Source organism: Ornithodoros turicata, chromosome 6, assembly GCF_037126465.1.
Source record: "Ornithodoros turicata isolate Travis chromosome 6, ASM3712646v1, whole genome shotgun sequence".
Classification (NCBI taxonomy): Eukaryota; Metazoa; Arthropoda; class Arachnida; order Ixodida; family Argasidae; genus Ornithodoros; species Ornithodoros turicata.
Genome location: NC_088206.1, coordinates 73820336 through 73944607, shown reverse-complemented (window position 1 = coordinate 73944607; position 124272 = coordinate 73820336). Strand labels below are relative to the sequence as shown.

The window sequence follows — 124272 nt, the reverse complement described above, 5'->3', positions numbered from 1 at the left end:
GCTGGGAAGCTGCCCAACTTGGAGTCTCAGCGACCATTCTGGGAACAAAATGGTACCTGTGAGGCTCCAGCTGGAACTTCTGGAACCATCTGAGACCAGAGTGGTACCACTGATGTCACCAAAGTGGAACCAGCCACCCCACTTGGGAATCCAGCTGGGACCATCCACATTCAACTGGAACCAGTCCAGATTCAACTGGAACCATTCTGGGACCAGCCCAGATTTTCGCCTGGGGTCACATGTATGCACATGGCTGGCTGGCTTTCTAAAAGTAATCTACAGTCCTAACAACAAATACACCAATGACACCAGTGGCGCAGCTCCGCCAGTAGTTCGCTTTGGTGTAGGTATTCCGTTGTGCTGTGGGTGAAGCTCCCGGCTGTCTCTGTGGTGGAGGTGAGACCCTTATTTCCACCTTGTCTTGTCCATTGGTCCGGGGCAGCAACTATTCCTTGAAAGAAACTTACAAGCAATCAGTGGGAAACCAAGCAACGCAGAAAATCATGCAACAAAATAACAGTCACATGTATGCACATGACTGGTGGCTGGCTGGCTTTCTAAAAGTAATCTACAGTCCTAACAACAAATACACCAATGACACCAGTGGCGCAGCTCCGCCAGTAGTTCGCTTTGGTGTAGGTATTCCGTTGTGCTGTGGGTGAAGCTCCCGGCTGTCTCTGTGGTGGAGGTGAGACCCTTATTTCCACCTTGTCTTGTCCATTGGTCCGGGGCAGCAACTATTCCTTGAAAGAAACTTACAAGCAATCAGTGGGAAACCAAGCAACGCAGAAAATCATGCAACAAAATAACAGTCACATGTATGCACATGACTGGTGGCTGGCTGGCTTTCTAAAAGTAATCTACAGTCCTAACAACAAATACACCAATGACACCAGTGGCGCAGCTCCGCCAGTAGTTCGCTTTGGTGTAGGTATTCCGTTGTGCTGTGGGTGAAGCTCCCGGCTGTCTCTGTGGTGGAGGTGAGACCCTTATTTCCACCTTGTCTTGTCCATTGGTCCGGGGCAGCAACTATTCCTTGAAAGAAACTTACAAGCAATCAGTGGGAAACCAAGCAACGCAGAAAATCATGCAACAAAATAACAGTCACATGTATGCACATGACTGGCTGGCTTTCTAAAAGTAATCTACAGTCCTAACAACAAATACACCAATGACACCAGTGGCGCAGCTCCGCCAGTAGTTCGCTTTGGTGTAGGTATTCCGTTGTGCTGTGGGTGAAGCTCCCGGCTGTCTCTGTGGTGGAGGTGAGACCCTTATTTCCACCTTGTCTTGTCCATTGGTCCGGGGCAGCAACTATTCCTTGAAAGAAACTTACAAGCAATCAGTGGGAAACCAAGCAACGCAGAAAATCATGCAACAAAGTAACAGTCACATGTATGCACATGGCTGGCTGGCTTTCTAAAAGTAATCTACAGTCCTAACAACAAATACACCAATGACACCAGTGGCGCAGCTCCGCCAGTAGTTCGCTTTGGTGTAGGTATTCCGTTGTGCTGTGGGTGAAGCTCCCGGCTGTCTCTGTGGTGGAGGTGAGACCCTTATTTCCACCTTGTCTTGTCCATTGGTCCGGGGCAGCAACTATTCCTTGAAAGAAACTTACAAGCAATCAGTGGGAAACCAAGCAACGCAGAAAATCATGCAACAAAATAACAGTCACATGTATGCACATGGCTGGCTGGCTTTCTAAAAGTAATCTACAGTCCTAACAACAAATACACCAATGACACCAGTGGCGCAGCTCCGCCAGTAGTTCGCTTTGGTGTAGGTATTCCGTTGTGCTGTGGGTGAAGCTCCCGGCTGTCTCTGTGGTGGAGGTGAGACCCTTATTTCCACCTTGTCTTGTCCATTGGTCCGGGGCAGCAACTATTCCTTGAAAGAAACTTACAAGCAATCAGTGGGAAACCAAGCAACGCAGAAAATCATGCAACAAAATAACAGTCACATGTATGCACATGGCTGGCTGGCTTTCTAAAAGTAATCTACAGTCCTAACAACAAATACACCAATGACACCAGTGGCGCAGCTCCGCCAGTAGTTCGCTTTGGTGTAGGTATTCCGTTGTGCTGTGGGTGAAGCTCCCGGCTGTCTCTGTGGTGGAGGTGAGACCCTTATTTCCACCTTGTCTTGTCCATTGGTCCGGGGCAGCAACTATTCCTTGAAAGAAACTTACAAGCAATCAGTGGGAAACCAAGCAACGCAGAAAATCATGCAACAAAATAACAGTCACATGTATGCACATGGCTGGCTGGCTTTCTAAAAGTAATCTACAGTCCTAACAACAAATACACCAATGACACCAGTGGCGCAGCTCCGCCAGTAGTTCGCTTTGGTGTAGGTATTCCGTTGTGCTGTGGGTGAAGCTCCCGGCTGTCTCTGTGGTGGAGGTGAGACCCTTATTTCCACCTTGTCTTGTCCATTGGTCCGGGGCAGCAACTATTCCTTGAAAGAAACTTACAAGCAATCAGTGGGAAACCAAGCAACGCAGAAAATCATGCAACAAAATAACAGTCACATGTATGCACATGGCTGGCTGGCTTTCTAAAAGTAATCTACAGTCCTAACAACAAATACACCAATGACACCAGTGGCGCAGCTCCGCCAGTAGTTCGCTTTGGTGTAGGTATTCCGTTGTGCTGTGGGTGAAGCTCCCGGCTGTCTCTGTGGTGGAGGTGAGACCCTTATTTCCACCTTGTCTTGTCCATTGGTCCGGGGCAGCAACTATTCCTTGAAAGAAACTTACAAGCAATCAGTGGGAAACCAAGCAACGCAGAAAATCATGCAACAAAATAACAGTCACATGTATGCACATGACTGGTGGCTGGCTGGCTTTCTAAAAGTAATCTACAGTCCTAACAACAAATACACCAATGACACCAGTGGCGCAGCTCCGCCAGTAGTTCGCTTTGGTGTAGGTATTCCGTTGTGCTGTGGGTGAAGCTCCCGGCTGTCTCTGTGGTGGAGGTGAGACCCTTATTTCCACCTTGTCTTGTCCATTGGTCCGGGGCAGCAACTATTCCTTGAAAGAAACTTACAAGCAATCAGTGGGAAACCAAGCAACGCAGAAAATCATGCAACAAAGTAACAGTCACATGTATGCACATGGCTGGCTGGCTTTCTAAAAGTAATCTACAGTCCTAACAACAAATACACCAATGACACCAGTGGCGCAGCTCCGCCAGTAGTTCGCTTTGGTGTAGGTATTCCGTTGTGCTGTGGGTGAAGCTCCCGGCTGTCTCTGTGGTGGAGGTGAGACCCTTATTTCCACCTTGTCTTGTCCATTGGTCCGGGGCAGCAACTATTCCTTGAAAGAAACTTACAAGCAATCAGTGGGAAACCAAGCAACGCAGAAAATCATGCAACAAAGTAACAGTCACATGTATGCACATGGCTGGCTGGCTTTCTAAAAGTAATCTACAGTCCTAACAACAAATACACCAATGACACCAGTGGCGCAGCTCCGCCAGTAGTTCGCTTTGGTGTAGGTATTCCGTTGTGCTGTGGGTGAAGCTCCCGGCTGTCTCTGTGGTGGAGGTGAGACCCTTATTTCCACCTTGTCTTGTCCATTGGTCCGGGGCAGCAACTATTCCTTGAAAGAAACTTACAAGCAATCAGTGGGAAACCAAGCAACGCAGAAAATCATGCAACAAAGTAACAGTCACATGTATGCACATGGCTGGCTGGCTTTCTAAAAGTAATCTACAGTCCTAACAACAAATACACCAATGACACCAGTGGCGCAGCTCCGCCAGTAGTTCGCTTTGGTGTAGGTATTCCGTTGTGCTGTGGGTGAAGCTCCCGGCTGTCTCTGTGGTGGAGGTGAGACCCTTATTTCCACCTTGTCTTGTCCATTGGTCCGGGGCAGCAACTATTCCTTGAAAGAAACTTACAAGCAATCAGTGGGAAACCAAGCAACGCAGAAAATCATGCAACAAAGTAACAGTCACATGTATGCACATGGCTGGCTGGCTGGCTTTCTAAAAGTAATCTACAGTCCTAACAACAAATACACCAATGACACCAGTGGCGCAGCTCCGCCAGTAGTTCGCTTTGGTGTAGGTATTCCGTTGTGCTGTGGGTGAAGCTCCCGGCTGTCTCTGTGGTGGAGGTGAGACCCTTATTTCCACCTTGTCTTGTCCATTGGTCCGGGGCAGCAACTATTCCTTGAAAGAAACTTACAAGCAATCAGTGGGAAACCAAGCAACGCAGAAAATCATGCAACAAAGTAACAGTCACATGTATGCACATGGCTGGCTGGCTGGCTTTCTAAAAGTAATCTACAGTCCTAACAACAAATACACCAATGACACCAGTGGCGCAGCTCCGCCAGTAGTTCGCTTTGGTGTAGGTATTCCGTTGTGCTGTGGGTGAAGCTCCCGGCTGTCTCTGTGGTGGAGGTGAGACCCTTATTTCCACCTTGTCTTGTCCATTGGTCCGGGGCAGCAACTATTCCTTGAAAGAAACTTACAAGCAATCAGTGGGAAACCAAGCAACGCAGAAAATCATGCAACAAAGTAACAGTCACATGTATGCACATGGCTGGCTGGCTGGCTTTCTAAAAGTAATCTACAGTCCTAACAACAAATACACCAATGACACCAGTGGCGCAGCTCCGCCAGTAGTTCGCTTTGGTGTAGGTATTCCGTTGTGCTGTGGGTGAAGCTCCCGGCTGTCTCTGTGGTGGAGGTGAGACCCTTATTTCCACCTTGTCTTGTCCATTGGTCCGGGGCAGCAACTATTCCTTGAAAGAAACTTACAAGCAATCAGTGGGAAACCAAGCAACGCAGAAAATCATGCAACAAAGTAACAGTCACATGTATGCACATGGCTGGCTGGCTTTCTAAAAGTAATCTACAGTCCTAACAACAAATACACCAATGACACCAGTGGCGCAGCTCCGCCAGTAGTTCGCTTTGGTGTAGGTATTCCGTTGTGCTGTGGGTGAAGCTCCCGGCTGTCTCTGTGGTGGAGGTGAGACCCTTATTTCCACCTTGTCTTGTCCATTGGTCCGGGGCAGCAACTATTCCTTGAAAGAAACTTACAAGCAATCAGTGGGAAACCAAGCAACGCAGAAAATCATGCAACAAAGTAACAGTCACATGTATGCACATGGCTGGCTGGCTGGCTTTCTAAAAGTAATCTACAGTCCTAACAACAAATACACCAATGACACCAGTGGCGCAGCTCCGCCAGTAGTTCGCTTTGGTGTAGGTATTCCGTTGTGCTGTGGGTGAAGCTCCCGGCTGTCTCTGTGGTGGAGGTGAGACCCTTATTTCCACCTTGTCTTGTCCATTGGTCCGGGGCAGCAACTATTCCTTGAAAGAAACTTACAAGCAATCAGTGGGAAACCAAGCAACGCAGAAAATCATGCAACAAAGTAACAGTCACATGTATGCACATGGCTGGCTGGCTGGCTGGCTTTCTAAAAGTAATCTACAGTCCTAACAACAAATACACCAATGACACCAGTGGCGCAGCTCCGCCAGTAGTTCGCTTTGGTGTAGGTATTCCGTTGTGCTGTGGGTGAAGCTCCCGGCTGTCTCTGTGGTGGAGGTGAGACCCTTATTTCCACCTTGTCTTGTCCATTGGTCCGGGGCAGCAACTATTCCTTGAAAGAAACTTACAAGCAATCAGTGGGAAACCAAGCAACGCAGAAAATCATGCAACAAAGTAACAGTCACATGTATGCACATGGCTGGCTGGCTGGCTGGCTTTCTAAAAGTAATCTACAGTCCTAACAACAAATACACCAATGACACCAGTGGCGCAGCTCCGCCAGTAGTTCGCTTTGGTGTAGGTATTCCGTTGTGCTGTGGGTGAAGCTCCCGGCTGTCTCTGTGGTGGAGGTGAGACCCTTATTTCCACCTTGTCTTGTCCATTGGTCCGGGGCAGCAACTATTCCTTGAAAGAAACTTACAAGCAATCAGTGGGAAACCAAGCAACGCAGAAAATCATGCAACAAAGTAACAGTCACATGTATGCACATGGCTGGCTGGCTGGCTGGCTTTCTAAAAGTAATCTACAGTCCTAACAACAAATACACCAATGACACCAGTGGCGCAGCTCCGCCAGTAGTTCGCTTTGGTGTAGGTATTCCGTTGTGCTGTGGGTGAAGCTCCCGGCTGTCTCTGTGGTGGAGGTGAGACCCTTATTTCCACCTTGTCTTGTCCATTGGTCCGGGGCAGCAACTATTCCTTGAAAGAAACTTACAAGCAATCAGTGGGAAACCAAGCAACGCAGAAAATCATGCAACAAAGTAACAGTCACATGTATGCACATGGCTGGCTGGCTGGCTGGCTTTCTAAAAGTAATCTACAGTCCTAACAACAAATACACCAATGACACCAGTGGCGCAGCTCCGCCAGTAGTTCGCTTTGGTGTAGGTATTCCGTTGTGCTGTGGGTGAAGCTCCCGGCTGTCTCTGTGGTGGAGGTGAGACCCTTATTTCCACCTTGTCTTGTCCATTGGTCCGGGGCAGCAACTATTCCTTGAAAGAAACTTACAAGCAATCAGTGGGAAACCAAGCAACGCAGAAAATCATGCAACAAAGTAACAGTCACATGTATGCACATGGCTGGCTGGCTGGCTGGCTTTCTAAAAGTAATCTACAGTCCTAACAACAAATACACCAATGACACCAGTGGCGCAGCTCCGCCAGTAGTTCGCTTTGGTGTAGGTATTCCGTTGTGCTGTGGGTGAAGCTCCCGGCTGTCTCTGTGGTGGAGGTGAGACCCTTATTTCCACCTTGTCTTGTCCATTGGTCCGGGGCAGCAACTATTCCTTGAAAGAAACTTACAAGCAATCAGTGGGAAACCAAGCAACGCAGAAAATCATGCAACAAAGTAACAGTCACATGTATGCACATGGCTGGCTGGCTGGCTGGCTTTCTAAAAGTAATCTACAGTCCTAACAACAAATACACCAATGACACCAGTGGCGCAGCTCCGCCAGTAGTTCGCTTTGGTGTAGGTATTCCGTTGTGCTGTGGGTGAAGCTCCCGGCTGTCTCTGTGGTGGAGGTGAGACCCTTATTTCCACCTTGTCTTGTCCATTGGTCCGGGGCAGCAACTATTCCTTGAAAGAAACTTACAAGCAATCAGTGGGAAACCAAGCAACGCAGAAAATCATGCAACAAAGTAACAGTCACATGTATGCACATGGCTGGCTGGCTGGCTGGCTTTCTAAAAGTAATCTACAGTCCTAACAACAAATACACCAATGACACCAGTGGCGCAGCTCCGCCAGTAGTTCGCTTTGGTGTAGGTATTCCGTTGTGCTGTGGGTGAAGCTCCCGGCTGTCTCTGTGGTGGAGGTGAGACCCTTATTTCCACCTTGTCTTGTCCATTGGTCCGGGGCAGCAACTATTCCTTGAAAGAAACTTACAAGCAATCAGTGGGAAACCAAGCAACGCAGAAAATCATGCAACAAAGTAACAGTCACATGTATGCACATGGCTGGCTGGCTGGCTGGCTTTCTAAAAGTAATCTACAGTCCTAACAACAAATACACCAATGACACCAGTGGCGCAGCTCCGCCAGTAGTTCGCTTTGGTGTAGGTATTCCGTTGTGCTGTGGGTGAAGCTCCCGGCTGTCTCTGTGGTGGAGGTGAGACCCTTATTTCCACCTTGTCTTGTCCATTGGTCCGGGGCAGCAACTATTCCTTGAAAGAAACTTACAAGCAATCAGTGGGAAACCAAGCAACGCAGAAAATCATGCAACAAAGTAACAGTCACATGTATGCACATGGCTGGCTGGCTGGCTGGCTTTCTAAAAGTAATCTACAGTCCTAACAACAAATACACCAATGACACCAGTGGCGCAGCTCCGCCAGTAGTTCGCTTTGGTGTAGGTATTCCGTTGTGCTGTGGGTGAAGCTCCCGGCTGTCTCTGTGGTGGAGGTGAGACCCTTATTTCCACCTTGTCTTGTCCATTGGTCCGGGGCAGCAACTATTCCTTGAAAGAAACTTACAAGCAATCAGTGGGAAACCAAGCAACGCAGAAAATCATGCAACAAAGTAACAGTCACATGTATGCACATGGCTGGCTGGCTGGCTGGCTTTCTAAAAGTAATCTACAGTCCTAACAACAAATACACCAATGACACCAGTGGCGCAGCTCCGCCAGTAGTTCGCTTTGGTGTAGGTATTCCGTTGTGCTGTGGGTGAAGCTCCCGGCTGTCTCTGTGGTGGAGGTGAGACCCTTATTTCCACCTTGTCTTGTCCATTGGTCCGGGGCAGCAACTATTCCTTGAAAGAAACTTACAAGCAATCAGTGGGAAACCAAGCAACGCAGAAAATCATGCAACAAAGTAACAGTCACATGTATGCACATGGCTGGCTGGCTGGCTGGCTTTCTAAAAGTAATCTACAGTCCTAACAACAAATACACCAATGACACCAGTGGCGCAGCTCCGCCAGTAGTTCGCTTTGGTGTAGGTATTCCGTTGTGCTGTGGGTGAAGCTCCCGGCTGTCTCTGTGGTGGAGGTGAGACCCTTATTTCCACCTTGTCTTGTCCATTGGTCCGGGGCAGCAACTATTCCTTGAAAGAAACTTACAAGCAATCAGTGGGAAACCAAGCAACGCAGAAAATCATGCAACAAAGTAACAGTCACATGTATGCACATGGCTGGCTGGCTGGCTGGCTTTCTAAAAGTAATCTACAGTCCTAACAACAAATACACCAATGACACCAGTGGCGCAGCTCCGCCAGTAGTTCGCTTTGGTGTAGGTATTCCGTTGTGCTGTGGGTGAAGCTCCCGGCTGTCTCTGTGGTGGAGGTGAGACCCTTATTTCCACCTTGTCTTGTCCATTGGTCCGGGGCAGCAACTATTCCTTGAAAGAAACTTACAAGCAATCAGTGGGAAACCAAGCAACGCAGAAAATCATGCAACAAAGTAACAGTCACATGTATGCACATGGCTGGCTGGCTGGCTGGCTTTCTAAAAGTAATCTACAGTCCTAACAACAAATACACCAATGACACCAGTGGCGCAGCTCCGCCAGTAGTTCGCTTTGGTGTAGGTATTCCGTTGTGCTGTGGGTGAAGCTCCCGGCTGTCTCTGTGGTGGAGGTGAGACCCTTATTTCCACCTTGTCTTGTCCATTGGTCCGGGGCAGCAACTATTCCTTGAAAGAAACTTACAAGCAATCAGTGGGAAACCGAGCAACGCAGAAAATCATGCAACAAAGTAACAGTCACATGTATGCACATGGCTGGCTGGCTGGCTGGCTTTCTAAAAGTAATCTACAGTCCTAACAACAAATACACCAATGACACCAGTGGCGCAGCTCCGCCAGTAGTTCGCTTTGGTGTAGGTATTCCGTTGTGCTGTGGGTGAAGCTCCCGGCTGTCTCTGTGGTGGAGGTGAGACCCTTATTTCCACCTTGTCTTGTCCATTGGTCCGGGGCAGCAACTATTCCTTGAAAGAAACTTACAAGCAATCAGTGGGAAACCGAGCAACGCAGAAAATCATGCAACAAAGTAACAGTCACATGTATGCACATGGCTGGCTGGCTGGCTGGCTTTCTAAAAGTAATCTACAGTCCTAACAACAAATACACCAATGACACCAGTGGCGCAGCTCCGCCAGTAGTTCGCTTTGGTGTAGGTATTCCGTTGTGCTGTGGGTGAAGCTCCCGGCTGTCTCTGTGGTGGAGGTGAGACCCTTATTTCCACCTTGTCTTGTCCATTGGTCCGGGGCAGCAACTATTCCTTGAAAGAAACTTACAAGCAATCAGTGGGAAACCGAGCAACGCAGAAAATCATGCAACAAAGTAACAGTCACATGTATGCACATGCTGGTGGCTGGCTGGCTTTCTAAAAGTAATCTACAGTCCTAACAACAAATACACCAATGACACCAGTGGCGCAGCTCCGCCAGTAGTTCGCTTTGGTGTAGGTATTCCGTTGTGCTGTGGGTGAAGCTCCCGGCTGTCTCTGTGGTGGAGGTGAGACCCTTATTTCCACCTTGTCTTGTCCATTGGTCCGGGGCAGCAACTATTCCTTGAAAGAAACTTACAAGCAATCAGTGGGAAACCGAGCAACGCAGAAAATCATGCAACAAAGTAACAGTCACATGTATGCACATGCTGGCTGGCTGGCTTTCTAAAAGTAATCTACAGTCCTAACAACAAATACACCAATGACACCAGTGGCGCAGCTCCGCCAGTAGTTCGCTTTGGTGTAGGTATTCCGTTGTGCTGTGGGTGAAGCTCCCGGCTGTCTCTGTGGTGGAGGTGAGACCCTTATTTCCACCTTGTCTTGTCCATTGGTCCGGGGCAGCAACTATTCCTTGAAAGAAACTTACAAGCAATCAGTGGGAAACCGAGCAACGCAGAAAATCATGCAACAAAGTAACAGTCACATGTATGCACATGGCTGGCTGGCTGGCTTTCTAAAAGTAATCTACAGTCCTAACAACAAATACACCAATGACACCAGTGGCGCAGCTCCGCCAGTAGTTCGCTTTGGTGTAGGTATTCCGTTGTGCTGTGGGTGAAGCTCCCGGCTGTCTCTGTGGTGGAGGTGAGACCCTTATTTCCACCTTGTCTTGTCCATTGGTCCGGGGCAGCAACTATTCCTTGAAAGAAACTTACAAGCAATCAGTGGGAAACCGAGCAACGCAGAAAATCATGCAACAAAGTAACAGTCACATGTATGCACATGGCTGGTGGCTGGCTGGCTTTCTAAAAGTAATCTACAGTCCTAACAACAAATACACCAATGACACCAGTGGCGCAGCTCCGCCAGTAGTTCGCTTTGGTGTAGGTATTCCGTTGTGCTGTGGGTGAAGCTCCCGGCTGTCTCTGTGGTGGAGGTGAGACCCTTATTTCCACCTTGTCTTGTCCATTGGTCCGGGGCAGCAACTATTCCTTGAAAGAAACTTACAAGCAATCAGTGGGAAACCGAGCAACGCAGAAAATCATGCAACAAAGTAACAGTCACATGTATGCACATGGCTGGCTGGCTGGCTGGCTTTCTAAAAGTAATCTACAGTCCTAACAACAAATACACCAATGACACCAGTGGCGCAGCTCCGCCAGTAGTTCGCTTTGGTGTAGGTATTCCGTTGTGCTGTGGGTGAAGCTCCCGGCTGTCTCTGTGGTGGAGGTGAGACCCTTATTTCCACCTTGTCTTGTCCATTGGTCCGGGGCAGCAACTATTCCTTGAAAGAAACTTACAAGCAATCAGTGGGAAACCGAGCAACGCAGAAAATCATGCAACAAAGTAACAGTCACATGTATGCACATGGCTGGCTGGCTGGCTGGCTTTCTAAAAGTAATCTACAGTCCTAACAACAAATACACCAATGACACCAGTGGCGCAGCTCCGCCAGTAGTTCGCTTTGGTGTAGGTATTCCGTTGTGCTGTGGGTGAAGCTCCCGGCTGTCTCTGTGGTGGAGGTGAGACCCTTATTTCCACCTTGTCTTGTCCATTGGTCCGGGGCAGCAACTATTCCTTGAAAGAAACTTACAAGCAATCAGTGGGAAACCAAGCAACGCAGAAAATCATGCAACAAAGTAACAGTCACATGTATGCACATGGCTGGCTGGCTGGCTGGCTGGCTTTCTAAAAGTAATCTACAGTCCTAACAACAAATACACCAATGACACCAGTGGCGCAGCTCCGCCAGTAGTTCGCTTTGGTGTAGGTATTCCGTTGTGCTGTGGGTGAAGCTCCCGGCTGTCTCTGTGGTGGAGGTGAGACCCTTATTTCCACCTTGTCTTGTCCATTGGTCCGGGGCAGCAACTATTCCTTGAAAGAAACTTACAAGCAATCAGTGGGAAACCGAGCAACGCAGAAAATCATGCAACAAAGTAACAGTCACATGTATGCACATGGCTGGCTGGCTGGCTGGCTTTCTAAAAGTAATCTACAGTCCTAACAACAAATACACCAATGACACCAGTGGCGCAGCTCCGCCAGTAGTTCGCTTTGGTGTAGGTATTCCGTTGTGCTGTGGGTGAAGCTCCCGGCTGTCTCTGTGGTGGAGGTGAGACCCTTATTTCCACCTTGTCTTGTCCATTGGTCCGGGGCAGCAACTATTCCTTGAAAGAAACTTACAAGCAATCAGTGGGAAACCGAGCAACGCAGAAAATCATGCAACAAAGTAACAGTCACATGTATGCACATGGCTGGCTGGCTGGCTGGCTTTCTAAAAGTAATCTACAGTCCTAACAACAAATACACCAATGACACCAGTGGCGCAGCTCCGCCAGTAGTTCGCTTTGGTGTAGGTATTCCGTTGTGCTGTGGGTGAAGCTCCCGGCTGTCTCTGTGGTGGAGGTGAGACCCTTATTTCCACCTTGTCTTGTCCATTGGTCCGGGGCAGCAACTATTCCTTGAAAGAAACTTACAAGCAATCAGTGGGAAACCGAGCAACGCAGAAAATCATGCAACAAAGTAACAGTCACATGTATGCACATGACTGGCTGGCTGGCTGGCTTTCTAAAAGTAATCTACAGTCCTAACAACAAATACACCAATGACACCAGTGGCGCAGCTCCGCCAGTAGTTCGCTTTGGTGTAGGTATTCCGTTGTGCTGTGGGTGAAGCTCCCGGCTGTCTCTGTGGTGGAGGTGAGACCCTTATTTCCACCTTGTCTTGTCCATTGGTCCGGGGCAGCAACTATTCCTTGAAAGAAACTTACAAGCAATCAGTGGGAAACCGAGCAACGCAGAAAATCATGCAACAAAGTAACAGTCACATGTATGCACATGGCTGGCTGGCTGGCTGGCTTTCTAAAAGTAATCTACAGTCCTAACAACAAATACACCAATGACACCAGTGGCGCAGCTCCGCCAGTAGTTCGCTTTGGTGTAGGTATTCCGTTGTGCTGTGGGTGAAGCTCCCGGCTGTCTCTGTGGTGGAGGTGAGACCCTTATTTCCACCTTGTCTTGTCCATTGGTCCGGGGCAGCAACTATTCCTTGAAAGAAATCGTAGTATGAGAAGAAGAACAACAACAACAATAAATGAGGAAGAAGTTATGATGACATGCATGGGATGTTACCCCAAGGTAGCAACAGGACCCTACCCCACTTCACAGCGGTTAACATGAGAGGATGAATTATGATGAACGCGAAGCGACGACAGGTCGGAGTTCTGTTTAGAGCACATCCAGACGTCCAGTGGCTTGCATGAAAGCAAAAATGGAGCGAACAGCCCGACACTGATGCAGAGGGGAACTCCATGGGTCAAGTACTTTGGGGGAAATATTCTTATAAAGAAATGGAAAGGAGCTCAAGTTGGCATCGTAACACCCAGCGTTCACACGTGTACCGCTCACAGTCTTCGATGATATGAAGGATTGTAGCTAGGATGTGGCAAGCTCTGCACAGCGCCGTGTTACTGTAACCCAGCTTAACATGGAATAGAGAACTGCACGGGCCTAATTTTCAGGCCCGTGCAGGGCCCAGGCCGGGCTGTTACGGCCCGGTCCGGGCCCGACATCGTCTAGATTTCCAGTCCTTTCCCGGCCCATACCCAACTGTTTCCATGCTGAGGCCCCGTCCCTGCCCGCCTCTGCTCTATGTGTTCTCGAGGCCCGGAGACGCGTGTTTCTATTTACATTTACTAAAGAGCAAAGCCCAGGGAGGAAAAGGACGCAGCTAACTGGTAGGGAGAGTGATGAGGTACACTCGAACGGAACGGCTGTGTTTCTCTGCCGGCAAGTCGCTCTGTGCTTGCTTGCTTGCTTTTGCTTGGGAAGGCAGCGCGGAACGGCGCGTGGGCGATATGTTTGTACCTTGCGGTTCAAGAGAGACTCATCTCCGCTCTATTGCGCACGCACCGGTGCTAGTTCCCCTTTCTCGTACTCTCCCGCGAACGAAATATGTCAGAACACCTAACCTAACTGACCCTCGTGCCGGACACTCAGCACGCCCGCCACACCAATTGTCCCCAAATGTGTGTGAGTGCACGTGCGAAATCTAGCAGACTCATTACACGTAATAATCATGATCACATACAGGGTTGGTCACGCAACGTGTGATTTGACCCTTGTAAGAAAACGGCTCAACAGAAAAATATGGGGCAAGCGGCTACCTTCCGGCCATTGAATTTTCCACCTACTAAAATTACTTTCAACGACCTCTAATATAAATGAATTGACTTTTTTGAACTGAACTCGGAAATTTGTCTAGCCAATGTAACGTTTTTCCTGCTAAATGAGATAGACCGTGGTTGAATTAACCAATCCCACTGCAAAATACGTTACGTATTGTACGGCTGTTATATGCGGGAAAGTCGTCCGAAAACTGAGGTTTTTATTTGCGCCTTTGCCAGCTGAAAGATGCGCAACTAAACCTCAATTTTCGGACAACTTTTCTGGACATAACCACCGTACTACGAATCGTATTTTGCGGTGAGTTTGGCTAATTCAACCACGGTCTATCGGACTGAGCAAGAAAAACGTTACATTGACTAGGGAAATTTCCGAGTTCAATTAAAAAATTCGATTCATTTCAATTATTAGTCGTCGAAATTATTTTTAGTAGGTGTCAAATTGAGTGGTGGTGGAAGGCAACCGCTTACCCCATATTTTTCTGTTGAGCCTTTCTTTTTTTCTTTTTTTACAAGGACAAATGGCTCGTTACGTGACGCACCCTGTATAAAAAGGTGATAGTTCTAGATGAGAATACCATGATATCCCATAACCAATGGAAAAAGAAAGTGACATCAAAATTCAGCTGTCCAGTCCCGTTGAATTTGCTCGCATACAAGCCCGACCGGCCAGCGTGTTCAATCCCGTACCCGGCTCGGTGACTAAAACTCTAGCCCGGCCCGGCCCGTGGGCCGGATCGGGCTCGGGCTTTCGGGTAAGCCCGGGCCCGTGCGGTGCTCTAACACGGAACACAGGGGTGAAGGCGCCGTAGGTCGGGTAGTATGCTGGGGGCGTAGGCGGCCCGGGACCCAGAAACCTCACGTGCGGCATAGATACTACACCGCTCTACTTCAAAAAATTGTATGTTCCTAACAAGGAAAAACACCCTCGATATATTTTATTTCTGCAAACTAGAGGCACTACACTCTTAAAAATGAACTTCGCCGCATAGCACGCTCCTAGCCAACCATAATCTCGAATGATATCGTTATCTGCCCTGATTTGTTGAAAACGGGAGGCGTACGCCTTTTTTGTGACACTTATGCTGTTCATAATTGTCACAAAAAAAGGCGTACGCCTACAGTTTTCAACAAATCAGGGCAGATAACGATATCATTTATGGTTGGCTAGGAGCGTGCTATGCGGTGATGTTCATTTTAAAGAGTGTAGACCGTCCTGCAGTTTGCTTTTTTTTGTCGTCTCTACTTATGCATTTTTGCGAAAAAAACTGAAACTTCGGACTTCGGATTTTCCATTTAAAAAATGGCTATACCTAGGGGCTTGACATTTTTTTTAGGTAATGTACACATTGTGGGGATTAAATGAAAAAAAAAATTCGATACGTAATACCTAACGTGTCATTAAAAAATAATCAATATTGCAGGTTTTGTGCAACATTGGCAGTCGTTCTTCTCTGCTGTTTTATGTTCAAAATCGCTAGAAACCCGCTCGCAAATAGACACACACTTCTCCAAGCACATCCCTCTAAAATGTTCCCGATCCGTTGAAGGATTGGCACGCAAGAGCCGCGCACATAGAGTGAGGTTTCGCGCACTGCGCGGAAGTTTTTTGAGACACCTAGCGGAGAAGCGGTTATCTTTCGGACCGAAATATTTTGCAATTGCGTTGTGCGCGTGAAGTGGAACGCCACAAAACAATTTCGTCGAAATGCCTGATGGCCCAGCCACCGACCTCGGACGTTTGAGCTGTACTGTTAGAAATGAACTTCACCGCGTAGCACGCTTCTAGCCAACCATAATCTCGAATGATACCGTTATCTGCCCTGGTTTGTTAAAAACGGGATGCGTACGCATTTCTTGTGACACTTATGCTGTTCATAATTGTCACAAAAAAGGCGTACGCCTCCCGTTCTCAACAAATCAGGGCAGATAACGATATTATTCGAGGTGATGATTGGCTAGGAGTGTGGTATGCGGTGAAGGTCATTTTTGAGAGTGATGTAACGAGCCGATACTTAAATGAGTAGTCATCTGAACCATCGATTGTACTATCGAGTGTTTGGATGACAATCACCATCACTTTCATCTCTAAATTCTACTGTGCATATTTTGATGCTGGACGTCTTGAGTTACACCGGGACATGGCGATCGATATATTGCTACGCAGCGTTGCGTCGTGCCCTTGAAAACATTGCTGTGATATGTTATAGGACACTTCTCGGGGGGATGTCGACAGCCATATAAGAGAGACCTTATATCGGAATTGACAGAACTCTTAAAAATCAAACTAACCATTCCACTGACGTCGTGCCGTCATAAAGATCGTTCTCCTGCCTCCGTCGCATCAAAACATATTTGAGATCAACAATGTCCAAAGCCCGACTGAAGCATGTAGCGCTCGCCACAAAGAGGTCGCCCGCAAATTAAACCTTTATGCCATTGCGGACCACTTCATAGGATGGTCCGCAGTGCGAACGCATATATTTTTCACCACGGCGCAGAAATTGTTTTCTATCCCATTTTGTTTCATTCGAGATTTCAGTGTAGAAATCGAATAAAAATTTGCGAGACACACATACAACAGTCTCTATAGTCATTCTAGGGCAGTTATTTCAACCTGCCTATAGCAACTACATCTATTTTGTCTTGCCCTTGTCAGACAGACGCTGATCACTGCGTGTTTTGGAATGAGCGTACCCAAAACGTGTACCAAAAATACTAGTAAATGTATCCAAGAAAATTAGCAGTTAGAAATTCCGCGCACAGCAAAAGTAAAAGTAAGAAGTCGCTCTGCAAGAAGGAAATCCGGAAGCAAATAATGAATTACCGCCATTCAGCTTACATGCATGTATCATCTCCGCACGCAGTGATGAAATAGTCTTCGGAAACACAAAATCACGAAGTGTGCACTGATTTTAGCGAAACATAGCGCAAATGCGACGAAGACATTCGTATTTTGCTTTCCTTTCATGTCGTCTGCGATGAGAAACAAATGCTAGCAGACGACAGTCACGTGACGTAACTATGCTGCGTCACGAGCAAAAATATCTTCCTGAAAACGTCAGTAAAGTTTCAGTAAAACGTTACGCATGTTAATAAAAATGAAACCACTAGCATTTTCTTCCAAGTCAACTACAATTTCGAAGGAGATGTGCTTAGCGTGTGCTATAGCAGCTTGGAGCAGCCAAGCCTTGTCGTCTGCTACGGAACGGGCATTTGCAGTTCTGTTTATGCTTTTCGTTGGATAAATTATTTATATCTGTCGATATATTTCCGTGTATTTTTTTCAGTCCCATATTGTTTCGCTCGAGATTTCAGTGTAGAAATCGAATGAAAATTGCGAGACACACATACAACAGTCTCTATAGTCACTCTAGGGCAGTTATTTCAACCTGCCTACAACAACTACATCTATTCTGTCTTGCCCTTGTCGATCAGACACAGACCACTGCGGATTTTGGAATGAGTGTACCCAAAGCGCGTAAAAAAAAAATACTAGCAAACGTATCCAAGAAAATTAGCAGTTAGAAATTCCGCGCACGGCAAAAGTAAAGGCGTAAAAGTCGCTCTGCAAGAAGGAAGTCCGGAAGCAAATAATGAATTACCGCCATTCAGCTTACATTGTATCATCTCCGCACGCAGTGATGAAATCGTCTTCGGAAACACAAAATCACGAAGTGTGCACTGATTTTAGCGAAACATAGCGCAAATGCGACGAAGACATTCGTATTTTGCTCTTCCTTTCATGTCGTCTGCGATGAGAAACAAATGCTAGCAGACGACAGTCACGTGACGTAACTATGCTGCGTCACGAGCAAAAATATCTTCTGAAAACTTCAGTAAAGTTTCAGTAAAATGTTACACGTGTTAATAAAAATGAAACCACTAGCATTTTCTCCCAAGTCAACTACAGCTTTCGAAAGAGATGTGCTTAGCGTCTGCACGCTAAGCTCATCCCTTTCGAAAGCGAAAGCCGTGGCAGACGACAAGGCTTGGCCAAGCCTTGTCGTCTGCTACGGCTTGCGCTGGTCAGAACACACATTTGCAGTTCTGTTTATGCTTTTCGTTTGATAAAGAATTTATATATATCAATATATTTCCGCGTCCTTTTCTTTTCTTTTTTTTTTTTTGTGCATATATACGTTGCATAGTAAAAAAGCAAAAGCTGACTGCAAGAAAATTACACTGGGGTGGGCAAAAGTACAGAACAAGAAAATAACTCTTCTGTGATGTGGAAATGACCAATACAAACAGAAAAAAATACGCTTAACAACTTGAGATGTATTTTAGTAGAATAAGCTGTATGTAAAGAAGGATTAACTTGGTTTCCCCACGCAGACGGCATTCGGTTTCCCAATCGTGTTGCACGGTGCGGAATTGACCAAATAGCGCAACACAAAAGCCGTATAATGTGGCTGAAGAACACAAATACGATGTAATAGAATCTGTGGACTGGCACGACTCATGGCTCACTCTATCACGTAGAAGAATATATAGATAGAGCCAGCGTATCCTCGCGCGTGATATTCACAACTTCACAACTGAACATATCGCTATACGATCAGGTGTATCGTGCCCCATTTGTAGTTCCAAACATATTTTTCCAAGCACAACTATAATCTGACATAAGCTACACAGCTTACCACAATACACGGAAGGATTTGCGCTTCGTTATAGGAACGGCAAACCAAATGAAGGAATAACAGCTTACGTCAACGTCTTGCAGATGTGGTGACGAAAAACTCTTCAGAGATGTAAAGCAAGAAGGTATGCACTGATTTGAGCAAGAATATAACTAAAAACACTGAGGGAATTCGTACATGACAATCAGAGAAACGACTTTCGGTGTCGTCTGCAAAGAGAGTGAAAACCGGCAGACGACAATCACGTGATACGATTGTACAGCTGGAACAAAGCGAAACATGTGTTTGTATGTCAACACATGTCCATAACAGTGAAAAAAACGAATACTAGCACGTACTAAACATAGTATGTAAGTGAACGTTTAAATTCAGATCGTACCAGGAATGCGATTGCAGAGCCGTATATTAAAAGGGAGTCTGGCCATTGGGAGGAGTCACAAAAAGAGGCTCGACCTGTCAATCACAGTCTCGCTCCTCTGATTGGTTTGCTTTTTACCAAGGGGGTCGCCATGACACCATACTGCCACCCAAAATGGCGTCGAAAGCAAACATAGTGAAGCGGGGATTTCGTGACAAATTATTTTCACAGACTACTCTGACTTTACACTGCAAATGCACATTGTCATATACTTTCTCGGAAATCAGTTTCAACTTACGCTCATCCGTCGATATCTAATCGAAAATAATACGTTTTGTCGCCGATGTTAGGCCTAGTGAACACGGCGATCGCAGCGATCACAATGAAATCATAACAAAAACGGCACTGTGCTGTACAATCTTATATTTAATTGCTGGATTTCATGGATATAAACATTCTTGCCTTTTATATTCCAACTGTTCATGTAGATTTGTTTAAAAATCATTCCGACGACAGAATGTGTCCCAGCAGGTGGTTCTGCCGGCAGCGGTGCAACGACGGAAGCAGACGACAACTCCCGACGTGCCTTACGCTCCCTAGGTGGCGCTTATCAAATTTGCACCAAAAATCCACTAGTTCTGCGGGTTGCGAGAAGTATCCATTTCAATCCCATCCGATTCACTTGCCACCCAAAATGGCGCTGCCCATGTTGGATAGGGAGACAAATAGTGAGGATAGGTTGATTGATAGCGCCCCATATTTCAAGACTTCATTGGTCAGAAAGCTGAAAAAGTGGGTGGAGCTTCAGGTATAGGCATGACCCATTAATGGCCAGACTCCCTTTTAATATACGGCTCTGTGCGATTGCGACTAGGAGCGCCACCCCCTGTCGTCTGCTCCGTCTGCTGCAGCGAGCGGTAGTTTCGATTTCGATACCGGACCCTAGATGACGCGCGCGATTACCGCAGCTTTCAACGAAATCGCCCTCCACATGCCAAAATCTTTTGCAACGGGCCTTCCTCCAAAATATAGTGGAGAACAAGACCGTTCAGAATCAGATGAATGGATGAAGTTTTCTGCATGAAGCCAGGCTTTGTTGTTGATTATCAGCCAAAATAGTCCCAGCAAACCATCAATATCCCACAGACCTCCCAAATTGGTCTCACACGTCACAGATGTCACGCGTATCTTCACAACGTCCGCTGTATATCCACCATGAGACGTCACAAATATCCCCCAGTGAATATTCTGTGGATATACTACGAATATCACAACAATGACATTTCTTTACCTTACAAGGATTTATTGTGTCGATAACAGTCATTTCCAGCATTCTCAGACGTGGCAATTTCATTTTTTGCATAAAAAGGTTATAAACTATCCTTAAATAAATCACGTCTCACTTCAGACATGTACAACTGAACAAATAAAAAGCTCTCACAGAATAAGCTGCTGTTCAACACCGACTATTGGTGTAACGTAGAATGCACGTTGTCTAATGTTGACTAATGTTGAGCAATGTTGCATGTATAGATAGATAGTGCTGAATCAACGCTATTTCAACTGTACCTGGTCAATGGTGGATTGTGAACATAAAGAACAACGTTGATTTTCCAAGAGCCACTCAACGAAAGATTTGCGCAGCAAATATTTGCGTGGGTTCTATATTGTACCTTCGACATATTGTCAACTTTTATCACGAACGGAAAAGTCGTTGCGTCTTTACTCAACATACTGCGCACCCAATTTGTTCACGTGCCGTTCGCATGTAGAGGAAGGCCTGTTTGATGTGGTACTTATCTCACTCTTTCCTCATAATAATAATAATATTGATTTTATGCCATCATATCCATACGTTTTCTAATCATATTTGTAACGACTCATCACGTATCGCACCATAGTCAATAAACAAAAGAGAAAGAGAAAAAAAACATATTTTACCTTTTCCACGGGAATTATAATGATCGGTCAGGTATGTTGAGTGATATAACAAGAATGAAGTTCCCAACAAGCGCGAGCCGAAGCGTAACGACGTCTGCCTCATCGCCATCGACATTCTCCAACCGCCGTTTCAAACAGGCGAGGCGCGTCTTCGTAGCGGTTCGGTAGGATATGACATGTCACACGGAAGGGTCTTTGGAACCTCAGCATCGTGCGTATTTTGTACTGGAATATATTGGCTGGGAAACGTGCTGTAGTACAATCCCCAGCGCTGCACTGCAGTGACGGTCTAGTTTCGGAATGCAAAACATAACGTAATTAAGAATCGAACGGCAGGACACCTGTGAAACACTGTTAGGATACATCAGTATACTGGCACCTTACAAAATTGTGTGATGACAAACAACGATCAATGCTAGCAGCGCAATAAATACTCACAATCTCTGTTGCCTCCCATTGTTTTCTATGGGCACACACAGCACTTTAGGGCCCACCAACATGGCGGCCCGAAGGCACGCCTCTCCCCCACGAGCCCCTCTCCCATGCGCGATCCAGTCTTTATACATAGAGATCAGTGGTACGACCACCGTAGCAGACTGTCACGTCGAGACTGGGAGGTACCCGGGTTCGAATCCCGGTGCCGGCTGTGCTGTCTGGGGTTTTTCCTGGGTTTTCCTCAGACGCTTTCAGACATATGTCGGCACAGTTCCCTTAGAAGTCGGCCCAGGACGCACATTCCCCCAGGGCATCAGTCGTGACGTTGCCCACATACGTGAGGCCGACAACGGCAAGCCCTATCGCCATCACCACCACCACCACCGTCCTTCTAGCTCACCATAACCGTAGCAGACGACAGCGATAGCTCCTACTCCTATGAAAACGCGTAGAATGATGATAATAATCAACCTCAGAATTAAACATCTGTGGAAGTCCACAGCTTGTACAGAAATACTAAGGTAAGCTGAAGTACAAAGTATTGTAGAAGTTGAGGAAGCAATAACAAGGACGATCAGAAGCGCCACCGCTGCCTTCCAAAAATGCGGCGCATGGGAGGGGTGCGCCTGACGTGGTCGTTATAATCTAGTAGGTCGTGGTTCCGTGGAGCCCGCTCGCTCGAGTCTCAACAATACAGCCACAACAAGAACAGCGTTAATTGCGCATTTACATTCAAGAAATCTTGGACGTGGAAATGGAGAATTCGGCTTGTATTTGTGATTTTACCATAAAAATCATGGATTTATTCCCCTTCTTATTTGACGCTATACGTTCGCCAGGCGCACATCCAGCGGAAGGGTTCACATTCACAACAAGTGCGTTCTCCGTGTGTTCCGTGGAGCCCGCTCGCTCGAGTCTCAACAATACAGCCACAACAAGAACAGCGTTAATTGCGCATTTACATTCAAGAAATCTTGGACGTGGAAATGGAGAATTCGGCTTGTATTTGTGATTTTACCATAAAAATCATGGATTTATTCCCCTTCTTATTTGACGCTATACGTTCGCCAGGCGCACATCCAGCGGAAGGGTTCACATTCACAACAAGTGCGTTCTCCGTGTGTTCCGTGGAGCCCGCTCGCTCGAGTCTCAACAATACAGCCACAACAAGAACAGCGTTAATTGCGCATTTACATTCAAGAAATCTTGGACGTGGAAATGGAGAATTCGGCTTGTATTTGTGATTTTACCATAAAAATCATGGATTTATTCCCCTTCTTATTTGACGCTATACGTTCGCCAGGCGCACATCCAGCGGAAGGGTTCACATTCACAACAAGTGCGTTCTCCGTGTGTTCCGTGGAGCCCGCTCGCTCGAGTCTCAACAATACAGCCACAACAAGAACAGCGTTAATTGCGCATTTACATTCAAGAAACCTTGGACGTGGAAATGGAGAATTCAGCTGAATTTATTACAGTAAATAATTAATTTATCATCATTCTCATTTAATTGATAGCATACGTCCGCCAGGTGCACATCGAAACAGGGGGTGTGTTCGTTTATTAAACTCGCACGACCCGCGAGTCGGAGTCGTGACGTATGAGAGCCATCGTACGCCATCGACTCTAGCGACCCACCTCGAAAGGAGAGTCGCTGCGAGTCGACTCTTGAGCACCTCTAGCGTTGAATCCTCGAATTTTAGAACGGGAGTTAGTGTCACGTGGGCGACGTCATGAGAGCCGCGCCGCGGCATTTTCGCCCACCAAGAGTCTACTCTCTCGGCTCTCGAGCTGTTCGAGTCGAACAAACGAACGCAACCAGGGAACGGAAAAGGAGAGGAGTCATATAGCGAATTCGGGTGGTCATTTCGTAGCAACACGACCAAGCTGGATCACGTGACCGGTGCCACCCGAACATGATTGCTAGGAATCTAGCGGTTTTAGCACTGGGTTTTAGGTTCAGGTTCAGGTCGTGCTTAATCCCCTTTGAGACGGGGCAGCTTCCTGTCGGAATCACAAGCACTGAAGACTTGACAAGGAAAGAGAAAAAAAAAGAATTTGAAAAAAAAGGAAAGAAACGAAGCAAAACGATGGTGGAACTTCGGTTTCCGATGCACGTGATTTCAACATGCGGCCAATGAGGGCACTCGCCACCGTTGCAGTGCGGATGTGACGACACCGGATACAGTTCTGCTGCTCGATCGTTTTGAGACCGGGCAAAAAAAGTGCTAGCTGGCAAGTTCCGAGCGCTCGGAAAGCGCCATGCGAACATGCGAGATTGCTCATTCATTTTGACCAAGCGAACATGACTGCTCGAGATGGAAGCAGAACAGTGGAAACAAAACATGGAAAGTAAACCTACATTGCAGATATTCAGGGAGGGAAAAACAAACATAGAGAGCGGCCTGCTCGGAAACAAATACGAACAGCTCAATGAATGTTGTCGGCCATGCGACAGAGGACAAATTGAATCTAGATATCATGTAATGCACTGCCCTGGGAACTTGATGAGGGGTGGGCAACATCATCCCGACTACTTCTAGCAGCAGACATTCCCTGGGCAACAGATGTCCACAGCAGCAGATGGAATTGTGTTCCCCACCCCTGGAGCTTAAACGCCACTTGTGAAAATCATGCACTCTTTATTCTTACGTTGTCATGGTTTTTCTCTGATGTAATGTGAACCTCCAAACACCTCCACCATCAGTCTCCAGGAAAGAGTCATGTTCCCTTGGAAAACAAATCCTGGGAATGCACACGGAAGAATCTACTCTTCCCAAACCCTTAGGTTGAATGTCCCAAATTATTCAGCTACAGCAGAGAGACAGCTTTGCTAAGCCCTCGCCATCAGATATGTGTTTCCTTAACAAACATAGTGGATGGTCTGGACGAAACCAGCGACAAAAATTAATTTTTATACGCTTCACACGACATTCATTCTTGTTTTTGTCTCTGTTATTTCTTTGAGCAAAAGCCTTTTTGTGCATCTTCATGTTAACAACCTGTCGACGAAGCATAGTAACTTTGGAGCACGGAACGAGACACGTTCACAAAGCACTCAACGCTAAAACCTTTTTTGCTGTATGAACATTTTTGTGTCATTTCTTTAATGGTCCCCATTCTCTTTCTTGGTGACTCATGATCTCTGAAGGATGACGAGGTATCTGTAGAAAAAGCGAGTCTTCCCCCACAATAGAACTTCATTTTCCCATTAGATTTGTGCCACTCGCAGCTCCTTGTAACTGCCGCATCATGTTTTGAAGCCCGGAAAAGCCACCTTAAAAGAAAAGAAGTATACATAAATGCAACAAGAATCACTATGCGTAGCTAGCAAATGCTAAAAGGCACGCTAAGGTGTATCCAGTCATGGGTAAAGAGTAAGTGACTTACTCTTTTTAATACGTACATGACTAGTTGAATTAAGAGAAAAATTCATTTAAGTGGAGCGTTAAAAACAGGTAATTTCCCGTTGGCTCCCAGTGGAAGTTAGGTGGGAGGCCATCCTGGCTGTGGATGACATGTGGTTGGGAAAAAGACACTAGAGAACTGGAAAATATTGCAATACCTGAGTAAGTTAGTTACTTTAACCAGTTCCAAGTTACTTTTGTACAAGAGTAACTGCCTACGTTTGTATTGCTTAGAGGGTGGTTTCAGTTGGGATCCCCATCTTACCCATCTGTTGCAAGATCCTCGGGTCCATCATTTTAGCCATGTGCTGGTTCAACTTGTTCATCTGGACTTGATTTACATTCTTAGCCATGTCTCCTCCTAGCAATGAGAGTAATCAAGTTTGAATAACGACACATCGTGGGTCTTTCTGCCCTACCCTTGAAGAGTCCTTTGATGCCCCCCATTTTCTTCACCATGGCTGCAAACTTGGTGTACTGAGAAAGCAACTCCTGCACCTCTTTAGTGGTGACCCCAGCACCTCGTGCAACCCTTGTGACACGGGTCGGCTGCCGGGAGAATAGCTTGGCACCTTCTCGGCTGTCTAATTCTGAAAGAGACGTTTCCTATGGTTTCCTATGGTATCCCATGGTGGACCACTCACCATTGTCATTCATACTGTCCATGATTGTCATGAGTTTCTTTAGCCTCGCCATAGACTCCTGTTCATTTCCCTTTGTCATGAAATCGCTGCTGAATCCTGGAATCATACCCTAAGCCATCAATGGTTAGCATGTAATGAGGAGAATCAATCTACCATTATCTGGCTGAAGGGTCCCATCTTCATGATGTTTTGAAACTGTTCGTACATGTCTCTGAGCGTAAATTCCCCGTGCTTCAGCTTCTCAATGAGTTCCTCGTTGTCGTCCAGCTTGAGCTCATTCACCTTGTCGATGAGGCCCTCGATGTCTCCCATGCCTAAGCATTATCCCATCAATTAACTTGTCAGAACTTGACAGAATGTCCAAGAAAGCAACGTACCAAGCAGCTTGCTTATGAAAGGTTTCACTTTGAAGGGCTCAAAATCATCTATGTGTTCTCCAGTACCAATGAAGATGATTGGACTTTGAGTAGCTGCGACACTGAAAGTAGCGAACATTAATTTACGCGGCAATTTACAATTACGAGGGTGCTTTAATAAGTAACCTAAAATAGTTTACTGACGAACAATGAAAATGAATACACTGGGAAACATTCTACGTAGTCCCCGTGCTTTTCAATGCCGTCGGAAGTGATCGTGTTCCATGAGAGATAGAAGTCATTCATGCACCGCTTGCTCCGTGTATTTGTTGGAAAAAATTTTCTGACTGCCAAAATCCTCCTCGAGAATATGTGGTAGTCTGCGAGGTAAGGCGAACACAGGGGACGCGGAAGATGATGGAAGAAACCAAGATCGCAGGCGGTTCAAGTAGTCACGCGTGGTATCACGTTGGAACAGTACATTCCTCGCAAGCGGTCCATGACGGTTTGTTCCGATGGCAGGCTTCAAATATGCCGCCAGGAGACCACAGTATCTTTCATTGTTCACTGTTCGTCAAATTTGGAAAATTTATACTTTTCCGCGGGATTCCACCGTCGAGAGAAAAAAAAAAAGAAAGAAAAAAAAAAAAAGAGAGCAAACAAAAAAGATGGGCTCATCCTGCGAGCTTTTCCAGCCTTTCCTAACTTTTCACTGTGCAGAGAAAACTAGACTCAACTCTCGCAATTTCTCTCTTTTCTTTCGTTGTTGAGCCATTTAAGTGCCATCGTTACGCGACTGTTTGGGTTTAAATGCCCATTCAAATCCCAGCATAGTTCTATAATATATCCCGCAAAAAACGGACAATTCCGAGTGGAAACAACAGGTTCTGCGAAATTGTGCCTTCATGCGACAGTGAATGTCAATGGGTTCAACACCTTCGCTTACGAGGAAACAAATGTCCGACAGTTGCTCTCTCCTGGTGCAAACCTTTTAAATCAGTTGTCAGTGAGGTTGCAACATACATCATACAGGGTAGTAGAAGATAACCCAGAGCAAGCATGAGATAGAGCTTTAAGGCTATTTATTCATCATTGTTGATGTTGATCGTATCATTTCCTTGAGCTTGAGGTGCCAGGGACAGGGCTAGATTAGACCTGTCGCTACCAGCAGAGGCTCAAGCTCGAGGAAATTATACCAGCTTGCTCGCATTTTAATGCAAAATAGTGATACTTACGCACTGAGGGCTCCACCCCCTTTGGCGTGACCGTCCAACTTTGTAACAATTACGGCTCCTACGTCGACTTTTTCTTTGAACGCTCGTGCCTTTAATTTAGGACAACCGTGTTACGATATAAAAAGACATTTTTCTCGCGCGTTGACACGTACCTGCGACTCACAAGCTTGGCCGATGGAAGCGTCCATGACGAAGATGATGTTGTCGGGACTCTGAAAACAAAACGCTCTCGCTCGGAAGGTCGTAAATACGATGGCACCAAATGCTTACCGTGACATTAGCAACTTGCAACATTTCTTCAAAGAGGGAATCTTCCTGCTTGTGTCGACCGCTCGTATCCACGATGATAATTTCGAAGCCTTCCTTCTTGAATTTTTCCACCCCGTCCTGAGCTATGACCACGGGGTCCACCTCTGTGTAACTGCCAATAGTACGAGTCAATCCACCAATCTGCACAGACTATTCCCGAGCAGTAAAACTCAGTCGTGTCAAGGTTCATCTGAAACGTTCCCTCGTACCAATTTTGCGAGCAACTTTTTATATTTTTTATTTCGCGTTAACGCGGCGAAGCAACCGTGGCCATGATGGTGGCATACAGATGCGGACAGATGGAGAGAGGACAGTGGCAGGAAGGAGTGGGGTCCCACTTCAAGGGGAACATTTGTCTGTAAAGACTGCGGGAAAACCCAGGCAAAAAATCCCAGACAGCACAGCCGGTGTGAAACCCGTGTCTCAGCATGGAAAGCAATGACCCCAACCATGGGAGCTGGTTTTGTGGGTAACATTTCTCGTAAGAAGTGAGGGCAATGTGCAAAAAAATGTTTGTCATCACAATCCACAAAATGTATTTCGAGCGTCACGTGGACAAATTAACCGAATAAGCGAAACATTATTTTTTCTCACCTTCCATAGAAGGGTATTCTAGCCTTTGTGGCATTCTGTTTGAGCTGGTCAAAGGCTCCAGCTCTAAAGGTATCGGCACACACCAGACAGGTTTTCCAGCCTTTCTTCATATAGTGGTATGCCAACTATACAAAGAAAACTGGTACATGAGGGTCATCGTGCTTGTATCACTAAATACCTTTGTACATGTTGTGGTCTTTCCGCTTCCCTGAAGGCCCACAAACATGATTATGTTGTTCTTGCCTTTCGTTGGCTGCCAAGCTTTTACGCCTGGATCTACGAGCTAAGAAAAAAAGACGTTTCTTATTAATGTCATTAATGTTGCGTCATCTTAATAAGCTTCACCTTAATAAGCTCTTTGAAGACAGCAGACTGTATCATCCGCCGCTTGTTCAAACCAGCGGCCATTTCATCTATATCAATGACCGTCCTGCAAAAATTACCACTTCAAGCTAAGCGTAGTAATATCGCCAATAAAACTTTACACACCACAAAAAGTACTGGTGGCAGATGTCAATGATGGACAAAGTGCTCAAAAAACACGTAAAAACCATTTAAGTCCACACTACTTTTCATCAAAACTAAACACTGCGCTACTGTTCCGGTATTTCCCTTGGCTTCAAAATGAACTGTAGAGGGACTAAGACGTCTGAAGCGTCTAAACCAATGTAAGGCTCAATTGCTAAACAGCATTTTCAATTAAATTTCATATAACTACGAGTGTGGGCATATCACAAAGCACTTGATAGAAATAAAGGCACATGCTTAGCCATAATTTTGTCGAGAAATGCTCAAATTTATTTACCGGACATTTTCTCTGAGCTGTTTGACGAGTCGGATGTTGACGTCTGCTTCTAATAACGCTGTGCAGATTTCTTTTAACATAGAATCCAGAACCTGCAAATGTACATCTTGAGTCGACAACATAATCTCAGGCAGCATTACATAGTTGAACGCAAAGCTACTTCGAAAGAGTCTGTGAATATAACATGAAAATGCAAGCTATGCAAGCGCTCCATTGTGTTCATACAAGCAAGCCTTTTTGCGAGTTTTCACACAGTGCAAATGCAGCGCAGTCTAATGTGTTGCTGGCTGAAGACAGAACATGAAAAGCAATGCTGATTGTGTCCCTCTGAAAGGGTTCATCTTGTTTACCTCCTTGTTGATGATGGTTGCATTGCTCAGCGAACGCAATGCGTTCGTTATTTTCCGACCTAAGTCCGCCAACACCATTTTGGTAGCTGTTATTCCGGCTGTGATGCGGTCCTTTCGAAACTCTTCCTTATAAAACGCTGCAACAGCTGTCCCCGCTAAACCAATACACAGTACACCGTAGGATTGCGTGGACCGCTCGGTACGCCGCCATACGTGTCGTTTTATGCTCTACTCAGAGTTTCCAAACATATTAAATATCGCTTTATGATTGATTTGTTAAAGTGTATTGAAAGCTAACAATAATTGTAACAATAATCTCCATAAAAACTAGCGAGAGCTTGTTTAGGTGAAAAATGTGTAACCTGCAAGGAAGCAGACTGGCAGACCACTGGCAGACTCTCGCGGATATCAAAATCTTGGTCTGGCCACGCTGATATGATATTATTATGGCGCCAGCTTAACGAAATTCATTTGCGGTTTCAGAACTGGGATTTTCCTCGGTGTTCTTGGATCTTGACGTCCTTGGCGAAAAATATGGAAGACGACCCTTTTTCTGCTTCACTCACTCTTCTTACGAATGCCAAGATATTTTCTTTGAGAGAGTTCCACTCAGTGGCGAGACAGAACCTGATCGCATCCACTCAGGAATCGATAGCCAGACAACTGTCAGCATGGGCACAAGACGACGCTTCCTTTGGTGAGGCCATGTCGAAGCTATATCCTATTTGCACATTTGTCGCCTCCAAGAGTGATTCGAGAAAGAGGTGGGAACCGGGTTTTAAACTCGCTCCAGAGGCCGACATTTCGATGTTCCCAGAGAGCTACGTTTTTCTCGACGGAAAAGCTCCGAGTCGTGACGCTAGCCCGAGAGACAATCGTCGAGCCCACCCGCAAACGACGATTTCTCGACTGTTCCTCGCATGCGTATAATTGGCAACATAAAAAAGAAGGATGCGAGAACAGCCCTCCCAGTTTCTGGGACTTGAAGGATAGAGGGAAACAACCGTCGCCAGAACGTAGGTGTTTTGTAACTGGGATGAGAGGAATGTTCCTCTGTCCCCAATTTGTCTGTACGCCAACTTGGTCGTCTGTCCACCCGGCATGGACACTGCTGTGCTGGGGACCGCATGGTCATGGCCAACAGTTCACTTCTGCCTCAAGGATCTGCTTACTCCAGACATTGGCGAAACAGGTCTGCAACAGGTCGGTTTTCAGAGCTGAGTGGAAAACTGTCAAGCCATCGATGCTTTTCCTTCGAGAAAATGTCGTATGCGGTTTGGGAACTTAAATTTGCGATCTTTAGAGGGCACTAGACAAAAAAAAAAGAAAAGCAAAGAAAACACTTTGAGAATCTCTGTGGAGTTTCAAACTGTTTGAATTTTTTTTTCCTAGGTAAAGAGACCTCCATGCAGCAGCAGGGCGACAAAGTTCCGGCACTGCCTCTCTGGAACAACGATGACCTCCTTTGTCTCGAAGGTGCAATATTCGTAGGATTTCTGCATTTGTCACAACACCAACAAGAACTTTATTCTGAGATGATGACCCCATTGCTGGTGGTGATGTGGGGAATGAAATAATGAGCCCCTTCACAAGAAGGATCGAAATCCTCTATGGTATCCAAAGGGATGAAAAGAGCTTTGAGGGCAGGATGTTGCTGGGCTGGATTTAGCAAATGAGAGAGTGTGGTTTGGGAAGGTTGGTAGTGTGGGCAATGAAGAAGAATGTGCTCTAGACTAGAACTTGCAACTTTCTGCTTGTGTGCTCCAGTTGGTCCGCAGGTCCAACAGATATAGGTACCCAATGAAAATGCCCCATTCCATTCATGCACTGGTCTTCCCACATATTGGAGCCCTGGTCACAACCTGTGTTTTACATAAATACCCTAAAAGTTTTCTTCCTAGAATGCGGTGGGAACCATATGACATTGGGAAGTTATTCTCATACTTCAGCGTAAGGATAATATATTGTAACGTTCTCCTTCAGCACCCAAGATGCTGTTCTTAGCTTGAGCACAACTATATTGATGTCACAAACTGGGAGTGTGATGCCAAAGTTCACAGGTACTTCACGTTGTAATACAAAGCACATTCGCCACTGCAGCGTAACATTGACGACTGATGCAAACGATTGTTACGTAGACTGCACATCCGAGCGGCAGGTGATCTTCAGTCACTCGATGTCTATGAACACATCCACTGAAAGTGTGTGGCTGCAAGAATTTTGCCTCTTTGTGTTTCAAGAATATCGCGTTGCGCAGGAAACTATAAATGTTTTTTCTGCTTCATTGCCCGTGATATAGGTTTTCCCATGTGGTCAGCACATATAAAACACGCAGCGACACTCTCAGGATCCAATCTCGACACATGATGTGCTCGCACTTCGGAGAAGGCAACACATTTAATAAACCTCAGTAAAATTTTCAAATTTTCCGATTGAAAGTTGGAATTTTGTGCACTCACACGCTCTAGCAACACAAAAACTTGTGCTGTCAAATAATAGCGCAAGTCAAATCAACTCAAATCAAATAATAGCAGTATTTTATATATAATATAATATGATGCGTTGCTACCAGGTAAACATATGTTTGTGCACTTAAAACGAATATTTGTAGGAAAAAACTGTGCAGATGGAAAACAGTGCTGACTGGAATGTACGTTAATAACTCTCTAGGGTTGCTTCCGGAAGCTCCAACTTGTGTGGAATCCAGCAGGTGTGATATTTCGGATGTCCCATCCACTGACTGTAAGTAAACAGTTGGAATAATGAGAAGTGACATTCTGCCAAAAAACAGTAAGACCCCAGTTGAAAGCTGCACTCTTTGATCGCCTTCAGTGGACCACAGCACTCCTCAAACCACAACCGATGTCGCAGCAAGCATTGAGGAATCACCCACAGCAAAACAGAACAAGGAGCTTGTGTGCAACGAGCCAGGCTGTGGCAGAAAGTTCATATGGAGGGCCCATCTTCGTTACCACAAACAGACTCATATGTACGTCTATTAAGCGGCAAAAATCCATAGTGGTTGTGCTCAGGGAAAGGTAACGGAATCTTTTTCGTTTCCGTTACTGGCCCATATTTGTTTCTGTTTCAGTTTCCGTTACCACCATTGGTGTTTTCGTTTCCGTTATGTTTCGGTAACTGCCATATTTGTTGTTTCCCACTTTATTTTTCTTCTTTTTTTAAGCCTCGAGACACGCTTGCAACTTGCACGTTCTTCTGTATACTATTTACTTCAGATTGATAGTTTGCATTAGCTTTACTTCCTCAGTTATTTTTAGTTTGGTTCATTCAGCTTTATTTCATGAATTTACCAAATGATACGGTACGGGATTATAATAATTCTGCTCCTGCAGTACCCAAATTATACATGTTCATGTTCTGAGTGTGCAATATCTGTTTCTCTTACTGGTGCCTACTATATTTCGAGTATAGTACCATTTCTGTTACCTTTCCCTGATTGTACTGTAGGCGGTCAAATGGGAGGGTGAATGCCCTTTTTTATTTTTTGGCCGTGACGTACCATGAAACAAATAACGTGATCTCTCAAATAGCAACGATGAGCATACTGCACGAGCCAAGATAAGTAGTTTGGAAAGTGGTTGACAGGTGGCAGTATAAAGGAGAAATGTAGCCTAAAAAGGTTCTCCCAAAAATTTCTCGTAAAAAAACAAAAGCTTAAACGGATGCTTTGGCACATGCGCTTCTTCGTATAATGTACTGTACACCGAAGTATTGAGGATAATCTTTTTCCTACTTCTCGTAAATTGTGAGTACCTCGAACAGCTTTGACTTGAGAGGAGCCATTCGGTATTGGTTCTCGTAAGCGCATCACCTCTCCCATTGTGGTGATATCAAAGCTGTATTCCGTATTTTCTAATATGTCTATTAGCGCACTTTGCATTACCACTCAGAATGGAGGTTGTTCAAATGGATGTCACCTTTTTTAACTCTCACGTTAATTTCTTGTAGGGGCAGCAGACCCCATATGTGCCAAGTTGCCAGTTGTGGCCGTAAGTTTGTCACTGCACAGCAGCTGCAAGTACATGCGAGGGTCCACACGGGTGAACGACCGTTCACTTGCCAACAATGTGGTGATGGCTTCACCACAGCGAACAATCTGCGCAATCACTGCCGCAGTAAGCACACGGGTTAGTATCAACAGGACTGGTAGGCATCTCCCCCACATCATGCATGAGATGTTTGTGCTCCCACTGGTCCTTGAAACCCTCGAATACCCTAGAATTTGAAAATTGCTTTTCCGAGGTATGGAAAACCCTGGTACTCTTCACAGTCCTTAAAAACCTTCGGGTTTTGCATCTTTTTCTTGCCATCATGATGAGGCCAGTGCGAGTTCTCCTTATCCAAACTGTAGTTTAGAAACTGTAGTTAGTACCCTTTGCAATAAAATCGGCAGTAAGAAATTAACACCCACCTTCCATTACATTAACACATTTTTCTTTGTGCCCTATGATCTTCAACATTCAGGAGTCATCAGGCACATTTGTCAACGGATCAGTATTGGGTACACTCTCGTGTCATACCCGTAGCTTACATATATTTTTGTGAAATACTGAAGCCCCAGTCATAAACTGTGTCTTACATCCCAGACAAAGTGGCGGCTGAGCCTTAAAAGGCCCCTGAAAGACTGTCGAATTTTTGTTCCAAAATTCAGTGGCAACCATGGTTCCATAATATCGATAATTTGTGGCTTCACGTCACAATACGACAAGTTTGTTTGTATCGAGAGTGCAGATGGACTTCTGGTTGCAGTATGTGCCCACCAGCGACCAGGAAACTGTTGTTGCTTGGGAAAAAAGTGTTTTGTGTTTTACTTTCACGGGGAGAGCTGTGGATAACTCTTGGCATGCTATATCGCAGCGTCTGCCATGTTCAATGGATATGGGAATGTCTTGTGACTTTAAGTTGTCATTATCATTTAGCAGACAGTACGTATAAACTGACCGTTCTGTCACACATACCAGACCGCATGAGAGCAGTGAGAGATGATCCCTTTTTCGTTTTGCTGGCTTTCCGGTTGGTTGTTTGCTAAGAGATGAGGTAGCAATGACCACCAGCGTACCATGCATGTCCAATGAAATATGTACATTGTTCCGTATGGTCAGAGGTGTGAGGCCATTTTTCGTGTTGTGCCTGAAAATGTGACACCCAAAAAACACAGTGTGTTTCGATTAAAGGAATGGAAGGCTACGTAATGTTTTGACCAGAAAAGTAGTGCACAGCTGCTGTCTGTAGAAGGCTTGACCTTTTGTCACATTGCGTAGGAATAACACACTAAAAGGTATTCGTGAAAGGGTGAGAGCAGCATCACTTCCGTGCTGTTTGGGGGCGGATCCAGACCCTTGGTTTGGGGGTGGTTTCTTTGTCCAAGTGTGTGTGTGGTGGGGGAGGGGAGAGAGGGAAATCTAATCCCCCGACCCCCACCTGGCCCCTTCCTGGACCCACCACTGGGGTTGTTCTATTTTGCACTGAATGTCTCATCAGAGACTGAGTCACTATGAGCATAAAACGACAGTTCAGAGTCAAAGCACGGCTAAGAAAATGCTCTCTTATGCTCAGGGTCACCGCGGAATATTATTATTATTATAAAATTGTTCGTAATTGAGCTTTATAATATAGCCTCTCCGTCGTGATGTCAATAGCTTGCAGTGTTCAGTCCCAAGCCCTGTAGGCACAAATTCTCATTCTATAGCTCATGTTTGTCTCATTTTATTTTGTAAATATAATGACCCTCGAAATATCCTCAATACTAGGATTACGTTACAGTGATGAAAGTTGTTCTTTACTCGTTCACGTAGCCATTTTTGTTTTTCAGGAGAGCGTCCCTTCTCTTGTACGCAAGCAGGCTGCGAAAAACGGTTTGCGGAACGTTCCAGCCTGAAAAAGCACATTGTAGTCCACACAGGTAGGACAGCCTCCTCTCTAAAAATGGTTGGCCTCTGATTGGGAATTTTCTTTAGGTGAAAAGCCCTTTGTGTGCCAGTTCTGTGACAAGAGATTCTCCCAAAGCAGTTGTCGCAGCACGCATGTCAACAAGTTTCATCTGCCTGGATAAGCTAAAACAACATTCATCCAAGAAAACGAGCTAATGCCACTCATGGGTGAGGTAATTTAAAAATAATGCAGCTATCTTGCGAAACTAGTGTTCACTGACAGTTACCTTCCTAAATATAGCCACCACATTAGTCATTCTTAGTTACCATTTAAGAATGATAGACTAGTACGCTCTCATTACCTGATTACAGTTACATTTTATAGCTACTTTCACCGCAAGCAGTTTGGAATTACTCTCCCAAACGAGACACTGCTGAAAAAAGTAACTCCAGTCAAATCTTGATACAACGAAACTCGCACTGTAGACGAGTTTCTTCCGTTGTTCCGAATGTTTCGTTGTATCGAGTCTGCCGAAACATGGCAGCCAGTTGCGACGGGGAATACAAATTATTTCGCTGTACAGTAAATTTTGTTGTACAACGTTTTGTTCTACCGAGGTTTGACTGTAGTTACGAGTTACTTTTAAATTAGCTACTACACAAGGCTGGACGTTTCTCCTGCCTAGATTGTAATTTGGTCTGAATCGTTGAGGTGCTCAATGTATTGCATTAATGGCTTCAACGAAAATTCCGAGTAACAAGCTTTCCTATTTAGCTGCTGATTTGATGTAACATTGAGTAATGGTGATGGAAGACACAGCAGATAGCTCGATTAATTTGTTGACACTGAGCAGGGAGAAACATGGTACACCCAAATATTGTCAACAGTTTTTATTTTCTTTTTGAAACATCCGCTACATCCTGATGACAAAACTTAACACTGTGCATCAACATTCCTTTACTAAAATATGTGGGGCCACTAAAAGTATGTGGTTTCCAACGTGAGAAACCTCATATATCACTTTGTCAACTCGTTAATGTTAAAAGAAGAGCGCATATTCCTCGGGTATACACACGTAGGAAAAGTAGGACTCGTCAAAATATGAACCGGTCACGGTCGTCAGTGCATTGTCGGGTCTTCCAGCTTTGCCTTGTTTGTCACAAATGAAGAGAATGTGACCGGGAACGACTTCTGCCATAAGCACCGTAAAAATGGTAAAAAAATACCCAGCGCAGGGGAACGAACAGGGATGGACACGACAACACACCGACAGACAAACAATACTCGGGATAATTCTGACAATTGTTCCGACAGTCTCGCCTAAAATACCGTACATACGAGCCTTCCCTCTCCAATGACTGACTGTCAATACTGGTGTCCCTCTATTTTTGTAAAGTTATCTTCTCCAATATCGCTGCTACGAGGGTTCGGTAATTATCCGCCCGGTTTTTCACTCTGCTTTACGTAAGGATTTCGATCGATCTACGACACGGCTGAATGTGCCACGAAGCGAGAAAATTTAATGACAGGAATTGTAAGAGTTGAGTCTAGTTGACAACTCATTAACGATGCTTGGGAGAATGCTGCTACATTTTTTTTTGCTCACTTTCTCTCGTCCACGGAATCCCGTGGGTTCGTAAATCCCGCTTTGCGGAAGCGTTAATTTTCCACCGCAGAAAGCTTTACTTACAGTGACGCGTACAAAGTGCAGCAGCCACCATCTACCACGGCTTCTCTTTTTTTTGGTTGCATAATTCACTTGTGCTGTAAACAGTCGCAAACTTTAATTTGATTTTGGTGTCCCTCCTTGGATGAGCCCTACATGAAAATATTCATCCTGCGTCATCCAAAATGCTTCACCGATTGCCCTTCCTAGATCATTGCAGCAAAATACATAGTCTCCATTGCATTCTTTCATTGTAGTCTTTAGAGAAGAAAAAAAAAAAGCACAATATGGGGTTATTGTGTACCATATTGAACCGTCAGCAGACAGATTTTCTGCCACGATGAAGGTACTGGCCCGTTTGATGTCCTTTTAAGTAGCATATAAACGAATGAAGAGCAGCGAAAATGCTGCCAAACCTGCATCATGGCAACTGTGATGCCTTTTCGAAGGATGATCTCAGTGTATAGGTGACACTGTTTGTAATAATGCATAAAAGTACACACCAATGTCTCTGTGTGGGGGGTTAAGATGCCAGTGCCCAGGGTGGCAACCCTTATTTCTGTCTCATGCTAGAACGTTATTTACAATGTATCCTGGCAATCATGCTTTGTCAAGTGCCAGAGGGGGCTATCCACACTTTCAGCTGTGTATTGAATAGAGTAGAGCTGCGCGAGTAGCAAAATTTCTTCAGAAGGAGAATCGAATTTGAATAATCAGAAAAGGCCCAATTGGAATCATTTCCAATACCCCATTGTGAAATATTTTGTGGTCAAACTTGTGAGCACAACATATTGTGAGAGAGGATCCCTCTGTGTTGTGTATGGTAGACTGCATTAGTGGGATGAACTCACGCAACCTGCTTTGTGTGCATCCCCTGATTTCTATGTTTACATCGTGAATTTTCTGTTCCCTTTTTAGAAACTGCACGTATTCCCATCTGTTTCTGAACATAACTCTGAAAGATGGGGGTACATCTGCTGGAACATGCACTTGACCATGAGGTCACGGAAATTGTAGACTTTAGTGACAGAATACTGTAAGGAGTGTAAAGTCGACTTGCAGAACAGAGGGGGAGAAACAATGGTGCTAACATGAAGTGGGCTTCTCCTAACTCTTCGATGCAACGAGGCGAAGCCCACTTGCAGAATGGCGATAGCAATACTTCAGTAACTGTTCCGGAAAAAAAAAGATTCAAATACTGCAAATAGGCTGCGAATAGCATTCCAGTAGCATCCGATGTTCGATTCGTATTCTAAATTTGGAATATTCGCGCAGCTCTAGATAGTCCAGTATTGCTTAATGGAATCTATTGCCCATGATTTCTATGTAGAAGTGCCTCGATGACTGGTAGATAATTATTGATACTCGTCCATTGACACATTGCGTTTCCTGGCATTACAGGGAAAACAACGGTGTAGGATAAACTTGCGTTAAAAGTGGTTTCTTCTCACGTCACAAGGAAGACTTCTCTTTCTCTGTCAGAAGTAGTCAACGTTTCATTGAGTCCAGTAACGAGACAGACGTAGTTACAATGAGGTCTTTTTTCTAGCAAGGTGTCTCACCTGCCATACCGTGTGTTTGTGTAGGAGATATGTGTTATTCTTTTTATCGTCAAAAATATTGTTGACAAAATCACCTGAAAGGAGCACCATAGAAAATGTGCACACACTTGTCGACATGCAATGCCACCTGTTGTTAGAGTGGGTACCGTCGTCATCACCACAGAGGTGTCTTGGTACGTCTTGGCTTGGTCGTATAACATATAGTCTACACCTGAACATTTCCTCGCTTGCTAACTGGAAAGGAAGAAGGGAACATATGATCAATAAATGTCACATCTTGCCTTCACTTGACAAATGATAAACCACTTAGATGTTTGTGAATCTTGGCGAAGAATTTAATCGACGATGGCCCTGATTGTGTCGCGTTAATGACAATCTCCTGAGTGGCCCACGTAAGTTGCAAGCAAAAGCATCGTTAGGGCTGATAATGAAACACTATCACCAGTCAGGTCATCCTATTTAGTGAATCGTTATCAGTGTCCTCTTCCTTATCGGTAGGTAACACACTAAGAGAATGGCTAAGAAGCAAACAAGATAGTAATTAAAACCCTCGAGACTAGGGAAACAGCCCAACAACATCCTTATCAGTTGGCATCACTATGCAGTCGACAAGGGCTCCTCTAAAGTCACTTTATCAGGTAGTAATAGGGTGTTCAGACTTCGTATAATTGTCAGTCAACCAGGTGTCAGCTAAGTAATCAGGCTATTATGTTTTCGGCAACACCATCGTGGATCTCCTAACAACAACAAGAATTTTATTTTGAAATGATGAATGGGATGAATCTTGTACGTTCTCCTAAAACTCGCTAATCTTTGGTTGCGAGCCGAACCGTTTATCGGTCAGTGCGTCCCCATTGTCTTATCTACGAAACCAACCATCTTGTCAGTCGAAGCCGGAATCGTGGAATCCCTGTATCGCGAATTTTCAACCCTTGTCAGTTCATATCTCCTTATCAACTGGTCATTCCTATGAACCCAAATCACAGGGATTCTTGCATATCAGTCGGTATCGCTATCAACAACTTAGTGCAACCTGAAACAAGTGGTGAGTACCTATCAGCGGGACTCAGTTGGGAAAAGCAACTTTTGCAACTGAGCGTGAAAGGAACCGAAGGCTTTGCAGGCCGTGTCTGTGTTTCTAACCGCCGTATTCTTGAACGAGCCTCGACTCGAAACTCGACTCGAGCTGCTCCTCGAGGCCGGTTTTGCGATTCATAAATCGACCTTCCGAAACGCTCCTCGAGTGGAGGAATTCCTCCGTGCATTCCTCGAAAATCTCGAGGTAGCATCGGTGCTACCTCGAGAACGCTCCTCAACTCGAGTTTGGCTGGTGTCATGGCGGAAGACAGGTCGTTCGCTGCATCCATCGACTGTGTTTTCATCCACTGAGCGACAACGTTCAATAAGGGGCCATCAAACTCCTTTTGACCATTTTGATGATCACGAGTTCCTCATATGGTATACGGTACCGCTTCATGAAGAAAACCGTACGAAGCCTTTTGGATACATTGCCAGTGGAGGAAAATGTGTGCAATCGTGGGCTGCCTCTACCTCCTGTGCTACAGCTGCCCGTCGACAAGTGATTTTATGGCGTTAGGACTTCGAACTGCCACGGGAGACATTGTGAATGTGTCAGAAACGACGGTGTGCCGCGTTGTGGAAAAAATCTCACACCTTCTCGCAAGCACACTTTTCAAGACAAGGTGTAATAAATGTTCCTTCTGTCGCGCTATTTAACACAAAGAAGGTGTGTTTGAAGGATGTTTTCACGCAAAAAGTGGTGCAAAAAAAAGAAACAGTGCATTGACTGGACATCTAAAAAAATAAACATCTGATCTGCCTCCTCAATGTTTTTCCCGTAATCTTTATTACCCCAACCCCTGCTCCAGCTATCACCGAAACGGCTCAACAAATCTTCCATTCATGGTTTTTTTCTCTCTCGTTTTTTTTTTTTTTTTTTTTTTTTTTTTTTTTTTTTTCAGTTGTTGTTCCAATAGTACGAATTCTGTTTGTTGGGTGGGATAACAGGCTCCACTGTTTAGGCAGAGCGCGATTGAGTGCCATAAAAGTTCGTACGACATGCTCGCGGTGACTCCCCAAGAATGGTCTCCCCGATTCTTTGCTCGGGATGTTGTTGTAAAATCTGTTTTGTTTGTTTGATTGTTTATAGCTACCCTCAAGGCGTTGGGTAAACGTACCCATCCGCTAACAAACAGTCATTCGCGCCACATATTGTAACATAATAGAAGAGTGACAAGCATTGACATCATCTTTCATATTATTTGATACGAGGTGACCATGCCATTAAGCTAGCTGCTGCCGTTGTGGTTGTAATTGCCAGACCAGAAAACTAGGAGACCGATCAGTCTATTTCCCTGTTCGAAACACCTGCACCCTTCTTCAAACACTCGCAGACCTTTGTGTTTGTATTTGTAATGCACGTTGGTTGAAATAAAGTAAAGAATTACATTTATTTTTCATGCCATAAGTGTGCTTTAAGCACGATAATTAACATTTTCAAGTGGTCCCGAAAGACGGCTGGGGACGAGACTACAGCTTTATTCGAGGATTCGAGGACGGTTTCTCGAGGAGCGGGTTCATGAAACGCTCTTCGAATGGAGCAGCGTCACTTTCCTCCACTCGTTGGAGTCGAGGCTTGTTCAAGAATACGGCGGTAATAGTGCAAAAGGCAGAAATATTGCCCCCTCTTTCCAAAGCATGTATTTTTTAAGTTGATGTCTTTGTATTGGGCATTTACTTACCGAGCGAATAAACATAAACTCGCTTCGTATCCCACTGCTTGCACAGGTGGACGGGCCCGTGCTTGGGATGGGAGAGAAAGTGTGAGATACGTACGTGAGACATTGACGAAGGTGATTCCCCACATGATGCTCCAGACCCAGCCGACGACGAAAGGCGCCGTCACTGTCTGTAGCAGCGACGCCAACAGGTTGTAACCGGCGGCTACACACCGGGATTCATGTTCAGTCCTGCAGCCGCACACCACTGCTATCACTGTTACCAGAGTACCTGCATCAGAACATGACAGTTTATCATCTTCAAAGACGAAGGCGATTGAAGCGGGCTTCGATATTACATTCCGAGATTGGGTGTCCGATCTGGCCTAGCATAGCCTAGCAAGGCAAGTGCTTTGCCAACAAGCTTGGTACTTGGCACGGACCTGTATCCTGGCCAGTGACTTGCCAAGCGTTGTGCCGAGCTTGTGCCAAGTTACACTAATGTGTAACGTAATTTGTCAAATTTGAGTCTTTTTGCTAAGGAATAATAGCGGAAAAGACTGGTGCGCATTTGGACACGTTTCATTGAGAACATTGTTATACTTTTACGTACGCCTTTTTGTGCATTCTACATGCTTAAGTGTACTACGCAGTAGACTCAGTAATAAAACTGCAACAGAGCTATTGCTACCTGCGTGGGTCCCCCAGTAAAAAAAAATTCACTCTGAGTTCCTCAGATAAAACATACTATATATTTCCTGTCACACGAGTTAGTGAAGGCCATTGACTAAGATTCCCTCTAGATGGAGATTAGATGTGGTTGAATATGTTGGAAAGGGACCCCGAGACAAGGGTAAAGATTCCTTGCTTCGGAGCTCTTTGGTGCAGTGCGTACGAGATACAATAGCTTTGGCAGCTGATACATAATTTGCAATGGTAAACCCGACCATAGGGACTTTGTCCAGACGAAGTGCGGTTTGAATCCCTCTACTGTCTAAGGTTTTTCCTGGGTTGTGTGGCAGACTTGCTAGAGCAATGCCGACACAGCAAAGGGCGAACCACTGCTGTCCACGTCTGTAAGGTTGTCTCGAGGCGCTAACACGTACGGAATTAAAAGAAATAACATATTTGGGAGTTTTAGCACATGGACACGGAGCAAAAGTGGTCGTTCGTAATACCTGTTTGTAAACGAATGACGTCATAGTGTTCGACAGCGCCACCAATTTGGTAGAGTTGAACTACGTTCAAAGCTATAGAAGAGAACAAGGTGGCTCCCGAAGGCCACGGTTTGGAGGGGATTACGATGGTCTCCTACTTTCCTTTCAATAGGAGGCAGCGAACAAATGCTCAGCTCTCTGTTTCGGTTTGCCTACCGACGTCACGATAACGTTTGTCGGGTAGAGGTTTATTTTTGAAAGGAATATGGTGGTCGTTAGCGGCCTCGACGCGAGTGGCGCCAATGCGTCGAAGCGGTTGAAATTGCAAATAAGCGGCAGCGCAACAGACCTCACCCTGTTTGTAAACAAATGACGTCATATTTTTCGACAGCGCCCCCAATTTGGTAGAGTTGAACTACGCTCGAAGTAAGGGTCGCCTCCAAAAGCCACGGCGTTGAGGGGATTACGATGGTCCTACTTTTCTTTCAATAAGAGACAGCGAACAAGTGTTCATTGGTGGAAGCCGATCTGTCTACCAACGTCACGATGACGTTTCTCGGATAGAGGTCTATTGTTCCGGTACGCGTTTTGCTCTTACCGGCAGTTTGAAGGTCGCGCCATGTGAGCATTCGTCTTTTCGTGATTGACGGCCAAACGAAGCTTTCGAGCTGAAAGGCCCAATTAAACTTTACAATCCATTAACAACGTCTCGATTAGGTTCTATTTTTAGGTTGTCCCACATACGCCGTTCTTATCTTTATTGCGACCGACCAACAGACTGTTCTTTGGTCGCGCAAATGTCCCGAGGCAATAGGCCTGGTCTTTATTTTATTTTTTTTCTCCGAGCGATTCAAGAGCATTCGTCGATAATGACGCAAAATAAAAGCTCGAAAAGGCGCGTGCGTGAAAGGGCGGTATCTTTCCAGGCATTTTTGTATCGGCAAATATAACACATAAAAAAGCGACGGTAAAATCTTGTTCGGAAGAAATGCGTTCGTACGAACGATTCAAACATTATAGGCCAATAATGGGTATAGGCCTAAATTTGTCCTCCGTTGCGGTGATCGCAGCCTTCGTAAGTCGTCCCACCCTACAGTTGGTAATACCAAGTCGCGACTGGAGACGTGAAAACAGGAAGGCCCGGAAAGGTGAGCCTGGTGCCATAGCTCTAACAGGAACCCTAATCGAGTCTGGAGTCATTTTCTATATAGTCATCAACTTTGGAAAGGTTGGTATTATTATGAGGCACAGCCCCTCCTTGCCCCCTCTCGCTTCAGCTGTTGTCGCGTTTCCTACCCAAGACTCGTTGCCTGTCTGTCCCAACAGGACGGGGATCTATTCCTGGTAGGTCATCCCTCCTCACATTCCTTGAGAGCTGGGAAACAGTTTCTGCTTGAGGATAAAATTAGGAACTACTTGGCTGGCAATAAATGAAAACATCTCTTTGAAATGATCGTTTGAGAGTACAATTTCTTCTCCCGCATAGCATATAGCACAAAATTTCTCTCGTTCCTATAAGAACTGGTAATTATGGCTCCAATGTGTGGCAAGTTTACTGCTTCTGAAAGTGCCCCTAAGACAGCGAAAATCTTGTGAGGAAGGAAGACTCGGCCCTTTCTGTCTGCCTTAGCTGTTTGCTCACTTCGCATAAATGGTACGCACAGTGAAAAGACACATTTGCTAACGATGTACGGAATTAGATAACAGACAGGTTAAATACATAACGAACGATACGGGAAGAACAACATGACCGTGAACGTTGTGGTTGGGATCTACGCCATACTGGTCATAATTGCGGGTTTGACGCAGAGAAGCTTCTTCAGCTTCTGTTGTAAATGCCTCTTATTCTGGCCCCTCGGGAAAGTTACTCTTCAACTGGCGAGCCCATTTATTAGAATAAAAGTGTTTCTTATATACAATCCTAAAACGAAATGATCAATTTTATGATGCAACACAACGATCAGAAAACATCCTCATACTGTCCTAATTTACGTCGATGGGGACCAATCATTCTGGTGGTTACCGTGGTACAGGGAACACCCCAATAGGGACATCCTCTTTCTCCGCCTCTTTCCAATACGATAAGGCAACGACGTAGTTGACATCCCGTCCATCTCCGTCCAAGCCCCGGAAGCCATCGATGTACCTGCTTTCTAAAATTAGATCCCAATATAGTCCGCATCGATTGATTCAATGTTGTGCTTTCATAGATGGCAAATGGCGAAATTGTAGCAGACGAACGTGACCTCCGCGTGGTGGCGTCATGTCCACGTGACAGACCTCATTCTCTTGGTCAAGGTTGTGGCAGTTTTTATCGCACGAGCGACAGATTTGCAAAAATGGAAAGTTGATTGCAGCTTTACCTCTCGTTACGAGGAGGATTCCAGCTCCTTACCCCATTCTCATAGCCTCCGTTCTCGATAACTCAATTTTCAAACTTTGCTTTTAGTACGTTTTATCCGTGTAAGGCCGCAAAATGACCTCCTTCCTCGGCCTATAGTCGATACGATGAGTCAAGGATTTCCTGAAATCGTACAAGTACCAGAGGCGGATGAAAACCCGCGTTTCATTGTCGAAGCGCCTAATTAGGGAGGGGAGAAGAGATAAACAAATGTGTAACCTAGCTTGAATCCGCCACTGACAAATACCTTGGTTATTATTAAATAAAATCCATCCTGTTGTCTAATTTCCCCTTGTCGGACTCTTTCCTTCTTTCATGAGCTCACGTACGTTCGATGCTAAAAACGCAAACTCGGCGCTCATTAACCAATTTCTCTCTCGTGTAATGCGAGATTATGGTGTCAAGGTTCTAGCTTGAATGCGAGCTATACCTCCGTGACAATCATTATTCCTGTCACGCGCAACGGCAACAGCCTCTCGCAACACTGTACACATTACTATCATCGCGCCCGATCACGTGGTCATCGTACGTTGAGGCCAATCAATAATTGTCGTCCGCCTCACGTTCGCGACAGCGGTGCCGCGTACGAAAACGTGTCACTTACGCGATTTATCGCTCGACTAAATCAAGATCGAGTCGATTTGGAAGGAAAGCAGACGGTCGTCTGCTATTTCATTCAGTATCGTCCGTTTTGATGCGCGGTGTCTTCTGCTAGTTTTGGCCCGTACTTTTTAGAATTTGCCGTTTCAAATATATCTTGAAGCAAGTAGAAAAGAAACAAGCTGAAGTAGTGAGCAGGATATCTTTGAGGACGAAGCTCGTCCTTCCTCTCAGCTGCGCAAGCTCACTGGAAACTTGATTGGAGATGTTTCAAATACGAAAAATCCCTGCTTTCAAAGACTGTCTGCTTCCGGCTAAATATATTAGGAACTTATTTCGACGGCACCTCCAAGTAAGTTGTTCCAAAACCTCTCCAACGAAACGGCGCTGATTTTATGAAATCAGTTTTCTAAAAGAAACCAAGTGAAGACGTGAGTACATCGCTCCCCTTCTTAATCTAATCGCCCAGAAGTTGCCTAGGGACGCTACTGGTAGACCGTATCCTATAGCTTTTCAGATTCCGCCACATCTTAAATCGGTAGCGGAAAAAGTATTTCCGATATATAAAAGATAGCGGCGTACTTTTTCTCCACTACCGCTACTTTTTAAAACATGGAAAACGTGGAGCAGGGAGGCGTAAAAAAAGCGAGCCACCGACAAAAAATGCGGGCTTTTTCGCAGCTCACGTGGGAAGAGATCAGGCTCTCGGTTGTATGCACGTCAACTCCCCCGACCGACATTTGGTGGTGTTGCGCAGGCGCCACGTCGATGCGAAACCACAGCGGTGTCCGCCCATTTCATTAGGTCAGGAGCGCGTATTTCACACGTTGCCGCAAGAAAGAGCGGCGGCCACCGATTCCATGAAATGTCCATTATTCGACAAAATGGCGTTCGATACGTCCCTTGACCTCAGGTTCCCTGGATCCCTTCGTTCCCGCACTACTAGCTTATGTTGTCGTGCGGGCGCTTCTCCCTTCAGTGCATAGAAATCATAAGTATGCCTTGGTGTGCGTCAGAGCCGTATATAGAGAGACTTTGGCCATCTTTTGATCTCTTGCTCCCTCACTGGCGGAGCCTGTTTTCACTTCAGGGTAGGCGTTGCACCACCCAAAAAGTCTGAATCGAAGCGAATTCCGCTTATCAGCCAGCAGGTAGGCGCCATCTTGATGCAGTTCATCGGCTGGTCGACATGTACTTTTGTCGCGCTCAATGTAATCTACCAGGCTGGCCGGCTTATCGCCCACAGGCACCTGTGGCCAAACTTTGGTACCAAACTGAAAGGATTCAAGGACGAAGAGTTCTAGAAGGACGCACTTATCTTCCCCCTTGCATCGTGACCAACGCTTCGCATCAACATGGCGTCGGCAACAATAGAGCGCGAAGAAGGAGGTCGTTCAGCCGTGACGTCGCGGTTCGAGTTAGGCTCCTCCTAATGGCCAAACTCTCTCTATAAACGGCTCTGGTGTGCGTCAGTGCCGTATATTAATGGGTCATGCCCAGAGCCGTATATTAAAAGGGAGTCTGGCCATTAATGAGTCATGCCTATACCTGAAGCTCCGCCCACTTTTTCAGCTTTCCGACCAATGAAGTCTCGAAATATGGGGCGCTATCAATCAGCCTATTCTCACTATTGTCCCCCTTATCCAACATGGGCAGCGCCATTTTGGGTGGCAAGTGGATTGGATGGGATTGAAATGGATAGCTCTCGCAATCTGCAAAATTGGTGGATTTTTGGTGCCAATTTGATGAGCGCCACCTAGGGAGCGTAAGGCACGTCGGGAATTGTCGTCTGCTTCCGTCGTTGTACCGCTGCCGGCAGAACCACCTGCTGGGACACACTCTGTTGTCGGTATGATTTTTAATCAAATCTACATGAATAGTTGGAATATAAGAGGCAAGAATGTTTTATATCCATGAAATCCATCAATTAAATATAAGATTGTACAGCACAGCGCCGTTTTTGTTATGGTTTCGTTGTGATCGCCGTGTTCACTAGGCCTAACACTGACGAAAAAACTTATTATTTTCGGTTAGATATCGATGGATGAGCATCAGTTGAAACTGATTTCCAAGAAACGTATATGCGGATGTACATTTGCAGCGTAAAATCAGAGTAGTCTGTGAAAATTTTTTGTCACGAAATCCCCGCTTCACTGGGTTTGTTTTCGTCGCCATTTTGGGTGGCAGTGAGGTGTCATGGCGACCCCCTCGATAAAGAGCAAACCAATCAGTGGAGCGAAACTGTGATTGACAAGTCGAGCCTCTTTTTGTGACTCCTCCCAATGGCCAGACTCCCTTTTAATATACGGCTCTGGTCATGCCTATACCTGAAGCTCCACCCACTTTTTCAGCTTTCCGACCAATGAAGTCTCGAAATATGGGGCGCTATCAATCAGCCTATCCTCACTATTTGCCCCCCCCCCCCTATCCAACATGGGCAGCGCCATTTTGGGTGGCAAGTGGATTGGATGGGATCGAAATGGATACCTCTCGCAATCTGCAAAAGTAGTGGATTGTTGGTGCAAATTTGATAAGCGCCACCTAGGGAGCGTAAGGCACGTCGGGAATTGTCGTCTGCTTCCACCGTTGTGCCGTCAGAACCACCTGCTGGGACACATTCTGTTGTCGGTATGATTTTTAAACAAATCTACATGAATAGTTGGAATATAAGAGGCAAGAATGTTTATATCCATGAAATCCAGCTGTTAAAAATAAGATTGTACAGCACAGCGCCGTTTTTGTTATGATTTCGTTGTGATCGCCGTGTTCACTTGGGCTAACACCGGCGACAAAACGTATTATTTTCAGTTAGATATTGATGGATGAGCATAAGTTGAAACTGATTTCCGAGAACTTTATATTAGGATGTACATTTGCAGTGTAAAATCAGGTTAGTCTGTGAAAATTTTTTGTCACGAAATCCCCGCTTCACTGTGTTTGTTTTCGTCGCCATTTTGGGTGGCAGTATGGTGTCATGGCGACCCCCTTGGTAAAAAGCAAACCAATCAGAGGAGCGAAACTGTGATTGACAGGTCGAGCCTCTTTTTGTGACTCCTCCCAATGGCCAGACTCCCTATAATATACGGCTCTGTTGTACCGCTGCCGGCAGGACCACCTGCTGGGGGCACATTCTGTCGTCGGTAAGATTTTGAAACAAATCTACATGAATTGTTGGAATATAAAAGGCAAGAATGACTATATCCATGAAATCCAACAATTAAATATAAGATTGTGCAGCACAGTGCCGCTTTTTGTTATGATTTCGTTGTGATCGCCGTGTTCACTAGGCCTAACACTGACGAAAAAACGTATTATGTTCGGTTAGATATCGATGGGTGAGCATCAGTTGAAACTGATTTCCAAGAAACATATACGAGGGTGTACATTTCCAGCGTAAGATAAGAGTAGTCTGTGAAAATTTTTTGTCACGAAGTCCCCGCTTCACTGTGTTTGTTTTCGTCGCCATTTTGGGTGGCATTGAGGTGTCATGGCGGCCCCCTCGATAAAAAGCAAACCAGTCAGAGGGGCGAGACTGTGATTGACAGGTCGAGCCTCTTTTTGTGACTCCTCCCAATGGCCAGACTCCCTTTTAATATACGGCTCTGGTGTGCGTTCTACAGCGGCGCCCCCTACCTGCAATGACGCAGCGTGGCTCTCGACGTATTTTCATGCGCTCTCTGATTTGCTGCTGCGCCAACCAATGGCGCGCCGAGTAAGAAGTCAGGATCTATACGCCGTTCCTGACATACAAGTTCCCTCATACAGCTATCGCAGTAAGAACAGTTTTTCTCGATCCTTATTGGTTTCATTTTCTTGCCATCCAGGCATCATCCTTGGTCTCAACTGCTCTCGCAAGTACAGGCTGTGTGCAGAAAAACATGACCCGCATTTAGGCACATAGCTTGTTGCCTACCTAACTAGCGAACTTCCGGTGGCGCACGATGGCGCATTTATGCGTGCGAAATCTGCAGAAAAATTGTGGAAGCCATACTCAGCTTTAAAAATAAACGGAACAACGAAAACGTCGGCTTCCGTGCATCAGAATAGGGCAACATGGTGGACAACAGGGTGTATGTGAAAGGGCAACACGGTAGACGTAGGAGAGTTGTGTTCAAGTACCGCTAGGGGAGCTATCGGTGCATAAATCGAAACGATGTCCCACATGGATGCTCATCGGCAGTACCCCTAGCGGTGCCTGCACGTAACTCTCCTGAGACCGAGATGCACTACCATGCACTGTCATGACCGCCCTATTCTAATGCATGGAAGCCCATGTTTTCGCGCTCTGTTTATTTTTTTACACTGAGTATGGCTTCCAGCATTTTTTTGTAGCTTTCGCACGCATAAATACGCCGTCGTGCGCCACCGGAAGTTCCTCGGCTAAGTAGACAACGAGTTACATGTCAAAATGCGGGTCATGTTTTTCTGCACACACCCTGTACAACAAAAAATGATGCAACACTACGTAATATTATAAGAGAATATTTGAACAACAACTTTATTGCGAGATGATGAGTTTCATCGCCAGGGGGCGATACTCTACTCTATCGCTGGCGGTGATGTGGGGAATGAGATAAATAACCCCTTCACAATAAGGATCCAAGTCCTACAGAAAGGTGCTTTGAGCGCTGGTGGGCTGGACGTGGACCAAGGGGGACGAGAGTGTGCTCATGATGTCTACGTAGCCGACTTGTTTTGTTTTAGACCCAGTGTTATGCGAATGCAATGGAGTTTTGCCGCCGTACTTGACGGGCAACTGCGTGAGTGTTGGTGGCGACTTGGACACACTGTGGCTCGTAATTTTCAATTTTAATTTTCCAGAAAGCGCAATTGTGACGAAAGAGTACTGAGGGGCTATTCGAGAGATAAATTTTGTGCGATCGTTCTGCATACGGCGCGGGACGTCCTGCTCATCACAGTTCGGTTTCAGTTATCTCATATTACGTCGCGCAAATGTGAAACAAAGTTTATGTCGCCATCACTTGTGGATCTCCAAACAATGTGGAAGGCTATTCCACCGCACGCCTCCCAGCGGGCATGGCTGAAAAGGCTGCCTTGGGTTAGGTGTCACAAATCGAGGCAGTGTTGCTCGACAAACACTTGCTCTTTTCGAATACGTGCTGGCCTTTTACGGGAACAGGTGGGCGGATCTACACACACATCTACAGGAGGCGACAAAAATAGATTAGCAAGTTGGAAAAGTTGAGAATGTACGACGAGCGAGTTAACTGTTCTGGGTGCGAGAAATGATTCCTCATTGGCGAGCTTTTGTGCTCTTTTATGAGCCAGGGGGAAGCAGTGACGATCGCGGGCATTGTGATTCATCTGACGACGTGTCTTGACTGCAGCTGCGATAACAGTATGCAATGAACGTGTGCTGTACCCGGCAAAATGAAATTACCATAAGCTCTGGATGTCCTATGCTCTGTGCAGACGACCCTATAATTAAATTACTGCCGAGCTCGTCCATATCCGACAGTTTCTTGAATGTACCCACACGTTATATAGGTGGCTGTCTAGTTCCAGAAGATATGGGAAGACGAGAAATGAGGAAGTCGGAGATTGTTGAGCAGAAGAACACTCGCGGAATCCCTTCCGTTTTTAATCGGCTCAAGCTTGCAGAGGACAATACATCTAGAAAGAGCAAGCACTTCCCGGAGTTTGAGGAACGCACAAGACCAAGTGTTGCGCGTTATCGTGTGTGTTCCTCAAACTCAAAGAAATGTTACTCCTTTCTACAGTACACCATGCTCGCTTGCACCATTCTAACATGTTCCTCGACAATACAACAAAGTTTTTTCGCCGCCACGGAGGTAACTCAGACGCTTAACGTCGAACATCCCTTTTGCTCACTTCTGTATCGCAATTTTTCCTCCTACATTCCAGCACTGTGAAACATCTTCGATTTCTCTCGTGTAGCAGCGAATGACGGGAGAAAAAAGTGTCGTCTGCGAAATTTTGCAGCTGTCCTGTCTACGTTTCGAAGTTATAATCAGGCTCCACAAACACGTTTTGTCGTTGCTCCGCTTGCGATGCGATTTGACGTTCGGATTCAATATTGATGACCACACCTCGACCGAAGGAAACTTTGGGGATGTACCATAACAGAATGGGGGAGATAACGAATGACGTTTCTATACGATGGAGCTAGTTGACCACTTTGGAGTCGTATTGGTCGTAATTTGGGATTGGTTCAGAAATAATAAATGTCCCGCCGAGACTTTTATTTTGCTCACAGAATAGCCACACATTTTTGGTCAAGCATGTGGAATGTCGTCAGATGCGGCAATCTCGGGCTTATCACGACATAAACCCATCAGGCCACGAATTTTATTATCCAGAATGCGAAATTCTATCTTCGTAGTTGGCTTTACGGCACAAGCATACTTGGAATGTCGCTTTCTTAGGATGCGGCAATCTCGGGCTTATTAGGACATAAGCCCATCAGGCCACGAATTTTATTATCCAGAATGCGAAATTCTATCTTCGTAGTTGGCTTTACGGCACAAGCATACTTGGAATGTCGCTTTCTTAGGATGCGGCAATCTCGGGCTTATTACGACATAAGCCTATCAAGCCACGAGTTTTAGTATTCAGAATGGCGAAATTCTATCTTCGTACTTGGCTTTACGGCACAAGCATACTTGGAATGTCGCTCTCATCAGATGCGGCAATCTCGGGCTTATTACGACATAAGCCCATCAAGCCACGAGTTTTAGTATTCAGAATGGCGAAATTCTATATTCGTACTTGGCTTTACGGCACAAGCATACTTGGAATGTCGCTCTCATCAGATGCGGCAATCTCGGGCATATTACGACATAAGCCCATCAAGCCAGAACGAATTTTTGTATCCAGAAGGGCGAAATTCTATCTTCGTAGTTGGCTTTACGGCACAAGCATACTTGGAATGTCGCTTTCTTAGGATGCGGCAATCTCGGGCTTATTACGACATAAGCCTATCAAGCCACGAGTTTTAGTATTCAGAATGGCGAAATTCTATATTCGTACTTGGCTTTACGGCACAAGCATACTTGGAATGTCGCTCTCATCAGATGCGGCAATCTCGGGCTTATTACGACATAAGCCTATCAAGCCACGAGTTTTAGTATTCAGAATGGCGAAATTCTATCTTCGTACTTGGCTTTACGGCACAAGCATACTTGGAATGTCGCTCTCATCAGATGCGGCAATCTCGGGCTTATTACGACATAAGCCCATCAAGCCACGAGTTTTAGTATTCAGAATGGCGAAATTCTATATTCGTACTTGGCTTTACGGCACAAGCATACTTGGAATGTCGCTCTCATCAGATGCGGCAATCTCGGGCATATTACGACATAAGCCCATCAAGCCAGAACGAATTTTTGTATCCAGAAGGGCGAAATTCTATCTTCGTAGTTGGCTTTACGGCACAAGCATACTTGGAATGTCGCTCTCATCAGATGCGGCAATCTCGGACTTATTAAGACATAAGCCCATCAAGCAACGAATTTTAGTATCCAGAATGGCGAAATTCCATCTTCGTAGTTGGCTTCACAAGCATACTTGGAATGTCGCTCTCATCAGACGCGGCAATCTCGGGCTTATTACGGCATAAGCCCATCAAACCACGAATTTTAGTATCCAGAATGGCGAAATTCTATCTTCGTAGTTGGTTTTACGGCACAAGCATACTTGGAATGTCGCTGTCATCAGATGCGGCAATCTCGGGCTTATTACGTAATAAGCCCATCAAGCCACAACGAATTTTTGTATCCAGGATGGCGAAATTCTATCTTCGTAGTTGGCTTTAGGCACAAGCATACTTGGAATGTCGCTGTCATCAGATACGGCAATTTCGTGCTTATTACGACCTACGTAAGCTCATCAAGCCACTACGAATTTTTGTATCCAGGATGGCGAAATTCTATCTGCGTAGTTGGCTTTACGGCACAAGCATACTTGGAATGTCGCTTGTATCAGATGCGGCAATCTCGGGCTTATTACGACATAAGCCCATCAAGCCACGAGTTTTAGTATTCAGAATGGCGAAATTCTATCTTCGTACTTGGCTTTACGGCACAAGCATACTGGGAATGTCGCTTGCGTCAGATGCGGCAATCTTGGGCTTATTACGACATAAGCCCATTAAGCCACGAATTTTAGTATCCAGAATGGCGAAATTCCATCTTCGTAGTTGGCTTCACAAGCATACTTGGAATGTCGCTCTCATCAGACGCGGCAATCTCGGGCTTATTACGGCATAAGCCCATCAAACCACGAATTTTAGTATTCAGAATGGCGAAATTCTATCTTCGTAGGTGGTTTTACGGCACAAGCGTACTTGGAATGTCGCTGTCATCAGATGCGGCAATCTCGGGCTTATTACGTAATAAGCCCATCAAGCCACAACGAGTTTTTGTATCCAGGATGGCGAAATTCTATCTTCGTAGTTGGCTTTATGGCACAAGCATACTTGGAATGTCGCTTGTATCAGATACGGCAATTTCGTGCTTATTACGACCTACGTAAGCTCATCAAGCCACTACGAATTTTTGTATCCAGGATGGCGAAATTCTATCTTCGTAGTTGGCTTTACGGCACAAGCATACTTGGAATGTCGCTTGTATCAGATGCGGCAATCTCGGGCTTATTACGACATAAGCCCATCAAGCCACGAGTTTTAGTATTCAGAATGGCGAAATTCTATCTTCGTACTTGGCTTTACGGCACAAGCATACTTGGAATGTCGCTGTGATCAGATGAGGCAATTTCGGGCTTATTACGACATAAGCTCATCAAGCCACTACGAATTTTTGTACCCAGGATGACGAAATTCTATCTTTGTAGTTGGCTTTACGGCACAAGCATACTGGGAATGTCGCTTGCGTCAGATGCGGCAATCTTGGGCTTATTACGACATAAGCCCATTAAGCCACGAATTTTAGTATCCAGAATGGCGAAATTCCATCTTCGTAGTTGGCTTCACAAGCATACTTGGAATGTCGCTCTCATCAGACGCGGCAATCTCGGGCTTATTACGGCATAAGCCCATCAAACCACGAATTTTAGTATTCAGAATGGCGAAATTCTATCTTCGTAGTTGGTTTTACGGCACAAGCGTACTTGGAATGTCGCTGTCATCAGATGCGGCAATCTCGGGCTTATTACGTAATAAGCCCATCAAGCCACAACGAGTTTTTGTATCCAGGATGGCGAAATTCTATCTTCGTAGTTGGCTTTATGGCACAAGCATACTTGGAATGTCGCTTGTATCAGATACGGCAATTTCGTGCTTATTACGACCTACGTAAGCTCATCAAGCCACTACGAATTTTTGTATCCAGGATGGCGAAATTCTATCTTCGTAGTTGGCTTTACGGCACAAGCATACTTGGAATGTCGCTTGTATCAGATGCGGCAATCTTGGGCTTATTACGACATAAGCCCATCAAGCCACGAGTTTTAGTATTCAGAATGGCGAAATTCTATCTTCGTACTTGGCTTTACGGCACAAGCATACTTGGAATGTCGCTCTCATCAGCTGCGGCAATCTCGGGCTTATTACGACATAAGCCCATCAAGCCAGAACGAATTTTAGTATCCAGAATGGCGAAATTCCATCTTCGTAGTTGGCTTTACGGCACAAGCATACTTGGAATGTCGCTGTCATCAGATGCGGCAATCTCGGGCTTATTACGACATAAGCCCATCAAGCCACAACGAATTTTAGTATCCAGAATGGCGAAATTCTATCTTCGTACTTGGCTTTACGGCACAAGCATACTTGGAATGTCGCTGTCATCAGATGAGGCAATTTCGGGCTTATTACGACATAAGCCCATCAAGCCACGAATTTTAGTATCCAGAATGGCGAAATTCTATCTTCGTACTTGGCTTTACGGCACAAGCATACTTGGAGTGTCGCTTGCATCAGATGCGGCAATCTCGGGCTTATTACGACATAAGCCCATCAAGCCACGAATTTTAGTATCCAGAATGGCCAAATTCCATCTTCATAGTTGGCTTTACGGCACAAGCATACTTGGAGTGTCGCTTGCATCAGATGCGGCAATCTCGGGCTTATTACGACATAAGCCCATCAAGCCACGAATTTTAGTATCCAGAATGGTGAAATTCTATCATCGTAGTTGGCTTTACGGCACAAGCATAATTGGAATGTCGCTCGCATCAGATGCGGCAATCTCGGGCTTATTACGACATAAGCCCATCAAGCCACAACAATTTTAGTATCCGGAATGGCGAAATTCTATCTTCGTACTTGGCTTTACGGCACAAGCATACTTGGAGTGTCGCTTGCATCAGATGCGGCAATCTCGGACTTATTAAGACATAAGCCCATCAAGCCACGAATTTTAGTTTTCAGAATGGCGAAATTCCATCTTCGTAGTTGGCTTTACGGCACAAGCATACTTGGAGTGTCACTTGCATCAGATGCGGCAATCTCGGGCTTATTACGACATAAGCCCATCAAGCCACGAATTTTAGTTTTCAGAATGGCGAAATTCCATCTTCGTAGTTGGCTTTACGGCACAAGCATACTTGGAGTGTCTCTTGCATCAGATGCGGCAATCTCGGGCTTATTACGACATAAGCCCATCAAGCCACGAATTTTAGTATCCAGAATGGTGAAATTCTATCTGCGTAGTTGGCTTTACGGCACAAGCATAATTGGAATGTCGCTCGCTTCAGATGCGGCAATCTCGGGCTTATTACGACATAAGCCCATCAAGCCACAACGAATTTTAGTATCCAGAATGGCGAAATTCTATCTTCGTACTTGGCTTTACGGCACAAGCATACTTGGAATGTCGCTGTCATCAGATGAGGCAATCTCGGGCTTATTAAGACATAAGCCCATCAAGCCACGAATTTTAGTATCCAGAATGGCGAAATTCCATCTTTGTAGTTGGCTTTACGGCACAAGCATACTTGGAGTGTCGCTTGCATCAGATGCGGCAATCTCGGACTTATTAAGACATAAGCCCATCAAGCCACGAATTTTAGTATCCAGAATGGCGAAATTCCATCTTTGTAGTTGGCTTTACGGCACAAGCATACTTGGAATGTCGCTTGTATCAGATGCGGCAATCTTGGACTTATTACGACATAAGCCCATCAAGCCACGAGTTTTAGTATTCAAAATGGCGAAATTCTATCTTCGTACTTGGCTTTACGGCACAAGCATACTTGGAATGTCGCTCTCATCAGATGCGGCAATCTCGGGCTTATTACGACATAAGCCCATCAAGCCAGAACGAATTTTAGTATCCAGAATGGCGAAATTCCATCTTCGTAGTTGGCTTTACGGCACAAGCATACTTGGAATGTCTCTGTCATCAGATGCGGCAATCTCGGGCTTATTACGACATAAGCCCATCAAGCCACAACGAATTTTAGTATCCAGAATGGCGAAATTCTATCTTCGTACTTGGCTTTACGGCACAAGCATACTTGGAATGTCGCTGTCATCAGATGAGGCAATTTCGGGCTTATTACGACATAAGCCCATCAAGCCACGAATTTTAGTATCCAGAATGGTGAAATTCTATCATCGTAGTTGGCTTTACGGCACAAGCATACTTGGAATGTCGCTTGCATCAGATGCGGCAATCTCGGACTTATTAAGACATAAGCCCATCAAGCCACGAATTTTAGTATCCAGAATGGCGAAATTCCATCTTCGTAGTTGGCTTTACGGCACAAGCATACTTGGAGTGTCTCTTGCATCAGATGCGGCAATCTCGGGCTTATTACGACATAAGCCCATCAAGCCACGAATTTTAGTATCCAGAATGGTGAAATTCTATCTGCGTAGTTGGCTTTACGGCACAAGCATAATTGGAATGTCGCTCGCTTCAGATGCGGCAATCTCGGGCTTATTACGACATAAGCCCATCAAGCCACAACGAATTTTAGTATCCAGAATGGCGAAATTCTATCTTCGTACTTGGCTTTACGGCACAAGCATACTTGGAGTGTCGCTTGCATCAGATGCGGCAATCTCGGGCTTATTACGACATAAGCCCATCAAGCCACGAATTTTAGTTTTCAGAATGGCGAAATTCCATCTTTGTAGTTGGCTTTACGGCACAAGCATACTTGGAGTGTCGCTTGCATCAGATGCGGCAATCTCGGACTTATTAAGACATAAGCCCATCAAGCCACGAATTTTAGTATCCAGAATGGCGAAATTCCATCTTTGTAGTTGGCTTTACGGCACAAGCATACTTGGAGTGTCGCTTGCATCAGATGCGGCAATCTCGGACTTATTAAGACATAAGCCCATCAAGCCACGAATTTTAGTATCCAGAATGGCCAAATTCCATCTTCATAGTTGGCTTTACGGCACAAGCATACTTGGAGTGTCGCTTGCATCAGATGCGGCAATCTCGGGCTTATTACGACATAAGCCCATCAAGCCACGAATTTTAGTATCCAGAATGGTGAAATTCTATCATCGTAGTTGGCTTTACGGCACAAGCATAATTGGAATGTCGCTCGCATCAGATGCGGCAATCTCGGGCTTATTACGACATAAGCCCATCAAGCCACAACAATTTTAGTATCCGGAATGGCGAAATTCTATCTTCGTACTTGGCTTTACGGCACAAGCATACTTGGAGTGTCGCTTGCATCAGATGCGGCAATCTCGGACTTATTAAGACATAAGCCCATCAAGCCACGAATTTTAGTTTTCAGAATGGCGAAATTCCATCTTCGTAGTTGGCTTTACGGCACAAGCATACTTGGAGTGTCACTTGCATCAGATGCGGCAATCTCGGGCTTATTACGACATAAGCCCATCAAGCCACGAATTTTAGTTTTCAGAATGGCGAAATTCCATCTTCGTAGTTGGCTTTACGGCACAAGCATACTTGGAGTGTCTCTTGCATCAGATGCGGCAATCTCGGGCTTATTACGACATAAGCCCATCAAGCCACGAATTTTAGTATCCAGAATGGTGAAATTCTATCTGCGTAGTTGGCTTTACGGCACAAGCATAATTGGAATGTCGCTCGCTTCAGATGCGGCAATCTCGGGCTTATTACGACATAAGCCCATCAAGCCACAACGAATTTTAGTATCCAGAATGGCGAAATTCTATCTTCGTACTTGGCTTTACGGCACAAGCATACTTGGAATGTCGCTGTCATCAGATGAGGCAATCTCGGGCTTATTAAGACATAAGCCCATCAAGCCACGAATTTTAGTATCCAGAATGGCGAAATTCCATCTTTGTAGTTGGCTTTACGGCACAAGCATACTTGGAGTGTCGCTTGCATCAGATGCGGCAATCTCGGACTTATTAAGACATAAGCCCATCAAGCCACGAATTTTAGTATCCAGAATGGCGAAATTCCATCTTTGTAGTTGGCTTTACGGCACAAGCATACTTGGAATGTCGCTTGTATCAGATGCGGCAATCTTGGACTTATTACGACATAAGCCCATCAAGCCACGAGTTTTAGTATTCAAAATGGCGAAATTCTATCTTCGTACTTGGCTTTACGGCACAAGCATACTTGGAATGTCGCTCTCATCAGATGCGGCAATCTCGGGCTTATTACGACATAAGCCCATCAAGCCAGAACGAATTTTAGTATCCAGAATGGCGAAATTCCATCTTCGTAGTTGGCTTTACGGCACAAGCATACTTGGAATGTCTCTGTCATCAGATGCGGCAATCTCGGGCTTATTACGACATAAGCCCATCAAGCCACAACGAATTTTAGTATCCAGAATGGCGAAATTCTATCTTCGTACTTGGCTTTACGGCACAAGCATACTTGGAATGTCGCTGTCATCAGATGAGGCAATTTCGGGCTTATTACGACATAAGCCCATCAAGCCACGAATTTTAGTATCCAGAATGGTGAAATTCTATCATCGTAGTTGGCTTTACGGCACAAGCATACTTGGAATGTCGCTTGCATCAGATGCGGCAATCTCGGACTTATTAAGACATAAGCCCATCAAGCCACGAATTTTAGTATCCAGAATGGCGAAATTCCATCTTCGTAGTTGGCTTTACGGCACAAGCATACTTGGAGTGTCTCTTGCATCAGATGCGGCAATCTCGGGCTTATTACGACATAAGCCCATCAAGCCACGAATTTTAGTATCCAGAATGGTGAAATTCTATCTGCGTAGTTGGCTTTACGGCACAAGCATAATTGGAATGTCGCTCGCTTCAGATGCGGCAATCTCGGGCTTATTACGACATAAGCCCATCAAGCCACAACGAATTTTAGTATCCAGAATGGCGAAATTCTATCTTCGTACTTGGCTTTACGGCACAAGCATACTTGGAGTGTCGCTTGCATCAGATGCGGCAATCTCGGGCTTATTACGACATAAGCCCATCAAGCCACGAATTTTAGTTTTCAGAATGGCGAAATTCCATCTTTGTAGTTGGCTTTACGGCACAAGCATACTTGGAGTGTCGCTTGCATCAGATGCGGCAATCTCGGACTTATTAAGACATAAGCCCATCAAGCCACGAATTTTAGTATCCAGAATGGCGAAATTCCATCTTTGTAGTTGGCTTTACGGCACAAGCATACTTGGAGTGTCGCTTGCATCAGATGCGGCAATCTCGGACTTATTAAGACATAAGCCCATCAAGCCACGAATTTTAGTATCCAGAATGGCGAAATTCCATCTTCGTAGTTGGCTTTACGGCACAAGCATACTTGGAGTGTCGCTTGCATCAGATGCGGCAATCTCGGGCTTATTACAACATAAGCCCATCAAGCCACGAATTTTAGTTTTCAGAATGGCGAAATTCTATCTTCGTAGTTGGCTTTACGGCACAAGCATACTTATAATGTCGCTTGCATCAGATGCGGCAATCTCGGACTTATTAAGACATAAGCCCATCAAGCCACGAATTTTAGTATCCAGAATGGCGAAATTCCATCTTCGTAGTTGGCTTTACGGCACAAGCATACTTGGAGTGTCGCTTGCATCAGATGCGGCAATCTCCGGCTTATTACGACATAAGCCCATCAAGCCACGAATTTTAGTATCCAGAATGGTGAAATTCTATCTGCGTAGTTGGCTTTACGGCACAAGCATAATTGGAATGTCGCTCGCTTCAGATGCGGCAATCTCGGGCTTATTACGACATAAGCCCATCAAGCCACAACGAATTTTAGTATCCAGAATGGCGAAATTCTATCTTCGTACTTGGCTTTACGGCACAAGCATACTTGGAGTGTCGCTTGCATCAGATGCGGCAATCTCGGGCTTATTACGACATAAGCCCATCAAGCCACGAATTTTAGTTTTCAGAATGGCCAAATTCCATCTTTGTAGTTGGCTTTACGGCACAAGCATACTTGGAGTGTCGCTTGCATCAGATGCGGCAATCTCGGACTTATTAAGACATAAGCCCATCAAGCCACGAATTTTAGTATCCAGAATGGCGAAATTCCATCTTTGTAGTTGGCTTTACGGCACAAGCATACTTGGAATGTCGCTTGTATCAGATGCGGCAATCTTGGACTTATTACGACATAAGCCCATCAAGCCACGAGTTTTAGTATTCAAAATGGCGAAATTCTATCTTCGTACTTGGCTTTACGGCACAAGCATACTTGGAATGTCGCTCTCATCAGATGCGGCAATCTCGGGCTTATTACGACATAAGCCCATCAAGCCAGAACGAATTTTAGTATCCAGAATGGCGAAATTCCATCTTCGTAGTTGGCTTTACGGCACAAGCATACTTGGAATGTCGCTGTCATCAGATGCGGCAATCTCGGGCTTATTACGACATAAGCCCATCAAGCCACAACGAATTTTAGTATCCAGAATGGCGAAATTCTATCTTCGTACTTGGCTTTACGGCACAAGCATACTTGGAATGTCGCTGTCATCAGATGAGGCAATTTCGGGCTTATTACGACATAAGCCCATCAAGCCACGAATTTTAGTATCCAGAATGGCGAAATTCCATCTTCGTAGTTGGCTTTACGGCACAAGCATACTTGGAGTGTCTCTTGCATCAGATGCGGCAATCTCGGGCTTATTACGACATAAGCCCATCAAGCCACGAATTTTAGTATCCAGAATGGTGAAATTCTATCTGCGTAGTTGGCTTTACGGCACAAGCATAATTGGAATGTCGCTCGCTTCAGATGCGGCAATCTCGGGCTTATTACGACATAAGCCCATCAAGCCACAACGAATTTTAGTATCCAGAATGGCGAAATTCTATCTTCGTACTTGGCTTTACGGCACAAGCATACTTGGAGTGTCGCTTGCATCAGATGCGGCAATCTCGGGCTTGTTACGACATAAGCCCATCAAGCCACGAATTTTAGTTTTCAGAATGGCGAAATTCCATCTTTGTAGTTGGCTTTACGGCACAAGCATACTTGGAGTGTCGCTTGCATCAGATGCGGCAATCTCGGACTTATTAAGACATAAGCCCATCAAGCCACGAATTTTAGTATCCAGAATGGCGAAATTCCATCTTTGTAGTTGGCTTTACGGCACAAGCATACTTGGAGTGTCGCTTGCATCAGATGCGGCAATCACGGACTTATTAAGACATAAGCCCATCAAGCCACGAATTTTAGTATCCAGAATGGCGAAATTCCATCTTCGTAGTTGGCTTTACGGCACAAGCATACTTGGAGTGTCGCTTGCATCAGATGCGGCAATCTCGGGCTTATTACAACATAAGCCCATCAAGCCACGAATTTTAGTTTTCAGAATGGCGAAATTCTATCTTCGTAGTTGGCTTTACGGCACAAGCATACTTATAATGTCGCTTGCATCAGATGCGGCAATCTCGGACTTATTAAGACATAAGCCCATCAAGCCACGAATTTTAGTATCCAGAATGGCGAAATTCCATCTTCGTAGTTGGCTTTACGGCACAAGCATACTTGGAGTGTCGCTTGCATCAGATGCGGCAATCTCGGGCTTATTACGACATAAGCCCATCAAGCCACGAATTTTAGTATCCAGAATGGTGAAATTCTATCTGCGTAGTTGGCTTTACGGCACAAGCATAATTGGAATGTCGCTCGCTTCAGATGCGGCAATCTCGGGCTTATTACGACATAAGCATATCACGCCACAACGAATTTTAGTATCCAGAATGGCGAAATTCTATCTTCGTACTTGGCTTTACGGCACAAGCATACTTTGAGTGTCGCCTGCATCTGATGCGGCTATCTCGGGCTTATTACGACATAAGCCCATCAAGCCACAAATTTTAGTTTTCAGAATGGCGAAATTCTATCTTTGTAGTTGGCTTTACGGCACAAGCATACTTGGAATGTCGCTTGCATCAGATGCGGCAATCTCGGACTTATTAAGACATAAGCCCATCAAGCCACGAATTTTAGTATCCAGAATGGCCAAATTCCATCTTCATAGTTGGCTTTACGGCACAAGCATACTTGGAGTGTCGCTTGCATCAGATGCGGCAATCTCGGGCTTATTACGACATAAGCCCATCAAGCCACGAATTTTAGTATCCAGAATGGTGAAATTCTATCTGCGTAGTTGGCTTTACGGCACAAGCATAATTGGAATGTCGCTTGCATCAGATGCGGCAATCTCGGGCTTATTCCGACATAAGCCCATCAAGCCACGAATTTTAGTTTTCAGAATGGCGAAATTCTATCTGCGTAGTTGGCTTTACGGCACAAGCATACTTGGAATGTCGATTGCATCGGATGCGGCAATCTCGGACTTATTAAGACATAAGCCCATCAAGCCACGAATTTTAGTATCCAGAATGGCGAAATTCCATCTTTGTAGTTGGCTTTACGGCACAAGCATACTTGGAGTGTCGCTTGCATCAGATGCGGCAATCTCGGACTTAAGACATAAGCCCATCAAGCCACGAATTTTAGTATCCAGAATGGCGAAATTCCATCTTCGTAGTTGGCTTTACGGCACAAGCATACTTGGAGTGTCGCTTGCATCAGATGCGGCAATCTCGGGCTTATTACGACATAAGCCCATCAAGCCACGAATTTTAGTATCCAGAATGGTGAAATTCTATCTGCGTAGTTGGCTTTACGGCACAAGCATCATTGGAATGTCGCTCGCTTCAGATGCGGCAATCTCGGGCTTATTACGACATAAGCATATCAAGCCACAACGAATTTTAGTATCCAGAATGGCGAAATTCTATCTTCGTACTTGGCTTTACGGCACAAGCATACTTGGAGTATCGCTTGCATCAGATGCGGCAATCTCGGGCTTATTACGACATAAGCCCATCAAGCCACGAATTTTATTTTTCAGAATGGCGAAATTCTATCTTTGTAGTTGGCTTTACGGCACAAGCATACTTGGAGTGTCGCTTGCATCAGATGCGGCAATCTCGGACTTATTAAGACATAAGCCCATCAAGCCACGAATTTTAGTATCCAGAATGGCCAAATTCCATCTTCATAGTTGGCTTTACGGCACAAGCATACTTGGAGTGTCGCTTGCATCAGATGCGGCAATATCGGGCTTATTACGACATAAGCTCATCAAGCCACGAATTTTAGTTTTCAGAATGGCGAAATTCTATCTGCGTAGTTGGCTTTACGGCACAAGCATAATTGGAATGTCGCTCGCTTCAGATGCGGCAATGTCGGCCTTATTACGACATAAGCCCATCAAGCCACAACGAATTTTAGTATCCAGAATGGCGAAATTCTATCTTCGTACTTGGCTTTACGGCACAAGCATACTTGGAGTGTCGCTTGCATCAGATGCGGCAATCTCGGGCTTATTACGACATAAGCCCATCAAGCCACGAATTTTAGTATCCAGAATGGTGAAATTCTATCTGCGTAGTTGGCTTTACGGCACAAGCATAATTGGAATGTCGCTCGCTTCAGATGCGGCAATCTCGGGCTTATTACGACATAAGCATATCACGCCACAACGAATTTTAGTATCCTTAATGGCGAAATTCTATCTTCGTACTTGGCTTTACGGCACAAGCATACTTTGAGTGTCGCCTGCATCTGATGCGGCTATCTCGGGCTTATTACGACATAAGCCCATCAAGCCACAAATTTTAGTTTTCAGAATGGCGAAATTCTATCTTTGTAGTTGGCTTTACGGCACAAGCATACTTGGAATGTCGCTTGCATCAGATGCGGCAATCTCGGACTTATTAAGACATAAGCCCATCAAGCCACGAATTTTAGTATCCAGAATGGCCAAATTCCATCTTCATAGTTGGCTTTACGGCACAAGCATACTTGGAGTGTCGCTTGCATCAGATGCGGCAATCTCGGGCTTATTACGACATAAGCCCATCAAGCCACGAATTTTAGTATCCAGAATGGTGAAATTCTATCTGCGTAGTTGGCTTTACGGCACAAGCATAATTGGAATGTCGCTTGCATCAGATGCGGCAATCTCGGGCTTATTCCGACATAAGCCCATCAAGCCACGAATTTTAGTTTTCAGAATGGCGAAATTCTATCTGCGTAGTTGGCTTTACGGCACAAGCATACTTGGAATGTCGATTGCATCGGATGCGGCAATCTCGGACTTATTAAGACATAAGCCCATCAAGCCACGAATTTTAGTATCCAGAATGGCGAAATTCCATCTTTGTAGTTGGCTTTACGGCACAAGCATACTTGGAGTGTCGCTTGCATCAGATGCGGCAATCTCGGACTTAAGACATAAGCCCATCAAGCCACGAATTTTAGTATCCAGAATGGCGAAATTCCATCTTCGTAGTTGGCTTTACGGCACAAGCATACTTGGAGTGTCGCTTGCATCAGATGCGGCAATCTCGGGCTTATTACGACATAAGCCCATCAAGCCACGAATTTTAGTTTTCAGAATGGCGAAATTCTATCTTTGTAGTTGGCTTTAGGGCACAAGCATACTTGGAGTGTCGCTTGCATCAGATGCGCCAATATCGGGCTTATTACGACATAAGCTCATCAAGCCACGAATTTTAGTTTTCAGAATGGCGAAATTCTATCTGCGTAGTTGGCTTTTCGGCACAAGCATAATTGGAATATCGCTCGCTTCAGATGCGGCAATCTCGGCCTTATTACGACATAAGCCCATCAAGCCACAACGAATTTTAGTATCCAGAATGGCGAAATTCTATCTTCGTACTTGGCTTTACGGCACAAGCATACTTGGAGTGTCGCTTGCATCAGATGCGGCAATCTCGGGCTTGTTACGACATAAGCCCATCAAGCCACGAATTTTAGTTTTCAGAATGGCCAAATTCCATCTTTGTAGTTGGCTTTACGGCACAAGCATACTTGGAGTGTCGCTTGCATCAGATGCGGCAATCTCGGACTTATTAAGACATAAGCCCATCAAGCCACGAATTTTAGTATCCAGAATGGCGAAATTCCATCTTTGTAGTTGGCTTTACGGCACAAGCATACTTGGAATGTCGCTTGTATCAGATGCGGCAATCTTGGGCTTATTACGACATAAGCCCATCAAGCCACGAGTTTTAGTATTCAAAATGGCGAAATTCTATCTTCGTACTTGGCTTTACGGCACAAGCATACTTGGAATGTCGCTCTCATCAGATGCGGCAATCTCGGGCTTATTACGACATAAGCATATCAAGCCACAACGAATTTTAGTATCCAGAATGGCGAAATTCTATCTTCGTACTTGGCTTTACGGCACAAGCATACTTGGAGTGTCGCTTGCATCAGATGCGGCAATCTCGGGCTTATTACGACATAAGCCCATCAAGCCACAACGAATTTTAGTATCCAGAATGGCGAAATTCTATCTTCGTAGTTGGCTTTACGGCACAAGCATACTTGGAGTGTCGCTTGCATCAGATGCGGCAATCTTGGGCTTATTACGACATAAGCCCATCAAGCCACGAATTTTAGTTTTCAGAATGGCGAAATTCTATCTGCGTAGTTGGCTCTACGGCACAAGCATACTTGGAATGTCGCTTGCATCAGATGCGGCAATCTCGGACTTATTAAGACATAAGCCCATCAAGCCACGAGTTTTAGTATCCAGAATGGCGAAATTCTATCTTCGTACTTGGCTTTACGGCACAAGCATACTTGGAGTGTCGCTTGCATCAGATGCGGCAACATCGGGCTTATTACGACATAAGCCCATCAAGCCACGAATTTTAGTTTTCAGAATGGCGAAATTCTATCTGCGTAGTTGGCTTTACGGCACAAGCATACTTGGAATGTCGCTTGCATCGGATGCGGCAATCTCGGACTTATTAAGACATAAGCCCATCAAGCCACGAATTTTAGTATCCAGAATGGCGAAATTCAGTGGCCGCGAAGACGTGCTCGATTCGCGAAAAAGTTGAGACCGCGGAATTAAATGCCTTTACAGTGCAGTGACGTCAACCACAATTCCAAAAACCTAGCCCAAGTCCGAAGCCAGGATCTCGAAGAAATTTCGGCCTCAATTTAGCTTTATTTATTCTTGGCGGTTCGTAGGAAGCGTCAAGCCGTCGAGCCTTTCCAAGAACACATTGCTCGTGTGGGTGAAATAAAAAGACGCAACTGCATGTCTTTATGCCGGGGTTGGCTCAAGCCACTCGTGGGGAAGTTGCGAATGGTGTCTAGAGAAGGTTCAAAACAATGAACGGAAAATGATGTTTGATTTGCCTTCCGAGAATAGTTACTTGCGACTTAGTCTACACATGCGCTTCCCTAGTTGTCCTAGTCCTGTCCTAGTCCTTTAGTCCTAGTCTCCGTTTTGTTTGTTGAAATAATTTGCCGTCCCTCGCGGGTTCTGAATGGAAGTAAATGGTCAGATTACATCGTCCTCACGATCCGGATTTAAAATTTGTTTTCCACAACCCGATAGGAACTCGGGCTGCGGCGGGATCGCCCCCTTTTCATTAATAGAGATCGAACAGGGTACCAGATATTCAGTTCAACTCAATTCAGTTTTTTTTTTTTCGTCTAAAATGATGTGTGGAGCCGGGCTAAAAAGCTTTAAAAAAATCTCGAATATATTCTTAGGAGCCATATTTTCGCAGGATTTGCGTGCATTTTGATTTCTTTGGTAACGTTATAAATTTCAAGTCAGGAGAATTTGTAGCTTGGCATCACTACTTTTACTCGTGGCATCTCAGACACAGAACCATTCCAAACTTGATTCACATCATGTGAATCAGAAACTGAAAGAAGGACTGGCCTTTACCTTGAGAAGTAAGAGAATGGTGAAGCTGTTGCTTTTAATTTTCGTAGAAGCATTAGTGTCAGTTTACTACGTTTTATTTATTTTTATTTTTATTTGTTTACCGAATGTTCTCGATCCTTTGTGTCGAAGGACGCTCATAACAGAAACCGATTCAAACGAAATTGGCTCCGACACGAGTGGTTGTTATAATAAATCGTGCGTTCCTCAACACCATTCGTTCTTCAAGTTTTGAAAATAGGTATTGGACACACCAAATTGTCACTTAACTGTAATGCGTACTCCAGAGTTCCATGCAGGAAAGAAGAACCAACTAACGACATAATCTCTGTACTTGTGAAAGTGTTACAGGAGTGTTAGTTAGGAATGGGGAGACTTACCTACTCCCGGCAGTAAGACGTTGAGAATACAGAGACAGACAGCAATGGGCATCGGCATGATAGGCACAGCCTTCCGAAAACGACCGTGCCGTTCCCGAATGCTGATGATCTCATAGCTGGCCATAGGGTGACCGTTCTGGTGGTCGGTGCAACACTCCGTCGGCACCGACACCACAATCTGACGCACTTGGCCACTCATTTTCCACTCGCGATTTATTACCCGCCTAGAATCATTGTTTTTGCAGCTCACAAAATTGGTGCCAAACTCATCTCTCAATGTGTTTTGTGCATTTCCAATCACAAGTAGCCTGCGTCAACCGCATCACGAAAGAGTTGCTGCGACGTGGTCCACCTTGACATCCACATGTATATCATCCCATCGCCACAACGTTTCACGAGTTGGGCTAAGTTTGTAAAAGTAACGACCCGACTCGAAGCGAGCGAAATCGCGTGGCGAATAGCTGGCACGTGACCCGTTACCATAGTTACTCACGGACGACGCCAAGAGGTATTTGGAGCGGTCCCGCCATCTGTGGAGCTTATGGAGAACTGACAACAACGCAACCTAGCAACGCGCAAACCTCCTCTGCGGCTGCCAGGGTAGGTAGAGAGGGCCGGTCTCGTGCGTGAGTCATGCTGAATCCAAAGTGACGTGACTCCCTAGACGGGAAAAAAAATGTCTTCTTGCGTAATGTTAGATGGCACTAAATGGACTTTTGAGCTTTCTATGGGATAGGGAGCCTACTTTGGGATGATGCATGACCTTAGAGCAGGGGTCGTGAACCCGCCTGCGGCCTGGCGCAAAGCAACAGTGCTCCGCTTAAAATTAACCAAAAGGCGTTTGTCGTATTCTCTAAACCATAACTTTGTGAGCGCAACGAGCAAGTTTATAGTATTAGTTGAACTTGTGGAATGGTCAGCTTGTCATTCAACAGCGATGAATAATTTCGGCAAGCTAATTTAAACTCATTTTAGAATGAGTTGGAATCTCATCTGCGGAAAAAGGTCGACGAGGGGGTGAAATATGGCCCTTGGAATTGTAGAGGTTCCAGACCACTGCCTTAGAGTCTTGAAAGAGGAGAGCTGGCTAAGGCAAATGCCGCGGGCTCTGTCCACGTGTGTCATTGTTTTAGTTCTCTCTCCATTTATGCGGGTGACCACCGCGCTAGGGTATCGCCCAGTCCAGCTCATCTATGAAGAAAGGAAAATTTTGCCAGCGATATCACATTATTTGCTCCATTTTATCTCGGGTTTCTGGGTCTACCTTCTTATTTCGGGCAATCTCAACCTGCAACTGAGACCTGTACGGCTTACGCGCCGCCATAAACTTGCCTTCGTGGGTTGCATGTGGACTTGAATGTTTATAGTCACAAACTTTTATTCTGCTCGCCCATAGAAGCTCTAATCCCATGTGAACTATATCTATTGAGCTCCGGGAAGAAAATGAAGGGTGTCCAACTATAGGAAGAGAAGGCGGACACAATAAAAACAATGAGCCCGCTCTCCTCTTTGAGCATGACACACGAAAGGAGGAAATGTTCCTTTCATTCTGCCCAGCCAGCCAATTTTAACATGTCCGGGGGTCTGACAAGAAAGGAGTGTGCAGTTTCGAGTATTACTGCGTTTAAAAATAGTTATCGTTTACCGAGCTGCTTTTATATATGATTTGCTAAGTAGACGAAGATAATGCTGGTAATACGGGAAACCGTTTACAAACAGAAGACGCCATTATTGTGTTGGCAACCACAGGAACGCGAATCCCGTATGTAATTGCAGATTGCTTCAGGTGTTGTCGGCAAACTGCGTCACATTATTCTCATTATCCCGATAATTTGTTTTGCCCACAATGGCCTTGTGACGTCACCCGCGGTGTCTTGTGGGACCTCAAACTGTGACTGCATATGTTACGCGTGACATTATAATAAAGTTACATATATGAGTATCTATGCTGATGTTGGAAGTAAATTACACTTTTTTTTTTCAAGGTCCCCAATTCTATTGCGACTTATTTTGTGCCTATGGCGCGATCATTCCATGTTAGGGATTAGACAGATTAGTCGCGTTATTATTCATATCGGGCATGAACAGCATAACGAATTTTCTGTTAGTTTTGTCGAACCATTTATTACGAATTAATGATCGTACCATTCTTCATAGAGCAGGATTGATTTGCTAGGATGTTTATCTTTCACACGTGCGTTCAATCTCATGGAGCATGAAGCAGAACGAAGGACACGAGATTTGAAATAGAAACCCATATCTCTCAAAATGCACAATGCGCGTTCTTGTTCTGTACTGCTGCTATTTCTTCGAGCTACCTTCTCACATGGCGCCTTTTCCAAATGATCTTCCCATTTTCTGAGCAACAGGAACGGAAAGCGACTGCCACTGCAATACACTGATAGAAGAAATGGGGGCGCTCCTGTCTAATGAACAGGAAGGATACGACAAGAAACTGGTTCAGAGACGACCTTGTGTACACCAATCGCACGTGTCGCACCAACGCTCCCATGGGAATTATCCTTCTGTCCATAATCTTCTATTCCGGTGTCTATTTTTGGTAAGTCCCATCCACATTCCTAGTAAGCTGCTCTCAGCCGTCGATCCCCATGACTCCCAAGCAAGAAAGGGACATCACTCCGTTCCGTTTCTGAGCAGGCGGACGCCGCGTGCACGGTGAAAGTGTGTCTTTTTGCATGACGAGTTATGGGAGCGACATATGGCATCATAAAGATCCAACTTTCACATAGCGATCGTTATCGTTATATTTAAAGTTCGCGCGCTCCAAAGACGCTCGCGCAAGTGCTCGTGGCGGGCCGAGTTGAAGATCGGCCCTCTTGAGTACGAGTCTCATGGCAACACGGCCTGGCGCTGGATCACGTGACCATAGGGGCATTGGGGTCGCTCTTCCGGATGTGACCACACCGGGTATTGTTGGGCAACCCGCTGCCCGGTTATGTCGAAGCCTGCGAAAAAAGTGCAAATAGACCTCTCCCTTTTCTTAACTCCTTTTTTTTTCTTGTTTCTTTTTTTTTTCGGGATAGCAAGACTTCCCTAGGATGGCTAACCTTCCCCACCCCCTAAACAAACAAAAAAATGACGTCATAGTGTCCTGGTGGAACTTGGCCCGAAGCGAGAGGCGATCAAGGTCACGCCCAAAAGTCAGAGTCTTGAGGGGATTACGATGGTCTCTGGAAGGGACGCGCAACCTTCGGTCCTACTTTTCTTGCAATAGAGGAAGCAGCGAACAAGTGGCCACTCGTGGAACCCAGCCCTCCTCTTCAGATTTGTTTCAGTTGCTGTCTGTCTGCCAACGTCATGATGATGTTTCTCAAGTTAGAGGTCTATTTCCTGGTGCTCAGAAAGCGTACACCAGAGATTTCTGCGCTTTGACCAAGCAAACATGATTGACTGCTCGGGATCTGACAGAAAAATATGCCACGAAATGACCACCTGAATACGCCATGAGACTCGTACTCAACTTTCCCGCAAACGGACCCAGGAAAAAAACAAAATGTCGTCGCATAACAGTAATGGCCCCTATCTATATCAGCCCACCCTTCCGTTTCTGTTTCCGGTAATGGAGGAACTTTGTAAGCATTTTTGTACCCGTTCCCAACTACAATTTCGGTAATATTTCAGTTTTAGCTACCAGTACCATTCACGGGTTCAACGAGCACATAGAGCTGCTACGTAAAAACAAAACAAAAAAATTTTTTTCACCGTCATCACGGCGCAGCCATTATTAGATCAGAAAAACGAACCCAGATGAGCGCGGTTATCTTGGCGAGGCTTTATTGTCTTAGCAGATTAATGGACGGTGGCCTTAGCATACAAGTGTGGAAGATTTGACTTTTCTGTGCATAGCATTTTGACACTTTTTAGACACCTTCGTGAATACTTATCGTTCTATATATAAAAACCCTTCCCTCGTATAGCCAAGCCTCTTCCTCAAGCCGCCATAAGAGGTTTGCTCGTAAGTAGTATTTGCTTTCTCTTTGGCCGTCGCATGGGAACATTAATTCTCTTATTGGCAGCATGCGTACCGACCAAGGCCCCGAATGACTTAGATCAGGTATCCACCTGGTTGGTGGCCAATCCGGGCTTCGTCTTTAGCATCTACATCAGCCCTGACTAGTACGTATTTTGGTACTCTACTCGATACTCTTTCTTTCGTGTATTTCTACTCTATTTAAAATACGTTTTATGGTATTTTCTACTCAATACTCTAATTACATATTTTGGATCTCCCTCTCAAACTTTCTGTGTCTCGACTTTCCATTATCTTGCTTGTACAGTGGAAATTTCCCCCGAGTCCCTCCGACTTGACCCGGACATTGATCCTTCTTGGAGGTCCCCATTTAGAGATCCTACCCCGTGTGTACTAATCCCTATTATGTGTGCCCTGACGCGGTGACACCGAATTCTGACCTTGCTGAGCAGGGACCTGCTACAAGTTTGCCTCGTTAATGGTCACATATACTTAGTGGAGTTTGTCATCTTTCTGGGACTTGTGTTTAGATTACTCTTATCACACAGTGACGGTTCGCATAATGCACAGGGGTTTTGGCGATGCATGTCACATAACGGCGACTTTTTGCGTTCAAGGATAAATAGTATACTATTTGTATTTCCAATACTTTTATACTCCATCTTAATTACATTCGAATGTTAGTAATTATTATCTTATCTTAAATAAATTTTTGTGTATCTTGTACATGTCTGCCTCAGCGAAGGGAGGAAAAGGAAATTTCGAAAGGCAGACGGTGACTTCATAGGAGTTGAAGAAAAGCTCGCAAATGGTTAAGTCCTTTCTGTATATTCATTGTCATTGGAATTACTCAAAAAGTGACCATCTTGAAACCACGAGTACCAAGTTGAGGACAAGTTCAGGACATTATCTTTAGTTCCCAGCTAAAACTTGTGTGTCTTTCCGCTAAACAAGAAATGTTTCACGACTACACTCTTAAGAAAAAATACAGTAACTCCTTTTTCTTGCACACATATATCACTCCCTTTGGAGTGTACAATTACTCCCGAGTAGGGAGGGAGTGACTTCTTTTTTTAGTCCATTTTTTACCTACCATGTTCGTGAAAGGCAGCAGATTTTAAATGCGGATATTTGGAGCAGGTACGGTTCGAACCTTAGTGAATGTGACCTCCATGGACACGGGGCAAGTGTTGGTGCAGTCGTCCACTAACATGGTCCGTGTCCAGTTCAAGTACATCCTCGGATGGTCATTCAAGGCTGCATACGTCGTCTGTTTCGGACAAGCGCCACATGACAGGAAGGTTGGACGTAAGTTTCATCGGCGGTTCATGATCATGAATGAGATAATCTCTCGTGCAGCCTGTCGCTTCGACGACAACGGACTGTCAGGTGTCATCGAGAGCCCCTTATACCCAGACCATTACGTGCGCGAATCCTACTGCCAGATGCTCGTTGGTGTACCCTTCGATAATGTCATTCGCTTCACCATTCACCACCTCAACATGTGCAACTCAACTGTTGAGAAGCTCACAATCTGGGACGGTCACAGAACAGGTATACTTGCAAGTAGAAAGCGAGGTCTTTGATTGGAGCCTTCTTCCGTTACAGATTCCGAGCCATTGGCATCTTTTACATCAGGCATGCACGACACACCGTACGTGGTGACGACATCTACAGCCGAAGCAACCGTCATGTTCACCAGTCTGTGTCGAGAAAACTCAAAGTGGGACCAGGGCGGAGGCTTCCGTATCACCTACGAGGCAGTACATTCCAATCACTCTGAGTCCATCAGATCCAACAGCGAGCTTCAACTGGAAGAGATCGGCCAAGGGTCATGTGGGAAACCCGTCCTGGCTGCACCTGGAGAAGCTGTCACCAGTCAGGGTTCCAAGATTGTCAGAGGACACGATGCCAAGACTGGTGCTCACCCATGGCAAGTAAGGGCCATTTGGCTGTCGTTATTATCTGCGCCTCCATTGATCATTGTCCTAAGGCTATGTTTCGGCATATTTTCGTGTCCCGAAATCCCAGGATTCGACGTGACCATATCCTGGGAACAAACGATATCGGTGTGAAAAGGAAATAACAGTACCCGTACTCTCGGACGGGGGCAGCATTCAATGATGATTGAAACTAATTGCCACTCTGTTCCCGCTACAGTTGGACCAAATAGGTCCTTCTAATGTCGTAGTGGTCACAGACACGAAAAACATCATTATCATCACTTTCGCCAAATCGAGTTCCGCTCATTTCGCCTTCGATAATCGTCTTATAATTTCCACTGGTCAGTGATAAATTGATCGTCCCGCATGCTGCTGCTGCACGCTTGCACGACGGAGCAGTCTGATTGACAGGTTGCAGCTAGAGTTGCAGGAGAAATCCATCTGGTTCATGCCCTGGAGCGAAGGAATACTACCAACAGCTTTTAAACTTAACGAACGTTGTACGAAAACCAGATCCGTAAAAACGGCTCGGGATTCTGAACCCTAGCTCCAACAGCTTCAAAGTTTCGACAAAGCTTGGTGTTCCGCTGCGTTATGTCACCCTGGTGAACCAGTCCCCTCGTTGCAGGTGCTGTTGAAGGACATCGAAGAGCAGCGCGCATTTTGCGGAGGTACTCTCATCAGCCATCGATGGGTTATCACTGCCGCTCACTGCTTCAAGCATTACAGCAAGCAACAGGTGTTGGTTGTGCTGGGCAAGCAAAGTCTCACAGAAGAGGAAGACCACGCCATAACACTTTCTCTGAGGTGAGACGTGGACAGCGCAAAACATGCTGCTCAGATAGCTATTCCTCCAGGAATCTCATCATCCACCCGGATTACAACGAGGAAACTCTCGACAATGACGTTGCTCTCCTGGAACTTAGCGCTGCCATCAGCTACACGAGGCACATCAGCCCCGCCTGCTTGGGCAGGACGCATTTTATGGAAAGATCCGTATTCCACTCTCTCGTGCTAGGTGTTGCCAGTGGTTGGGGCCGCGTCGGTACCAAGGGACCTCAGCCGGATAATCTGCAAGAAGTAGTCCTACCAATCCTCAGTCGAGAGACCTGCATCGAGGCGGCGAGTGCACGGATTAAGGATCGGGTAGGTGAACCGCCTTAAATTCCGAAGGGTTTGACTCGAGCAGGGGCCTCAGACTAAGTCATGCAGAAAAGAAATAAAGGCCATTTTACATTCAGGAGCGCCACGAGTCACTGTAAGGTATGCACCGTATCGTTGCCTTTGCCCATAGTTTCAACTTAGGAAAAACGAATAGAAAAACCAGAGACAAACAGTTAGCTGACAATGGATGTCTTCGGGATTGAGTGGTGATCTAGAAATGTATTGCAGCAGCCTTGGTGTCTTCCCAATGCAGATAACAAAGAACATGTTCTGCGCCGGGTACGATGACCAAGCTACCGTCATGGACACGTGCGAGGGAGACAGCGGAGGACCTTTCGTGGTCAAAGTGCGGGACACCTGGCTATTGGCTGGCATCGTCAGTTGGTCCGATAAAGGAAAATGTGGGATCCCAGGGAGTTACGGCTACTACGTCAAGGTGAACCGGTACAACGACTGGATAAGGAGGATAACAAAGTACCAAGCCGCCTAGATCCGCAGTTTCCATTGTCGCCATTCCATTATCCAATGCCTATTGGATGCACGCTTTGGGAAAAATACTCCAATAATCTCCAACTCACGGTGACATTCCTGTAGGAGTTGTGCAATCTGCCAAATGTACTGGCAGGCTCAATCCAGATTAAAAGATAACACCAGTTATTACTGTAGAATCCGACAAAGGTATTTATTTCTGCAGGCTCACATAAAAGGTTGACTCTTCCCTCTTTCACACCTCCCAACATAAAGGCACATTTTATAAGAAATATGCAAACACAAGGATCCTTAAATAACATTCCACAAAGCAACTAAACACGCATTTGTTTATGTGTCACGTGTTCCAGGATTTTGCAAAGAAATCCTTACAAAGATGACACTGACTGAAACGGATTCTATGGTCCACTTCCAAACAGGGATGTGACGGAAAGTACCTTTATTGTTGTACTACTTTCATTACAGCAGCAATTATGCATCTGCATAATAGACATTCCACGCGAGACACGTTCATTAAATCTAAAGATGTGCATCGCGTGCCTATGTTATTTGAGCACGTGCAGGTAGATCAATAAATATAAATAAGCGTCCAATTTCCACCGAAAGAGGAACTGCACAGTAACGAACCAGTGTCTCCTTTCGTTATCTCACCCAGAAAGCAGTGTCTCGTGTTTCAGTAGACCTTTTCCGTGTGAGAGCCTCTTCTGTCTTATCATCCAGTCGAGAGAGACAGAGATAAAAAAGGCACTTTCATTTCATTAGGTATCACGTAGGTAACGGGAAATGAAACTATGACCGACCAAAGGATTGTGCATTCCTGTTTTTCTGCAGCTGCAGCTAGTACTTGCATGTCTAAGCTGACTAAGATGTAGTACTGGGACAAAATGTTTCTTATCTTGTACAACATAGAAGTAACGTCCAAGAAGTAAAAAAATCCAAAAGTAACAGAGGGAAACAATATCCAGTCTTCATCAAGGGCATTTAAGGTGGAGCTCCAAGATCCCCTGCGGGAAATTGCGTGCCCTTGTCTCGCGTCTAGTCAAGATTTATAGTTGGATGTCGACATAACTACTCGCATTTTATTGGCTCTTTGCCGCCCCCCCCCCAGAAAAAATCCTGGGAACGGTCATTGTCTCCGTAGAATAATTATTGTAGAGTGCGAACACTCTGCCGTTACACTAGATAAGATATCACTGATGGTACGTGAGGTCAACCAGTGTTGCCGTGAGATGGTTTTTCTCTCAGCTAATTCGCATTCAACAAGGTGCACCTTCCCTCGGCACTAATGCTGCATACCTCAGTAAAGGATCTGCATCAGACCATGTGCATCAGAACGCACTTGGACTGCGCAACTCAAATGTAATTAATTCTGTAGTAAGTAATTTGGCTCATTAAAATAACTTAGGAGAGAGTAATTCTTACAAATGTGGAATACTTTGAAAAGTAAGCGTGGAACATTTGAGATAGGAACCATCTTGGAAAGCACAGTTAAACCTCAAAGTGAACCTCTCTATATATCATTTGCCACAAGATCTCATCTACCCCAGTGATTCGTGGTGAACTAGTCTATGTACATCTGCAATGCAACTTGTCTTTCCACGATGGGCCTATTTTTTTTCTCCAACACACGAGCGCGACATAGTTCTTAAAAAAGGAGGATATTCTCGAGTTAATGAGCTACGTGTGAACATGACCAATGTGCATCTGAAGCAGAGCCCCCAACAGAAGTTCTCACAGGCTTCACCACCCACCACTTTCTTTTAATTGTCTTCACCCGGATATGTCGCCTCTGACCTCAAAATAGACACTCAAAGGAAGGAGAGGGTGAAAGGTCTAGAGGGCTTGCCCATGAAGCACCGTGGTTGCGCTTGCTGACGGACGAATCAACGGAGGAGGCTGCTGAAGTATGGACCATGTACCAGCTCTGCACGTACAGCACTATTTAGACCAATGTCGGTCACAAAGGCATTCACGAGACAGAGAGTACAAACCGACCTTGTCTGCTGAAGGGGTGGTGGCGTGGGCTTGCGATGAAGAGATCCCGTCGGTCTGAGCAATGGCGGTGGGTTGCCTGCCGAACCGTTGGCAGATCCCGCAGCGGGTGAGGTGGGTCGACTCCCACAGCTGCTCCCCCCTGCACTGTTGTTTCCGTCTTTTGGGGCTTCAGGCTGCTCGAAAGAACGCAAATTGTCACAACGAACCATGAGTGCAGAGTTGCAGCTCTCTTCTCGCACAAACAGCAATCGTCTCATTGTTTCTCTCGTAGCAGCTCTGCGGTCATGCATCTTTACAAACTACCCCAACACTGTCATGATTCTGCCGCAATAAAAACTACGACTCATGCCTAGTTTCATGTGAGCCCATTACAAAACAAAAGAATACTGCGTAAGTAGTAATTTTCGCGAATTTTGAAAGCACTATTTTTCCGCAAAATAACGTCCCGTGAAGGAAGTGACATCGCTAAATAAAACCTCTAAAATTAAGGTCCCACGAAATATCTGCCTCCCTCCAAACTCACACTTGTCTCTATTCTGATGCCTATATATTTATTAGAGTCACCTTCTCTTCCTTCTCGTCAGACGAAGTGATGCCATGCTCGGCTTCAAATTCTTGCAGAACGGCGTCCAAGTTGTAACGTCTACGGTAGTTTACGAAAAAACTCCGTATGTGCGCCTCCGTCTTGTTGCCGATCACTTCGGCGATTGCCTTGAAATCTCGACCATATTTGCGGATACCTGGGTTGGCAAAACAAATCTTCATTTTGTTGTTTGTTTCTTTTTTTAGCAGATAAACCTACCTTGAACTGCAATGAGGAGCTCGTCATTGCTCCACTTTGAGTTGACTCTCGTGTTCCCCTGCAACCGCAAAAGGAGAGAACAAAAAAGAGGTTGCAGACGACGCCAAAACCACACAGGAATTGCACTTGGACACGACTGACCTCTGGTGGTCGCAGATTCTCAATGCCTAGTGACGTCTTGTGCTTTAGCTGGCTGATTATCTGCTTGTTATTTTGCACCTGATAATGCATAATAGATAACGAAAAACAATCAATAAACCAAGGAGAAACTTTTGGGCGCACAACTGTACAAATTTCGTACCGCCCGACTGAATTTTTCCTAGAACACTCGATCAACTAAAATGAAGACTCAAAATATTTAAAATTTTGCAAAGAAAAGCAACGCACCGAAAAATGTCTACCAGTCATTGCTAGTCCGAACTATAGGGCAACTACTATATAGGCAGGTAACAATGCTTCTAATCACTTTCCTACCTGTCGCTTGAGTGAGATCACCTCGGAGTCCATGGCACGTAAAATGGCATCCCCCTGACCCGGTGGCCCCGTCGCCATGGCAACCAGGTCGTCGTACTGAAGAAACATCCCCCGGGGTGGTTTACGCTTCGCCCTTCCCCCTCCGCCAGGATGATGGCGTGACTCGTGCTTCCGCAGGGATCCGCTGCTTGCACACCCTTTCAGAAGGCCTGTGCGTCTGCCAAAACACACATTCAATTCACTGTCAGATATTGACATTAACCTCATCAAGCGATCCAATAGTGATTGACCAGAGCACAGTTCCTTCTGGGTGTCAGTGACGGCAAAAAGGCAATTACAAACGTTTGTGACGTCATCGTAGATGCTTCGCAATCACTACTGATGACGTCAAAGCCGTATCAGTTTCCATTTTCTACGCTACATCTATTTCCACCCTTTGCTATAAAACTTTCAATGCAGGTTTGCGTGAATGCAAATAATTTTTACATTTTACATTTATCGTACGTAACTTGAAATGAAGTGTCGCAACCCAATCAGGTGGGAGTACTAAACACTCAGCAATGTGATTTGGATGATGGAATAACTTACTTCCAATATTGGTAGCAGGCATTGCAGAGATTTCCTTTGCTCGATGCATACAGGTGAACGGAGGAAGCGCTGCAGTTGCCACAGCTGCCCTTTCCGACACTCTCTTCCTTCTGCCAGGGGATTTCAATATGTTAGAGACACGTACAAAGAGAGTTGGGAAAAGCAGATGGTGCTGCCAGTAGTAGTCTGGATAAGATCATACAGGTTGAATACAAAAATTAATCGACGGAACATCATTTTTTAATGCTTAACCTACGGTGAAAGACATACGCGTGTACCTGTGTTGGAAATAATGTGTTTCCCTCGTTTTTTTTGTGGCAAGGTCGAAGGTCACGAGGGTATTTGCAAAAAAAAATTGATGTAACGCGCTGAAGATGGGGCGGTAAATCGTGCGGGTAAACGTAAAACTCGTTCACCGACCACTGAAGAACGTATACAATGTAAAACTTTCCGGGATCTCGTGGTGGGCACAGATGAAATAGAAAAATAGTTATCTGGCCAAACATCGGAGCGTAAACTCACAATCTCGCCGTTGTCGGCGTCCATGTCACTCTCGTTTTCCGACGCCTGTTCCGAGCCGCCATCGCTGCAAAGAGATGGTCACTCCAATCATTATTATACGGCCAATTATTGCCACTGTACGTTGCCTTTCAGAAGGCGAGACTTATCCCAAGTAGCACACCACCTTGGCCCGATATTGGACCAGTATTCCCAGATATCTAGGGTCAAGATGTCGTGCTGGTCGGGGTACATTTTCGGAAGACAGGAATAGAAACTGTCATTGGCCAACAGCTTTTAGACCAATTGTACCTCTCTTCATCACGCGCCACAGCCAGCTTGCGCGCCTGCCGATCCATGAGACTTGTCCGTGTACGTGTTTTCTTCCACGAGTAGTAGTACTTGACCAGGCTCGGAATGGTCTTGTCCGGAAGCTACGAAAAAACTGTGTCAACTGCGGACAATTTATCGTCGAGACGTTTGAAAATGACCCCTTACCATCTGCCTGATCTTGTGGAAGTTCTTGCCGTGGAACTGGAACGCCTGTTCAAAGAGAACTTTATCCTCGACCGTCCATTCATCCGGAAACGGAGTGAAGTTTGCCAGATCTGCAACCGCCTTCTCCAGGTCATACTTGTGCCAGAATAGCATACCCAGTGCCTGCAGGATGAGATTGTTCAGTCAACTATCATGTAGTCAACTACCGTGTATAATCCACGCTCATGTAGTCCATGTTAATGTTCTAGTTGCGAATGTCCCCCTCAATCGCCCATGTCTGCATCATCGAGCCGCGTTCTTTGGACTTGTTTGAGCAAACGACAGACAGGACCGTTTCTACCAGGTTATTCGGACAGAGCCCCCTAGCTTTCCATCAAATTTCGCTGAATTGGCCGTGTCTCGTGGAACCTGCCGTTTCCCTCAGAATCTTCCGTTGTTTGCGGAATATTCGATATCTTACAGAATTATGCGAGGATCTCAACTGACATTTTCGCGGGTTAAACCCGATCACTCGTTACCACTCATAGTTAGCACTCACTTAAACGGAGAGACAGAGTTGAGTCTAGTTTGCTTTGTGCACTGAAAAGAGGCTGGAAAAGCGGGATCTTGGGAGAATGCTGCACTTTATTTTCTTCTCTTTTTTTGCTCGTTTTCTCTTACCCGCAGATCTGTAAATCCAGCTTCGCGGAAATTTTCCACCGCAGAGAGCTAGGGGCTTTACGTATGGATTGCTGCGAAGGAATTAAGCCCTTTTTTTTTTTTTTTTGCATTTCTATTTTTCTCGTGAGGAAGGAAATTCTCTAAAGAGGCGAGTGTAAGTTAATAATAAGTTGCGTCAAAATCGAGTCACTAAGTGAAGTAGAATTTGCAAATTGTTGGCGAGTACCTGAGCATCGAAAGAAAAATGAGTCTGTGTAACGTGCAGCTTTTCGTGGCGTACAATACAGTGGCGACCATCCGTCATCAATGAATCGATCACGAGAGGGCTGGTTGTCAATGCTCTCTTATACATGTTGAAATAAACGTGCTCAAGAGTTGTTCAGTATTGGGGAGGGTCACTTAATGCCCCAGGTGCTTCCAAACCCTCTTGAATGATCCGCATTACCTGCTCTGCATTGTAGCCGTACTTCTCCTTTGCCAACGTTATGTACTCGTTCACTGCAAAGAACGTGTCATCTAGAGAAACAGTTGCGAAACAATTCTTCCGCACGGAGCCAAGACTTACGCCTTCCATCCGGAATCTCGGAGCACGGCGACCACACTAGGAGCGCTCGTTCTGGAGCAAAGTCTGGGCAGGCTTCTGGAAGATTAATTAATGGAACATTGCGGAGCGTCCCAGCACATATAGTGTTAATGTTGGTGTAGTCATGCAGAACGCCCTGCACTGCCCTAGCTTTCCTGTGTGCCCTCACTTAGGGGCCTTTAGTTTCTTAGCTCCAAACACATATCGGCAACGTTACATAAAACTGCCCCCCCCCCCCCCCCACCACCACCACCACCACCTCTTCCCATGCTTTCCATTCTGGCTAAATCACTGCTGGTCGGTAGAGCCCTGCAGCATCTGCGGACATTCGCAAGATACTTGCGGATTCGAATGAAAATTTAGCACTTTCTGCAGTGTGCGGATCGGTAGTGGATCGGATGCGGATATACCGCGTGCTGTAATTTTTCCACCAGCAATTTATTTGTATTGCGCGCCAACAGCGAGCGCATGCTCATGTTCACCTTTGACCACGCACGGCCAAGACAGGAGAGAAGGCATTCTGGCGTCTCGAACCGCGCGAGCACCGACGAGGTAGCGTTCCACGCGTTCCAGAAGTCTCTGCATATCGCATTTGTTGAAGTGTTTACCTTTGCTTGCCGTTGCGAGTCCTTCCGTGACAGCATGGAGGAATCCGAAATTATACCAACATATGCTTCCGGCGGTCTTTACGCGTCCTTCGAAATGTGCGGATTTTGCGGATCGGATGCGGATGATGCGTTCTGCTCAGCGGATCGGATGCGGATGTAAAAGGTTGTGTATGGTGATAAGTTTGTGTATGTGGTATGCGGATAACGTGTGCGCGGGTGCGGGTTGGTTGCGGATGCCAAAAATCTCATCCACGCAGGGCTCTACTGGTCGGTTTGATGTCAAGGTTGCTCGGTAACGATTAAATGATATTAGTGGTGAGATTTCTCGTTGACACTAAAATGAAAAGAAAAAAAAAACTTTTTTTCGTCGTACCAGTAGCCGAGATTATCTCCGGGACGGATGCTTGGTAGTCATCTCCAACTCTCATCCCATGGTCTGTAAAAATAGCGTACCTTCGTGTTAAACCAATATATGTGTTCAAGTTTAACCTTTCTAAGCTGCTTATCTGCCGAATTGTTACAGTATGACAAAAAGACACTGAAGTAGTCTGTCTAGACCTACTGCTGTCTTATTATAGGGCATCTAACTACCTGCAAAGCTGTATCAGAAACTTTCAATTCCTGGGAGTTCTCGTCTCAAGATGACTTCTATCGAAACAGAAGGGGCAGCCGAAAACCTATCTCAGTAGCGTTATTGGTGTGCTACGAGAAATAAAGTCTTGCCTAATCGAGCCATATATTGGCTAAAATCTAATTAATCAGAAATTCAAGCTTACATTGAGCAACGTTTTCTTTTGCAGACATTTTTAGGGAATCGGCTATAAAGGCAACGTACATTGCAAAAAGATGTTAAACCTCTGCCTTACACAACTTAATTTCCGACTGTTTTTACCTTGTTCGGAGTCATCAGTAGCGCTCCCTTCGTCGGTCAAATGCCCGTTCGGACTCGAAGTGTGGGATCTCCGGCCAATCCTCGAGTCGTCGTTGCGATCAGCAAGGACCATTTCGCTTTTCTTAACACTTGAGCGATGAGAGGAAAACGATAGGCCTTTTTAAAGCTCTATCTTTGACGCATAGATTATACGATGAAGACGAGTTGGTCCAAGGATCTACAACTTCACATCTAACACTTCGGGAGACACTCGCCAAAGTGCTGTTCAGAAGAAGAAAATAGTAACTGCAAGTAACCTCCGCACGGAGGTCTTTGTGCGCACGAAGATGTAGCTCCAAGTACATCTTTCGTTTCTTCGCAAATACAAAATTTTGTTTGGTGAGTGACAGTCTGAATGTTGTTAACTCACAAAAAATATTCGTCCTTGTCATTTATTACACTTGAACTCAAAATTTTTGCGAATTTTGATAAAAAGTACGGAGCCGCTGAGGATACTCACCTAAACAAAGACAGCGCGGGTTAATGTCCAGTAATATCTTCGAAAAGACAGCGCAAAACCCTAAATTCGGAATCTATTGACTAATACCCGCACGTTACGTCAGATTCTACATTTCTTTATGACAAATAAGCATCAATTACAAAATCAATAAATGGAAGTTGACAACAAACGCTACGGCTGAGAGCACCTCGACGGATACTTACATTTTGCACCAGTAGCCGACGTCCACTTTATCATTGTATTCATGCGCGTCGTATACTTTGACTAGATTTCATGATTGTGCTAATTAATATTACTAGTTGCTGTTCCTCACATAGTTCAAAACACATGTGGACAATCTGAACGTTTCTGCTTGTGTGGATTTCCCTCTCTTTATCGTTTTTCGATACATGATGGTACGAGCGGTATGAGTATAGGCTGCGCATAATAAAATGTGCTTTCAAAAAACGTGTCGGAATCGAAAAATCGAATGCGTTTTTCAGGCTTTACAGTTTCCTTGCACCACAGCAGGATTACACGTGAGACCGATAACATTAATGTCCATATGTCCATTCTTGATCGCCGCGAAGAGATTGTGACCGTGATTCACCCTTGGGCTTTCCTTCGATCGCTGCATGCACGTTACACATGACCTTGTTCTTTTGAATAAATAAAACCTCAAAGCGTTTTCATTTCATCGAAATTACTTTTGCGTTTCTGAAATGGTCCAAATGCCAAAACGAAATTACAGGTTGAGGTCCGGCAGCCACGCGAACGAACAGCCTATATTGAGGCATATCAAGGCAAATGGTGGAAAGTACTTGAAGTATAAGTGCTCAAGTACAACTAAGTACATTTTTCAGTACTTGTACTTTACTAAACGGCAGAATAAATAAGCTACGCAAATTGACTGCGAAGGGGACGATACCAAAGAGGCTTGAACCGCGTATTTATTCCAATCTATGGACCTTTTTCGCTACGGCCAATGCGCAAGCGCGTGACCTTGAGGCGCCGGAGAGGGCTAACTCCGTCTTCACTAGATGGCGCAGTATGGGGACGACAGAAGTGGGGACCAATGGGGAGACACCACGCTGGAGAGCCGATAGGATACGACGCGTATGTGTTCTTCGTCTGCTGCAATGAAATTTCCAAATTCGCTCGGATCAGCCCTCGCCTGCAAGTACCTCTCATTACAACCGCGTGGATACGACACAAGCGTATGGAGTGGAGTCGAAACCGGAAAGACGATCGCCACCGTTTACAAGGATGCACATCGAGTTCATTTCCGGTGTTCTGCCGCGCCGAACGTGAAAAAGTCCAAAATTGTCGAAAACGTGGGGTCTATACAAAGTTGGGCTATACTTGGTGAACGGAAAACGCGGCACAGAATGAGTTGCGGGAAAACATGTTGGCCGAAGCGTCTACTTCAGAATGAGCTCCGCTATGTGGCTGCAAGTCCTGCTGCTCCGGCCATAGTTAGGAGTAACTCAAACCAGAGCCGTCGCGAGGCGAGTTTGCGCCCGGGACAGGTTATCTCTCACAGCCAGCAGAAGCTCTGGAAACAAAGAAAAGAAAACGCTCATTCGCACTGCTGAGATCGTAAATTCATTCTGTACATCTCTATGGAGATCAGTGGTACAAACAACCTGCCAGGCCCTGCCGTACGGCGCCTTCTCTAGCGAGGGCGCATCGCTACGGACCTGACTCTAATTATTCTTCCTATGAAACTTTACTACTTGTCTACTAGCTTTCTACTTTTTAGAATTCGTGGGTTTACGTCGCGAGACAAAGATAGAGTAACTTTCAGCTGTAACTAGTTGCTTTCAGAATCGTAACTTTTTCGCGATACTTTCGGATTGGTTTTGTATTTCCTTTTTCTACTAGTTGCCGCCTGTTGTTCGTGGCTCACGCAACTGCCCGTAGCTCTAAATTGAATTGGGACGTATAAAAAAGGCGCAGCCATTCAGAAACAAAAGCGTTTGCACTGCACTCGAGGCCACGATATGCTCCCTCGCACAGACATACAACGCTGACACTCTAACTAGGAAAGTTGATTTTGGTAATGCTTCAATGTAAAACGGAACCATTACTCGGATGACTCGAATTAAAACAGTCGCGTGGTCAACGCTCCTATGTGCTCTATGGAAGAAGCCCGTCTAGTGCCCAGTTGATCAGCATTGAAATAATGCGGGACAGACTTGGAGCAGTAGCTGTTGTTCAAGTCTTAATCTGCACAAGTAGTTGACATTGCGCTAGTCAATAATTTATAATAAAAGTTTTCGAACTGAAGTCCTTTTTTCCACTTTGGAAGGTAACTGTAAAGTAACCAAGTTACTATTTATGGAGAGAGCAACTGTACTCGTAACTTAGCTGATTTATTCGCGTAGTAACTGTAACTTCCCCCGAGACCGAATATCGCCGTGTTTTTTTTTTTTTTTTTTTTTTTTCAACCTGACTGGCAGTAGCACACGATGCACCTGATCCCACAATCCTCCTCTGCTTATCTGTCTGAATGCGCCTCTTTAGCGAATTGAATACGATACGCACCTATAGCGAATCGACCCATGAAATTTTTTTTAATTATGTGGGCAGATATAACCTCCTTAGGGCAGATTGTGTCACGAGACCCCACATAAGAGTGGAGGGCAAGAGGCGTCACAGTGGAAACTGAATTTCGTCTTGTGTCGATCAAGTGAAGCGAGTGATTTGTCAAAGGAAGGATTTATTGATGGTGGTGAGTAGGACTTTCCACGCGGCTGCGTTGAAAGGACATTTGCCTCCCTTGTTGAATGAAGCGTCACAATCACCGCCTTGTTCACCGACTTGTCTCGCTCGCCGGAGGCCCTGGTTCAGTAGGACCTCATCCATGTACGTCAAACTGGAAAAAAGCAAACATGTAGTAGTGTTTGACTAGCATACCCCGTGAGTACCTAAGCATGGTGTCAAACACCTGGATGGGACTACGCCGTTCGAACATATCCCCGCTGATTCGTCCAACGGAGCAGAGCGCCACCTTCATGCAGGCGTCAGAATCGATGTTGTAGCGACGTAATATGGAGTCGAATCTTGATATGACGTCCGTGCTGTTATCACCACCTATGGCGAAAATTCGTGTCTAGCAATATTCCTCGCTTCTGGCAAATAATTTGGATGTCGGTCGAGATGGAGATGTCTACCTTGGACACAACGAACACAACCCACTCCGATAACTCAGTTTTGACTCCTGCGGGACTAAAATGGAGTAGGTCGAGAAAGGACCTCTTTGAACACCCTGCTGCGTGATATGACACACGCGATTTATTTATTTCCTTTTATTTTTTTTCAGGCTTCGCGACAAAATATGTTTAAAATGATTCACCGTGCAGTTGACGTGATGTTTCTCGTGCGAGGACCCCGGGTGCCAGGCTGATATTGAGGGAGACCCGCGTCTGACCCCAAGCGGTGAACGACAGGGACACCGAGGGTCCTCGGCCAGGCTCTACGAGAACACATCACTAACATTAGTTTTTCCCCCCTTGAGCTGTGAAAGCCACCAACTCTGGTGTACCAGATTGCGCCCGGACGAATTCCCTCGTGTGAAAAGTAATTTTGGCGAGTGTTGCCAAGCATAGGTGATGGCTTACCAGCATAGATACCGACATAGCTGAATGCTCCGGGGAACCAGTACAGAGCTGCAGCTAGCGTGCTCACGATGACCGCTGTGACGCCCATGACGTTGTAGTTGACGTAACGTCTAGCCGATTCCAGCGCCGAACGGATTGTGGGCCGAAGCATTCGACTAACGACGGGCATCAACTGACGAAACTGTAATCATCGTGTCAACTGAGATTGAGCAATTTGGACTCGACCGTATACCTGACTGAAGTTGTCTTCCGTATCCAGGGAAGCGGCGGACGCCAAGCAACCAAAACACAGAAAGATGGTCCAATTTCCGATGCCCATCGTCGTTTTCTATAATTCCATAAAAGAGGGAACAACGCATGCTCTTTTTTGATCGCGCACCTCCAAAAATGCACTCTTAAAAAAGTGTTCTTGCCACATATATAATTCCCTTTTGGAGAGTACAATATTATTACTCTCAACAAAGGAGCCTCCACACTCCCTCAAGGGAGTAACACCCTGCCGGAGAGTAATATTACTCTTCAGTAGGGGGTTAGAGCGTAACCCCACTCCCTAAAGGGAATGAAGAGACTCCTTTTTTGAGAGTAATTGTACTCTCCAAAAGGGAATTATCTATGTGGCAATAAATGGGAGTTAAAGTGCACTCTTTTTTTTTTAAGAGTGTGAGAGAAATTTGAAAATATCCGCTCAGGTGAAAATACACACGAAGGAAAATTTTAGTCTTTCTGGGGACTAAATGCATTCGCGTAAAAATTGGTCCCTGTCAGAACTACAGAGTGCATTTCAGGCTCGTTCTGACAGGTACATAATTCATGCGCACGAATGAACATATTTTGAATTAAACTATCAACCGTGACGTATGTCGTTCGGGTGCTCTCGCTTTCCCGCGCGATATCTTCTTGGTACGTGGCACACTCTCCCCCGCGGACATCCTGCCAGATACCGTCTTTTAAAAGTATTTGTAAGATATCAAGTTGCAGGTTACGAAAGGTATATAAGAAACTAAGCCTGCCCTCAGAAACCTCACACACATTTTCCTACCATGCCGTTCATTCCAGACGTGCATCTTCATATGCCATACTAGGCAATACGTTGACTGCTGAACACAGCGAAGGATTTCCGGCGCGCAAATACTTGTGTCCCCTAGCTCTTTCAAATGTCAATGTCAAATGTTGCGTCGCTACTTCGTTACACCATTTCTAATGGGAGAGAAATGTCACGTACTCACCCTTAAAGGACGTTATCCGTTCTGTCAGAGAAAGACGGGAAAGAGCCCCTTTTATAACTTGGCCAGAAGAAAAGGCCCCGCTGTCCACTTGGGAGGTCCTCTCTCGTTGGCCGTTTGTACTTGGCAAAAGGTAGCGCGCTGGCAATGGCGTTTTGTCGGGACATGAAAGTGAGTTGCTGATAAAGTCAGCAGGACGGTTCTTTAAGGGTAAACATATTGACCAAATTCCCCGTGTAATCGAATGCTTATGCCAAATATCAGCAACGACAATTAGAAATCGTTCATTAAAGTCTGAGTGACGTCCTCTCTTTTTCCGTACTTGACGGCCGCATTCCTTCCCGTAAAATACGAATTGACGAACGCGGGACCGTTTGGAATGAAAACAGTACTACGATGCACGCAAACAAGCGGCAGCCATCGGGAAAAATCCATCTTCGACAGACAGGGACGGACAACGGGAGACCCTTTCTGAGAAGGGACGCTACGGGATATTTCCCAGAAGGGGACGGTTGACAAGAAGAAAGAAACGTTCCGCTTTTTCTGAACATCCACACTTAGAATGGTCTTTCGAAATTGCACCACCCCGATAATGAAAACGACAACTGCAGAAAATTATCACGAGAGTTCATCAAAGAGTTTTGCAGCAGGCTGCCCGACGGTAAAACCGAAAGTAGAAGCTAGAATTCACGCATAAACGTATTTACGTTCCACACGAGTCAGGAACTGTCACCACCCCACGAAAAGAGCATAAGTTGGTGAGTCCCCCCCTTTCATGCACAGAGGTCAGGCAGGGTGTCTGGAATTCCGTGTTGTGAGGCAGATTTTTACAGGATTATCATGATCACAAACGCGCGATTCTTAGGATATCCCTCGAAACTTTCATCTTGAGTGTCAGCTGGGCAGACCCCCCGAAGGGGGCCTGGCCCCCCCTGGGAAAGTTCCGGGGAGGCTCAGACCCCCAAGCCCCCCCGCTGTCGGCGCCTATGTTGGTGAGTGTGACTTGATGAGAACGGGATTCGCTCTCCACCAGCAACAACAGCAAACACGTGTGTCGATCTGCGTTTGAGTCACGTGCCTCTTTTCCTTGAAATATGGCTGTCGTCGAAAAAGCAATAATACAGCGGCGGGATCTGAACCACGCGTCTTGCCGTTCGAGCGCCTCTTTTCCTTCCTTGTGCTGCCTCAAACTCGAGTTTATACATAATGTAAAAACCCCCGAGATAGCAATTTTTTTCATCGAGTTTATAGCTGCTTTTCGCTTTGTCAGTCTGTAAACACTGGAGCCGCACTTGAACACCCATCATCATCATTGATTTCGTTTCGCTCATAACCTCGAAAGTGAATCTTCGTTGCGAGCGTGATTTTGACACTCTGACGATGTCCAAAAGCATCAAGCGGCTAAAAGCCGTGAAAAAAGTCGCCGAGAAGGTGATGCATACAACTCCCTTAAAACTTCACGTACGGGCAGGCATGGCAATGCCCGGTCCTCCACTGGGACCCCAGTTAGGTCAGCGCGGTATCAACATCGCCCACTTTTGCAAGGACTTCAATGAAAGGACAAAGGACATCAAGGAAGGCATTCCGATCCCTTGCAAGATCTCAATCAACCCTGACCGTAGTTACGTGCTGGACATGCTCAATCCTCCGATCCCTTATTACGTTATGCAAGCGGCCGGCATAACTCGTGGAGCGACACACCATAACCAAGAGACAGCGGGAATGATTTCTGTTAAACATCTTTACGAGATAGCGAAAATAAAAAGTCAGGATTCCATTTACGATTGCGTGCCGATACAAGACATCTGCAAAATAGTCATGAAGTACGCCAATTTGTGCGGCATCAAGGTAGTGAAGCATTTGAATGCCGAAGAGTACAGCAAATTCCGGGAAGAGAGACAACTTGTGGTCGAACAACAGTTGGCGCAACTGGAGGAGAAACGGCAGGCGAAGTTACTGCGGACAGTTGCGTAATGAACTACTGTCGATGTTGAGCAATTGAGTGTATAGTTAAAAATAAATACATTTTCACACCCTGCATTTCTTGGAATCCTGAAGATCCCCTACTTTCCTGAAGGCAGACAAAATCATTGGACGAACTGCGAAGGTTAAAAAATTTCTCTCTTCAGGAGTTATCCATTTCAGAGCTGGGGGGAAGTTGTGACCAGGGTTCGGAACCGGAGCTGAACCGGAACCGAAAACTGCTAGAAACGTTAGTTATTTGCTGAACGAAGCTCTGCGGAACTGAACCGAACTAAATCTGAAGCGGTTACCAGTTTGCAAAATGGTTCAGGTGCAAACCAGCCCCCAGTGTTTCTGTTGCATACCATGTAGTGGAGTTCGATGGTCCAGTATGGTTTGAATATCTTATTTCGAGGCAAATAAAGCACATTTCGTGAAGTCACGAGCCCAAACTCGATTCAACGAAGGTTCAAGGTGGTTCTGACTTCCTGGGGCCGTTTGAGGTGGCAGGTTAGAGATGGCAGTTCTTTTGGGGACATCTTGAGTAAAGCTTTTGTCCAAATGTTGCTGTAGTGCTGCAGGCAATAGCAAAATCCCCTTCTAACCTGCACTCTCCCCCCTCCAAAAAAAACTCTGACTGCTGTAATTCTAAATGTATGGGTGGCAGAAAAAAATTACATTATTCCGTTTAATTATCCTTCCTCTTCTACCATGCTCGTTGATACTCTCCTTGCACCTGAGCTGAAATTCCTTTCTGCACCAAAGATAATGGTGCAAAGGAAAACAAGCAAATAAGGGCTGATATGGGCTAAATATGGTCTAGCCTATATGGGCAAAGCATCGTACTGCGTGTTTTTCCATCCTTTCGTAGCTTTTCAGAGCGCAAAGAAAATACACGTCAACTCTATCAATCCCTCTCCGGGTGTTGCTGTCATTAAATTTCTTTTCATTGCAGCACGTTGAGACGTCTAAGGGCCAGCAGTAAGTGTCAGGCATTGCAGTCGCGGCTGATCGGGTTTAACTCACCAAAATGCCGCAGATCGATTGAAATCCTTACATAATTCCGTAAGATATCCAATATCCCGCGAAAAATGGACGATTCTGAGGGAAACAGCAGGTTCCACGAGACACCGCCAATTCCGCGTAATTTCGCGGAAAGTTAGGGGCTCTACTGACGTTGCGTCACGCTAAGTAAGAATCAAATAGCGGTGCTCACAAGGTTGCCAACTTTTATTGTGACACGGAACATCATAGCTCGCTGAAAGAGGAAACATATTGGTACGTGATCTTCTCGTCATCTGTCAGGGGGGAATTCCCCGGCCTAACCACCAGTCTCGACTGCATTCCTGCAGCCCGTGCTGCTTGGGCCTCTGCGGGACAAAGGACTGGTTAGAACAGGCTTCTAAAAAAGGATAAGAGATAACTTGGCTATTACCGGCTACCACATCTGTAAGGAACAATATCCTCGATGAAGGAAGTCCGATGGATTCACTTATGTTTGTGTAGCTCGCTGGCTGCATTTTGTTGCCAGAAGTGACAATGTCAAAATAGCCGTCTAAAAGCTAGAATGAAAATGAAAAAAGCGAGCGATTCATTTTGAGACGTTTCAGGATTTCTGGCAGATTTTGGCCCTCAGTTAGGGCAGTCATGATTTATAAAAAGCAGGTATAAAGCAGTTCCGTACATAATAAGTTAATTATACGAAGCAGAGCCAACGTCACCTTCCGCCTAGCACCACCCTTTCCAGAAGGAATGTCTACGCAATGAAAACAAAGAAACAAAATTGAGGCCCAGAATTTACGTGCTTGCTCTTCATTTTTAGCTACGTGCAGATAACGGATAATTTGTTTTGCGGCACATTTGATATGTGCGCAGAAAAATTCTGAGTTAAATGAGGGCAAAAATTATATCGTAAATACTAAGTTGCCCAGAAACAAATACCGCATTAAAGGGGCACTAAACTGATGGTCGTATTTTGTCTAAAAAACTGCACCGAGTGAAAGCAGAAGTTTTCCTCTACCTAAATATATGTGGAAGACATTGTGTAGCTCAAGTGCTTTCACTATTTAAAAAGTGGATCAAAGAGCGAAATCAGCTCAACTGTCCCCTTCGTCTAATGCGTCAAGCAAACGCCACTCGGCAAATGGGGCACACTCATCCCCGGGTTTCACTTCAAAGAATAAGTGCGGCTTGTAAAGTAATCTCATTTCTGTTCGTTAAGGCAACCGGAAAAGATGCACAAATAACAGAAGGACATCCCTCGTCAATGCAGTCTCAAATGAATGTGCTCTGAAAAAAGAAAAGAAAAATACTAATTCAAAAATGCAGCAACATAGGTGATGGCCCGCACGAAACGTCAAAATGACGTCACTCCTATTGTTGTGAGAACTTGGAGGGGTGGAGCCTGTTCAAGAAATAGTGTGCAACGCATTTTGTAATTACTGCGCTATGTCGTTGTTGACCTCCATAATTTAAGAAAAGATGTTTCAGAGTTAAATGAACATATTCCTACTGAAACATCATTGCTCTTATAGCGGTTTAGTGCCCCTTTAACTGCCAACACTATGATACAAAGTCTCTTTTTCTGCTTTGATTCTGGCCAGTAAAAGCCAGAAGGGACCTCACTGACAAGGACTACTAGCACAAAATGTATTCCTATGGGCCGCCTGGCAAAGTCCCACAAGAGACACCATCAAATTCTTATCTTTTTAAAAGGATGGTCACATCCGTTCCAGTCGATTTCAAAACAAAAGCGTTATTTTATTCCTCCTGGACCATTGACCACGGCAAACGCGAAATAGTGGCGTAGTTTGACTGTTATTCGACAGAATACGTGACAAGAGCAGACGATGGATATTGAGGGTATGCCGCAATTCCCTCGCTGGAAAAACGAGATAACGTTACATAATGAGGTCCCTCCAGGATCTTAAAAAAATCTTTAAGAGCTAAAAGACAAAGAGGACGGTGCTTTATGCCAGTATGAACCCTGAAAGGGTAAACAGACATTGACGGAGGCAGAGAAACAATCTGTCGTTTATGGTACAAATAGTCTCATAGTTACGACACGAGAAGAACGGAGTTGACATACATTACAAACATTGCCACGCGTAGTGTGTGAGAAGAGGAGTTGCTGTGCCTGGATGCTCCCTGAGGAATAGATGAAGATACGTTTTCCTTCAATCTTCCACTTCTCCAGGGCAGGAACCACATCTTCGTACAATCTATAAATGGATCCTCCACTTGTCAAGCCTAGACATTCTTTCTGCCTACGACGACATATTTTAAAAAATTGTCTTTTTTTTTTTTTTCATTTTGCTTCCACTACTCAATGCTGTCCCAACTGGATACAGCTCCATGAATGAAAACATTCATAGCCAATGGGGAAAACATTCATAGTGAATGGGAATTAAATCCTAGACAACAGGGGAAGTACACAAGGTACTTTGTTTTGCTGTATTTCTCATGGTGTGTAGTGTAGCAACTGGCTGTGTGTATACTCACGGCGCGACAAGTCGTGTGTCGCAATAGCCCTGCAACCAGATGAGGCCTTGAAGTGTCTTGAGCGCTGCCGTCTTACGATCGTGATCCATTTGCCACAAGACATTAGCCTCCACGCTCTTCAACAGAAGATCTGATTTGTCCAAGGACCCATCTCCTTGTGCTGCCGGAGGAATGTTCGGTACACTGTTGTACTGGCCGCTCTTGAGATCGTTCTCTGCCTGAGAAGATGGTACATTGTTACAGCATCGAGTACGTACTTTGCAATCTATAAGGTTAAATGCAGAAAGAAGATAAGGGGTGTTGGAAGGTTGTCACTTTTGCCATGCTCCAACAGCTAGAGCCCATAGTTTGAGATAGTTCACACAACACGACCAGATCTCCTGTCTTGAGGGACCTCCGACGCCCCTGAAGAGGATACTTGATGGTTTACAAAATCCCCGTTTATTTCAAACCAATCCGAAATTTCAATTTATCGCATAAAGTGTATAAATAACCATGGCAGACAACACAGACAGTCGTCTGCTATTCAATGAGAATTGGCCGAGGAGACCACAATTCGTCCGCTATTGTTTGTCATGTTCGCGATTCGTGCCTTAGTTTCTCATCCCTTGGAAATGAACAGGTGTTGTGGCAATGTCTTCTGCAAACAGCAGATTTAAGAGAAACCCTTATATGTCGCTACCTTGTATCAAAGACAATAATGGCCAAATTAACCTTACCTGGACACGAAGCTCATCAACTACTTTCATAAGCTCGGGTTCGTTCCAGTGATCTTTCAGGTATTTTCCAAGGTTTTCCTTGGCATATGGGAATAGGGTATCCTGAAATATTTTGGGAAAACTTGTTCGTTCGAGCAAAGTAGGAACACTTTTTGGGGGTTTGAAGAGAGCAAACAATGGTGTCACGTCCTTTGTCTGTTTTGCTCAAACGGTTTTGCGGTGCCAAGTACTTACTCTAACAAAACTGATAGATAGAACGGTGCCTTCGATATCCAATACGACGGCTCTAACGTCATCCATTTCTTCAAAGCACGACTTACTATTTGGGTAGCGGCACCAGGAAAGTTTTTGTACCGAAATCACAAGTCGGATCCAATGGTTTTATCTCAAGTTAGTTTCACTTTAAAATACACGCTTCACACCTTCACACTGCTCTTGTTGTCCATGGCGTGGTGGCCTATGCAGTTCGCACAAGGTTTTGCTTAAATACTTTTTCTGGTTATTATTCTTATTTATTTATTCGCAAACAAATTGTATAAATTTCAAACAAAATTTTGGAAACATTCGAACATTGTTTCCGTCATCTTGCGTTTGTGTCTGTCCGTATATCTGTTGCAGTTGCAGTTCCAGCTCCAGAACAGCTACTTTCTATCGTACGCAGTTTTTGCTTGCAGTGCTCTTTGCTTTCGAAGCAGTTGTCCTGCATTCTTGCTCCGTGTTTCTCTTACGTGTTTTTAGCTCACTTTGTAGATGCGGCGCGTGCAATGTTGCAGACGACACCCCAATGCCCCGGATGGCCTTTGTATAGGGTCATTCATTTGTATCGGTCCATTCTTGTACCGCATCCTCTTGCAGTTTCATGTTTTCTGATTCATTCCTTGTCACTTATCCATCTGTACCACCACAAAAGTTGCCGAAAATCGATTGTGCAGCGAACGCAGCAGACGATTTTTCCTTGCTGCGCCACGCACGAAACCCTTCGGTTATCGGATATAATGTACTCAAAATACTAAACTTTCTCTTTGCCTTGATAACAGAGTGCACAGTGAGAGCAAAAAGCAGTGAAAAATAAGTTTATGGCAATGATCAATTCCTAGTGCAAACGAGTGGGACCGATGCAGAATTTTTAGATAAACAGTGAAAGCGAGGCAAGTTATAGAATTTTTGACGTTATTCGTCTGCCTTTATCATGGCCCGCAGGAAAACGATGAAGACGATGCCTTGTTTGCACACATTCTTTCCACCATAGCCGTTCCACGCAGCGCAGCTCTTAGAGTTCATGCGATTTAAAAGTCATATTTGTTGCACCTGACCTCAATGTGCACATCTCCTCGCTTTCGAAACGGATTGATCTGTCTGATCATCAGACGCGTGTAGCCGCGTGCATCGTCTGTCTGCTTCGGACGTGGCAGCTACCGACCAATCATGCCGTCTCAGATCTTACCGCTCGTCCAACCACAGTGTAGCGTTTGATGCATGTGACCTTAATCTAGCCAATCAGTGTTTTTTCAACGGGTCCGGGCTCTTTCGGTGCCAGTGTGCTTGATCCTGTCCATCAGCCGGCCCGTACACCTGTTATACACCATTGCCAGCCAACTAAACATCGTAAGGTAAAATGGTTTCCTCCTTCATTCGAAATATTGTTATAGTTGAAGCCCATCTCTCACAACGGTCTGGTCACTGTGAGACTAAAGGGACAAATCTAGAGAAGTGGTGGCGTTCAATGTTTAGGCCTAGGAGTAGATTCTGATGTTTTAGCGAAATCCGGATGTTTATCGCACAGCACACACGAACCCTGCTCGATAAATACCTCGACATAGGGTGAGGCACACACGCAGCATAACGCGTGTTTCATGTACATAGTGCGTTGTTCGGCCTCTGGTTGTCGTCTTGACGTATGTGTCAACTAAGTTGACGTGGAAAAATGCGAGCCGGCTCCCCGCTTGTAACACTCAGGTAAATTGACAGAATATTTGTAAATAGTGCGAGGTTGACCTCAGAAGGAAGACCAACTCAGTGACTGTGGTGTTATTGCCTTTAGTATGTGGGCTGAAGCGTCCAAGTAGCGGTTGGACACCGGAAGTCTCTCGTCGTCTGCATACAATATAACGGGGAGATCGAAACCTTTGTAGAATTTTGTTATTTGCAGTTTCTAGTTACGTAGTTCGTTCACCTATTAACGAGTGACGTACTCGAAATGCCACATTCAACGTCCAGCCAACCCTGTACGACCCTTTAAGCGTCTTCACAAAAATTGCCCATTATTCAGCACGTCATCTCCTTTCACTCTCGTCGTATCTGAGCTATGCGCGAATAATGTAAAAACAAGATATATTTCTACACTTTTAAGATTACAATAAAAACTGATTTTTCTGGATCTGTCAGACAATGCAGTGCCTCCTGTTTGACGTTTAGGCAGTTATTTGTTGCCAATTGACTGTTCCTCGAGGTCCATTCGTTGCACAGTTCAAATTGAGAGATTTTGAAATGCGTATTGTGCAAGATATCGTCATTTATTGTAAATTTTAGTTGTGTGCAACGACACGAGATGAGTGGTCTCTTAACAGTAAAAATACTTCTCTTTTGGTAAAGAAATTTTGTTGAAGCATGAAGGAAGGAACAAGAAATTTTCTAACCTGCCGATTATTTGTGCCCTCGATTGCATGTTTCATTTATGAAGTTCATCCATGCACAGCACTATGCCACATTCGATAGCTTTTGTTGCATTAAATTGGAAGCGGAAGAAAGTTGTAACTTTACCGCAGCATCTGATGCAAGAGTAGTGATAACATGCTTCTGAGGTGCCTTATCAAGAGTGGATTCAAGAGCATGGGAAGCCTCTGGCAGAAAAATGATACCACAGAGGGATGACCAGTCATTCGTCTCGCAGTCAAATACGTGGCGACACTCGCTGATATTCTTTTTTTTTTTTTCAAGTGTCTGCTCTCGAGATGGTGAGTGCGACACCATTTCTTTGCACCAGCAGTTTGGACATTTCTATTTTGCTCTGTGGAATTTGTGCAATGAGATCTCCCCTGGCCATGAAACACCCAATTCATCATCCTTTAAATAAAGTTGTTGTATTTCAGTGTTTCTGTACTTGTTGTCTGATGAAAACTTCGAGGGACAGTATGGATTAATTTAAATCTTATTTGTCATCGACAAAAATTCTATCCTCGCTGCACTTTTTCTGGCCCTTTCCCTATGCTAGCGCAAAAATTCCCTCAACAATATGCGATACTGAAACTCTGTCATCGACAAGATTCCTCGTTTCACAGACATGTAGTCATAAAGCAATGATGCACTGGTGTGCAATCTAGTATTGGAGTAAACTCATTACTGAAATATTTGATGCGAATACTCTTTTGTTTTACTTGGTTACTTTTTACTTTATCTTTTGTTAATTCTAACGGGTAAGAGTTGCTCAGGTGAAGCGTTCCCAGAGTGATTTTTATGTTCAAGTTACGCGGGATACCAGAATTCTGCGCAAAAACGTGCGTAAAAATTTTGCCTCAACGCGTTTCTCTTCTCCAAAATATTGCCGCTACAGAGATACCCTAAGATGCCTCCAGGTGGCGCACATTGGCTCTGGTTTGAAATGAACAGTTGCATTTTGCTACTTGCAAAGTCTTGGACAGCATTCTGCACTTACCGTTGTTCCTAGATTCATTTTCTGTGTGCGGAAGGAAATTTCGACTGTCTCTCTCCCTTCTTGGTGAAGTGAGGCTGCAAAAAATTGGGATGAGGGTTTATTATCGCAGCTACATCGCAGCTTGATGTACCATTACCGACATGTACCCAGGCTGAAATACCATGCCCATTGAGGTGCACCAGTAAAAGAGTTAGGGGTGTGTTGCCAAGCATTTGGGTGTGATTGGGCTGGATGAATCACTGAGTGAGGCAGTTTTGATTGTGAGCATCATCCTCAAGTAAGGGAAAAATGGGCCTCTTATAAAATGGTTATCTTGACTTCGTTGTGGCTTTGAGAGGGCAGTCAAAAAATGGATCGTTCTACGCAGCCGAGCGGGTGGGTGGACGTCCTCCGCGGAGGAGGATCAGGATGGACGTGGAGACTGTGGGTGTGTGCTCCATCATCTTTGTGGTCTCGGCCGTGGTTGTCTACCTCATCTCCGTCTTTGGAACCCGGGAGACCTCCTTTGAGGAGGCGCTCGAGGAGAAGCGGAGGAGGGCACAGGAGGAAGCAGCCGCTGCCACCAGTAAGGCCGCGCAACGGCACAGGTAAAGTCCTTCGTTGCTGCATTCTTATCTCTTCCTTTGGAAAGAAAAGCTTATTTCTTTTTGCTGCAGAGATCCGAGTAAAAAAGTGAAAAACAAGTGGGGCAGTCGATCAAAGGCAAAGGATGTGGCCCACGCTGAACACGTTGACTTCAAGGAAGAGGCTGAGGTGACGACCTTGTCTTCCAAGGGGGGCACGGCATATAAGTTTGTCTTACCGAAAAACTTTGTCAATTCCCAGGTTGTCCTCATACCTGAGCTGGAACAAGAGGTAGAGCTTGGTCCTCGCCTTAGACAGCAGACGGCTCCGCTTAAGCCCATATTGGTGCACAAGACGGAACACAAGACCCATCCGGAACCGGTGGAGGAGACAACCCAGACAACCTCACCCAAGAGCGGTCGTAGAAATTCCTTCAGGGACACCGTTCCCAAGGTGAGTCATGATGGCAGTTGAAGAAAACGAACCTCTGATTGAGTTGTGTTTGTCCTTGTACGTTTAATTGCCTCATCCACTACAACGTTGCATGAGAGCAGTTGATTGAACAGTGTGAAAAACTGTAGAGAGGGAAGAGACGCGTACACACGTCGAGCAACAACTGATGGTTTTAATAATCTCCAAAGGCAAAGACTTGAAGGAAAGGGAAACAGTCACATGACCACTGAGAAGTCTCGATATATGATCTCCTTTTTGTGGAGACCAACTGAAGCGGTGCTGACGCATTGTCCTCCATGACTGGGAATGGTGGAAGCCTCGAAAATTTCTGTGGAATGTTGGTGTCTGAATTTTTAGTTATAATTGTCCGCTCAAGTTTTGACCAACGTCCGCAATCACGGCGATGCAGTGCGTGATTGTTCCCAGTGCCTGACCTAAGGGGGTCTAGGCAGTGGCCCGTCTACCCTACGTAAGTTTTCCCGCAAGTCAGTGGGATGCCATACACAACGCCCTGCCTACATTGAACGAGGCACTCTGTGTGCTTCTTTTGACGCACGGTGGCCGGGCGCTCTTCCGAGTTCACTTTCCTGCATGCCACCCAATTCACAATCGTGAAGGACAGATGTCATCACTGCTTCAGTTTCCCTTTCCTCCATTGTTCTTGCCTCTGTACCTGAATAAAACCCTGAGTTGTTAGTCAGCACTCATTGTGTGGACGTCTCTCTTTTCTCTGTCCAGTTTTTCACGCTGTTTTTTCCCCCATTCAAGATGTACCAACTTGCCCACGTCGCTGCCTTAACTTCGTTAACTTTTTCCAGTTCTTTTTTTTTTATGACACGTGGAAAGAGGTGCTCATTTTTGGCATGAATATGAGATTTATTTGATTTGATTTATTGATTCATTCGTGCCCGAGAATGGCCACAAGGAGCATTCACCCATATCTAAAGCCCCTAGCTTTCTGCGGTGGCAAATTAGCATTTCTGCCAAGTGGGATTTACAAATCTGCGGGACTCCGCGGGTAAAAGAAAACTAGGAAAGGAAGTGTTGCAGCATCCCCCCCCCCCACACACGCACACTTTTCCAGCCCTTTGTAACTTTTCAGTGCGCAAAGAACATTAGACTCAACTCCAACAATTTCTCTGTGGGCATACCTGTCAAACTTACTTCCGTTGCAGCATGTTCAGCTGTGTAGGTGTCGGCAGTATCAGTTGCCTCAATAATAAGGGGTTTTCATACGTCAGCGCCATCTAGTTTAAGCTACCATCCCATCTAGCCATAAGTAGCCATCTAGTTAAGTGTGTAAAGTTAAGTGCAGCGCCATCTACGCCGTGGCAGTGCTTGTCTGCCACATTTTTGACAACGATGGAAGTGTTTGCCGCGTACGGCCAGCATGGCTCTGTTTGAACCGCGCGTCTGGGCTGATCTTTTTGTCGTCCGTCACCTGAGACTGGTCTGCTTTCTCGTCGAAGCATCGCTCTTCTCATGAGTGGATCATCCATCTGCATTTGGAATGTCAGTCTGCAACCAGCGTGGCGTGAGAGAGGAAACAAGGCGTGTGTACAAACTGTTTGGCTGCAAAAGTTCTCGTGATACACGGCTTTCTGTATAACTATCATTAGAAGCGTTCTGTTGTCATTCTCAATAGACCAACTACAAATACCTCGCAGGCAAAAGCATAGAACCTGCTAGGATAGTAGGAAACATCCGCGAAAGCATGCAGCACAGTAGGATCCCACGCTCAAAATACACGAATGGTCTTGAAATGTGTGTAAGCGACGCAATAAAACGTGCAAAAATATGGTGTTCCGTACCGTTCTCGTTTGCCATCGCGCGTTCGCTTACCATACACGGAACCACATCTACGGCGTGCCAAAGATATGTCCGACTGTCGTCTGCTAGAAGGTTGCACACTGACTTTTGAAAAGGGTCTGTTGCACTTGTGACTGATTCGGTTGAAACCACGAGAATGTCTCGGATCATTTAAAATCCTTACAATATCCTGTACTATGTTGAATATTATGCGAAAGCACACGATTCTGAGGGAAACAGCAGGTTCCAGGAGACACGGGGAATTCCGCAAAATTATGCGTGTTCTTGGAAGGTTAGAGGCTCTGTGACATGGAAATTGTAGCGCTGTAGTGGCTTAACTTCAAAACACCTGGCTGTACATGTCTAGTTCTTGGAGTATTGATGTGGATGTTCGCTAAAAGCACGGTCACTCGATACCCTCTCTGGTCAGGAAACTCGCGTGAGAACTTCAGTTCGGCGAGTGGCGGCGCGGCGATCGTTCGGGGGGAGACTTTCGTGTCCGCCGGTGGGGCCTGCGCATATGGCTTGCAGAGTGTTTCTATGGGTGTTTGGAAGTGTAAACTTTTTCTTTCTTTGTGCTTGTGTTTTGAGTGCGTAAGCAGAGATCCTTTTTTAAATATCCTTGAAGTTTACTGCAATCTTTGCACTCTGTTCGTGTGTAAGAATGATCTACACATATAAAAGAGACTTCGTCTGATTCGAACGTGCAGCCTTTCGAGATGGCTATATGTTCTTCATGGAAGGGGAGCCTTAACTTGACGAGGACTGAATGAAAGTATTTTTTTTTCTTTGTATAAAAAAACAGAGATGACTTGGTCTACGGGAAACATTCGCTAATAGCCGTATTCTAGATGTACTGCGATGAGCGTGGTTTGTTGAGCTCCTCCAAGTTGTTCACTGTGTGACATGAGTAGCATCAAACACTAAGAATCGTAAAATTTTCAAATATACATAATTCAACATGATACTTATACAATAACTTGTCCTGTCTTGGGATCCAACTGGGGGGGAGATGTAATGCCAAGTCAGCTTAGTTAACGAAGTCCGCTCATACCTATTAGTTTTTGCTGCACCGGAAGCAGGCAGAGGGAGGGGTGATGTTTTTCTCTTTTTATCTATTCATTTTTCCTTTTTTTTTCTCTTTCTGTAATGCTTCTTCAAGGCGTCAAAAGCTTCTGCGGACCATAAACTACAGACTCTAGACTCTAGAGTCCATTCATGGCCGTGTATAGTGCTAAATATACAGTTTCCTTGTCTTCATCCTGAATTTGAAGAGAAAGGCTAACACAAGAGATTTTGTCTCCATCCCCCTGCTTATCTCTCTTCATTTTTATTTATTTATTTTATTTTATCATCATTATTATTTTTTTGTTACCAGATACCACCGTGTTGTTCCTGTAAACGTAGTTTTTGGGCAATCCCAAAATTTCCTTCTGACCTTGCAAGTAAAATTCCATTCCACATTTTAAATAGTTTGTTGAGTGAAATGTCCTGCATCTGACCTGACTCATATGCCAAGGCTATCTACAACGCGATGATAGTGTAGCCGTTGAGTTTGACATCTGAATCTTGTCAGCCAAATTCTATAGTTTGAAAGCGCTATCAGGTCACACTTCAGCAAGAGCAAGTTTTATCGTGCTAATTTAATAACCCGGCTTGAATCCTGTTGGAATCGGCAACAGAACATATTGTTTCCTCCGTACAGAGTATTCGTCCAAACTACATTCAGGAGACACCAATCATTGTACCTCCTCGTTTTGTTGTGATCTTTCACCGAGTTTTTTCAACGAGTTTTCTCATCACCTCTTCCCAAAGCAGGGTGTCGGAGCGAACCGAAAACCGGAACCGAAAACAAAAAAAAACGCTATTTTGGTGCGAACCGGAACGGAATCGAAACCGTATACATTTTTTTCGCTCAGGAGGGAAACCGAAAAATAATTTAACGGTTTTCGGTCCAAGAAAAAACTTCGCCGGTTTGGACTACGGATAGGCGAATGAGACGTCATGTGCTCTGAAGTCATGTCATGGATACTATACGAGGGTTACGGTTACGATGGAATGTATGTCGGTATAGTATGACCCTTAGGCTCCCTTTGTAATGGTTTATCGTTCGCGCACGCACACAGACTTCGAGGTACATGTGACTCTCTAGCAATGTGCCGTAGTGTTCGTTTTAATTTGATCCCCCCAAACTCTCCTCAACTAAACAACAAGGGGGCTGCATAACAGCTTCTTTATCGGTAATGTCGCGCAACGCGTCCCTTGTTTGAGAGCAGCTAAGTTGAATACATTTACGTATACGCGAGGCCAAGCCCGTGCAAAGTAGCAACTCTTTTGTGGACAGGACACCAAGAAAATAAAACGGAGCCGTCGAGGCGTTTGTGAGTAAAGGTGTTGCTCGATTTGCGTCGTACTCGTGCGGTGGTGCTTGCTGGCTAGACAGTAGCAACAGACATTCGGATGGGACGCGATCGCTCCAACCCAGCAAGAAAGTACTTTATGTATGACATCACGACAAACAAGTCAGTTTGTAGCATGCGCTTCAAGAAATGAGAAAGCCCATTTGAACAGACAGTAACCTACAGGAACCAGGAGCTACCAATTTCACAGCTGTCTATTAATATTAAATACCATGTATGCTGAATAAACGGGTTTACATATTGCAACATTGATTTTTTTTGTGGGGATGAGTATTCCCAGCAGAAGCGGAACCGGTTAAAAACCGGTATGAACCGTTATTTTTTTGCTCCGGAGCAGAACCGGTACCGGATCGTTTATGATGTAATCGGAACGAAAACCGGAACGAAAAACGTTTCGGTTCGACACCCTGTCCCAAAGTGTGTAAAAATTGCTCTCTACGATACGTTAAACCATGTGCATGGCACTGCACCACATCAAAATACAATATAAGCTATTTCCTCACCGAAAACGATCGAGGCATACGATTTATAGCATGTGTATCCCTCGGCTCTCATACCGTCAGAGATCATTTTAGACGATTAAAATACAGGGTTTCTATACGTACTTCTTCTAAAGTCTTATCTGTCTGCGGTGAAATAGAATCACCTCGTCATTTTATCTCTGTTCAAGTTACAACAAACTGCTACGAGGAAAACAAGAAAATCACGCGTTTGGACAGTTTCACCCTCACGCAATAACTACGGAAGGCGTCATTAGCTTACAATATATCACTGGGTTGTGTGACTGTGCAACAAAATGCAATAATATGTTTCTCGACCACCATGGAGAGCCCTGAGTGAGAGCAAAAGTAAAATTCTCCGCGTCAAAGAAAGACAACAACGAAAGTTGCAATATACGCAGCAAATCTGTAAATTTACGTTCATTGAACTGAAATGTATCAGCTCAAATCATGAATCGTTTCAAGAATTAATTATTTCTGCTATGAACACGAAATGAACTTTAAAAAGTAGCTCATCAAATATTCCCCGAAAACATGCAGTGCTGCGGAAACGTCGTCTGCTCCACGAGGGTGTCTCCCCCCGAACGACTCCATAGCCCCAAGTGGGAGCAATTGTCCCTAAGTGACCTAGTCTATTGTATTCGAGCGGAGTTTCCTGACCAGTAAGAGTATTGAAGGACCGTGCTAAAAGTGTGCGTGTCTTGACGTAGATTTTTTTTAGCGATGGAATGAAATGAAAGTCTCTTGCACAGGATGAGATTGAGCTGAAGCACCTGCAGGAGCAGCAGGAAATGCCAGCTGCCGAGGTAGCCAAACCTTTGCCCAAGGTTGCCCCTGTGACGGCTGTGGTTGCACCTGTGACAGCGCCAGCACAGCCTGTGGTGCCTAAGACATCACCTCAGCGCAGTGCCGCCACCAAGAAGAAAGCCACAAAGCCACTGTCAGAGGTTGATGTTGGTGAGTTTTTTCCGTCATTGTTGTCGGATTTACGATGAACCTTTCAAATTATGTTGGGGTTCCATACTGGGGGGTGTCATCCGTATCAGCTAGCTACTGCAGTGTATGTTCATTTAAAATATACAGTCGAACCTCCATATAATGAAAATCACAGGGATCCCACTTTGAAAAAGTTTATGCCGCAAATTATGAAGAGCTGCGCAACATAAACGTGTTATTTTAAATCGAGTTTAAATAAAGTTGTCGTCGTTGGAGTAGAATCGTGATTATATAATCGGGGAATTTTTTTGAATGTCTGCAATGGAGCGCCTTGTACGTAACATGTTACGTTGCTGGATAGTCAGGGGGGTCGAACCTGGTCGAGAGAGTGTTACTACAACACAGCTGCCATCTTTTGGCTGCTTCGCTTTGTTTTTAATAATTTTGGCATACTATGTGCGCACCTCGTGTGTTTCGTAAATATGCAGTAAATATCTCCCACTACATCATTTGTACGTCACTTTATTATTATTATGTGACCTGGAGACACCGGAGCAGGGAATGGGCTTTGGTTTGCAGAGCAGCATGTCCTCCGCTAGCGCTGCTTCAACACATTACAGGTGGTAAACATCTGTGTTGCTGAAAACAAAAGACAATCTGGCAGATGAGATATGATCCAAAACGAAAAACGCTGCTCAATTGTACATGCACCAACATGATGTGCAAAGCTTGCTTCGCTGGCCATTGTTATTCCCCCCATCCGTCGTTCTGCCATGTCTAGCGGAACATGCTGTTTCCCTCAGAATCATCACTTTTTTTGCGTTTTGCAGAATTCTGTAACGATTTCGATAGATCTGAGACATTTTTGTGGGATAAAACCGGATGGGTCACGACTGCAATGCCCGGAGAGAGATTGACAGAGTTTTCTTTGTGCACTGAAAAGTTACGAAAGGCAGGAAAGGTGTGTGCTATCTTGGGTGAAGGCTGCACTTTTTTGTTGCTCGTTTTCTTTCACCCGCGCACTTTTAAATCTCGCTTTGCGGCGAAGTACATTTTTTGCCGCAGATAGGGACTTTAGTTGTGAGACGTGACTTGGTAGGGTTGCTCGCAAATGGAGCAGCTCCGCTGTAGTTAGAGGAGAGAAAGTGTTCAACTAACACAATCCGTGCTAATGGATGGCTGGGTGCCACAGGTGTCGTTACTTTTACCTGTGTTTTGTTGTATCGAGACATAGTCTTCAAACTCTCGTTCTAGCGAGGGTTGGGCAGATTTGAGTGTATTCATATGAGAAAATTGTGTTGTGAGTAAAGCCTTTCTGTGGTAGAAAATTTACTTTGGTGCCAAGTGGGATTCCGCAGGCAAGAGAAAGCGTACCAGCCTTTCGTCGCTTTTCAGTGCTCAAAAGAAAACTTGACTGTCCCGGCCATTGCTGTCATTAAATCTCCTGTAGTCACGGCATGTAATCTCATGTAGTCAGCCATGTAAGTGGTGTCAGGCATTGCAGTCGCGACTCATTGGGTTTTAACCAGCAAAAATGTTGCAGATGGATTTAAATACAAACAGAATTCTGCGAAAAACTGGCGATTCTGAGGGTAGGTTCCGTGAACTTGTGCAGAGTTGTGAGTAAGCACTCGTCTCTGTTGGTGTCTTTTGCTGCTTCCATTTGTAATGTGCTGCGTAGACGAAATGGGAAAATAAACTTTTACTTGCCTGGATTATCAGCTGGCGGTGATGGTAAAGACCTGTCTGCGATGGAGATCTTGGCATTGGTCCGACGCAGCACGCGTCTCAATGAGGCAGAAGAGGTTCAGAGCCTCGTGGATGAACTCCTAGAGCGGGCTCAAGGGGGTGGAGCCAACAGCTGGACCAAGAGGGGGAAGGATCCAGAGGCGGAGCTCAAGAAGCAGCTGGCAGAACGTGAAAAGGAGCTGGAAGCTCAACGCCAGCACGTGCAGTCGCATGCCACCAAAGTGAAGGAATTACGCCAAGAGCTCAACCAGCAACTCACCAGGGCAGCGCAGCTGGAGAGGACGCTCAAGGTAGAGTATGGCTCTCTTCAGGTTCTGCTTTAGAGGTGACCTTTCTTCTCTGAGCAAGGCAGTCTCATGCAGATCTCATTGTCGCCGGAGCTTCCGCAGCTGCGGATTCCGCGCTAATCTTTAAAATTTGTTCATTTAATATCTAAGCGGTTTGTGGAGAGCCGCATAGATTGCCGGCTGATGCGGAACATAGTGTTTCATGGAGGGGTTTCCGGATGTCCCTCTGATGACAGCTGTTTCTTGCACGTGGACACTTGGCTCAAAGGAGCAAAAATTGGACCGTCATATCTGTCGCATTTTGTCGTACGTGTGCGTAGGCTTTTACGAAGGTGCTGATAAAATTGAATTCCAGAAATGCAGATTTGTATGCCCCGAGAGTAATTAAAAATAAATAAATATGTCCGCGTGTCTCAGGCCCACACGGAAGTGATAGAGAAGAACAACAAGGCTGCGGAACGACTCAGAGAGGACGCCCGTCAGATGCAGCAGAAGGTGTTGCGGTTAGAAGCGGAGTGAGTGTACTTTTTTTTGTCCTCTCCGTCGTTCGACCCTGTTGTGTCGCTCCGACGGTACAGTGAAGCGGGATAGCGAAAATCAGCAAAACAGTTGATGGATACAGCGAAATATTGACGGTAATCGCCAATTCCATCGTTATACGGGGTACATCGTTAAACGAGGACTGACGTAAATAGCGCGTCCCCGAAAAGTCTCGTGCCACCCCGCGTGTAGCGAAAGAAAAAGAAACAGATGCTAAAAAAAAAACGCAAAGCTGCGTGACATCGCGCTGGCTTGGGAAAACAGCGATCAGAACTTGCGGAGAAGAGAAACACATGTTGCGGCACTCTAGGCAAGGCAATTCTAGGTTAGGCAATCTCCCAAGATTGCCTACAGACTGGTCACTTCTGCAGCCATTCGTAACTTTTGAGTGTGTATAGGAAATTGAGACTTTGACAATTTCTCTCCAGGCATTCCTGTCGTTAAACTTTTTTCCGTCACTGCACATTCAGCCGTGTAAGCATCGGTCGCGTCAGGCATTGCAATCGTTACTGATGGGGTTTAAGAAACGAAAATATGCCACATCGATGGTATTCCTTACACCTTTCCGTAATATATCTAATATTCCGCAAGAAGCGCAAGATTGTGAGGGAAACAGTGGCTTCCGCGAGACAAGGACAATTCTGTGAAATTTTGCAGATTCGCCGAAAACTAGGGTCGTTAGCTGTGCCTTCTTTCGCACGGAGTGTTTCCAGGTTTAAATAAAGAAATTTGGTTGGACATACAATGAAGCGCGTTTACACCCGCCAGCATCGGTGAATGAGATGAAATGAAGGGGAAAATGCGCATGGAGACCTTTGAGAGAGATTTGTGCTGATTGCTCGTCCTTCCTTAATGTTGGAAGGTTGTCCCAGGCTACGACTGCGAGCCTGGAAGCTGCAAAGAGCCACCAAGCAGAATTGGAGTCTATCCGTCGACAGGAGCTGGAAGCTGCTGAGGGAGCCGAGGCTCTGACCCAGGCCCAGGCCCGTATTGCCACATTAGAAACCACTTGCCAGGAATTGAGAAGCAAACTTGAAGAAGAAGAAGCTGCTCTGGCTGCATCGCGCGTTGCATCTGAAGTGAGTTCTCTTACCAACCTCTGGAGTAACCCGAAGCATCGCAACTAGGTCTCCGCGAATATTGCACATTTGGAATAGAAATTGAAAATTTTCGCTAGTCGTATTCGATTTGATTGCACGGTTCTACATTTGTCACTTTGGAACAAATGGAAAATCGTCGAACATTAGACACTTCCTAAATGCACGAGCCCTACGCACTAAATCCACGCACTGTGACGATGCTTTCCGTGCTTGTTACGGACGAAAAAGATACCCGGATAATTTGATAGGAGGAGGAAAGCAGCGCACTCTCATCGTACCCTTTTTGTCTGATGCTTCTGAAAATGCTCAAAAGGAGACATTTTGAATGTATGTCATAAGCGATACGAAATATTCCGCAAAAAAACTGGCAATTCTGAGGGAACTTCCGTGGAACATACCCAGTTTTGCGGTTTAGCGGAAAGCTAGGGGCTCTAGCTATATCCCTCGTAGTAATGCCCCCACCATTATGTGTGATTTTTACTGTAGTACAGAACGTTTGCAAAGAGATGGATGGTCTCTTGCGATTCTAGAACAAAGTTAAAGAGCTGTGCAAGGTTCACCAAGCAGAACTGGAGGCAGAGAAAGAGGAGAGGAAGCGACAATTGGCAACCCTGGAACAACGGGCGGAAGAACTCAACCAATTGGCTCAGGAGAGGTCACGCTTGGCCAATGACCTGCAGGCACGCATCGATGACATGGCATCTGCGCACAGCAGGGAGGTAAGTGGTCATTCCCAACTTTGTTTGCTTTCTAAGTGCAGTCGCTGACCGATCTTTCGGACAAAACTAGGTATTTGCCAATTGAGACAATGTATTGCCCTTTCCAATATTGTGAACCGCTTCTCGAAGGAGGACATTTTTTACGAATTTGGTATCGAGCATGCCGCAGTTTTCTCAGCTACTTTGGAATGAAGACCTTGCGGGGACTTGTCAATTTTTCCGTCTCTCTAAAAGTTCGACTGATTGTATGGCTGTTAGAAGTCAGAGAAATTGGTCAGCGACGGTGTATCATTAATACGGTAAAATTGATTTCGTTCCACTCCACCTGACGCGTTACAGTTGAAGGAAGTGACTCGTCGGCACACGGAGGCAGAGGCTTCTGCGGAAGAAACGCACAAGCAGGTGCTGGCGGAGAAAGAGGCGAAATTCCAGGAACTCCACAAGGAGCTGGAAGCGCAACGTGCCAAGAACAATGACCTGCGGACAAAGAACTGGGAGGTTGTGGAAGCCCTGCAGGCTGCTGAACGAAAAGCCCAGGCTCAGACTCAAGTGCAGCAGCAGAATGCTCTCGATATTGAGGCATTAAAGAAGGAACACGTGTTGGAAGTGCAGGTCAGCTTATTTTGGAACACAAGCGCACATTTTTGTTCCATCATCTAGCTGTTTTCAACAGCATAACTACACCCTTTAGGTTTCCGCAAAATTTTGCATAATTGGACATCTATAAGATTTTTGCGGTTTAAACCCAATCAATCGCGACTGCAATGCCTGACACGATTGATACTGCGAGAAACAAATTTAATGAGTGGTACGCCCAGAGAGAAATTGTCAGAGTTGAATGTAATATTCTTTACACACTGAAAAGTTACAAGGAAAAGCACGCAGGGCGATCTTGTAAGAATGCTATTTCCTCTTACCTGCGAGAGTCTTTGCGGAAATGTTAGTTTTCCAGTGCAGAAAGGCTTTAACTGTATAATTGTTGTTTGTAGAGTCTGCAGAAGCGCTTGGCATCCGAACAGGAGCTTAAAGAAAGAGCCCTCTTGGAAAGGCTACTACCAAAGATCAAGGTGAAAGAAAGACCTTGTTGAGAAGAGAAATATGCTCGTACGAAATATCCTCATAATTAACAGGTGGAAAGTGGCGCGGAACTGGGTCACACTGAGTGGGTGGCACGCTTTGAGAAGGAGCTTCAGAATGTTCTGCATCACCAGGAGAAGAAGTCTGTGAGTGCTCACGGAGACACCAACGGATCTTTCTCTCCCCCTTCGGATGACACAAAGCGATTGCAAGAGATGACGCAAGCCAACGCCAAGCTTCACTCCGAGGTATGAGGTATTACCACTTTCGGTGATAAGCGTGACTACCACCCGTTAATAGAGAGTCGCAATTAATACGCAGACGTATTGTAGTTGTGGGTAAAGTGGCCATATTCCTCCGACCTGAAGGTGGGACATGTGCGTTACCCCCACTAGTTCATTTGACATTTTACGTTGTGCGTAGTACGCACAAGATACCATAATGTGTGCTCTTTACACTTTGAGAAATGACTATCAGCTTCATTACGCCAAGACTCTCCTCCCAGCAAGGCAGCTTTTTGTACCAAAGCAAGAGACTTTTGACAAAGTATTCATGCTGGGAATGGAACCATGGTCGGGTGAAAGCTCTCTTTCTTCCATTTAGTTGTGGATGACACCTCTATTAATAAACTTTCAGGTGTGCCACTACCAGAAGGTATTGGCAGAGACAGAAGAGATGCTGCATAGCCTGCAGAGCTCTGTGGAGAGGGAAGAAGTGGGCTGGAGAGAAAGGGAACAGGCACACCACAAGGAAGCGCAGAAGTGGAAGGCTGACCTCTCCAAGTTGGAGAAAGAGATGCAAGCCCTGCTGGCCAAAAATGCCTCCTTGGAGACCAGCCTCAGGGAACTCCAAGGAATTCAGGAGGTGAGCTTTATCTTATCGTATCTCGTCATATTTTATCTTAATCTGGCACAATTTGTTTGCAGACAACAGCGGAGGTATGTGGCGTGCAATTTGCTTATGGCTGCGTTGAACGAACACTTCCAACCATTCTGGATGAGGTAGGGGGCGTTGAGGTGCTAAGGAGGGACACTGGGATGCCACTGCACTGCTGGTTATGATTATCTCACCTGCACCTGGGATCCTTGTCTTGCAGTGTCGTCACGAGTTTGAAGTGGTTGTGGGTGCTCGGTTTTGCACCTTTGGCTCATCATGTGTGTTGCAAATGTTGCGAAAAAGAACAAAAAGGAGGAGCACATATTGTGTGTAGGGCTTTGCCCTGGAGTAATGAAGCCACCATTGTTTTAGATGCAGGCTAAATTGAAGGAATTGCAACAGAAGCTGCAAGAAGAAGAAACGGAAAAGAAGATTCTGGAACAGAAATACGATGAGGTGAGAATCCTCGTTGATATTTGGCTGCTACGAAAAACAAGGAAATGACCGCAGAACTGTAACGACAGTTTTTGTTCCACTTCTTTTCCCTATCGCTTTCAGGCAAGTCTCCACGGAGACTACTTGGAAAAGGTGTAGTTTGCATGCGTGTCTTCCGCTTTGTGCGATCCATTTATATTCTACGCTTTTAGTTACGCGGAACAATTTCCGTTGGTTCTAGCCCCATTGGAATGAGCCCCTAGCTCCCATATTACTGCTACTTTTCTCCCACACCAATGTCTCAAGCGTGCACATTGAGAAGATATCGCATCATCTCTTTAGCTCTGGGTTTTGACGTAACGAGCACTCGCGTGTCAGTGTTTGCAACTGCTAAACAGTAGAAGAGCTCTAGTCTTCCACGTGACCATCTTTCCTTGATCTAGCCAATGTGTTTGCTATTCCCGTTCTCAAACTCCTGTACGGTTTGCTCATCGAGCTTCCTCATTTGGAGCACGGTCTCGATATTACTTGTCACGACCAATCATTACGGCGCTGACGATCATAGCGAAGAGTTCTGGGCGTGGGTTTCCCTTCATATCTGCGAATGTGTGAAGACACCCTGAAGAGTATAGTCAAAGTAGTTCATTTGTGCGCTAGGTAGTGCGTGAAATATAAAGAATAAAAAGAAAATAATGGCACGCAGTGAAAAACAAAGTTGATTAACAGCAACCGGGACAAATTATTTCGGACAATGTTCCCCGTATATTGAGTGATTGCAGAGCATGGTACGGGTCGGCCTTAATATGCCGCCACCCTGTACACTTGCAGCGGGGCAAACATCTTCGTTGAATCCAACTTTTCTTGCATCTCGGTATTCTTCTTTTTCGGTAAATCAATAAATTCCACTCATCTCGCTCGATATTTGTTCTCGGAATTCGATGCCTGTGTGAGTCTGCTGGGAAGCAGTAAAACATCAGAGTTAGCTGAGCTGAAGAAACGTATTGCTGTGTGTATTGTAAACCTGGATGTCTCTTTGCATGCTCTGCACTTATATGAGCCAAAAGGAACCCTCTAGAAAATAGCTGCTCTGGGTGCCACCTAGCGAGCTATGCCTCGGGAAAGACACACAAGCACGTGTTTATCCAATTTCGAGTTATATGAGCTGTAACACTATTTTAGCTATTGATTAGATTGATGATTTAGATATTGATTACTCCTCTGTGGAGAAATGTCTGGAGAAATTGGTTGAACCGCGGGTAATATTACGTGACGCAAGGTCTAGCGCGAGATTAAACAGTTGCGACTTTAGTGGAGCATAGCTGGAGGCAAACGGACAGTCCTCTTCATTTTTTTCTCTCATTGGGAAACAGGCGAGCAAAAATGCGAGAAGTATGCAGTCTCACTTGGAAGGCAGAGTTCGTGAGCTGGAAGAGCTGAAACCCTGCAAGGACGATTCGGAACGTCTCCAGAATGTGAGCTCCCTACTTGTTTTCTCGCTCACATTGAAACGGCGCCAACGCGTCGTTAATGAACCAATCTCATTGATTTGATTGATTCACCAATATGAAATGGGGAAGTGATAGAAAAGCAGCGAGTTTCTGAGCAGCATATTTGAACCTCTGTACGCGATTAAGGGATAAATAATAAGTTGAAAAATCCCAAACCGAGGAAAGGGGCCTGTGCTGATTGTCCGTCCCATTGACTCGCACGCATTTCCCGTGTCTTACCCTCCTGTAGTGGGCCAATAAATTGCGATACAATCCTAAATTTTCTACGGTAAGTATGTACTGGTACGTAGATGCCATTTCAGCAAATATAGTAAAAGGGGGATAAGTCGACTTATCCCCTTATTGCGTGCAGATGTTCAATTGTCCTAATGATAGAGCTATTCGATGGTCCTGACATTGATGCAAGAAATGCTGATTAAAGGGACATCCGTTTCACTCTATTTTGGAAGCTACGTATGGTGTCATTTTATTCCCCGCCGACTACAGTGTCTAAAATCCCACGCGAAATACATGACGAGCTGATGCCAGATGTATTCCACAATTTTCTCTCTTTAAGAAATGACTCCCTAAGAACCAGTGAGGGTGCTCCCTCGATAAAAGCAATGCCGTCTCTCGGAGTTACGGGGTGTCTGGACAGCGCTGCCCTCTCACTCCTTTTGGGTGGAAAAAATTAGCCAAGTAGATTTAAAAATAATGTTGAATGTATGTACAGGAACTGCACTCTGTGCGCAACGAGCTGGAGAAAGAGCGCAGCAAAAGCCACGAGCTCCTGGAGCGGCTCCAGGGTTTGCAGTTGAATCAATCCCAAAATAAGGTACACGGAGGCTTTTATTTCTAAAGGGTTGTAGTCACATCGGAGAAACCTCTTTTCTAGGGACAGGGTGCATCATCTTTGCCTAGTAGTCCCAAGGTGTCTTCCACAAATGGTCCTTCGAGGGATGTTGCTCCACAGGACTCTCCCTCACCCACACCTTCCACAGAAAAGGAGAAGGAGGACAAGGTAACGCTTTTCTCAGTCAGCGCATTGTCTCGCTGCATGTTTTAGCTACGGTTTTCTTTTTTTTTTTCCATCGCTACTAGTTTGATCCTGTGGCGTTTGGAGCAGCTACGGAAAGCGTCAAATATTCTAGTAGACAACCGTACTCTTCGGTAGAAAACAAAACAAATTTGCGGCTTCCTATGGGTACGGAAGTCTATTTCTGGTTATGGAATATACTAGGAGCTGCGCGAATATTCGAAATTTTGAGTATGAAACAAATATCTGACGCTAAATGCTATTCTCAACCTATTTTCAGCTGCATGGCAGACTGCATGGAACACGTTGACTAACTCGCATTGCAGTCTACCATACACAACACAGAGGGACCCTTCCTTCATGATATGTTATGCCGGTTGATAAGGCTCACACGTTCGGAGCAGAACATTATCTAATGAGCGCGAGACGCAAAAAAAATTTCACCATGAGGTATTTGAAATTATCTGAATTGGGCCTTTGCTGATTATTTGAATTCATTTCGCCATCTGAAGGAGTTATTCCGATTCAATTCGCCGTGTAAGTGAAATATTTGTAAACTACTCGCGATGGAAAGTTAGCTATTCGCGCAGCTCTAGAATACACCTTGGCTTTCCGGTCGAGGCTCCTGGTCATATTTGTTCATTATGGCTACTAGAAGCGTGCATGTTTTGAATTTATGCAAAATTTATGACGAAGCTGCGTAGCTCCCTCTTGAGAGTGCTGTCTGCACATGTATATTGTACTGCAGCTATGTTACTTGTGTCTGTCTCTCTCTCTCTGTCGCTCCTCTCTCTCTCTCTCTCTCTCTCTGGATGCGCATCTCAGGCGGACACTAAGGACAGCATCGCCGACGATAACCCTGCTTCTAAACCGCCTAACAAATCTAAGAAACGAGTGAGGGTGAGTGTTGCCCTTGAGCTTGCGAATAAACCTGCCTCGTCACTTCACCCAGCCACCCTGCTTTGCTACTCTCTATGCTTGTTGGCTTGCTTATGGTGTCCCCCTCATTGTGTAACACTTGGGCAGCCACCCATGCGGTAGGGCCAGTAGTTGTATTTGAATGTATGCATGTGCAAGAAATGCGAGTTAACAAAGGTCAATTTGTGATGCAATCGACGCAGTTCTTGCATGAATTTGACTATTGCTGCAAAGAACCGTTATCTGCGGGTAGAAGGATTAGCATCTTTGTTGCCGTTCTTAGGGCACGAGAATTGAACTTTGTTCATTTCCACTACTCAAAGATGGCATAGCGAAAATAACATTCACCGGCATAGGTAGGGAACAGGGTAGTTGAACACCCCAAACTGTGCTGTTTGGGAAATCCTCCTGGGTAACGTTGCCATATAAACCTTCCCCAGAATATTTTTCTCGACACAGCAACATTGGAAGAAGTCTGTATCAATCGTATATTGGGTAGGATGTTGCTCGTGTAGAAATGGCGCAGGAAAGTACCCTCTCCTGTATGAGTAGTACCCTCTTGAATGAGGGCCACGAATGTTCTTAACGTCTGTTGCTTACAACGCTGCTACGTGTTTGAGACTGGCACCCCCTTCCAGCTGTTGCAGTTTGCTGCGTCCGCTTCTCCGGTGTTTGCTGCCTTTGCAAGCTTGTAACAAACAAACAAACACAGACACGTAAGTCACTAGCAGCAGTACTCGTGAGGGTAGCTGGAGCCCCCGAGGGTACTTTGGTAACCGCAAATGGTGTCTAGCGCAATGGGGAGAGCTTCATATTAGGAGGGGCACTCCCTGCTTTCTCTCTGCCTCGCATACTTTGTGCACAACTTTCTGTCTATTACATTGTACGTTATTTTTCCTCAAGGTGGCGTCGCAGAGTCAGATTTTTCTCTTCCTGTTTTGTAATGTACAGCATCGGCAATCATCTTGTATCATCATCAATTTTCTTTTTCATGCAATTTCCCAATCTCCCTCGTAGCTGCGGCTGAAATTTTGGAAGAAGAGCAAAAAATGAGGTTCCTTGGTGGATGCACGTTCCCTCCCTCGCTTCTCCCGTTAGTATCTTCCTTGGCTTTTAAATGATTGCTTCCATCATTTATCATCATGCTAGCTCCCCCTCTTTCTCTTGTCTGCAAAATGGAAATGGGTATGGAATGCATGTCTGATACAACACATCGGAGGTCTGTTGACAAAATTATGTTTATTTAAAAGATCCTTAAATATTGAACAACAGTCGCGGCCAAGGTTGAACGCGCGAGACCTATAAAGATGTACAGTGAAGATGATCATTAGAGTGGAGTAGGATAAATGGCACTAAAAACTCCCGATATATGCGTGCAACTGTGCACCAAAAATCTTCTAAATATGCAGTAAAAACTGTGAATGTATGCAATGTGTTTCGTCGTTCTTGATGCGAAGGCAGTGCATCTAGCACACATTTAACACTAATTGAGCATCGTATTAGGGATCACGCGGTAAAATAGAGCCGCCTTCATACAGAAGCACATGACACAGAAGGCTTCCGCCACAGATAGAAATCGTGCAGGTGAAGGCTTTGCTTGCAGCACTGCCCGACAATGCAGATTGAAACGCAAACGCTTCATAATTGTGAAGAAAGTGGCGAAGTATACACGCGCAACAAGCACACTCAGACGCCATGTGCCTTGAGCGCCGCTGTGAGAAAATATCTGAAACATTTGTGCGTAGTATTTTGCGCAGTGTTTGGGCTAACGCCACATCCCACTGAAAGATGGAAAATATTCTGTTCTGACCGAAATACTCTCGAAGGAGGACCCAAAACTTCCCGAAACCAGCAAAACCTGAATTAAAAAGAAGAAAACTGTTAAACCTGGCCACCTGGAAATATTGCAAAATATGCTCTATGTGTGCATTTTGATGCCGGAATATGCTGTAACGTGTAAAACATGCATTTATGTATGTATATCATAGAATCCTTCTAATTTGTCCCAAACCATGACCGAAAAGGTTTTTTTTTCATCGTCCAGATACAAAGCAGTATAGAAAAAAAAAGCATGAAAATCCCCGCTCTAACGATCATAGGGCTTTCGAATAGTCTGAGATGCACCACCGCAGAGCAGGAGTGCTGTCATAATAGTGTATCCGATGCAGACTTTGCTGGGTGCTCTACACGTTTGCGCTCAATTCTGGAGGAGGCCACACTCGTCTAAAAATTTAGCAGCCTACAGTTTGCAGTGGCTGTTTTGTTTCGACAAATGGCGTTATACTGTGAAGGCGAAACAGTGCAGAACAATTTCTCTCGTAAGTTTAGTGTCTCACGTTAAGTGCGCGTTAGCACTTAAAACAATTAACGAAACTGTTAGACTATCGATTAAACGATGAAACTATCAATAAAATTGTCACAATTTCATCGGTGTCTATGTTGACCTAAGAGAAATTCTTGTCGTCTGCTGTTGTGGCCGATTCCAGTCGCGCGCCTCATGCTATGCGGCTTTTTGGAGTCTCTTTATTAAATATACGTTGCAGGCAAATAGCCGTGCATAGCGGTGCTCAGAGTGCTCGTTGGAATACTTTGGCTCGAAGGCGCACATATGACACACACAGTGACGACATGTGCAGCGCCTCACTATTCGAATGGACTCGAGGTTAAACATTAGTGTTGTTAACGAGAAGTGGCCTCTAATTGGTTATTGAGAGTCTTGGATCTTTGGTAACATTTACGCTTGGATGGTACCATCTGTAGGTGCGTTATCGTACATGCCTTTGAGGGAAGGAGATTTGGCGGGTGTGCAGTACAACGTAATTGGCGCTGGTAGCTGTATGACATCACTTGGCTCGTGGCACACACCGGAGCTGCATAACCTTGAAGGCACAGTGGCATTGGTTCAAAACTGGGGAAGCATGACAGTGCATGTACGGTGGTGTGTCTCGTGGTGGCGGTGATGTCTTGGTGGGGGTGATGTGGCAGGCTGGTGTAGCTTCTGGCTTCTTTTTGCGTTCTTGCGGTCGTTAAAACGAGGTTCCACCGTGAGCGTCACTGCAGTAAACGAGGATTCTCAAAATCTGCGTTGGTTCTGGTTGAGCCTCTGAGATATCGTTTCACTCATTCAAATAAACGGTCCGGTGGAACATCTGACGACCAGCTAAGCTGGCAGACGTATTTTTGTAACACGAGAGCCAGTGTTTTCAGCAATGTGTTTCCACGTTACTAGGGGAGGTATTACTGATTAGCCCCCTTGCACGTGAGTAGTAGTATGAGAAAGCACCTTGCTGCTGATACATTTACTAATAGGGAGGATTTTACCATTCTTTGATCTTTTGCTCTCTCGTGGCACCTTTGATCACACCTCCCAAAAAGGATCCAAGAGGAATCATCTTATAGGCCACCTGATCGACACATGCTTTGCCCAAATTAATCAAAGTTTGCACAGGGCCTTGAAAACCCTTAAACTTGAAAGCATAAATGTGCAAGAAGGTGGAGATAAACATGGTAGCGCCTATGTGTTGTATATCTCCCTCCGTCCTTGTCCCTGCAGCACTTGAAAGTTATGATACTACAATGCACAAGGAACAGGCACGGACACGGTCTGTCTGTCGTGCGTTCTGCCATGTTCCGTGTAAATGCGTTGGCCACGAGACCAAATGTGGAGTGACATTGCTCCTTGTTCTGGCCATACTGGGATCTCGGAGCGTGTCTGGTTCTGCCTGATGGCATTTTTTGTCAATGTCGTCTGGACACCGGAGTACACGTATTCTCCATGTGCTTTTGTACCTCCAGGTACAAAAGCACATGGAGGCCTCCTTATACAGCAAGTATCCCACGATACTTGCTGTAAAGTGCGCGTTAGAGTAAGTTAAACGACGGCCTTAGAAAAACTGCCAAGATTAATATAAGGAGTCGTAAAAGTTATTTTGCATCGGTATTTCGCGCTAATTATTTCCGGAATAAGCGTAGCTGTAGCAATAGAGTGCACACAACACAGTTCTACACGCTGAGATATTGCCCTAAAACACGCGTCCTTGAAAACTCTTGAATTCCCAAATTATCTCTGCGAAACCTGTTAATGTTATCTACCAGAATCGCCACCTGCGACATTGAGGTGCTTTGTTGCAAAACTGCGAGAATTAAAGGGCAAAAAGATCTCGTCTTCCATCCTTGCGCCATTACAACACTTCGCGTCAATATGTCGTCTGCAACTGGCGGTGTTCAGCTGCGCTGTCATGTGTGTTCCGTCTAATAACCAAATGCTTTCTGTAATGTAGTAGTTGTTTCCTTATAAGCAGCTCTGTGCTGATAGTACTGACAGCGACGCCCCTGGCAGGTTTCGCATCTGACGGATGCTTCACAAATGTTGGTGATCAGTTTGGAAAATCCAGTTTGTTTAGCAGTTCCCTAATGACAAATGATGTTGGCCCAGTATTTTTACTTTTCAATGTCTCGTTATTCGTGAAATATATATATATATATACATTTTTTCTGCATTGCGAAAACACTGGCTCATTTCTGTACACGCTGCTCTTCCTTGCACATGCATGTGCTCTGCTTATGTGTGATACCCTAACGTTGAATGGATCTGTATTTCTTGCTCTCCTGATTGCAGAGGAAGGTAAGTTTTTCTCTGCTTTTGTTTTTCACATCAACATTATTGCGTATCTAACTTATGTGTGACAGTTGTAGGCAAAATGTCAGTAGACACTGCAAAACCTTTGTGCGCTAGTAGTACGCTTTGTAGTAAGTCTCCTCGTTAATACCATATCTTCCAGCGCATAACGTGCACAAATATATAACGCGCCAAAATTGAGTGGAACTTGAAAATTTTATAGTGTATTGGATTGATGCCACCCAGGGGTGGAAATCACAGAAACTGACTGGACTTTTAGTACATCTATTATTAACGTAACTTTACTCGAAGCCAATGCGACAGAAGAGCTGCAGTGGTAGGCTGGATTCTGCTTGCCATAATCAAATGAGTGCAGGATCACCTGAGCGTATGATGTGCGTTGGAACTGCCATCGAATGCCTGTCACTCCCGAAGATATTCCTTAAACGATCATCATCACCCCATTTTGAGTTTGCAGTCTACACAATGTAGTCCATTCCCTCTTTGTCGACCCTGGTACTCTGAGGACTGGATTTCTGCTTAGCATATCTCAGTGATATTCTCGTCGCAAGTTCTACAGGAGCAGAACACCTTTGCTAGCTCTGCAAACACCTTGTTGCTTGTGGCATCGCTATCAACATCGCCACGTGTGAGTTCGCTGTCTCAGAACTGGACTTCCTTGGTCTACGAGCGTGGAATCCGACCACTCAAAAGCAAAGTTAATGCCATCCAGAAGTTCCTTGCCCACAACAAACATGCAGCAGCTCCGAGAATTTCTATGACAGCCTGATTCCTGGATGTACACCCTACGTGTCCGACAGAACCACAGTCTTCCTTTTCTTGGTCGAGCTCGGCTGCCTTCCGGAGGATCAAGAACAAGAACCACACTTGTTGTACATGTATAGCTCAAGAAGCATTGTGGTAGACGCTTCGAAAACAGCAGTTGGCTCCAGCAACACCTTGATTGCGATTTTGCAGCCATGGCACAAAATGAGCAAGGCCACCTACATTGGTCATCTTCCTTGCAGATGGCTATGTCCACCTAATTTGCGGCATTTCAACGGGCTCACTTCGACCCATACAATTTCAGTCTGGCAGTTTTCGGCACACTGCGCGATCTCTCTCATCCTGGGCTAAGCAACAGCTCATTACTGGACAGGTTTCTCTGGCTCAAGATGAATGCTGACGTCCACACCTGGGCCCGCTCTTGGATACATTGCCAGAGAAAGAAAACTATAGTCGTACCCAGTGTCCAACATCTCCCTTCTGACCTAACGTTTCACCATCCAATGGGTGGACATATGCCGTGTTGATTGCTTTAAATGTTGGCACGAAGCATAGTCACGGGATGGGTGCCGATGATCATGACACATCGTGGTCGTCTATTCATATCCAGACTGTTGACTAACCTCGTGGAATGACTTGCACGATGTTTATCGCGCGAATCAGAAAAATAACAGTTCCCACTACTTGAGCTGTTATTCTTCTCTGTCCGACCAACAATGTTTGTCCTTGGAAGTCTTTCATCGACCTGCTACCTTGACAGTTTCTGTGGAAGCCCCATGGCTTCGGCATTCAACGCCCAACCCCTGACATCAAGGACCCAAAGGCTCCGACCCACACAGACTGACCCACAGACGAAAGCCACATGGTCCTCGCTACAATGGTCCTTTCAAAACTAATATTGTCAATGTCTGTGGTCGTCATCGAGTTAAGCAAAGACTCAGCTGTTCAGCCCCAAGTACAGGTTTTCACCGTTGACAATACCTATTGATCGGGCGTCCGTGTAGAGGGGGAAACAGCTGCGACTGTAGCTGGAACCATATTCATATCAACAGCCTCTCTATATATGCTTGCCATCTCCCATCCAATTTTTCCTAAATTGAACCAACGATTCAGTTGAGAAACATCTTAGGATTAGTAGGAAAAACACTATTGTATAGCAGGTGCCTTATACGCTGGAAGATACAGTGATTCCTTGTACCCCTGTCAGATGGGTACACTTATGGCCTTAATGGTTACGGTCCTAAGTGTGTATGGTCATTAACTTCTTGCCAGATGGTCAGCCATACGGCCTTTGCGACGAAACTGATAATATAAGGGCAATGGAGTTCCCTCAAGAAAAGTATCGCCAGACGCCACGAACAGGATGGTGCAGATTTCATTCGATTCAAAATAAAATGTTTTTACGAGATGTAACTTTACGTAAACTCCAAACATCCAAAGTGCTTCACAGCAAATCTCGTTTGTTGTTGTGTTTTTCAAATTGACTAAGTACCAAGCAAACGTTGTTTCTGAATACTCGTAGCGAAAACAAATGTGATTCCACAAACCCCATTCAACATTTAGAAATCTGTTGATCGCTGTAGACATAATCTGCACAACGACTGCACGGATACTGTCTGGCAGCCTCCCACGGTTTAAGCCCATAAGCATGCCCGTCTGACAGGAATACTACTTCTACTTAAATATATTTTACTTTCAGACTGCGGCTTCTGCCCAGTTCCGTCAATAACTTTGTGCCATTTAAGGGGAATCACTTCTGCGCAAGACAATAGAGAACGTTTGTTTGCACAGATCTCAGAAACGGCTTAAAATATGGTCAAAACAGAAGTGCTGGAGTGTTCTCCTTCCTTTACCCTTGTCAACGACACATTTTGTAGAATTCCAGGACTATCCGTTGATTTGTATCGAGCCTGAACTTGTAAATATTTTAGTGCACCAAACTTTACACCAAAATTTTAGTGCAAATGTGCGAGATGCACCGAAAACCGGCCGTTGATTTTTAATCAACGGCTCAACCTAGTCCTCTAAAAATATGACATTGACTAGAGAAAAGCTGAGAACACGCCAGTACCAACCTTATGATTATAGTTTAGAGTGTTCACGTGTCTTGTGCGAACGAAAATGGCCCATAGATTTCTGAAGAAGTGATTCTCCCATAATCGTTGAATGAAAGGCACTGTCTAAAGGTAGAAGAAGCCAGCTAGTGTGTCACTTCCTTCGCAATCGCCTATGTGCCATTGTTTTTGCAACACACGTGTCTTTTCTGCTCACAATTTTTTTTCCCACAGGGAGCATCCAGCAAGAAGTGACACATTCCCGGGGACGACAGTTTCTCTTCCGCCTTTTTTTTTTCCCTCTTCTCTATAGCAAGAAAAAAAAAAGGATGTGCGCTCGTGGAGCAAAAAGACTTTCGACGTAACCTCGGAAACGGCGTGTAGTTGGGCCTTGAATTCCGGGAAAGGACAAAGTGACTTTTTCTTTTGTCTCGCTTTTTTTTTTTTTCTCCGGAGAACTCTTTATTCTCCCTGAGGGCCAGTTTATTATATTTTTCGTCTATCTATCTCTGTAGGTTGAATGGCTTTATTAAAAACAATGTTGGCAAGATGTGTGTTTGGGTAGCCCTTGTTGTGTTCATGCTGGTGGTCACGAGTGAGTCGCTCATCTTGTGGGAATTATCCTGTTCGTTGAAAGTAGCTATAAAGTGAAACTAGTAGCACTTGGGAAAATGGATGGATGGTTAGGTGGGTCAGTACTTGCATTCCTTAAGAGCTAACTGTAAAGTAACTTGGTTATTTACTAAAATGAGAAAAAAAATTCAGGGACGCGCTCTGTCTGCGAGCTTTTGAGAGTTCGAGAAGTTACTTAACATCACCCAAAATTGTACTCAACAGAGCAAAACATTATAAATCACTTGAGTGGTAGATCAGCTTTCGTATAGGCCCACTTCAGTACATTACATATACGTATACAGAGTATTTATCATTTACAGCGCTGATGCCATTTTTGTGGGTGGGCATCCTGTGAGAAAGAGCATGTAACTACGGGACCACTGATTACCTAAAATTCATAAATTAACTTTTTAATTGGCTGTTTTTGTTTTGCAAAAATGTGAGGCAGCAGAATATGTGGCAATCTTTTGCCCTTTTTTGAAAATCCTGAAATTAGCATCCACACTGAGATGTCCTTTGCCAAACTTTGGTATGCAAATGAGGCGAAACCAGTACTCTACACTTCTTCAGCGCAGAAATGACATCGCTTGGGCTTTTCTTTGGTGGAAAGCGATTGATCTGGCCAATATATCAGTTTGATCTGTACAAAACACATGGTCCGTGCGATGTGATGGATGCGAACGTCCATCCCTTCTCGAGAAGTGTGTGCTTTCAGTTTGGGCAAAGGGAAATAGGGCGATTTATGTCTCTAAGCACACGCTTGTTTCGGGACTTCTGCTACTTCACATTTCCCAAAAAGCATTAATTAGTTAATGAATTTGAGGTAATTTGTCATCCACTAGCTACATGCTCTTCCCCACGGATGTCAGCCTGGCCGCATCGCGCACCTGCGAAAACCGTGTAGCTTTGTTATAAGAATTGTGCGAAGGATAAAAAGGTTATTCAGCACTGTAGGAATTTGAGGGCCACTAAATAAAGATACTGCAGACATTTCCATTTTGTATACTTTCTTGAGCTACACTGTGCCAAATCGCAAGTAATTAAGTCTGCCTGAACGCTCCAGTCATGTTGGTCATTGTGTCTTTCAGACTTTCATTTTTGTGACACCCCAGGCTGTTCACCTAACTAAATTCTATAAATTTCTTTACGTTTTGGCAGGGGCGACGACACTGTTTTTTGGCACACATGGAAACAAGTCTGTTCTGCGCAGGCAAATCTGAATATTTTTGGTCCAGTCCACCTCCGA

General features: G+C 45.3%; 9 protein-coding genes across 17 annotated transcripts; 4 read left to right on the top strand and 5 right to left on the bottom strand.

Moving 5' to 3' along the window:
• Positions 1 to 24514: 24514 nt before the first annotated feature.
• LOC135397380 (signal recognition particle subunit SRP54) lies at positions 24515 to 29373 on the bottom strand. The gene is made up of 14 exons (XM_064628944.1): positions 29157 to 29373; positions 28807 to 28898; positions 28347 to 28431; positions 28180 to 28284; positions 28002 to 28126; positions 27369 to 27519; positions 27251 to 27310; positions 27099 to 27187; positions 25885 to 25985; positions 25661 to 25821; positions 25508 to 25616; positions 25283 to 25453; positions 25129 to 25224; positions 24515 to 24733 (listed from the first exon to the last, which is right to left on the bottom strand). The coding sequence occupies exons 1-14, from the start codon at positions 29232 to 29234 to the stop codon at positions 24657 to 24659; spliced, it is 1500 nt and encodes a 499-aa protein (XP_064485014.1). The 5' UTR covers positions 29235 to 29373; the 3' UTR covers positions 24515 to 24656.
• A 218-nt stretch (positions 29374 to 29591) lies between these two features.
• Positions 29592 to 41702, top strand: LOC135397378 (zinc finger protein 410-like). The gene is made up of 8 exons (XM_064628942.1): positions 29592 to 29853; positions 30549 to 30632; positions 31827 to 31898; positions 31989 to 32145; positions 33126 to 33304; positions 34990 to 35079; positions 35135 to 35275; positions 41085 to 41702. Exons 1-7 carry the CDS (start codon positions 29592 to 29594, stop codon positions 35227 to 35229), a joined length of 939 nt encoding a protein of 312 aa, XP_064485012.1. The 3' UTR covers positions 35230 to 35275; positions 41085 to 41702.
• On the top strand, positions 35202 to 75470 carry LOC135397376 (coagulation factor IX-like). The gene is made up of 11 exons (XM_064628939.1): positions 35202 to 35280; positions 70074 to 70264; positions 71643 to 71680; positions 71742 to 71841; positions 72436 to 72506; positions 72836 to 73003; positions 73055 to 73249; positions 73304 to 73632; positions 74267 to 74445; positions 74496 to 74784; positions 75056 to 75470. Exons 2-11 carry the CDS (start codon positions 70134 to 70136, stop codon positions 75290 to 75292), a joined length of 1737 nt encoding a protein of 578 aa, XP_064485009.1. The 5' UTR covers positions 35202 to 35280; positions 70074 to 70133; the 3' UTR covers positions 75293 to 75470.
• Positions 35924 to 68142, bottom strand: LOC135397379 (protein stum homolog). Its single transcript, XM_064628943.1, has 3 exons — positions 67705 to 68142; positions 41133 to 41306; positions 35924 to 38510 (listed from the first exon to the last, which is right to left on the bottom strand). Exons 1-3 carry the CDS (start codon positions 67901 to 67903, stop codon positions 38482 to 38484), a joined length of 402 nt encoding a protein of 133 aa, XP_064485013.1. The 5' UTR covers positions 67904 to 68142; the 3' UTR covers positions 35924 to 38481.
• Positions 75471 to 77030: 1560 nt separating the features above from the next.
• Positions 77031 to 83176, bottom strand: LOC135397377 (REST corepressor 3-like). 2 transcript variants are annotated; one of them, XM_064628940.1, is made up of 15 exons: positions 82890 to 83176; positions 82774 to 82815; positions 82371 to 82433; positions 81372 to 81446; positions 81252 to 81304; positions 80147 to 80308; positions 79961 to 80082; positions 79673 to 79736; positions 79151 to 79260; positions 78563 to 78779; positions 78230 to 78307; positions 78089 to 78146; positions 77851 to 78026; positions 77287 to 77459; positions 77031 to 77215 (listed from the first exon to the last, which is right to left on the bottom strand). In XM_064628940.1, exons 1-15 carry the CDS (start codon positions 82999 to 83001, stop codon positions 77125 to 77127), a joined length of 1596 nt encoding a protein of 531 aa, XP_064485010.1. In that variant the 5' UTR covers positions 83002 to 83176; the 3' UTR covers positions 77031 to 77124. The 2 variants fall into 2 exon arrangements, with proteins under 2 accessions (XP_064485010.1, XP_064485011.1); XM_064628941.1 differs by lacking the exon at positions 82774 to 82815.
• A 2900-nt stretch (positions 83177 to 86076) lies between these two features.
• LOC135398729 (uncharacterized) lies at positions 86077 to 87309 on the bottom strand. The gene is made up of 4 exons (XM_064630113.1): positions 87223 to 87309; positions 86991 to 87171; positions 86298 to 86463; positions 86077 to 86245 (listed from the first exon to the last, which is right to left on the bottom strand). The coding sequence occupies exons 1-4, from the start codon at positions 87307 to 87309 to the stop codon at positions 86077 to 86079; spliced, it is 603 nt and encodes a 200-aa protein (XP_064486183.1).
• A 2191-nt stretch (positions 87310 to 89500) lies between these two features.
• Positions 89501 to 90253, top strand: LOC135398340 (large ribosomal subunit protein uL11m-like). The gene has a single exon (XM_064629756.1). The coding sequence runs from the start codon at positions 89594 to 89596 to the stop codon at positions 90185 to 90187; it is 594 nt and encodes a 197-aa protein (XP_064485826.1). The 5' UTR covers positions 89501 to 89593; the 3' UTR covers positions 90188 to 90253.
• Positions 90254 to 91387: 1134 nt separating this feature from the next.
• LOC135397374 (enolase-phosphatase E1-like) lies at positions 91388 to 94856 on the bottom strand. Of its 2 annotated transcripts, none has more exons than XM_064628937.1 (6): positions 94630 to 94856; positions 94396 to 94497; positions 93677 to 93894; positions 93264 to 93396; positions 91611 to 91737; positions 91388 to 91545 (listed from the first exon to the last, which is right to left on the bottom strand). In XM_064628937.1, exons 1-6 carry the CDS (start codon positions 94693 to 94695, stop codon positions 91424 to 91426), a joined length of 768 nt encoding a protein of 255 aa, XP_064485007.1. In that variant the 5' UTR covers positions 94696 to 94856; the 3' UTR covers positions 91388 to 91423. The 2 variants fall into 2 exon arrangements, with proteins under 2 accessions (XP_064485007.1, XP_064485008.1); XM_064628938.1 differs by having other exon boundaries at positions 94716 to 94855.
• A 1039-nt stretch (positions 94857 to 95895) lies between these two features.
• Positions 95896 to 122961, top strand: LOC135397373 (ribosome-binding protein 1-like). 7 transcript variants are annotated; one of them, XM_064628932.1, is made up of 21 exons: positions 95896 to 96005; positions 98415 to 98634; positions 98704 to 98800; positions 98873 to 99064; positions 104546 to 104750; positions 106452 to 106768; positions 107183 to 107280; positions 108168 to 108384; positions 108936 to 109124; positions 109464 to 109736; positions 110114 to 110191; positions 110255 to 110449; positions 110838 to 111065; positions 111128 to 111139; positions 111450 to 111533; positions 112883 to 112984; positions 113733 to 113834; positions 113895 to 114020; positions 114861 to 114935; positions 115592 to 115669; positions 122646 to 122961. In XM_064628932.1, exons 2-20 carry the CDS (start codon positions 98456 to 98458, stop codon positions 115646 to 115648), a joined length of 2826 nt encoding a protein of 941 aa, XP_064485002.1. In that variant the 5' UTR covers positions 95896 to 96005; positions 98415 to 98455; the 3' UTR covers positions 115649 to 115669; positions 122646 to 122961. The 7 variants fall into 7 exon arrangements, with proteins under 7 accessions (XP_064485002.1, XP_064485000.1, XP_064485006.1 ...); XM_064628930.1 differs by having other exon boundaries at positions 111128 to 111202; XM_064628936.1 differs by lacking the exons at positions 114861 to 114935; positions 115592 to 115669 and adding an exon at positions 115971 to 116046.
• The last annotated feature ends 1311 nt before the right edge of the window (positions 122962 to 124272 follow it).

Coding starts and splice junctions, on each gene's coding strand:
- LOC135397380 (XM_064628944.1), bottom strand. CDS start 29,234: ATGGTGTTGGCGGACTTAGGTCGGAAAATAACGAACGCATTGCGTTCG. Junction 25,986..27,098: donor GGGGGTGGAGCCCTCAGTGC/GTAAGTATCACT, acceptor CGCTACTTTCAG/TGTCGCAGCTACTCAAAGTC. Junction 25,454..25,507: donor GGACAGTATGAATGACAATG/GTGAGTGGTCCA, acceptor CGTCTCTTTCAG/AATTAGACAGCCGAGAAGGT.
- LOC135397373 (XM_064628930.1), top strand. CDS start 98,456: ATGGACGTGGAGACTGTGGGTGTGTGCTCCATCATCTTTGTGGTCTCG. Junction 110,450..110,837: donor ACGCCAAGCTTCACTCCGAG/GTATGAGGTATT, acceptor ATAAACTTTCAG/GTGTGCCACTACCAGAAGGT. Junction 112,985..113,732: donor ATTCGGAACGTCTCCAGAAT/GTGAGCTCCCTA, acceptor ATGTATGTACAG/GAACTGCACTCTGTGCGCAA.
- LOC135397374 (XM_064628937.1), bottom strand. CDS start 94,695: ATGGATGACGTTAGAGCCGTCGTATTGGATATCGAAGGCACCGTTCTA. Junction 94,498..94,629: donor TATCTATCAGTTTTGTTAGA/GTAAGTACTTGG, acceptor AAAATATTTCAG/GATACCCTATTCCCATATGC. Junction 93,397..93,676: donor GACACACGACTTGTCGCGCC/GTGAGTATACAC, acceptor ATCCATTTATAG/ATTGTACGAAGATGTGGTTC.
- LOC135397379 (XM_064628943.1), bottom strand. CDS start 67,903: ATGAGTGGCCAAGTGCGTCAGATTGTGGTGTCGGTGCCGACGGAGTGT. Junction 41,307..67,704: donor CGTCTTACTGCCGGGAGTAG/GTAAGTCTCCCC, acceptor GTTCTGATGCAG/GTACTCTGGTAACAGTGATA. Junction 38,511..41,132: donor CACCTTCGTCAATGTCTCAC/GTACGTATCTCA, acceptor CTTCCTTTCCAG/TTAGCAAGCGAGGAAATGTT.
- LOC135397376 (XM_064628939.1), top strand. CDS start 70,134: ATGAACAGGAAGGATACGACAAGAAACTGGTTCAGAGACGACCTTGTG. Junction 70,265..71,642: donor TATTCCGGTGTCTATTTTTG/GTAAGTCCCATC, acceptor TCCCTCGTATAG/CCAAGCCTCTTCCTCAAGCC. Junction 73,633..74,266: donor CTGGTGCTCACCCATGGCAA/GTAAGGGCCATT, acceptor CCCTCGTTGCAG/GTGCTGTTGAAGGACATCGA.
- LOC135398340 (XM_064629756.1), top strand. CDS start 89,594: ATGTCCAAAAGCATCAAGCGGCTAAAAGCCGTGAAAAAAGTCGCCGAG.
- LOC135398729 (XM_064630113.1), bottom strand. CDS start 87,309: ATGGGCATCGGAAATTGGACCATCTTTCTGTGTTTTGGTTGCTTGGCG. Junction 86,464..86,990: donor CTATGTCGGTATCTATGCTG/GTAAGCCATCAC, acceptor TTTTCGCCATAG/GTGGTGATAACAGCACGGAC. Junction 86,246..86,297: donor GTGTTTGACACCATGCTTAG/GTACTCACGGGG, acceptor GCTTTTTTCCAG/TTTGACGTACATGGATGAGG.
- LOC135397378 (XM_064628942.1), top strand. CDS start 29,592: ATGATATTATTATGGCGCCAGCTTAACGAAATTCATTTGCGGTTTCAG. Junction 31,899..31,988: donor GGATGTCCCATCCACTGACT/GTAAGTAAACAG, acceptor GATCGCCTTCAG/TGGACCACAGCACTCCTCAA. Junction 32,146..33,125: donor TACCACAAACAGACTCATAT/GTACGTCTATTA, acceptor AATTTCTTGTAG/GGGCAGCAGACCCCATATGT.
- LOC135397377 (XM_064628940.1), bottom strand. CDS start 83,001: ATGGTCCTTGCTGATCGCAACGACGACTCGAGGATTGGCCGGAGATCC. Junction 81,447..82,370: donor GGAGATAATCTCGGCTACTG/GTACGACGAAAA, acceptor TTAATCTTCCAG/AAGCCTGCCCAGACTTTGCT. Junction 78,308..78,562: donor TGATCTCACTCAAGCGACAG/GTAGGAAAGTGA, acceptor ATGCATTATCAG/GTGCAAAATAACAAGCAGAT.